A 124,608-nucleotide genomic window follows, 5' to 3' on the forward strand; every position below is an offset into this window, starting at 1 on the left:
TGCTCACAGTGCCAAAACCACTGGTAAATGGTTTACTGACCATGGTATTACTGTGCTCAATTGGCCTGCCAACTCTCCTGACCTGAACCCCATAGAGAATCTGTGGGATATTGTGAAGAGAAAGTTGAGAGACACAAGACCCAACACTCTGGGTGAGCTTAAGGCTGCTATCGAAGCATCCTGGGCCTCCATAACACCTCAGCAGTGCCACAGGCTGATTGCCTCCATGCCACGCCGCATTGAAGCAATCATTTCTGCAAAAGGATTCCCGACCAAGTATTGAGTGCATAACTGAACATAATTATTTGAAGGTTGACTTTTTTTGTATTAAAAACACTTTTATTGGTCGGATGAAATATGCTAATTTTTTGAGATAGGAATTTTGGGTTTTCATGAGCTGTATGCCAAAATCATCAATATTAAAACAATAAAAGGCTTGAACTACTTCAGTTGTGTGTAATGAATCTAAAATATATGAAAGTCTAATGTTTATCAGTACATTACAGAAAATAATGAACTTTATCACAATATGCTAATTTTTTGAGAAGGACCTGTATATATAGAGAGAGAGAGAGAGCGAGAGAGAGAGAGAGAGAGAGAGAGAGAGAGAGAGAGAGAGAGAGAGAGAGAGAGAGAGAGAGAGAGAGAGACAGATAGATAAAAGCTCCTGCATTTATGTATAAAGAAAATGGGTTTATGATAACACACAGTAAAAGTTAGTGTCAGCTTTTCATTGTTTACACATGTTCAGAAAGGACATAGAAGGCACTAATGCCTGCTTTGCCCACCCTCAGCTCACTATCAAATACAGTAATGCAGTGGCCCCTATGGGTTAGCTTCTGCACAACAATTTTGCATATTTCTCTGGTCTCAATTTATAATTTCCATTTAAGTGTTGCTAAGATCAGCTGTTAGTAACTGGTCTCGATTCAATGACTTCTTTCTATGTACGAACGAAAACGCTGAGAAGAGTAACAAAGATTTTCTAAGGTCCAGAGGGACTGTCCTGTTGCACGTTTCATAAAATCGTTCATGATTAGAGAAGCAACGAGACGACTTGAGCTCGATTCAGTGCAGAATCAAGCGCTGTCCGTGGTGCTGAACTCACTGTGGCGACCTATTGAAGATGAAACGCTCTTCTGTTCTCATTCCTCTCCGCACTCAACTTAGTAGCGCTGTCTCAGACGATGCTTTTCTGTCTGCTCTGGCGGAGCATCTCCAATGTAGATAAACTTACTTTCGCACTGGGGAAACGTAATGATATCGAATCTATTCTCGTTTATTAACTTGACATCAAATTGTTTTCTCGGCGGAGGTGCCGAAGACCAAATGGCGTTATATTTTTCCACCTGCAGTATTTGGGAGTTGATTTAAATGCCGCGGATGACTAGATGATCACGAGAAGGAAGTGCATTTTGTACAGATGTTTTGGATCTTTTTTCCTTCCTTTTTCGTTTTCTGTGAGGTCACTTAATGATCGGGGAAGAATAATTGCATTTCTGGATATGTTATTTCTGAAGTGGGCATGATCAGCTTTCATTTGTAAATATTATAGACATTCGGATTATCTGTTCTGTTGGAGTAAGCAATTTTTGCATCAACTCGAATTGGAATGATTTTTGTGGTCTTATCATCACGAAGGTGCACTTGCTCGCTTGATTAAGATTCCAACAAAGTGGAACCAGACATTTCAACGCGGTAAGTCGAGTCCAGCCACTTGGTTAAAATGTATTCGTGCTCATTGCAATACTTCAATGCAATAACAATTATGTTTATGATAATATTAATTACTAAAATGCATTTCTCTCTACATTCAAGGCAGGCAATCTCTGCACAAATGCATTCAGCATGCCAGAGGCAGTCATTTTATTAGACTACGCATTGTCAATACTAGACTATCGTTCGGTGTAAAACAGAAACTCTTTCTTTGAAGTGCTTTCCTCTGGCAGCTCCTCTGCTTTTCAAAGTGTAGAATCTCACACTACCGTGCCGTTTTATGGTTAATTTATCGTGCTTTCACGAGTGAAGAGGCATTTGGACCGAAGCCCATTACGCACTCGTTAATGACACAGAAACCGTGTCGTTTCTTCAGGGCTCTTGGAGTAGATGAAATTCAGAGCGTAGAAATGTACGGACATGGTCAATGCACACCTATCTGCAGTGCTATGAGGGATTAGAAGCTGGGGAGCTACCTGTTGTCCCTGGGAAATAGATATCCTGGCTAACTTTGTTGAGCACTGTCTATGATGCCTGTGATTATCTGGGTTTTTGTTTGTGTTGATTTACTTACTTTGTTCTTCAGGGATTGTTTTCTCGTACACACGCTTTTCTTTTGAAGTAATATCTTCACCCCCTCCTGATCCAGAGCTTACTAATACCAAAGCTAACACATACTGTAGGAGGAAACACACCTCGTTTATATGAGCTGACTCTTCATCAATCTATGGGTATCTTCGGTGCATTCTGTGTGGGAACAAATGGCAGATCTTTACCAGAGATTAACCAGTATGGGAGACTGGGGAGTGCTGTAACGCTGGGTGAGTTGTAACACCATCAGTTTAACCAAATAGAAATGAGCTACAAGAATGAAATCACTAACATGCATGATCACCATCCTCACGAACAAAAATGTAAGAAAGCAAAATGTCAGGTTTACAAATTGATTTGCAAATTGGGGCAACCTTGAACCATCTCACAGATTCTTTGATACAACATGTCTATTTTGCTATGTACATGTTTATATCGCAACTAACCAGATGGGGAGGGATGGGAGAAGGATATAGCGAACTTCAAGAAATGTTAGTATTTAATTAAAAAAGAATTCCCATGTTTAACATTTGCAATAAAAATTGAATTATTGAAATAAATTAAATTTGACTACCACAACATATTCATACACAACATCTATAACTCACACAAGTACAAAGGTAGCTAATGGCACTCTATGTACTTGACACTTATTTACACGGTTTACTGTAGGTTTGTCATATATTTCTAAACTGCTCTACTTTGTAGCAAACAAATAAAGAAGAAAAAAAACATTGTTACAACACTCCCCATTCATCCCTATACATGGTCACGTTTTTCAGCAAACTGTACTTTGATCATTAACTTACAATGTTACGATCTTTTTAGCGGTTAACAACGAACATGCATGTCCAGTTATCAAGCTACGGGTTGTTTACATTTCTTTCAGTGTCATATTTGCAGCATGGAGACTTACAACTTAGAGGACCCAAGACACTCTCCTTGAATGCGTCAGACTGCCGCGGCGAAGGATGGGCCCTTTTCTCTCGGCGATTTGCGTCGTGCTGCTCGCCCTGAACGCCGCTGTCTCGCCGGCCTCTGTCGGCCCTGAGGACTATCCCGCCGCGGATGGGGCCGAGAGAACTGCCAACAATGACATCATTTTCGATGACTACCGAGGGAAAGGCTGCGTGGATGACAGTGGTTTCGTGTACAAGCTCGGGGAACGCTTCTTCCCGGGCCACTCGAACTGCCCGTGCGTGTGCACGGAGGACGGACCTGTCTGTGACCAACCCGAGTGCCCTAAAATACACCCCAAGTGCACCAAGGTGGAACACAATGGCTGTTGCCCTGAATGCAAGGAGGTCAAAAACTTCTGTGAATACAGAGGGAAGACTTATAAAATCCTGGAGGAGTTCAAGGTAGGATCACGCTGCCTCCCAATTACCAGAATAATTATTCTATGCAAGAATATAGGGCTATTTTACGGATTTAGTATTGCATTGTGTATCCCGCACACCTGTGGTTAATTATTAGGTGTGTCTTGCCTCAACCATGTAGGCTACAGTGGAGAATCACACAAATATACAATGTCTAAAGAGAGTAAGCCTTCCATTATCCCAAATTGTGGGTGGATTGTACTTTACACTGTTTGAATTTAATAATCAAGCCTACAAGTTTCACAAATCTGCCTCAAGATAGCATGCATGAAAATCTACTTGAAATTCTGGCATCATATGACAAAATTAAGTGAGACAGACTTTCAAGAACACATATCACTATTGCACCACTATGTCCTTAAATATATGCGATATATATATATATATGGGATATTGTGGGATAGTTTTATGCTTGTTTTACTCATAGAAGCTCATCATGATAAGCCCTATCCATCACTATCAACTGTAATTTGATTAGAGCTGTGCCACAGAAACAATCCACTTGACAAAGCAATCCATTTAAAACTAGTGTGCATTTTCTCTTGATTTTAAATTCAAGTTATTTATATTGATCGGAAGAAGAAAGCAAACCCATCAATCATACAACAAAGCACTGAAGCATTCTTAAAAGACCCATCAGCCATAGATAGATACATTAATGTTGAACTACATGATGAACCATTCAGCCAGCTTGTGATTCATAAGACGTAGAACTGACAAATTTGCATTTGGTATTTCATGACAGCTTTATCAGGCCTAACATGTTGTAAGCTCTTTGGTGTTGCCTCATATCAGCAGGGCACTTTTTTAAAAGAAGTAGTCTATTAAGCAGTTGCAAGTACTAGATATTTGTCTAATAATATGTAGTGTATATAAAACATAACTAACATCAGCAGGACCCTTGCTTACTTTGGTCCATTTCCACTGGCAGGGTTGTAAATAGCAGGTCATACATATTTAATTCTCACAAAACAGAAAGACTCTCAGAAGTATTCATGTCAGATAATTGAAACCTGCAACATTAGGAAAAATAATACAGTTTAAAAAATATATATTTTCACCCACAAAGCTCATTTCCAGGGTTAATGTGGGCTGTTTCAGCAAGTGCAAACTCTAATATAAGTTTTAGGTATCAACAAAGGCCAAAGCAATAAATCATAACACACAAAATTAGTCTTTGAACTCCACCTCCCAAGTCCACCTTTTAGATTGTTTCCTGCACTTGTTAGCACCATTTATGGATTTCATCTCTCTTAAGAACTCGAATTGTGTACCCTTCAGCATTTTCTGATTTTGTCTTTAATTTGATTATTAATATAAATATTAATGTTTAAAATAATATTAATACATTGTGAAATTAATGTGTATTTATGAATTTATTAATTAAATAAAATTTATTAAAAAAGCAATATTTAGTTTTAAAGATTGATGACACTGGGCAAAATAATTATGTATTTAATCTTAGCAGTGATGCTTTGGATCATTTTCATGGCTTTGCAGTGCATGTATCTTGAATCTTCTTTCTCTAGAGAACAAGATATTGTTGGCATTCATCTCATGCTTACATCTGATTCATTGAGTGTAATCTTGAGATAATGTAAATTCAGGCCTTTTTAGGCAACTTGTCTCCTGACATTAAATGTATTGCAAAGATTATTATCTTAGACTATATTAGCAGTAGATCAAAACCCGAACAATGTTTAATATCAGGATTACAGTGGGGTGGAAGGTCTATGTAATTCAGTCTCACCCTGGGTGATGAATTTCCCATCTGGCACCATCTGATATATTATCACTCACCAGTTCTGTTGTATCAACATGGGGCTGGCCAGCTTCAGAGCTGCTTTTTGACAAAATCAGCATTTTATTGCAATACACAGTGTATTATTTGAGGTGTCAATCTGTATTCAGTTTCACATACGTTGGCCACATCTCTACATAAACAAAGACTGAGTATTTAATTTGTTAGAAGTCCAACTAGTGCCAATCGAATTAGAATCTACAAAAGCTGGCAAGGTTAGAGCACTTCATTTAGGCACCAACATCTAGGAAACTTTTTGTGGCTAGCAAGAAGGTTAAATTACATAATTGGCATGGGGAAAGAGTGCCAAAGTCAAGCAGTTTCTTTTTAATTAGGGTCTCATAGACTTTTAAATCGGATCCATCTTTGTTAGGTGCCCGATTAACCCTGTTTTGATGCAAGTTCATGTTTCAGCTAGACATATTTGCCCATGTAAGTCTGTTTATAAAAAGATCAGGTCCATCAATACCACATGTTGTTGTTGTGACGTATGTTCTCTCCAACCTTGAGTGGAAGGACAACTTGCGATCTTTTATTACCTCTAAAACGGTTTATCTGGCTCTATTGATTACGTCCCGTCAAAAGAGACCCTGATTGAAAACCCATAAACAAAGTCAAGCAATTCATAACTAGCAGAAATCCCTTTTTGATCAGTTTTCCGTTCTGAATTTGACGTTCGCATTAAGCAAACAAGGCATCATCGCTCAATAGTGTCCAGTGAGATCTCTTTGAATTAAAAAGCAACTACTGAGGTCCAGCTGCGAATGGGAATCAAAGGGCATCACAGCGCTTGATAGCTGATCCAATTAAGAGAAGCCGACAGGGTAACCTTTGGTGTGGGCTACATTGGCATTTCCTCAGCCATTCTTTGGTGAGAACTGTATTTACTTGGCTCGGCAGGAGTGGGAGGAGCCCCATTGAGATATGAATCTTACACACGGAGAAGGCTTTTCACAGTAGAATGAGGCAGACCAATCAGTCAGTGGAGCTTTTTGTTGTTACTAATCACTGCAAATGACAGCTGAGGGATGGATTTCCAAGTGAAAGACTTAAAGTGCATTATCAAAGCGATGTACGCTGACCCGTGTGTAACCCAGCTTGACCCAGACAGTTATGTGGCTTTTTAAATGTCCTGATTTACAGGCTGAGGGCGATTGAAAGAGCTATAGGATTTATACCAACACAACAGAGTTAATCGCATCACTTCTAAAGCATGGCAATAGCTCTTCCAATACTTGTCTTGATTTTTACAATGTTCCAGTGAAAGTTCAGGAAGACCATGTTCTTATAATCCTGTCAATCGAAACCTTGAGAGAATAAACCATAACGGCCAATTACTTCACTGCTCTGGACCTGCACCTTTTCTCTCTGTATTAGGATGCCAAACCAGCTCTTTTAGATCATAATAAAAGGAATTTATGAAATATTTTAATCATTTAAAAAATGTAATATTTTATATAATATAAAACTATAAGCACAGTGGTTACAAAAAGTATTTGGACATTTGTGCATCACTTAAATGTGTATGTCACTGGATTAGATCATTAAAAAAAATGCAAGCACACTTAAGCAAGCACAAGTGTTTACATACACTACGGTTCAAAAATGTGGGGTCAGTAGATATCGGGAAGAAATTAACACTTTTCTTGAGCAAGGATGCATTATATTAATCAAAAGTGACAGTAAAGACATTTCAAATAAATGCATGTTTTTTTAGAACTTTCTATTCATCAAAGAATCCTGAAAATCACGGTTTACACAAACATATTAAGCAGTTTTCAACTGTTTTCAACATTGATGATAATAATAAATGTTTCTTCAGCACCAAATTAGAAAGATTACTGAAGGATCATTAAGAATGGAGTAATTGCTGTTGAACATTCAGATTTTCAATCACAGGAATAAATGACCATTTAAAATATATTAAAATAAAACTGTTACTTTAAATTGTAATAATATTTCACAATATTTCTGTTTTTACTGTATTTTTGATCAAATGAATGCTGTCTTGTGAACATAAGAGAATCTTATGACAAGGATCTTAACAACAACAACAAAATCTTACTGACCCCAAGGAGAACTGGGACCATTTTATTAGTTAAAAAATAATCACTATACACACACACACACACACACATATATATATATATATATATATATATATATATATATATATATATATATGCCCCCTTCCTGATTTTTTTATTTTTTTGCATGTTTGTCACACTTTAATGTTTCAGATCATCAAACAAATTTAAATATTAATCAAAGATAACACAAGTAAACACAACATGCAGTTTTTAAATGAAGGGTTTTTTTTATGAAGGGAAAACAAAATCCAAACCCACATTACCCCCCCATAAAACATAACTGTGGTTTATCACACCTGAGTTCAGTTTCTCTAGCCACACCCAGGCCTGATTACTGCCACACCTGTTCGCAATCAAGAAATCACTTAAATAGGACCTGCCTGACAAAGTGAAGTAGACCAAAAGATCCTCAAAAGCTACACATCATGTTGAGATCCAAAGAAATTCAGGAACAAATGAGAAAGAAAGCAATTGAGATCTATCAGTCTGGAAAAGCGTATAAAGCCATTTCTGCAGCTTTGGGACTCCAGCGAACCACAGTGAGAGCCATTATCCACAAATGGCGAAAACATGGAACAGTGGTGAACCTTCCCAGGAGTGGCCGGCCGACCAAAATTACCCCAAGAGCGCAGCGACGACTCATCCAAGAGGTCACAAAAGACCCCACAACAACATCTAAACTTGTTGCCTCAGTTAAGGTCAGTGTTCATGACTCCACCATAAGAAAGAGACTGGGCAAAAATGGCCTGCATGGCAGAGTTCCAAGACGAAAACCGCTGCTGAGCAAGAAGAACATAAAGGCTCGTCTCAGTTTTGCCAGAAAACATCTTGATGATCCCCAAGACTTTTGGGAAAATACTCTGTGGACTGACGAGACAAAAGTTGAACTTTTTGGAAGGTGTGTGTCCCATTACATCTGGCGTAAAAGTATGACAGCATTTCAGAAAAAGAACATCATACCAACAGTAAAATATGGTGGTGGTAGTGTGATGGTCTGGGGCTGTTTTGCTGCTTCAGGACCTGGAAGACTTGCTGTGATAAATGGAACCATGAATTCAGCTGTCTACCAAAAAATCCTGAAGGACAATGTCCAGCCATCTGTCCGTGACCTCAAGCTGAAGTGAACTTGGGTTCTGCAGCAGGACAATGATCCAAAACACACCAGCAAATCCACCTCTGAATGGCTGAAGAAAAACAAAATGAAGACTTTACAGTGGCCTAGTCAAAGTCCTGACCTGAATCCTATTGAGATGCTGTGGCATGACCTTAAAAAGGCGGTTCATGCTCGAAAACCCTCCAACGGGGCTGAATTACAACAATTCTGCCAAGATGAGTGGGCCAAAATTTCTCCACAGCGCTGTAACAGACTCATTGCAAGTTATCACAAACGCTTGATTGCAGTTGTTGCTGCTAAGGGTGGCCCAACCAGTTATTAGGTTTAGGGGGCAAGCATTTTTTCACACAGGGCCATGTGGGTTTGGATTTTGTTTTCCCTTCATAATAAAAAACTTCACTCAAAATCTGCATGTTGTGTTATCTTTGATTAATATTTAAATTTGTTTGATGATCTGAAACATTAAAATGTGACAAACATGCAAAAAAAATAAAAATCAGGAAGGGGGCCAACACTTTTTTCACACCACTGTGTATATATATATATATATATATACACACACTTTTTTATTTTTTTTACAGATACTACTTGGTTTGATAGTTTGTTACTAATGTAAAGAAATTGCAAGTGTCCAAATACATTTTGGTGCCAAGATCAACATATATGACATTAGAAGTGTAACAACATATGAAATGCATGATTAAATGGTAAATTTTGGTGATTTTAGGGGGCAGTGGGATAGGGGTTCTGGGGGGTAGTGGTTCCTTTTCTGCTGTTGTGTTATATTTCCTAAGAGCTCTGAAACTTACCCTCAGTAGGTGTTTCACCTACAGGGTTCCCCAGCAGCCGTGGAAGGGAGCCACTCCACCGCCACTCCCCCAGCCACTGCTCAGCTGCAAGCAAGAGGCCGGAGCTATAGGGTGAGTTCAGATCCCAGGCAGAAAGACTAGGGCCAGGATGTGAGCTTTGAACAATCCCGTCTGTGCACCTGGGATCACCAGAGAGGGGAATACCTGTGAGAGAGGGTGAGAAAATGAAGATTAGAGGGAATGGCTTATAGATAATAAAATACGCTAAAGAAAATTAGACATATCATTTCATAAGGTCTCATATCTGGGCAACTTCATTGGATTTTTCTTGCTGAATTCCGAAAAAACATTGTTTTGTAAATGAATCAGATAACACTCTCGGTTCCTCAAGGTTTTGAATTGTCTTGTCACAAATATCGCTCAGTGAACAGTCCGCTGGCATCTCATAACAGGCGGCGGTGCATTTTTCATGCTAAATATTAAAAGAGGAAATGTCAATTTAAATTCCATCAAAAACAATGCAGTGTCTATCACTGTCTAGAGACTGCAACTTTATTAAAACAGATATGTAGAGTAATCGGTATAGTATGAATGCTTGTTTTCACCAAAGGACAGCAAAATTAAAAAGGTAATTGCAACTTTCATCTCACAATTTAGACTTTTTTTCGCAATTCTGAGAAGAAAAGTCTGAATGGTGAGATATAAACACACAAAAGGGAGAAAAGGTCAGAATTTTTTTTTATTCTGTAGTAAAAAAAAGAAAAAAAAAGAAATCAGTGTAAAAAAAGGTCTGAATTGCAAAAATACACTCAGAATTTTGAGATGTAAACCTGAAATTGCAAGACAAAGTAAGAATTCTGAGTTTATATCTCACAATTCTGACTTTTTTTCTCAGAATTCTGAGTTTACATTGCAGTTCAGTGTTGTCTCACATAGTCACATTTTGTTATCAGAATTGCAAGAAACAAGGTATGAATTGTGAGATATGAATTCAGATTCTCAAGAAAAAGTCAGAATTGTGAGAAAGTCGTAAGTACCCTTTTTATTTATTTATTCTGTGGCTTCAATAGTGTATGCTTAGAAATGGTTCAACTATAACGTATGTCTTTTTCTCTCCCACATGCACATACACACAAAAGAAGTTGCCCTCTCATCTGCATATGCTACAGTGAGCAGTAATTAGTGACTGTACTCGCAAACTCTGACACCTGTGAGAGGAAATAGCTATAAAAAGCACCTGAGATAAATTGCTTAAATTGATTTTCCGATCCAACTGCCTGAGGAAAAGCATGGTTTTAATTTAAAAATACTGATTAAAAGCTAACAAGTAGGCCGGCAGAAACTGGAACTATGAAATGGTTTCACCAAGTTTAATCTCATATTCCAATTGCTTCAAGCTGAAATCAGTGGTCACTTCGGTATCTTCATTTTCCCATCATCCTCTCTGTCTTGTATTCCCCGATCCTGGTGTTGTTTTAACATAGTCACAAAGGAATGCAACCTTTACAACCCACCGTGATCTTTAACATTTTCTGAGGGCATTTCGCATGAGCCTTTTAGTCACCCCCATGTCTGGAACTACATTTCCCAGAATGCTGTCAGAACGATGCAGCTCAGCATCTGTGCTTAAACCCATGAGGATCTGATGACTCAAGATCAGTGCATATGAGCCATCAGTTGCACCATTAGTGAATATAACTGGTTTAACATCTTTTTACCACTTTAGAGCCATCATGCCCACACAATTCTGCAGCGAGGCCCCACGGAGGAAATTCTGCCATTATTTACTCACCCTCATGGCGTTCCAAACCCATAGCTTGGAATGTTTCCCAGGTGTTATTTTGTCTGTGGGAATTTCTGTTGAACAAAATAGAAGTGACCATGTCTGTCAAAGTCCAATAAGGACCCAAAACACCATAACAGAATGATTAAAGTGACTTGTTCTTATAATTTATGAGCCATGTGATAGATTACTGTGATTTGTGTTATCAATTAATAACTATTAGCCACTGGGCATGAGTCATATGGTGCCTTTATCAATAATTTTTTGTCCAGTCTTAAACTTGACTTTCATGGTCACTGTAAATGTCTTGTTACATGGAAATACACTGCATAAACCACTATTAAAATTTCTCATATTTTGTTCGATGAAATATATATGAGCATAAGTATAGGAAAAAACAAAGGTGAGGAAATAATGTCAGAAAAATTAAATGATTTTTCAATTTAGGGTGAACTATTCTTTTCATTTCTACAGATTATATTTCACAGACTAATCTAACAAACAAACAATGGATGTCTGCAGGAACATTTAGACATTTAACCATCATGCTTCTCACACTTTGCAACAATTAATGTAAAAGTCGCATACACTATCATTCAAAAGTTTGGGAATTACAGGGATGCAATAAACTGATCACATCTAAAAAGAGTAAAACATTTGTAATGATACAAAATATTCCTATTTCAAATAAACACTGTTCTTTTGATCTTTCTATTCATCAAAGAATCTTGTAAAATTGCATCACGGTCTCCACAAAAATACTAAGCAGCATGATGTTTTCAACTGTTTCTGGAAGACCAAATCAGAATTTTACAATGATTTCTGAAGGATCATGTGACGCTGAAGACTGGAGTAATAGCTGCTGAAAAGCTCTTGAATCTTGGTTCATTTTGAAACAATGCAGGCTGAAGAAGTCATTGTCCACTGGAGTAGAAAAGAGTATGCTTCCTCATTCTGTGCAGCGTGACGAGATTAAACCATCAGTGTTAAACTGACTCATACAGCGTAGACGAATCTAAATGTAACTGGTCAGGTGTAAAATTAGCTAACTCGTCCTAATACTAGAGGCGTTTCCTCAGAAATGAAATCTTTTTAATCACATGAGCCATGAAGTAATCAATGTAATCGGACAACAGACCGAGAATGTCACAAAAGTCCTTTTACACGTGTAACCCTGTGCAGTTACAGAATAGTGTGCTCATACAGTCATCTGCCTTTCAATAAATGTTCAGACTGAGATCACTACCTGCAGAATGCCAAATAAATTATTCAACTTTCTCTCTACACCAGTAGCGACTGCTTTAAGATTAAATGGGAAGTACGCCTTCTCGTATATCTTTTTCCTATAAGTTAACTTTCTCCTACTTCTTATACTGCCTCTAGAAGATTAATATATTTATACACACACAAACACAAACAGAGAGAGAGAGAGTATATACAGTATTAGATATATGCATGTAGTACTGTTATCATTGTTATCACCATGTGCAGGATATGCTTGCTTTGGTTTGCATGTTAATAAGAGACAAGAGACAAAGTAAATGAAACCACTATTGGTCACACATCAAAACCAATCGCCAGTTGCCTTGGAAGCAGTACAAGCATGCTTTTTGAAGTGAAGTGAACTGAAACATTTTGAATAATTAGTGCTAAGAACTATGAGTCAGTAATCTATTTTAGAATAAATGTAGCCATTCTGTGAACGGAAAAAAACAATAGTATACACACACTTTAAAATCTTAATGAGGCCTAACATCAATCAGTTCCAAATATAAATACAAAACTTGTGAAAAAAACTAACTGAAAAAAAAAAGTTGATCAAAAGATAGAATCCAATATTTTGCAATAATATAGCATAACAAAAAATTCATAAGCTATTTTTTTCGAAGAATACTGGGAATTAACCACAAGTGTTAGCAAGGTATGAAAAAAGTAAAAAAAAACTCTTGGGAAGTAGTTATACCCTGTGTTAGACAAATCAGTCAATTTTAGTTCAATGAGATTATATGTATTATATACAATAGCTACTGTGTCATGCAAAAAATGCATATACATAAATGTTATTAAATGTGTGTATATATATATATATATATATATATATATATATATATATATATATATAATAATAATTAATTTAGCTTGACATTTTTAGTGCATTTAAAAAAAAACATCTTAAGCCAGTCTGATCCTGGTCTGGTTTGCTGGTTTTTGAGAGATTTTAGGCATGTCAGTTTATAAGTTTAAGAAACCAATCCCCCGGTTTCACAGACAAGGCTTAAGCCTAGTCCTAGACTAAAGTGTAAGTCTGAGCTGTTTGAACTGAAATAAACTTGCACTGACTGGTCTTAAAATATATCGATGCCTTTGTTTTGTCTCAAGATGCACACCAGTAATGTTTTTTTCTATGCATGTTTATAAAAATTACTTAAATGTCCTAATTGAACAATGATCTAATCCTGGTTTAGTCTAAGCCCTGTCTGTGAAACCAGGCAAATGTCTAGCAGGTAAACCAGCTGAAGACCAGCAATCATCCTTATTCTGGTTAAGCTGTATTTTTCGGCAGGGAAATGGTACTCCTTTCATGAAATGACTCTGGCTTTTCCTTTCAATTGGTTTGCTTACATTTTGTTTGAGCCATGTTGCTGAATAATACATAATACTGTAAGCAGATAATTCTGGGAAGAGTAAAGCCTCTACAATAAGAGTGATCCAGGCCTAGCTACACAAAGAGTCTTTTCAGCAGAACATTTTATGACCCTCTTGTCCTGTACTGAATGAATGTAATGAATACTTTGTAAGGATGGTTTTTCAGAAGTACTGCATGTACACTTTGAATCATAATACCCATTTAAGACATTACTCAAGTGCCCTTATCAAAGTAAAAGTTCAAGTTCATAGTTCGTTTTTTAGAGAGAATGTTAATCTTAGCATTCTCTACAGTATACGCTATGAAAACCAGACACTTGTACCCACTGCCCATTGTATCCTTTTTTTTTTTTTTTTGCCTCGTGTTGGCTCTACGAAGAATCTGGCACAATTACAAATGATTTGTATGGGCAAGTTCACAAGCTCCTGTCCCACTGGACTGGATGCTGTTATCAATGGAGAACAGAGGATTGTTAGTGTCCGTGCCACTTACACAGTGTGCAGAGACTAAAGGGCATGACCGCTGCCAGGACAGGGGTCCCGATCTCTGTCTGTCCCCGAGACCTTCACCTGTGATCCGTGCTGGCATAGACATGAGTCAGTGTCACCTCTATGAATACATGAAATTCATAAATGAAACATTAGAGTGCTACAATAATACATCACACTTTATTCAAATACAAGGTTGAAGATTATAATATATTATTAAATAAGTAATTATATTATAATTAGTAACATGTTCTTGAAAGAAGTCTCTTATGCCCATAAATGCTGAATTGATTCAATCAAAAATACACTAAAACAGTGATATTGTGAATTATTAAAGGGGTCATATGACGTTGTTAAAAAGAACATTATTTTGTGTATTTAGTGTAATGCAATGTGTTTATGTGGTTTAAGGTTAAAAAACACATTATTTTCCACATACTGTAAATTATTGTTGTTCCTCTATGCCCCGCCTTTCTGAAACGCGTCGATTTTTTACAAAGCTCATCGTTCTGAGAAGCGAGGTGTGTTCTGATTGGCCAACTATCCAGTGCGTTGGCCAAATACCTCAAGCGTGAGATGGAAATGTTACTCCCCTTACCGTGTTGTAATGACGTGTCCCGGCGCGACGACACTAAATCAATAAAAACCCATTATAAACGAGGCATTTGTTGCATCCAGTGGGGACATAATTACTGATTATAATGACTTATACTGTCTTTTTATGCGTCACATTGCATCGCGTCGCTAAAACATTACCATGTCAGCATTTGTGATCGGAGAAACGACAAACAACAAGCATTATGCTCAGGGTCGCTGCTGGCCAAATGGGTGCCCAAAGCAGGATTGTATTGTTGTGCCCCCTCTCTCAAATATTATGGAAGTTAAACAAACAAAAAACAACACCTACTATAGGGGTCAAAATAGAACTTTAATAAAAATATAAAAGTAAACAAATAAATTGTAATTAAATTGTGTTATTTACAAATTACAATTGTAGCTCTAGACAGTAACCTATGACTATGATTTTATTAATGCATTTGTCTGATTGATTTTATAGTCTCAAGCATTCAGAAATCACGCAAAAGAAAATTAAGCAGTTTTACTACGATAAAACCATGGTTAATTTTTTTAAGGGTTGTGATATCCACATATTTTTTTGTTGAAGAAATTATAGAGGCTGTGTCATCTATACCAAAAGGTGGCCAAAAATTAAAGATTAAGTGGATATTTGAATTAAATATTTGGTCAATAGCCTATTAAACAAGGACTTGTAGCAATAACCAGGCCTTTGGCTCCCTTTGCAGGCATTTGTAATAACATGTAATGTACATACATTTATTTTGCATTACATTATGTATTTTAACAGTGTTATTCAATGAAAACATAATTATTAATTAACCAATCATTATTGTCTCATTGTATTATATAATGCCTTTTAAGTCATTTTAAAGGCTGTTGTTGGCTTAGTTCTGTTTATATAACCACAAAAATATTATCTTAATCCTTCTTTGTAAATTATTATTTGAAGTAACAAAACCATGGTTAATTTGCGGTTACCATGGCTACAAGAACCATGATTTTTGGTTTTATTCGTGTTAAAACCATGGCTAATTTTCGTAAGGGAACATGGAAACTCAGAGAGAATAGTAGATGCATTGGTGGTCAATAGCCAAAACAGTTTTACAGGCTTACAATTGTAGCCTACCTGAAAGTGATGCACGGGCTTAATTTTCATCTTTTTTTTTTTCTTATCTAGGCGCCAGATTGCTGTTGTCTTTACACGGGCATAGACAAGTTGTCCATCAATTCTGATCATTTGCATTCAGCCGCAAACATAAGGTGCGAGCGGTCGCGAATGTGGGAATGGCGCATTACTTTTATTTTATTTTATTTATTTATTTATTTTTTGAGCAACTGGGATGGTGTCCTTTTATTTTATTCCTTGATGAATAAAAGTGTTAATTTCTAAATAAATCTCACTGACCCCAAACTTTTGAATGGTAGTCTTTGTTTAGTTCATTCTGGGATATACTGGAAAAGCAACCGACCAGTTTAGTTTGTTTTATGTGTCATTTAGAGGAAGTATTATATGAAAAAATTCAACATTAATGAAAAAAATCATATAGTGGTGCAGCAGTCTCAGTGAACAGCTGCATCAAAAAAAAAAAAAACTTAAAAAGCAGAATATGTGTAAAATATTTGTGATCAGAATTTACCATTCCGAAATAAATAAATGTTAATGATTGATTAGTTCAGTGATTAGTTCCTGCTCACAAGTGCTTGCTGAATCATCCCGGTACTTTGTAAACACAACTTGGTGTCCAGGCAGACTGATGAAAAATCCTGTTCCTCCCAACTCCCAGAGGTTGTATAAAGTCAGCCAATCATATAAGAGCTTAAAGTCAGATCGAAAAAGTGCTTTTCAGTTCTGTGTGCAATATGTATCAGATAATCGGACTGTGGCCTAGGCATAGAGTCCTATATATCATTAATGTTTATTTTTAACTACAGAATTTTCAAATTCGTTATTGTGTTTTAAGTTATGCAAAAACATATATATGCTGTTTGCATAAATTTTCAATCCCCATGCTGCATAATTTCTAAATTTACATACTGTAGATAGGAAACAATTGCCATAATGATGACAAAGTTGCCTCACAATTGGCCTCTACCTGTGAATCATTAAAATAACTTCCACACTCTCTGGAGAGGAACCCCGCAGTTAAGGAACCATTATTCTAAAGGACTGCTGTGAAAATAAAGACTAGAGAATATTTCAAAAATACTACTGTGGAAGTTAAAATAAGTGCATAAATTAGAATAAACGTGTGCAGAGTTTGAATGTCCCAGTGGGCATAGCTGGTTCAATTATCAGGATTTGGAAGATACTTCAAATCACCCAGACACTTCCTTGAAAAGGTCGTACCTCAAAACTCTCCGTGCAAACATAAAGGAGACCTGTGAGAGAAGCAAGAGAGAGCATATTGATCACTTTGAAGAGGCTGCAGAGTTCAGGAGCTGAGGACAGAGTGAAGGTGCATTAGTCAACCAAATCTGCACAACACTGGTGTACATTGTGGCACAAATAGGGAACAAATACCCATTAAGCACAAAAAAATGTCTTGCTCACCAATGGATCCTCTACAGTGAATGGGTGCCATCAGAATGAAAGTGCTAACAGCTGATAAAAAACACAATAATCAACAAGTAATTCACACGACTCCAGTCCATCAATTAATGTCTTATGAAGAACTGCATATTTGTAAAAAACAAATCCATTACCTATTCCTTTAACTAATATTAATGCTAGCACACGTGATTTTGTAGTAAGACTTCAGCCAAAATTCAATACTATTTGGGAAATGCAAATTTAACACTGCCCACCATCAAACATTATCATATCAACTGTGAAGTAGCATTGTTTGACTTTCAACCTCAACAGCCAAAAAGAATAGAAATATTATTTCTAATAAGAAAGAAGGGGCCATTTAAGTCAATATGAAATGTTTTGCAACCATTTTAAAATCTGGATGAATGATTGAATTTAGAATAATAGAAAAATGGGGAAGGACTTTTTTTAAAGAAATTAATACTTTTATTCAGCAAGCATGCATTAAATTCATCAAGAGTGACAATAAAGAAATACAAACTAATGTTTTCAACACTGAGAGATCTCTTGAGGGCTGAATCTGGAGTAATGGCTGCTGAAAGTTCAGCCTTGTAGCACTAAATAATATTTAAGAAATTTAAATTGCAATAATATTTCACATTAATTTTGATCAAACAAATAAACATAAGAGGGTTATTGAGGTGTCTTTGCACAGCCAAGTTAAGTCTACCCTGTGCCTACTCAAAATTCTGTGTAAAGACGTAATGCTGCATAAAAGCCAGACTAAATTATGCCTGCTCTGACCCACCTCAGTCCCTAATATCAACATACTTTGCAAAGGTGCAATTGTTGTGTAAATTAATTCATGCCACCTCTGAGCAGCATTAAATAGTCTTTGAAAAGCACATAATGCCACTTCAGAAGCACTTCTGTGCCACCTTTGCAGTGTAAATTTGGCATTAGAGACTTCTTTCAGTAGCCAGCAGGTTGGAGGGGTGGATTAAAAAGGGAGAATGATTTGTGACACAGAACAAGCACTTGCATATACTGTTTTAATTTGTAATAGAATGCATTTAAAAATATATAAAAATAGAGTCAGTTTGATTTCATGTTGACTTTAACTGTGATGTCTTACCTGTAACAGTCTCTCACCACATCATATTTCTCTGTCTCCCCAGCCTTCGCCCTGTGAATGGTGTCGCTGCGAGCCAAATAACGAGGTGCATTGTGTGGTCGCAGACTGTGCAGTACCAGAGTGCGTCAACCCAGTGTACGAGCCAGAGCAGTGCTGCCCCATCTGTAAAAACGGTAAGAATGGCCTATTTCCTATTATAGGTTTATGGAGAAGATGAAAATACCTGCAAGGTGTACTTTAGAGAATTCCTTAGAGGTCTCTTCTCCACAATCCCAAAGGAAAGCGTATTGTTCGGCTGACTGGCATGTATCAGTGTTCAAGAAATAGCAGTGAGGTGGATGTGATAGTGTGGTATAAACAGACAGCTCTGTGCACAGGTTGTGTAAAACCCACTCAAACTTTCTATTAGATTTCAGTATCACCAGCTAGCAAGCTCTGATTACCAATCCTCTGCTCAATTACAGGGGAAATTTGTTTCAGATAAACAGTGTCCCATTGATTAAGACCATGCTAAGAAAGATTAATTGGCCAATGGGGACTCCTCTATCTCCTGTGTCTTGATGCACTAGTCAGCAAGGCCCGATTCCAAAATTACAATTATTGGATTCCAATGGCTAACTGGATGGCCAAGGGCAAGAGATATCCCTGAGTCAGTCCGATACAGAGGCACAAACACAAAGTGTAAACTCAGTAAATCAGTGGGATAAATAAAATGTTGATCGGCACGATGCTTATAGGCCAAGCTGCCTGCAGAGGACATAGATTTAACCCTTGTGTTGTGCTGAAAACCCTGTACTTGATTTGGTGTACCCAGTCAAAAATGACCCTCATTATGATCACCAAATGTTGGATTCAATTTTTTTTTCAATTAGAACAGGTTTTGTATTACTTTTTGGAACTGATTGGCCTCATTGATCTGAGCTTATGCATCTCAGCTTTCAAGTGAAATTTGTGGATAATTTTGGCAGTATTCACTCAATATCTGAGCATTGTAGGCTGTGGCAATGCTACAAATGTAATAGAGTGCAGAATACCACACAAAAAAAGAAAGAAAGTTCAATGCAATAATATTAACCAGCAATTTTTGGAAAAGACAAATCCATTACATGACGGCTAAATCAACAAACTATAAGAATAATAATACCTGGAAGCACCAAAATACCAAACTTGTGAACATGAAAATGTTAACATTATTTTTTATTCATTATTAAAAGAAAATATTAGATTTAATTAAGTGTTGGTTTCGAAAGAACAGACGCTTTTACATAAGAAAGCTTTAAAAGGTAGAAAAATATATGAGAGTATCAGACAGCTAACCTTTTTTTTGACATAATAGATTTTAACAAGATAAAACTGAATCAAGTTCGCAAATTGCAGCCGAGTTTCTGTCTTCAGTTTTAAAGAAATCATGTCGCTCTTTGGAGCGCCTCAGGAGATATGTTTGAAAATAGATTTGTAAAGAAAAATCATATCTAATCTTCTAAGTGCAACTTTAAAATCTATGAAATTCCCTCCTTTTTCCCTTCTGGCACACATTGACCTACATTCTCCAGGATCCACATTACAATCAGAAGTGTGGTGTAAGGTATAGTTGCTAAATAGAGACCGGCTGTGACTTTCTGCTTTACTAGCGCAGAAAGACAGCCAGAGATACGCACACACGGATACACAAGCCTCGCCTACAGCCTGGAAGAGAACTAATCCAGGCAGACAGGGCACGGTGACGAGCTTGTGGTGCTGGCATTTTAGGGAGGTTGTGGTGGAGCCCGTCCCCTGGAGGAAAAAAAATCAAGGCTGCTTCCAAGATCTTTAAAGGGGTCATTTCGGGAAGAATCACATTTTACTTGATACTTTTAGATAAAAGTGTATGTTTTACATATATAATAAAATATTTTTTCAGACCTCAAACCTTCTCCTCCAGTACTGCATTTATGTAATGTGTTTCTCATGCAAAGATGGTGTTTACATCAGGGTCAGGCAAGATTCAGAAATGAAGATTTGGCTCTTTTTTCAACTCATGAGCTGGAATTAAAACTTAATTGTCCACATCCAACAGATAGTTGACATGGAATCACAGGAAAAGGAATTTAGTGAATTGTAAATCAAAGAAATATAAAAGTAATGCATTCTGGAAAAGAAGCATTTTTTTGCACTATGGTCCAGTAAATTAATTAAAAGTTAAAAAAAAGAAAAAGAAATTGATACTATTACTCAGCAGCGACGCATAAAATTGGCCAAAAATAAGCACCAAATCAGCATATTGCAATTATTTCTGAAGGATCATGTGACACTTGAGACTGAAATAATGGCTGTTGAAAACTCAGCTCATCACATGGAAAAATTACTTTTTTTTTTATTATAAACAAGGAAAAGGTTTATTAAATTGTAAAAATATTTCATAATATTGCTATTTTTCTTGATCAAATGAATGCAAGCTAAGCATAAGAGACTTCTTTCTCTTTAAATTTACCTGTTTGCTATCTCAATATAATACAATAAAAAAAAATTAAAAGCATTTCCAATTCAATTTTGGATGACATAACAGCCTGTTTAATTTTAAGGGTCACAAAAAATATATTCAGACTGTTTTTGATACTTTACTAATTGTTATAAGTGGGCCTTAGGGAGAAAAAATTAATAATAATAGCAATAACAAAACTGATTCAAATACTGAGTATTTGCACCATAATGTTAACAACTATCCTTAAAATTAATGAGAGAATTTTCTATTCCTGTTCATTTTAATCAAGCTTTGGTTTGAAATGACATCATAAACAGAATATATTATCTATGAACTTGCTTGGCTCTATTCAGTTGCAACTGTAGGAGGAAGAAAGTAAAAATAATTAGTTTGAGAGACTTTATCTCAGTTCAATCAATTCTAATAGCGTTGGTCAAGAGCTGTTCTAAACAGTCTGCCATGTAATCTCTCTCAGATTGTTCCACATGGACTAACTGAGACGGTAAATGTCAAGAGACACTTATCCCAGCATTGACAGAGCTGGCAGAGGATCAACAATGACACTGGGAATGCCAAGTCTCAGTCAATCATAAGTCAGACGAGACTGCATCATTTTTTTATAGCACAATTCTTGACTTCCATAAACATATAGCTCACATCTCACTCTCGCATGTCACGTCAAAACGAAAGAAGCCTGGGTAGTATCACTTTATTTTGAAGCCTCTCTTAATGAACCTCGCTGGAATGCAGTACTTTTTTGCTGAAGTGAATTTGAACCTCAAAAACTCAAAAATAGCCTCAAGAAAAAAGTGATGTGCTGGCTTCCTACTGATGCTAATTACCAAATTATGCCTCTAAACATTGCTACATGATGCAGCCTTTTAAAAACCCATGTTAACAAGACCTTTGACCAGCAGTACTAAGCTCAGTTTGTGCACTGCTGAAAAGACAACTGGCCTTGTTTCTATGTGGGTGAGCCAATCGTGGGCAACCATCTCTCAGTAGCTTCAGTGGTTACCATAGTAATTGCTTGCTTGTAGGTTGCAGGCTAATCTGAGGGCAATAACGTGGGCCTCCACAGCAACAGAGTAACTTAACCAATGATGATGACTATAATCTGAAACATGCTGTAAATATATAGTTTGTATGCACTGTTTTATACTTTCTGTTAGCCTTGATATCTAAGATTGAAGAAACACAATATTTCAAATGTTTATCATATTATTCAAATCTCAATCACAATGTGTCAAAATAATACAATATGATTTTTTTATTTATTTACTAAATCTAAAACTGATATAAAAATAAAGATAAATAAAAAAATATATAATAATTACAAAAGCACATAGCATAATTACCCAAACGTTTAAATAAAGGTCAAATGAAAACTGAAAATTAAAAACATGAATGGTATATATTAATAATATAGCATAATAGTATTTTTATAATAATAGTACTTATGTAATATGTAACACTGTAAAGTAACAATAAAGTAACACTGTGTGGGACATAAGTTGTTTAAAGGAATGGTTCACCCAAAAACTAAACTTGTAATCACCCTCAGGCCATACAAGATGTAGAAGAGTTTAATTCTTCTTCAAAAAAGATTTGGAGAAATGTAGCATTACATCGCTTGCTCAACAATGGGCCCTCTGCAGTGAATGGGTGCCGTCAGAATGAGAGTCCAAAAAAGATGTATAACGAATAGTTCACCCACAAATCAAAATGTGCTTAAGATTTACCTGCAGGCCATCCAAGATGTAGATGAGTTTGTTTCTTCATGAGAACAGAAATTTTGCATTACATCACTTTCTCACCAGTGGCTCCTCTACAGTGAATGGGTGCCATCAGAATGAAAGTCCAAACATCTGATAAAAACATCACATAATCCAGAAGTAATCCACACAACTCCTGTCCATCAATTAAACCGTTGTGAAGAGAAAATATGCATGTTCTAACTAAGCAAATGCATGAATGCATGTTAAACTTCAAAGCGTTGCTTCTGGCTAAAAAACTAGTCCTCTTTCCATAATATTGCTTTCTCATTCTAATCCTTTAACTGGCAATCATGAACTAATAAAAAACACATCTTAAAACCTTATCACTTACAATGTGCAATGTTGTTGTAATCAATGATCTTCTTAATAAACCAGTAGTAGTCTTAAAACAGATGTCTGGGTCATTAAGGAATGGCATCGAGCATGATCTTATCTGTTTGGTACCTGTCCACCTGTCCAACGTGTCCTTGCACTAGTGATGCTCTTTTCTTGGCTAGGCGAGTAGTCACACATCTCTGTTTTGCCCTTCTTGAAACGGTTGCTTTTGCACTTTTGCCAACAGCTCATAATTTTTACTGATGGAAATCGAATATTTGAGTGCTTGTAGGACTCCTTCAGGTCTCTTCGGAGCATGCAGAATATTGTAGGCAGTAAAGCAATTTGTGCACCGCTAACCCTGCCGCCCTATTGCAAGTCTATTAACATGTCTGTGATGTGGTTAAAAGACAATCTAGTTGTTTTCACCCACAGTAAAAGGGAGGTCATGAAGCTTGAACTCTTTTTGAAATGTGCGGCACCACTGACTTTTACTGACATAGAGTGAGGACTTTATTTCAGGAACTACTGCCACATCAAACCAGAAGTACTTTGCAAGGACTGCTTGTCATCAAGAATGGCCTTACACATGCTGAAATGTTACTTCTGTAAATGCTGATTTTTAATGGGCCAGGTATGGTGAATACACTTCTTCAGAGCTGATGGTTAACTTATTCAGATCTCATCATCAAATAATCATAGTGCTACATTTTCAAAAAAGAAAAAAAATTAATAAACTATTTCTGGCGCATATATGTAGGCACATATGTATATGTATTGCTGTTACACTGTAAAAAAAAGAAAAAGAAAGAAGTTGAGCCAATTTTTTGCAGATTTTTGAGTTCTCTCAACTTATTTTTGTAGGAGATTCTCAACTTTTTGTTGTATAAACTTAAAACAACAAGTTGAGAAAACTCATAAATCTGTTGAAGCTGGTTGCCTTAAAATTTTAAGCTGGCTCAACTTTCTTTTTTTTTTTTTTTACAGTGTACAAAGAAATGCTTAACAGTGGCACTTTAAGTTCCTCCAAGCTCCACAGAAAAGATGTTTTGGAGTAGTGCTTCATTCAAATTGAGCTTAAAATGTCTATACAGTATGAGGGGCTTAAACAACAATTTTCCAAAAGATTCAATATGAAATGTGGGCTCTTGCAGATTATTATTGATGACCAAGATCCCAGTCATTATAGTAATATTTTCTAATAAGACCTGATTGATCAGTGGCTGGTGCCCATATTTTATGAAGCCATCACACAAGCTATAATAGCAAATGTGTAGCTAAACATAATATAATGAAGATCTTATATGAATAAGGTCACTATAGAAGATCTATTATGACAAATAGGACCTTGCCTTACCACAACCGTTTTGCTAATGTTCCCAAAGTTATGAAAACATTATTTCTTAATGTTCTTTGAATTGTCAAAACATCCAGTTTTTTAAATGTTTAAAAATGTGAATTTTTATTGATTTATTTTCTGGTTATGTGAACAAGCAGGGAACATCTAATTATATCAAGTTCTCTGAACGTTCTGAAACAAAAACAAAATGTTTTTTTTGGGGGGGGGATCACTCCATGAGGACATTTTGAGGATATTATTATTCAAATAACTATAAACAAAGGTTCTATGAACATTACTGGAAGAACATTTGTTCATAACTTTGGAAAACCTTGCTAGAGCATTCCGAGAATGTTCCCTGTTAGTCAGGTTACTAGCGTTCTGCAAAGCACTGCATATGTGAATAAAAAGCTTACAATGCTACTGAAATATGTGATCTTGTACAATCTGAATCAGCTCTTATTAAGTTTGATAAAAGTCAAATAAGATTACTGATGTGGGCAATTAAAAACATTATATAATACTTAACAGATCATCAGAACCACAACACTGCTCAGAGTCAACCCTTAAGACACTGTTAATAATTCATGATAATTTGCGACTGGGAGATCAGCGAAGCAAGTGGATAAATACTGAGTATCTTGAGTCTTGCTAAACACACTCCTAGCCTGAAACTCCAATCTGATCCCACCTACAAAAAGTCTTGTACTGTGATAATCATACGCCTATGTTTTACACTGCAGATATTCTGTTAAACCCCTTTTAATAGAGTAAATCCACCATAATCTTATTTATCACACTAGTACAATTATCTCTAAAGAATTCTGTATGCCCATAAGGTTCTGGGTTAAAGATTTATGCTGATATCTAATTTGTTCATAAGATATGTATCTATGAAAACATCTTATCACTAAAATGAGACTAAGTACAACTGTTGTAGCTTGAACGTACAGTCACAAGTTAATAATAATATCTAATGGAACTTAAACTGGACTATCCTAGACTAAACTACATTGATGATTGATGATGCTCTACACCAGGGGTAGGCAGCGTCAGTCCTGGAGTGCCGATGTCCTGCAGAGTTTAGCTCCAACCCTAAAAAAAAAACTCACCTGCCTGTAGCCCTAGTAATTCTGAAGACCTTGATTAGCTTGTTCAGGAGTGTTTGATTAGGGCTGGAGCTAAACTCTACAGGACAGCGGCACTCCAGGACCGACGTTGCCTACCCATGCTCTACACATACCTTGACTCTTGTTATAGATTTTGTTTTATAGTAACCACTGATTGCAGCTTCAGTCCCCCTTGAGGTCACCAGAGGTCAAGTGCTGTAACACAGACTGTAGTCTATTAAGACAAAGAAATGCACCACTCACAGATAAATAAATATTAGAAATTGCATTGTGCTATTTAGTAGAAACAGAAGTCCAGCCTTTAAGAACTGCAAGGATGTATAATATAATATTATTAACATAATATGACTCAGTTATTAAATGTATAGGCCTATTTATACTGTAACAAGGACATGTAACCTTGCTCTTTTATAAATATATAATTCTAATCTGTAAAATAAATAAATAAAAAATGATGCCTTCACGACAATTCCTTGCAAGGCAGAAATAAAATAATCTTCAGAAACATTCAGACAATGGTGGCTGTGCTCAGCTTTTAATTTTATGGTTTATGAAAGGCATTACTGTGTAAACTCATCACAGGAATTAATTCTACACATAGAGTCAGCCTATTTCACTTTGATTTGCTATCATTTAGAAATGATCATTGCTAATTTACATGGGTAAATATGGACATAAACACAGATATTTGCTAAGCAATTATACCAACCGCTTCGGGTTTAATCCACAGCAGGCCACTAATATCTGCTCATTGGGGGAAGGAAGTGAGGAATTGCATAAAAATTAAAGTGTTCTTGTAAATGATGATCATAGTAGACCCTTGGAATTGAACAACACTGTGTTTAGTCACATTGACTTTTTTTAACAGTGCTGTTGACTGAATGAAAATCTACATGTTTATATAAAATCTCATTACACAGTTACTTGGAATACTCGATTCAGCATTATGTGACTGAATATTGTTTAATGACTGCTAAACTGTATATTTGACCATCTCACCAAACCAGACTAAATCAGCAAAAGGTGCAGTTTTAGCTTGATAGATCACAAGTCCATTGAACAGAAACCATGATTGATAAAGATGCATATTTTAAAAATTGAATTGCATTTACATGATGTCATTCATGACTTGAGAGACAAAAGAAACCATAAGATGCAACAGCCAAGCCGATTAGTACACATTAGTACATTGTAATAATTATGCCAATTTAAAAGCTTTCATTTATTTTTGTGGGCTTTTCTCAGTGAAGAGTAAGTGTTTACATGCAAAATAAAGTTAGATTTTTGTTGGACTAAACTAAAGCAATCATTTCTGCTTTTAACATCGTACAATACAGTCGGGTTTCTGCAAATTCAGACTAACAGAAGTTTGGGGTCTATAGGAGTTTAAAAAAAAAAAATTCCCCAAGTCTCTAATGCTTACAGAGGCTGCAAACAATAATTTTGTGAAATATTACCAAAATAAAAAAAATTATACTTTAATGTTATGTATTCCTGTGATGGCAAAGCTAAAATTTTAACAGCCATTATAGCAGAAATGTGACCCTCAACCACAAAACCAGTCTTAAATCACAAGGGTATATACAGTATGTAGCAACAGCCAACAATACATTGTATGGGTCAAAATTATCGATTTTTCTTTAAGTAAATTAAGTATATTAAATAAAGATCATGTTCTTTGATGATATTTTGTAAATTTCCTACCGTAATTATATCAAAAAAAATTTTATTAGTAATATGTATTGCTAAGAACTTCATTTGGACTGTAAAGGTGATTTTCTCAATATTTCGATTTTTTTGCTTCAATACAATAGCTTTCAGATGATGTATAAATCTTCATTTAAAAAAATTGACCCTCATGACTGGTTTTGTGGTCCAGGGTCACAAATCATTCTAATGCCCTGATTTGGTGCATAAGAAACATGAATTATCAGTGTTGAAAACTGTTGTTCTGCTTAATATTTTTTTTTTGTGGAATACATTTCTTTCTGGATTCTTTGATGAATGAAAAGTTCAAAGGAACAGCAATTATTAGAAATTGGAAGTCTTTACTGTCACTTTTGATCAACAATGCATTTTTGCTGAATATATGTATCTATTTCTTAAAAAAAGGGAAAAAAATAAATAAATACTAGACCCCACATTTTTTTATGGTTTCTGACTACAACTGGGTCTTAACGTGCTTTGAATGAAAGAGAGGACCTTAATTAGAACCACACATATGAGTGATTGATAGAAGTGATTAATTGGTTGATTAATCAGTGTACCATGTAATAACTTCAATGTATTTTTTTAAACATCTATTTTTATGCATAGCTCATGGTCTACAATGCATGAAGGCCACAATAGAAGAGAATGAGTGGAGCGTGCTCCGATCACGCATAGTGCCAGCATGACTGTTCAGCAGCCCCTGCAGCCTGTGGCGCATTAGAATACAAAGCATCCCAGTGAGAGGATGGGTGTGTGAGAGGGAGAATTAGAGAGAAAGAAAAAGAGAGGAGCAAAAGAGCTTTAGTGTTACAAAAACAAGCCCATCGGTGCATGGCCGTGAAAAACATCCACACGTCTGTTCCGCCTTCAGAACTCCCGTGAGTCACTCCAGCATTCCCCCCAAAAAATGGCTCCTGCGAGCTCTCGCTCATTCCTGCTTCTTTAAAATCTCCTCCTTTTTCCCATGTGACAGGTCCAAATTGCTTCGCTGGAACGACGATCATCCCAGCTGGCATTGAAGTGAAGGTGGACGACTGCACCATCTGTCGGTGCCACAGCGGGGATTGGTGGAAGCCTGCGCAGTGCTTGCGCCGGGAGTGTCTCAACGGCCAGGCGTCATCATAGAACCCCTCTGGAGCTGAAGGGAGGGACACGGTGCGATGTGCGGCACAGCTGTCGGAGGAGGGGACGGCCCACCTTATGACAGCGAGGGACTGATTGGCAGGAGCACAATTCCTCTGGCAAACTAAGATGGCTGGACATGCTGAGATACATGGGACATACTCTACACTAAGACACACACACACACACACACACACACATAAAAGTCCTTGGCAGAATCATAACAAGTGTCTTTCACTGAGGACACATTTTTCTCCTGTGATGAGTTCATACTAGGGTGAACCTCATGAAAACATTACACTCCAAAATCGAGAATAAAATTAGAAATTATACTTTGCATAAATTCATTATCATTTTTGCACTTTGGCCTTTTTTCCATAAAAATGAATCCAAATTTGCATTTTAAATTCGCCTCAAAATAGTTCTATTTGAATTTTTTTTTTTTTTTGTAACTCCATATTATTCACAGGGTATCTTATTAGATTCTCACTAATGAAATGCAATATTTTTACAGTATTAAATTAATATAGGAATATTAAATTATCAAATTATTAAAATATCAAAATAATATAAATCATTAATTTTTTTTTTTTAAATCATCATAAAAAAGTACAACAAATACAACCATAATAAATATTTTACAACACAAATATTTTACAAAAATGTTTATTACTGCAAACTAAAGACAGTAAATTTAGAAATGATATTTTGCATAAAATAACGTCTGTTTTCAGAATCATTATATTTTTTGCATTTTGACTTTTTTTTTTATGAAAGTTAACCCAAATTCAAATCCAAATGTAATATTTCCGTCAAAAAAAAACAATTTTCCCCCACAGGGATTGTCATTATATTCTTACTAATGAAATACTATATTTTTACTGTAGTAAATTAAAATAAGAATATTAAATACCAAAATAATATATTCAATTATTAAAATAAACTAATTACATATTTGTAAAAAATAATTTTAAAAGATTTAAATAACGTACAACATATACTATGAGAATAGACAAATACGTTTTGTAACTTTACATTAATGAGAGTAACATTAATTATACATTAATGATAATGAAGTATTTTGCATTTTTGTAATGATAATTTAAGAGTGAAAATGCTTACGTGTCAAAATATCGTCAGTTTCATTGGGCAAAATACAATTTCTTATTTTTCCTTTAATTTTGACATCAGGACATGTTCTTGACAGGTTTCATGAGATTCACCACTAGTTTTATTAGTTGCTTATGCTGCTTAAACAGTGTTTGTATATTTCACATGATCATGAGTGCTCAATGAGAAAATTTCACCTCAATCCTCTGAAGATAAAATGGATCATTTTAGTCTGCGCTTACAGTGAGATATCTTACCATAGCACACATTAAAACATTACATAAACAAAACCACACCTCCGCTGGTCCTGTACAAGCCCCTGTGTTCCCACATTTGTTGAGTATGAGTTATATTTCGTGGTAGCATTACTAGGGGGTATGAACTTGTTCATTAAGAAACGTGATTAATGACAAGTTCGAATTTAATTGTTTAATTAGTGGAACAAGTGGGAATAAGGTAGATCTACACCACATAATTGGAAAATGGCCCAAGAGAAACACAGCTGGGAAATGAAGATTATTCAGTGATTGTTCTGGGAAATGATTTTATTGCATCACTCATATGAAAACTCGTATAAGGATGGATCCAGTATTACAGGTGGCAAACACTTTCCATGAATAGGCTACACTACAACAACTTATGTGTACGTGTGTGTGTGTGTGTGTATATATATATATATATATATAAAGATTTCTGAAAGACGTGACACTGAAGACTGGTTGCTGAAAATTCAGCTTTGCCATCACAAGAATAAATTTAATTTTAAAATGTAAAAAAAATAAAATAATATTTGGTCAAAAACTATATTGCAGCTGTTGATCAATTAAATGCAGCCTTGTTCAGCATGAGATATTTATTTCAAAAACAAACTATAAAAATACAAGTCAGCTTTTACTACATTTGCTTTGTAATTATTTTTGAAATTTACTAGTAATTTGAGTGAAAATTGTCTCAATGTCAAGGAACACATTAAATTAAACATGACATTTATAAGTTGAAAGACTGAAACTATTTTTTTGTACAATATACTTCAATAATTGTTGCTATATTTACAACTTCAAAAAATATTTTTTAGAATGTATTTAGGCCAATACTAAATGGCAAAAATGCTCAATTTCATTAAAAATAAATAAACAAACAAACCATCGATCAATATTTAATTTGACCTCCTTTTATAGTATTGTTCAATAGGCTATATACTGTACCCTATTCGTGGAAAGTGTCACCAAATATCAGTCCAGTGCATCCTATAAATCACTACCGTACTGCAGAGTTTTCTATTTGTATTACCCTTATTTTTCTCTCCCAAGCCCAAACAAACACGCTTTCCTAAAGTCTAGCAGCTTGAACTTGTTATCTAAGCAATTAGCTAGCCCGCAGCAGCCTACTTTAATTTTCCTTAATCAGGCAATATGCAGTGATAAATTATCCGCCTCTGCCCTCTGTGGTACTGCCCGGCAGACACGCAGCCCAGCATGCAGAGGGCTAAAACAAAGGGAGGAATCTGCATACAGTCTGGCGCTTCAAAGCAACGTTTAAAACCACTTCTTTTGATCTTCAGCGCATCCGTAACCTCGGCTCACGGCAATTTCGCTCGCAGCTTAGAAGGAAGATGTTGATCAACTGCACTTTGAGAAGCACTTAAACCAATAAGAACCTCTAAACAGACTCTGAGCCGCTTTTAGCCCACATTTGCTGAAGACTTTCGCATCTGTGCAGAGACCTATTACAGCACAACGTTAGCAATGACCATCGTTCAGGTTGAACAAATTCAGAGCTTATAGATCCTCTTTAAAACAGGCACCCAACTTGCCTGATTTCCTCCTCCTTTTTTTTTCTCAATGATGAATACCAGTCATTAATTCAATGGGAAATTCACCAAGCCCCTGCGATTTATCATAGGTATTTTTTCCCATCCAACAGCATTCATTCCCTTTAACCTTTTGGACTCGGTTTCTAAGCACTGATGGATGAGCTACTTAATAACAGATCTGCAGATTTGGTAATGAGATGACAATGAATGCAACAGCATGACCCGCAAAGAAGGTGCTAGAATATATCTATATATACGCATTCGCTCACTGCCTTTACTTCATCTTCAGGGTCTCTCTATAGCTCAATGTAGAAGCTAAGGCTTTGTCCAAAAAGTCAACAAATCATTAGGTCTCAATTGAAATAATGAACTGTAAGTCCATAAATGACATATAGCTGAAGACAGATGATTATTAAATTCTCCATAGAGTCTTATTCACACTGGTCATTTATTACAGCTCTGATCATATAAAAAACAGATGTTGTGTAGCATCGTCTAACACAGAGACAGGGCGATACTTAAGGAAGAGAGCGTGCAGATGAGTACACAAGCTGTCACGAGCGAGACTGTGAAGCACTAAGAAGCAAACATGACCCACAGCTACAAGCAAAGCTCAGGCTTATGTGAGCGGGCGATCTTTTTGTTTCCATGGCTTCTGTTTCTCTTTTTGTCCTAAGCCTGCCCATCCCAATGCGTGTGGGGCGCTTGGCTTTCTAAAAATCACAGGCTAGAGGAGGATTTCTGAGCCAATCTGTCCTTTGCTATAGTTCTAGACTTATACATCTACTGCAGCACCAGAACATGAGCTTCAAAGCCCTGCGAGAAACTCATTCATTTAATTACTATACAATCTCAGTTTAATGATGTATGGCTGTACTAAACAAAACAACAACAAAATCACATTAGTGGGAAAATCTCACAAAAAATGTCCAATCACATTTCAACCTAAAAAGTGCACAATGGAAATTATGCCAATTTTGAGATCAGTTAGTTGTTATTTTTTCTTTTTCTTTGCATTGTGGCAGTTTTTACATTGTGAATTGTGGCAATTCTCCATAACCCATTGGAACTTTATTTTTTTTGGGCGTGTGCAATATATTTTTCAGAAAATAAGTCACATTTTATCACTACATTCAGAAATAATGTAAAAATTCTCAATGTTGAATTATTCTCAATGTTCATATATATATATGAATGTAATTTAATTCATGTATGACACACAGTAAATATACTTTATATACATAATCATTATGAATAAATACTTCAAATATTTCCTTTTTACATTTTGGAAAGAAATTTGCTTAATTGACAAAAAGTTGTTTAAAATGCCAAAATTGCCATGAAATGACACAATATCTAAAATCTAAATGGTGCTAAAAATAGGTTTAAATGTTCTTTATGCAAAATCTCTCTCTTGATTTTGGGGTAAATATGTCCTGGACATGCTCTTTTCACAATTTTTTGTGAGATTCGCCCCAAAAGTAATCAAAGTCTCAGACTGTATTGAAACAAAATGTGTCCTGGAATTGTTGTATGGGGCAAAACCGTGTTTGTTTGTTTTTAATATATTAACCCTAAATGTTCATTAAACTGGACAGCTGTTTATTGTTTTGGCAGCATATCGCACATCATTGGACGTCATGAGAGATATTAGTGAAACTGTCATTTATTGATTATTTATTGACTGAAAGTCAGCTGTGGCACTTAAAACTGCCATCTGCCCTCATGTATGATTTTTTTCCCAACACTGTTCTCTTTTGACAATCACATGGAATTCACAATGGCCAGGCCTGATGACGTGGAATACATCTCAATTGAACTTTTTCACAGCATCCTGATTCATAACAAGCTACAGTACGTCCACTGAAGGGAGGACCGGCTTCGTCCGTGAAGAACTTGTGTTTTGCATCATGCTTCTAAAAAGACCTGATTCTTTGTGCACATGGCCTTCAATGCCTGTCAATGTCTCCGCCATTCACTGTCAGTTTTGTAAAAGTGAACCATTACTCTTTTTTTGAGACACTGTCCAACTGTAGCTGGAAGCTGTGAAGATTGTTCTTTTTCTAAACAAAACTGTTATATGAACTTGTGCCTGAAAAGAAACAAACTGCATCTATAATGGAAGATGAAAAAAAATACTGTTAAACAATCAGCTTTTCTTACTGATGGGCACTGAGGGTCCTCACACTTAAAGAGACGGTTCACCCCCAAAAAAAGACAATTCTGGCATCATTTACTCAGCCTCATGTTGTCGCAAAGCCAAATGACTTGTTTCTATAGAACATAAACGGAGAAATGTTGAAGAATTGTTCTCATTCTCAAATCGTGTATTTCCATGCAATTACAATGAATGAGGAACTGGAGCTGTCAAGCTTCAAAAGGAACCCAAAATACGATAAAACTAAACCATGATTCATGCGCTACATTCCAAGTCTTTAGAAGCCATAAAATAACTAGTGAGAAACAGAACAAAATATATACAAGAGGTTTTATGAGAGAAGTAGATGTCCAATTAATGAACAAATTATGATTTTTTAACAGATTTTTAATTAGTTGGTCACATTAACAAAATCTTTCTGAATGATTCATTCAAAAATCTGACGGATATTTAGTTCAACTCACCGTCTCGATTCAGTTGCAGCAGGACATCTCACTGGAAGAAAAGATCATAAGTGAATAAAAACAGTCGTACAGGTTTGAAACAAGTAAATGATGACAGAATTTCCATTTTTCTGTGAACTATTCATTTAAAACCAATTTTACTCACTGATATGTATCATTTAACAGTGCTATTATTTAAAATGAGAATTATTATTATCATTATAATACATGTTTCATTTTTATGGGACAAGACCAAGCCCAGGTGCCCTTCCTAATGTATAAACATGTAATTATCTCAAAGCGTTTAATGTGTATTCTGAATTCAGAGTTAGAAAGAGGATTAAAAATGTGCATTATTTATGAAGACAAAACTATTTTGTTAAATAGACTGAAAAAAAGTGTTATTCAGTAAAAAAAGAAAGCCGGTGTGTGTATTATTTTTATTTATTTTTTTAAACATCTTTTGTAAGCAAATCCAACCAGCTCATCTCCAGCCAGATGCACAGGGCATCTGATACTGCAGACATGAGCAGTTCCTACATGCTGACAGAGCGGTATTTTATAACTAGCCATTCATTTACAGTGTGGAAACATCACATTCCCTCTGTCACATGGAGAGCTGGGCACATGTTCACTTTATTCTGCGACTTCTAAGAAAACAGTCACCACACTGAGGTCAGAGAGCAGGAAAGAGAAGAACTCAGACCATTACTGTAACTCCAGCACAGGTTTACTCATCCATCATTGTCTAGGAGAGCATTAAAGTGCTGATACAACAGGAGGAAGTGGCACAAAGAAATTCTAAAGCTCCCTAAAAGCGATTGAAGAAGTGTGACTTTCATCATAAGTAGCAGAAACAGTAGCCTTGCTTCCAGTCCTACAGACCGACATACTCCAACGTCCAAGAAAAGCACTTTTCAGATGTTTTAAGTTACAATTATTAACACCAGACGTCTGTAATTGCTTAAAAAAACTCATGTGCCCACAAGATCACATAATTAAGGGAAGAAATTAATTAAGGTGAGGATCGTCCCGGATGCTACTATACAGAGGATGGGGCTCTCTTTATTGATTTCATTTTCTTTTTACATCAGATAGGATATCAGCAGGAAGCATTTGAACTGCCAGCTGGCAAGAAGCCCAAATAATGTAAAAGGGGGAAAACAGATGAAGTGCACTAGGTAGCAAATAAGAAACAAACTTCAACCCAAAAAAAAAACTGTCATGGTAATACTCTTAAATGCTAACACACCTACTATTAAAATTTCACAATACTACTTTCGTTTAAATAAATTAAAACATAAAACACTAAAACTAACTGTTTAAATGCGACAAGAAAAATTTAGAAAACATTATTTGTTTTACTGGGCATTCTTTTTAGACTTGAGACGAAAGATTAACAGTTAAATTAGTGTTTTTTTAAATATTAAATTTAAGGTAGGGTGAGGGCAGAGGTAATCTAATCTAAAAAGCTAAAATGTAAATTTATATATATATATATATATATATATATATATATATATATATATATATATATATATATAAAAAAATAAATGGAATAAAAAATTGGCTATGTTATATGGTGTTTATATATCCCTAGCATCATTTGTCAGAGGATTTCTACGCTGGTAAACAGTTGCAAGATATGCAAGATAAACAGGCAAGTCTGAGTCTTCCTTAGGGAAAACTAGTCTTGTCCGAATAAGGCTTGTGACATTGAATTTTTAAACTGGAATCCAGTTTAGAATCATTCAGTTCACGTAGTGAAGAAAGTTTGTTTTGCAGCAGAACTTTCCAAACATAAAAAGATGATAATTTTTCAGTACTTCTGAGATTTCCAGTGCCTTTTTTCATCAGCCTCTCTCGAGTAGTGGGTAGATTCTAGGTAATAATTAGAAATATATATCTCCAGCCTTTTCCTTTAAAATAAACTCTGGCTAAAAGATTATCTTGGATGAATAATAAAGCCAGGCTTTATATTAAGGACATCTTCAGATATACTGTTAACCAAAAGCATCATAAGAACTGCAAAAAACAATACATAATGCGAGTCATTTCCCTTAGGATTGTATCTGTCTGCACACATTGTTCTGTAAAAGTGCATTTGAAAGCTCTTAACTCTTAGTAGAGAGATGATAAAGTTTGCAAAGTCAGGTGTTAAGAGTTGGGTGCATGTTTCCCTCTACCCACAGGACTCTCGATACCCTCCAATTAATCACCCCACCAAACCCTGTCCACACCACTAATTGCCTCCCTCTACGTCCCTGCAGGACGAGGGCGAAGCAATTTAATGCAGCTCACAGCAATCAATAGCAATTAGGAGCATCCCTGACTAATCCCATTGAAAGCCGTGTCTTGGGAGATGGCCAAAGACGACCAGAAATCTTTCAATTTTTTAACCCTTGCAGAAACAACGAGCAAAGAAAACAAAAAAAACTGCTTGTTTGAAAGGGCCACCGTTTGAGAATTAATTGCTCTTATTTTCTTCATTCATCTCTTTGTTTTTTTCCATCTAATCTAAACGCCACCTCATCATCTGTAGCCAGAATCCCATTATCCTGTCATGGACTTTATGAATACCATTTGGTTTTTTAAAACAAAAGCGGTCTAAGCAATTAGCATTGCATTTAAAAGTCTGATGAAGATGTAAGTTTTGTCTCGGGGAATATAAAACAAATTTCCACAAGATCTCTGAATGGTTTGCACACAAACAGCGAGGCTGCTCAAAATAGGTCATGTATCCTAACAATGGGAAATGTTTTCATAATTTTCTAGCTTTCAGATGGCATAATTTGGCCCGGATAGAAAGAACAAGCACAATAGACTCTAAAAAGCGTGCAAATACTTTCTCCTGAGACTTGCCACATGACTTGAATCTTCAGGGGACAGTCAGACCCTTTATTTTGCCTCACATAAAGCTGGATGAAAACAGCAATTATGATGTCTCTATCTTCTGATAAGGTTAAAAAATAATTTCTCATATGCAGAAAAAAAAAAAGGTTTTATTTGATGTTATGAAGGTGAAACATATAATACACCAAGTATATGGCCTAGTGCTCCGGCACTGGAAGGAGTTGAAAGGCAGCTATGCAGTCCAGAAACCACGTGGTTGGAGCCGACCAGACTTTACCTACCCGGACCTTCTGAGGTTTGTAGGAGCTCTGAGGATCATATAAGATATACTGGGTACAGAGAACCTGGTCTGAACCAGGCTGGGAATGGTAGGCCGCTGCGTTCAGTGTTTGCGTGACGTCACTGTCGGGTTTGGGCTGGCGATTCAGAAGCTGTCCACCTCCTTCTTTTACTAACTGAATGAGCTCGTGTTTTGGTGGCTTGCAGAAGGAGCCCAGCATGTAGAAGAAGCAGCCATCAAAGAGGGGAGGGAGCTAAAGATGTATGAGAAAACGAGAGCGATTTAGTACACAAAGCATCAAAGTACCTGAATGTATCAGTCATGGCATCCTATAATGGCTTGCTTTGTGATTATTGCCATTTTGGTGAGTCTCCCTGCAAAGCATGAGTCGTACACCGTGGCCTAAGGAGATCACCAGTGCCCTATATTGTCTTACAATGCACAGTCATCTCGAAGTCACAAGTGTGTTCCCTCTCTTTGAATTCTCTGTCCAAAACAAGCCACAAACCATAGCACAATCAGTAATAAAAGCCAAGCCAGCCTGAGGAGAGCAGATCAACATGGCAGATTGACAATGAGAGACCATTAAAGAGCAGGATCAGGAGAGGGTTTCACTCAGCCATTATTCCTCCTCTCCGGAGAAGAAAATGTGTCGATAACTGTTAGACACTCCACATGTTGGCCTGTCACTCACCAGGCTGCCTCTGTTCACACGGGCACGCAGGGGGCCGTCACCTGCCTCGTACTCGCTCTCCCCAACCCAACTGCCTGCCTGAAGGCTACAACTCACCCCTGGAAGAAAGACAGAGTAAGAGAACTAGGCATAGCAGAGTAGCTATACATCAGCATTTTAGACTTGTAAAGCCTGACATATGAAAAACAATTACGTGTTTTGTTTTTTTTTATACATCAGTCTTTTATGGTCCATATAGTTTGACATAGAGCTCACATTTAAAGATGGAAAAAGAAAACACCTCATTTTATTTAGAGGCTCAAACTGATCAAAAATATGCAATTTGGTCCAGTTGTTGTTACTTATGTCAATATAAAATAAGTTATCACTCTATATTCCCCGATAATATGTCTTAGTAAGATGATATTTAAATGCTTTTTAAGACATAAGAACCACGATCTGAAGGTGGGCATGTTAATAATTATATTAAAGACCTTTTGCTCATTAAAACCATGAACTATATGATCAATAAGATCTATAACAACAGGTTTTCAGCACTGTTTTGATCATGTTGACAATTTAGAGGTCTTAGAAATTCATGCATCAAATGTAAAATGGGCTTTACAGGGATAAAGAGCAAAAATTAACATTCTGCCATTATTTACTCAACCTCATTCATGTGGAATATAAAAGGAAATAATTTGAAGAATATTTCCACTCAGAGATATTGTATGGCAAGGTAAGACACAAAATAAAGAGGCTAATATATTTTTAGTATTATACAGTAGTATTACCAAGTAGAGCTGCTACTTTTTGTGCAAAAAATAAATAAAAAGCATACACTGTAAAAACTGAGAAAACTCAAAAATCTGCTGAAGCTGGATTCCTTAAAATTTAAAGTTGGCTCAACTTTTTTTTTTTTTAAGTGTACAGGTTTGGCATGAAAATGACAATTTTAATTTTTCGGGTGAGCTATTGTTTTAAGTGTAAAATAAATCTGCAGTTTCAAGACAAATCAGTACAACATCAGTGATGCAACACTTAAATTCTGCAAGTCTTATATGCTGTATTTTATAACTTTCACAAGGGAAAAGTAAGAGCAGGACAAGATTTTAAGGGCACGGAGATGCACTAGAGCTGGAGGGAATCGTGAATTTCTCTCAACAAGGGTGAAAACAATCTTTTTGTTCATTTCTGTCAGGTAAAATTCTTCACAAAAGGTCTTCAGCGAAATATACTACAAGTGATCTCAAAGCTGTCTAAAAAACAGCTGCTGCTTCACACACATAAAAAAAAACAAATCCTCCATCACAAACCTTTTTCGCCTGCTCAACTTGTTTACAACTATTTGATAGCGTTCTGCTCGGTTTGCCCTAGTTGTACGTCTGGCTGAAATGGCCCTTTCTTGACTGAAGAGCTCTGGAAGAGCAGGCAGCTATTGTCTGTTGTTCCAATGAAAATGATGACAGAAAAAGGACAAGGGGAATAAATGGGCACCTTGTAGAGTGCCTAAAAATACATATGAAACAGTTTAAGAGGAGAGTAAAGACGCTAGCTCGATCTCTCATTGCTTCTTCTCCAACTGACAGGCTGTCTTACGTGCCTTTATACTGAGCAGTTTGACATTTGCTTTTATTTTAATACTATTTCCAAAAGAAAGATAAACTGTATTTTATATGTAATATATATTACAAACAGTATATATATTATAAACTGTATATATAAATGACAATATAAACTATTTTCATATAAATCTGGAACTGATGAAAAAATTTATTAAAAGTGACAGTAAAAGGCTTTTATAATGCTACAAAAGATTTCATTTTCTAACAAATACTGTTCTAACTTTCTGTTCACAAAAGAAACTTATTTTTTTACAGTTTTTTTTTTTTTGGATCAAATAAAATGCAGCCTTGGTGAATATAAGGTTTTGAGACCCAAACCTTTAAAACACATACATATAACATTAAAAGATATAAATATAAAGAAATTAATTAAATATGTATGTATGTATGTATGTATGTATGTATGTATGTATGTATGTATGTATGTATGTATGTATATATATATATATATATATATATATATATATATACACACATACACACACACACACATATACAGGTTCTTTTAAAAAAATTAGCATATTGTGATAAAGTTCATTATTTTCTGTAATGTACTGATAAACATTAGACTTTCGTATATTTTAGATTCATTACAACACAACTCAAGTAGTTCAAGCCTTTTATTATTTTAATATTGATGATTTTGGCATACAGCTCATGAAAACCCAAAATTCCTATCTCAAAAAATTAGCATATCATGAAAAGGTTCTCTAAACGAGCTATTAACCTAATCATCTGAATCAACTAATTAACTCTAAACACCTGCAAAAGATTCCTGAGGCTTTTAAAAACTCCCAGCCTGGTTCATTACTCAAAACCGGAATCATGGGTAAGACTGCCGACCTGACTGCTGTCCAGAAGGCCATCATTGACACCCTCAAGCAAGAGGGTAAGACACAGAAAGAAATTTCTGAACGAATAGGCTGTTCCCAGAGTGCTGTATCAAGGCACCTCAGTGGGAAGTCTGTGGGAAGGAAAAAGTGTGGCAGAAAACGCAGCACAACGAGAAGAGGTGACCGGACCCTGAGGAAGATTGTGGAGAAGGACCGATTCCAGACCTTGGGGGACCTGCGGAAGCAGTGGACTGAGTCTGGAGTAGAAACATCCAGAGCCACCGTGTACAGGCGTGTGCAGGAAATGGGCTACAGGTGCCGAATTCCCCAGGTCAAGCCACTTTTGAACAGAGAAGCAGCACTGGACTGTTGCTCAGTGGTCCAAAGTACTTTTTTCGGATGAAAGCAAATTTTGCATGTCATTCGGAAATCAAGGTGCCAGAGTCTGGAGGAAGACTGGGGAGAGGGAAATGCCAAAATGCCTGAAGTCCAGTGTCAAGTACCCACAGTCAGTGATGCTGGTGTTGGTCCACTGTGTTTTATCAAGGGCAGGGTCAATGCAGCTAGCTATCAGGAGATTTTGGAGCACTTCATGCTTCCATCTGCTGAAAAGCTTTATGGAGATGAAGATTTCATTTTTCAGCACGACCTGGCACCTGCTCACAGTGCCAAAACCACTGGTAAATGGTTTACTGACCATGGTATTACTGTGCTCAATTGGCCTGCCAACTCTCCTGACCTGAACCCCATAGAGAATCTGTGGGATATTGTGAAGAGAAAGTTGAGAGACGCAAGACCCAACACTCTGGATGAGCTTAAGGCCGCTATCGAAGCATCCTGGGCCTCCATAACACCTCAGCAGTGCCACAGGCTGATTGCCTCCATGCCACGCCGCATTGAAGCAGTCATTTCTGCAAAAGGATTCCCGACCAAGTATTGAGTGCATAACTGAACATAATTATTTGAAGGTTGACTTTTTTTGTATTAAAAACACTTTTCTTTTATTGGTCGGATGAAATATGCTAATTTTTTGAGATAGGAATTTTGGGTTTTCATGAGCTGTATGCCAAAATCATCAATATTAAAACAATAAAAGGCTTGAACTACTTCAGTTGTGTTGTAATGAATCTAAAATATATGAAAGTCTTATGTTTATCAGTACATTACAGAAAATAATGAACTTTATCACAATATGCAAGTTTTTTGAGAAGGACCTGTATATATACATACATATATATATACACACACACACACACACACATACACACAATATTTTATTATTACACAATAATTAGTTTAAGATAAAACTATAATTAATTATTTTTTTGGCAAAAAACAAAATCTAAAAATTGCTACCAGAGTTTGTAACAATTACATAAAATAAGCATGAGCTTTACTTTGCTTTTCAACCATTATCTTGACATTTTACTTCAGACTACGCAAATATTGTTAATTAAATATTTTTCATAATAGTTTTATTATACAATAATACTAATAGTAAAAAATAATTATAATACCAAGTGCAAAATCATTTGTAGGAGTAACCAAACATTTCTGTCCACCTCCCTCATCATAATGGAAAAACCCACTTTAGATTTAACAAAAAAAAAAAAGCATTCTGTTGCAGCAGTGTGATGCTGAGCCATTAGCAGCATTAGTGTTCCTGCATTCAGAGTGTCACCGTGTAGCACTATCTTTATATCCACCCCAGCCCATGGTACCCACCTATAGGAGCGCATTCAGACACACTCACAATCCTCCACAGTAATCATGAGCTGTAATTGCACTTCCTCTGCCCCTTTAATTACAGTGTTCATTTCCCGGGACCCCGTGAGGGCCGTGACGGTGAGGATGTTACATTCCGGGGTTAATCCGACTCTCTCTCTGGACGATAGGGCCAGGTTGTTAGCTGAGCAGCAAAGATCCATTAGCATATTAGCTAATTAGATTCACGATGATGGGAGAGGACAACGAAGCACCGCGTGAGTGTGAGAGCGGTGGGTAGCTGTGGATCGGTTGCGCTGGCAGCTCACACACTCATTGGCACTGAACCGTGATACAATGAGCCATGGAGACCCATACAGAAGAACAGAAAGCTGAGGCGCAGCATCAACGGCTCAAAGTGTGGCACAGACAGAGTGCTAAACTGAACCATGTATACTCACTCACTCATCCATTTGAGACATTTGATTCCTGCACAATTTGGTCCAAAAGTTACATTACGATTAATCTGAAATAACACAAATGCGATTTGAACAGCAATATGCATAGTTATAAACATAGTTATACAATATATCACTGCTGCTAAAGCTAAAAGAACGAAAGGCGTGCTATAATAATTTAAGGCATATTTAAAGTGTTTTTTGTGAATGAGGTCATTTTGTGTTATACTAATTGTGATATACAGTCAAGTTAAAGAATATGTAATATTATTATTATTATTATTATTATTATTATTATAAGTATTTATTAAATAAATACTGTACTAACAGAACAAATAAGCTTATTTCTGAAATGTACTACAATATTTGTATTATTATTGTTATTGTAAATCTTATTCTTATCACTATTACAATAAATAATAGCAATTAATATTTATAATTATTATACTAATAAACATAATAACACTAGTTTAATTTTACATTATACAATAAATCTAAATAAAACATTAAAATACTCAAATTATTATTATTATTATTAACAAATAAAAACACTGGATATTCAATAATAATAATAATAATAATAAAAATACTGAATATGCAATAATAATAATAATAAATACTACCACTAATAATAATAATAATATTAGTTTTATAAGATGTGCACAATAACTACAGGCGGGTAAAAATACTTAGAATTATGCAAATGTGACAATGTAGTGAATCTGAACACCTGAAACACACTATTGATTTAAACCAAGATGCATCCAACATCTTATGTTACATGCAATTTAACATTAGCAAATGTTACATGAGATATCCAGCATGTAACATTTCTACTGCAAGACTTTTTCAATACCTTTTTTTTGAGAACTGATAAATGATGCAGTAAAACCGCCCTCAAAATGTGTTGTCTGCTGTGGGCTGGATATTAAAGATGGATAACATATGTTAACAATAACCAATATCAAAATAGCTATTAATAATAATAATAATAGATAGCTTGGAGAACAAACACCAGAACAGCAATGATTCCTTCAGGCTGCATTTGTGCACTTTGATGTTGCTCCTGCACTGACAGAAATGAGCTCGGCACAGAAGGCAAACTCAAAAGTGCTAGCAATTTCTTGAATTGGAGCTAAATGAATGGGCAGCACAGTCGGAGCCTACTGATTTTCACTATGGAACTGAAGCTGTGAAAAATCGTATATATGGAAATACGCAGCACTAAATAACCCACAGAACAAGGACCACATGCCAATTTCATATCTGCATCAAATGGAAGAGAAAAAATACTTAGATTTCAAATATATGAAAACCCACAGAGTCAAATAATATTATTAATAGGTTTACAGTTTGCTCAACAGAAATAGCTATTGTTCAAGAACAACGCAGAGTAAATATTGCTCACCTATACACATGTCTGCAAAACCTGGATGCAACTAACTGTTTCTTTGTGGACTATATTTCTATCATCTAGAAACCTCAGTATTCAAAAACAGACATTCATGTAAACTTATCTAAGCATAAACGCATGCAACAATTAAATTAAATTAAAAGCTTTGACTCATTGCTTACAGCTGAAAGTGAGGATCCAGCAGCCGTTGAGGACGCCCTGCAGTGTGGTCAGGGAAGAGGGCATGATGGGAACATCTGGTACAACCACATGGGTGACTGGACAGACATTTAATCAAAGAGGGAAGCAGTTAATTACAATAAATAAACAAATGACTAGTCATATAGTAATGGATTAATTTCTATTGAGAAATTGTAATATTTTCAGTTTAGTAATTTATGTGCTTTTATCATGTTTTTTTATATTTTATATTATGCTGATATTTTATTTCCACTTTATTTCATTTACAGACAACACATTTTATTAGTTATGGTTAACTATAACAACACTGCTAACAATGAATGTCAGAAAAACAAAGCAGCAATATATAGAGGCTCCTAATACAGAAGTAGTATGTCACACTTCACCAATACCTTGAGATTATTTTAAATCTAGACAACGAAAAAATCCAAAAGCTCTTCACTTTGTTGTGACAAACACAGCCAACATTCTTCGAGAAAATTGTATTTTACCCTTGTTCAGCTATGTGCAACGTATGAGAAACTGCTTCAATTACTTTAATTCTACTCTGTTTCAACTTTGATTGCTTAGAAGATGAGACACTGCTCATTGTTTGTCTGTTGGTGTGATTTCTGGAGGAGTCGAAAGACTGTGAGAGCTACATTTGTCACTGAAAGTGCTGGTTTCATAATGTATGATTTCATAATATCCCTCTTATGCTTCAACTGGATGCCTTGTAATGCTCTTCTATGTGATTGAAGAAAGGCAAAGAAAGAAGAGGCACTTCATTTCACTGCTCTGAAAATGTCGCATTGTTTTCTTGAGCTGTTTTGAGCCATCCACGTGGTGTTGAAATAATCTTATCCTCAGCAGACTCAAAAAATAAAAAACCTTTTAGATCTGATGTGCATTTGACAATTTATAGTCATCATATGCCACATATTTCATAATAATATGAGTATGTGTATGAAAATTGGCAAGTCAAAAAAATCTGAAAAAAAAGATCACATCAACTTTCCTATACCTTTGCTAATATAAATACTAATATGCTCACATAAATAAGCTTATCCTGCCACCAGATTAATTTGATTGGTCCATGGTTTTAAAACCAATATTAGACTGTGCACCGTATGTCAAAAGTTAGAACAATATTCTGTATTTCCGAAATATCACATCGTATTAAAAGCATGGCACATTGGCCATTTTACAACTCCTTTGAATGTGGTTCTTCCAAACAGAGTCAAAACTATCCGTTTTATAATATTATTTTTTACTGTTTTAAGTATTTTGTTTGCAACTTTTGTAGGAAAATTATATGAAGCTGTTTTTGTACTGACTTAATAATAATACCTTTTGATTTGCTTCCAAGTCAAGTTTGGGGTCAGTAAGATTTTTTCAAAAGAAATTCATACTCTTATTCAGTAAGGATGCATGATGAATTCAGCCATGAATTCATCAAAAGTGACAGTAAAGACAAAATATTTATATTTTAAATAAATTGTGTTCTTTAAAAAGAACTGGAAAAAAACATTGACAAAAAGAAATATTTCTTGAGCAGTAAATCACGTTATTAGAATGATTTCTGAAGGATCATGTGACACTAAAGACTGAAGTAATTCTGAAAATTCAGCTTTACCATCACAGTATTAAATGAAATCTTAAAATAAATTTAAAAAGGGAAAAATGTATTTAAATTAGAGATGCACTAATTGACCGGCCAGTGATCGGAATCGGACGATTTTTCGTATGACCGGCCCGGATCGGTGACCGGCCGGTCAGTCTCCGATTCCGAGCCAATCCTTGACGTCACAGCCTTGTCGTCTCGCGTGAGAATGATTCTAATTTTAATTGAATTCAGTGTAAACTAATAATGTATTTATGTTGTGCCAGATGAGGCTTGCACAGCCTGAGTGAGCGTGTGAGAGAGACAGCACACACAAAATAACTCACAGAAATTTATAGATGCATACTGTGCTAGAAGAAAAATTATATTTTCAATATATGATAGATAAGCAACATTATACGGCCCTGATGTTTCCCCGAATATCAATATCAACACGATTGCAACGTGACACTGATTTTATACAATAGTATTTAAATAAACAAGAAGTTAAAATTAAGGTGACTTATATAATAATATTGACTGTTTTTGCTCAATTTCGCGGACGAAAATTGTTCCGATCAAAGCCACAGCAGAACTGTGTGTCTCCGAGCAACACAGTGGTGTTTTGTTACTGAATGAATCCACGTTTTTGAACGAATCGAGTGAGTCAATGAATCAGTGGCCCATTCATAAGGACAGTCACATGCCTCGTTTCTGAATGAATCAGCTGTTTGAATGAATCAGTTGAATGAATGAATAAATGACTCACATTAAAACGAACACTTGCCGCCACCTACTGGTAGTTTAGTCATATTTAATTGCATTTATGGCACCTCAGCTTCACCAAACTATGTAAATGCATCTAATGCCACTTCAGATGCAGCTTCTGTTTCCTCAGCAGTGGAAAGATAAAGTTTGTTAATACTAATTTCATTTGAATAGTAACAACTCTACAGTTTCTTATTATGCTAACTGAATTACTTGAAACAAAGTAAGAATGTGAAGTGAAAGATGACATTTAATAAGGTTAGGGGGGGAAAAAATTACAATTTATAAACAGTGGGAAATGACATCTGTTTTGTTACATACAGAAACTCATTTTATGTTAGCCAATTCTTCCTCTTTCCAGTCACAGAGCACTTTATTTTGAGAGTTGCTTAAGTGAGAGAAAATCTGTAACTTAGTCCAGATTGGGGGAATTGTAATGTTTAATAATTTATTTTATGTTAATTGAAATTTGCATAGATTTTTGTTTGTATATGCTGTCAATTATAGTTCTTAGAAATCGTATCGGCAGGTCACACGTCCAAACAAAATCTGAATCGGCCAAGAAAATTGCAATCAGTGCATCTCTAATTTAAATTGTAATAATATTTCACAATAACTGCAGCCATTACGAAAATAAAAATCTTTAAGAATTAAAAAAAAAAAAAATCTTACTGACCCCAAAGTTTTGAACATTAGTTTATACCTCATGCTATGATACACCGCCCACTCCTTTACACAAGAACTCAAAGGAGATGTACCTGCTCTAGAAAAGGACTGCACTTGTTTCCCTCCAAGGAGCTGAGCTGCTTTGGTGAGCTGCTTCTGCTGAGTCTGCGTCAGCTGACTGTCAATCACAACCCCTGGACCCGTCTCTCGCACACAGCCTGCCGCCTGCAAGAATACACATAAACTGTACCGCACACTTCATTTGCATATATGTTCTTGACAGATGATGTCTCAAAGCGACTTACAAGATGATGTATAAAATACCAGCAATTTGTATCTGTTTATTTTGAGTGTGTTTGTTTGTCTATGAGGCAGGTTTGGGTCGTGTACCTTACTGAGGCTGGCGGGGGGGCTTGTGGTGGCTGTTACAAGATGAGGTGCCTCTGGGGCCATTCTTAGGACCTCCTGCATTTCTGGAGTCAGTGCATAATCTACCGGCTGCAGGCCAAACATATTCCTGAAAACACACAGTTATATATATATATAGTTTATGCAAAGTGCTCTTTATTGAAAACAAAAACATTTTCAAGGACATATATAGCAAACTGTGTATCCTCTAGATGGGTTCTGTTAAGCCTGCTAATGCCTCACTCAAATAAAAGTTCTAACCAACTGGGAATAAATAAACCTCAAAGAACCGGGCACTTTGTGGATTTATCTTATGGCCTTTTTTTTTTTTTTTTGCATGGCTATGAAGTTTAAAAGAATGAAAGATGTCCCTTTTTTATTTTATGGTTCAAATGGATGCTCACAAATCTAGTCTCAAACAATCATAGAGGATGGGAGTTTTGTGGCAGAGGGAAACAAAAGATATAAATCTGAATGTAACTGTGTAATTGGTTAAAAAAGCCAGAGATATTACGGTTTCTTTTGATGAAATGTTCTTCTCAGGGAACTTTATATTATTTATTGTATTGTTTATATATGTTTATAATAGCAAACGTTTATTATTTATTGAGCAAACAAAATCTTTATTTTTGCCTTAATGAGTATTTTGGTATGCATCTCCTAAGTATTTAATATGAGAATATTTCCCTGCACACTGCTGTAGCTGACAAAATTCCTTATATTTGTTTAATATAATGCATTCATATTTCTGTGGAAATCAATAAGATTTTGCAAGCTTCTGTAGTAGCACAGGATTTTTCTCCTCCTTTCTGTATAGTATAGCATATCTGTGCCCTACGTTTTGCAACCATAAAGGTATCTCAGTATTTAAAAAAAAAAAAAAGCAAATGCTAAATTAATGTTCTATTCATACAAGAATCCTGAAAAAAATATCAGTTTCCACAAAAATTAAGCAGCACAACTGTTTTCAACATTAGTAATAATAATAATAAAAGTTACTTGAGTGCCAAATCAGCATATTAGAATGATTTCTGAAGGCAAAGTAAGGTAAGGCTATAACACATTTCATGCAAAAAGGTAATTCAAAGTGTTTAACATAAAACAGAATTAAAATAATCCTAAAATAATCACAACAGATGCATTAGAAATAAAAATGATAATTATATAAAAATACAAACCATTTTTCAAGTTTATGTCCACCAAAGTAAATCTACTCTCCTGTCTGGTTTGTTTGTCGAACACAATGGCAGATTTAGCGTTATGACTGGTCAGATCGCCTGTCAGTCAAACTCCTGGCTAAGGGTCAATTGCAAGTCCAAATTGGGTGATATAAACTTGCAATCTGAAATAGTCAGATTTGAAAGACATGAACTTGCAATTCTGGCAATTGCAAGTTTACAGTATATCCCGCAATTCTGACTCCTTTTTTCAAAACTGATATAATACATCAGTTAATCTCACACAACTCTGACTTTATAACTCACGATAGCATTTTATAAAGTTAAAACTGAATTGTGAGTTTACGGCTTAATTCTGACTTGCAATTGCGAGTTTATTTAGCGCAGTTCTGACTTTTTATCTCAGAATTGTGTTCACATTAAACAATTTGAAGAAAAAAAGTCAGAATTGGAAGATGTAAACTTAAAAAAAAGTCAGAAATGTGAGAAGTCGGAATTACCTTTTATTATTATTTTTATTCAGTGGCAGAAACAAGCTTCCATACATTTGGGAAAAAGGACCTAATAATATTCAAGCATTTGTGGATTATGACCTCGTTTACACAGTGTAACTCACTTAGTATGCAAAACTATCAGATAAGCGAGAGGTTAAGGCCTAGGACAAATCCGAAGAGGATCTGTTTGGCAAGCAGTATGTGACGGCCCCTCGTCGGATCATTTGTCCCTAAAGGCTGGTAGGGAGAAGAGAGGTGGAAATGAAATAGTGGAGAAAAAGTGGAGAGGGATGTATGTTGAGATTAAGCTTCAGCACAGATAACACCTGGGGGGCAATTAAGAGGTCCACTGGTCCATAAAATTTCATTTGGATTCATGAGCCACCCTACACCCCCAAACAAGCCCACGGTCTCTTCACACTCCCATAGGATGTAAATTATTTTGTTTTGGTGCGGCGCACAGCTTCTAATCTCAAAAAGTGAAAATTCAATAATGCCAAAGTGTCTCATACACAGACACCACATACATGCGCGTGTGTTCCCCCATACTGATAAAGGGGAGGTGTGCATTCATCACCTCCAGCAAAATAAGACACTCCATGCAGTTAAAGAGCGATATTAGTAAGCTAAAACCTCTCAACAACTGCATCCATCTCGCAGTTGACAAATCAGACACAGATGCCAGCGGTAAAAGGGACCAATGAATCACAGATCGATGGAGATGTGAAAATTAGTCCTTGGAGGTGCTCCAGCTGTTTCTGTCCACATAACCGAAGCAATCAAGAATGGTGTCGCTAAGCACTAGAGCTAACCAGATCTCATCGATTGAAAGAAAGCAGTGCACTCCTTTGCTCGGCTAACATCAACAAAACAAATCGAGCTTATGCAGGTCGAATCCATCTAAATTTGCCTACTAGTACAGCTGTTCTGTTCCAAAGCCTAGAGAGCTGCCTTACTAGGTGTCATTGCATCTTAATTATGCTGCCTCCTAGGACACTTTCGTCAGAGAGAAGGCAATGTCAGAATGGAAAGCAACAAGCTGAAAAAACGCAAGATTAGTGGTTGCCAATATGGGTTTTTCAATGGCTGTTGCAGATACTGACAATCAGCCAAATACTGGTCTTGTCGATATAAAAGGCAACTACCAAAATGGGATGAAATGAAAACAGTTTTTTATTATTATTGTATAATATTATTATTGTAGCATATGAGACTTACCAAAAAAAAAAAAAAACATATTGCCGACTTTTGAATGCAAGTAAATAAACATTTAATTGAAGTGCATAAGATACTTTTTTTTTTAAACAGCAAAAAATAACTATTTATTAAACTTTAGAACCATTTAATAGAATGGAATATATTAAATTTTAATATTTTTTTTACTATTTTTTTATCAAATAAATGTAACCGTGGTAAGCATAAGCCATGTCTTTCAAAAAATATTAAGCATATTTATTTTTTACATTTGGAACAATTTAGTATCAAAAAAGGAATAAATTATATTAACCTGTAATAATATTTCACAATATTACTGCTTTTTACTGTATTTTTGGTAAGCATAAGAGTCTGAAAAAACATTCATTATCTAACCAACCCCAAACTTTTCCACGCTAGTGAATAAACTTTAAAAAAAAATTATTAAAACATTATATTTTGTGTTTTCTAGTTTACCTACTATTTGATTGCCATGTACTTTTAAGCTTATCAACATGCTACATACCATCAAACTCTACTGAAATCAACGAGTCGAGTCACGTTTTGTGTGAAGTGCTGTTTATGTGATGTGCAGCGATTATCTGTCCATACAGAGCTTTCCAAATCAGTCACTTATGAGGTTCTGGGACAGTTAGGAGGATGCTGCTTATGTAGCTCAATAGAGCTACCGGCCCGCTTGTAGTTGCTACCCTCACGGTCCCTCAAGAAGCAGCTTTTCAGATCTGAAAAGCATTAAAGATTACTGCTGGTACAGCAGGGATGTGCCAATCAATTCATACAACACATTACAGCGAAGGCTCTGCCCACAGCAGTTCCCCCTGTAGCCCCACTGCTCCATTTCCAGACCACAAGGAGTGAAAGTGATTGATTATGTCTGACAGGAGTGGATTGCTTCTGTGCAGTGCTTCTATGACAGAGCTGATGCTTCCCTTCACCATTGACTAACGAAGCATATATCTGCTGATGCTTTATGCGCTCCCAATGTACAGCACAGCACTAGTCAATGTACAAAGGGCAGACAGAAAAAAAGAGACGTAGAGACGCATGCAGAGAACTCTCGGGATGAGCATTCATGCATCTGGGTTCACTGCCAATCTTGGGGAAATAGAGTTCATTAAAATAAAGGGCACGTGGGTGGAAGCGAAGCAGAAGTTCCCGAACATCTCGACACGAGGTACACACCATGGCACAGTCACAGGTTACAAAATATGCACATTTAAAATGAATGAATAAAACACTATCACATAACCGGGCTGAGAAGTATATATGTAGTATACCATTCAACAGTAGAAATGTGTCAACCTGTAGAGATTTTGCAACATCTTTTCTTTTGTAGCAATGAGGTACAGTCACAAGCAGATATATTGACTTTGTTTTATTGTTAGATGCTAGATGAATTCATTCATGATAAATCCTATTTTTTTGTTTGTGTACATAATTTAATTTAAAATTAACAATTAAAAAATATCAAATGAAATTAAGAACATTTAATTTGTAAAGTTATTTAGCTGGAAATAAAAACTTCCTATATATAGATTCTTATATTTTATATTATCTATAAAAATATTAAATATACAAACATTTTTCTTAAATATATACATGCATGTGTTTGTATTTATATACACATAATAAATAAACAGAATACACACATTATGTAAAACTTATTTTGGATGGGATTAATTGTTTGACATCACATATATATATATATATTAGGGCTGTCAACATTAACGCATGCGATTAATTCCGATTAATTCCCTTAACACGTTCAAATAATTTAACGCAATTAACGCAAAATTACTGAAACACAATTTCTATTCTAAACCTTTTTCCCGATTTCGCTTCTCTGTTTGTAATCAGATCATTTTAAGCCGCTAAACTCCGGGAAAGTTTTCAGTCCAGTGATCTAGCAAGCGAATCCATTCAAGCAATTAGTCCAAAACAGGGCTAATGTAACCAGGCTGATTACATAAGAGATGGTGGAGAGAATAGATACTCGCGTTGCGTTTTCAGTGAATTATTAATTCCAGTGTGTTTCGCTCAAGCTCTGTAATTGTTTCTGGAGAGCGCGAGATCTCATTTGCGCGTCGCGCAGTGTGAAATACAAACTGAACGTAACGTCAAACCTCCCACCACTGTATGATATGCAAACTACATTTTCTCGGCTGGATAAAGCAAACCAGCTTCTTTTTATGTTTGAGTTTTGATGGTTGAGAATTGCAATCAAGGTAAAGACGACTGCGGTGACTTATAGGAGTCGTGAGCATGCGTGAGTCTGAAAATGCACCGCGTTTGAGCGCTCTCGAAGCACAGATCATATGTTGTATTCATGCACAGACATATTTCAGTGCATTCACATTGTTTCCACACACATTCAGGATAATGTTGCTGTGTTTAGTCAGTGTGCACAAATGTATCAATTATATGAACTTCTTATATCATTTGGTTCTTTGGTGTCCTTTTGGAGTCTCCCAAGTGAAAAGATATCTAAATTTATCTTGAAATAAGCTTTGCAGAAAATACAGTTTTGTGAGAATCACCCTTCAATGTTTTGGTTTACTTTGCTGGACAGTAAATAATGACAAAATTAACGTATTAAGCAAGATAAATGCTATATGCTTAATTTCATGATAAGTGTGCGATTAATCACACACAAAGGGTGCAAAAAGATCCTATATTTTATATCTATATATATGACCTTTTTATTTCTAGCAAAATAACTTTACAAATTAAAAAATATATAGAAAATAAATTAATACTTGTATTCAGCAAGGATGGATTAAATTGATGAAAAGTACATAAAGTGATAATTTTATACATCCTGAAAAATGTTTTGCACAGTTTCACAAAAACATTAAGCAGCAATAACTTGTTTGAATATTGATGATAATAATAATAATAAACGGATAAAGGCATAAGTGATTTTATTAAAAAATATTAAGAACAGTCTTTATAAAATTGTTAAAAAAAACATTATAATAAAAATACAAACATAAAAATTATGAAACTATATATATCTATCTTTACATACTGCGTTTGTGTGTGTATATGTATGTGTGTGCGTGTATATATATATATATATAACAAAACTTTTGACTGAATTTTACAAAAGATTTTCATTTAAAAAATATCCAGTTTCCACAAAAATGCTAAGCAGCAAAAAGTGATGATAATAATAATAATAATAATAATAATAATAATAGTAATAATGAAAGTTTATAATAAGAAACGGATAAAAAAAAATATTAAATTGCAATAATGTTTCTCAGCTTTACTGTTTTTACTGAATTTTTGATCAAATTAATGCAGCCTTCGTGAGCATAATAGACTTTTTTCAAAAACATTAAAAAAAAAATCTAAACCTAAAATTTCTGACAGGTAGTGTTGCAGTTACACTGTACCATTCGGCCTGATTGGATTTATTTTAACACCGTGTCGTTTAAAGAAATATCAATCTGATCCCCACCCAAACCTTCAGGTGATTGGTGAGAGAATGTAAGGTCAAGTACTCACAGGACACTTTGGGACGCGCCTCGTTCAACCAAAAGCTTGACCACCGCTATTTGACCGTTCCTCACAGCGTCGTGCAGTGGAGAGTCGTTCTGATAGCCTGGAGTGTTCAACAGCGCCCCCTGCTTTAGCAGTTCCTCCACCACTCCCAGGTGACCCAGATTACAAGCCTCATGCTGCAAAAACAAAAACACAAATACAATACATAATTGCCTTAGTAGCAGATATAACAATGTTCTGTCATATCATGAAGTATTACAAGAGCAATAGCATTATTATAATAGTTTGGACCTAATAATTCCCCAGCATCAACAGCTCGACAAAGGCCTTTAAGCTAGACCTGTGGAATTTATGACTGAGGGGAAATATAGTTATATATTCACAGAGATTTTTCTTTAAGAAACTTAAACTTAAACTTGAGGTTCATTATTATTCAGTTGTGAAAGGTTTTTCATAGAAGATTTATGAATCCCCATTCCTAATTCTCAATAGCCTACTGTAATGTAAAAGAAATAATGATACATTATTTAAACTGCAAAGTACATTTATAACATACAATTTCAAGCGTAAGGAACCTGATCTAGGGTCACACTTGTAGGGGTCAGTGAATATTTCTCAGTGGAAGTTTTCTTATTAAAGTACATTTTTGTAGAGGCACAAACCACAGAGGCTTGGCTAAAAAATAAAAAATAAATACAGAACTGGTACTGTTCAGGAAGGAAAGACACAGTTCACTGCAAACACACTGACCTTTTGTCTATATGGGCTAAGTATTACCTATAAGTTAACATTATACGGGGGAAGTTGTCAGTGAAACCTGCTTTACTTTGAAGCAAAATTTAAACCGCAAAATGATTTGGAAAAAAATAAATTAAAAATGCTACATAAAAAAAATTTCATTTTAATTGTGATGATAGTTTAGAGGACAGAATTGCAAAAAATATACTTAATGTAATAAAATAAAATTATAAATTAAAATTAAGCAAACAAAATAAAATAAACTTGGAATAGAAATTTTGACTCAAAACCTTATAGTATGTGACAACTTGTGCTCCGGTAGTGCTTCTTGCACTGAATTTATTTTATGCTGATTATTTTATACCTTTCTTTGGAATTTTGTCACTTATAAAATACTGCACTGACAGTAAATGTAAAAGCTTATTCATGTGGCAAAAGATGCAAAAGTTGCACTACTAGTGTTCATATTTCATTTTACCATTTCCGAGTGCAAAAAGCTACATTGATCTTACACTTCATCAGCTAAATGGAACACAAGACAGGATTTCAACAACAACAAAAAAATATACAGGCTAAACCATCTGAAAAACAAACACAGAAGGGTAATGGTAAAATCTATAATAACCATTGGGGCAGTTGAGTATTCAGTGAACATACATTTGCTAGAATAACATACATTACTGTACATACAAGGAAAAGCTTTCCAACCACTTTCAGCCCAGACAACCTCGAACAAGAGACAAGGCTGTTATGTGTAAAAGATTTATGTTGGATTGTGTGTAGATTCTCTTCTCTCACCAGTGGTGTCCAGCCTGCATTGTCCTTCAGGTTGGGGTCGGCTCCCTGAGCAAGGAGCTTACGGACCCCCTCCACATCACCCTGTACAGAAGCCCAGAGTCAAAAGGTCTGTGGTAGCAGATATTGATCAACCAGACTCAAACACTGACCTAGCATCAATCATTAAGTGCTCAAAGTGATTCGCTGCTGGAATACTAACGAAAAACAGCCTCAGATACAAGCAAACCAGTACAGTAGTAAAAACAAATTGATTTAAAATGCTGGTTACTGACAATCAATTTCATCACATGGACAGGAGGGGGAAATAATATAAGGCAGCTATATAATGTGTATAGTTATAATAGCAATATAAAGGCTTACAGATTTTCCAGAATATAAGTCACTTTTTTTTTTTTTGGACTTGTTTTACATTTTGGGTTTCAGTTTTGATATCTCCGCCCATTCAACTTTTACACAGCTTGTGCTTGTTAAGCATGCCAAGTTTATTAATTTAGCGCATTTCCCACACTCCATTAATTCAGTTTTGCTTTTTTTTTTTTTCTTTACCAGTATTTTACATTATTCCTTAATGTAATAATAAATTAATTACACTGATGTGACTTGTCTTTTTTTCTCTCAACAATGCAGTTTTGACCCAGGTCAATTTATATGCAGGTGAAACTTTTTTCTAGAAAATAAGGTAAAAAAATATAGATCCCCCGATATTTAAACGTCATCAAGTCATGGCCAAAAAGTGATAAATAGCAGATATTAACAATTATTGTATTTATACTTTTTTGTAAAAAAAAAAAAAACGTTTAGTTAAAAAAAAAAAAAAAATTAGTTAATTTAGGCATCACATTATTACAATTTTCAGTATGAAAAATTTATATTCGTTTTGAAATTTGCAAATATTATATTTACAAAATTTTAATTTTGTGACAAATTTGTGACAAATACATCTTCACGTTCCCATCATTGTACTTTGTACAAAATGGTTGGTTGGTCCTCCTTGTACTAAAGAAGAAAAATGCACATGCTACTATTTACTGCCAAGGCATTACTAGGTAAACTGCCAACTTCTATTTGTAATCTTTTATCATATTATACTTGTAATTATAGCACTAGAAATTCTTATAAATTACATTTGACTGTTCCTAGAGTATGTTCGGAGTTTGGCTAAAATGCCTTTTCCTCCTATGGTCCTATAGGCTATGGAATGAAATGCAGAGTGTTATGATGTTGAAACAATTCCATCTTTAAATATTTTTAGAAACCTTTTGGAGCTCTATTTGGAAGAAATGTGAATGTTTTATGTAATTTTTTTTATTTCTTATGGATGATATTTTTTATTCTTTACTATTTTTCTTGTTCTATGTGTGTCTAATCTGTATGTGAAACTCTCTGTGCTGCCATTTTGGCCAGGACTCCCTGGTAGAAGAGATCTATATCTCAATGGGACAATTACTGGTAAAATACAAATTTTAAGTGAGCATTAGATGGCAGAAAAAACACAAATCTAAAATGTAAAAACATGGAAAACAGCATAAAGCATGCACATAATATGCAATTATCAAATATCAGTCAATTTCAGACTAAAAGGGAGATCAAAACATTTTCCATGTCTTGACATTAAAGTCTGTCTTGAAACTCCATTTTAGCACAAATTTATGTTATGTTGCCAACATGCAGGTAACACAAACCTTTATGGCAGCTAAATGCAGTGGTGTTTCTCCGTTGTGGTTCCTCTTCATGCAAGCAGGATTTGTCTGTTTGTGTCTCCCACTTGAAGACTTCCTCCCAAGGTTAGAGGTAGCTGGTGTGATTGGGATCACATTCTGCTTCTCTTTGGACTGTCTGGATGTTCTCAGACTCCGAGAGCGGTCTTCAGTTGAAGCAGCTCCTTCTCTAGATGATCTCTTGTTCCATCTTGAAGTTGTTCTGAGATGTTTTGGCATTCTCTGTGGATCATCACTGTCCTGATCCTCTCTGGTTCTCTTACGCACTCTGGCAAGGGAAGGCTGAGGAGGCCCTGGAGTGTTTTCATTGGATTCCTGTGGGATATCAGTGACCGGCTCAAACTGTTGATTGTAATATGGTGAACTCAAAGCTGCAGAGCTTTGCTTCTCAGTGCCTTCAAATTCCAAATTGCTTGGGATGCTTTTTTGGGGACCGGGAATTTGATTTTGTTCTTGATGGGCAGCCTTTTGAGTTTCCTCTGGCTGGCTGCGAGGGAAATGGAAAGTAACTCTCTTACTGGACCTCCTGTTGTCATCTCCAGAGCTCACTTTCTCATCCTCTTTCTCATTCTTGTCTATAGCACCTTCTTTTCCAAAGGCCCACTGCTGATTGATAGCCTCCAGCTTCACCCTTTTACATTCTTGCATAGTCTGAGTCCATGTTTTGGGCCTTTGAGCACCACCAGTTTGTTTGCAGGTCTGGCGGATCCTTTTTTTCTTTATTTTCTTATTTGCCTTCCCCCGTGGAGGGGAGGATGACCCAGACTCCTGGGAGGAAGAGGTGAAGTTGAAGACGGACAGGTCCTTGGAAGAAGGTGACGTATTGGCTTTCTTTCCCTGGACTTCATTTGATTTGTTTGAGCCAACAGGTTTCTCAATGCAACAACGTACTTTACGACTCTTTGGGCTAAACCATATTTTGATGTTCTTCTTATTCTTAGGGATAAAGCTCTCATCTGACTTTGTGGTATCGGTGACCATGGCTAAACAAAGAGAACCACATTTGACCATCAAATAAAAAGAAGTCATCTCAGAAAGCAAGACATAAAAGTTGCACACATTCAAGTATTAAATAAAGGACACAATAACTTAAAACACCTCTTCAAAAATAAACTAAAAAAGAAAAAGAGTATGCATAAAAAATGAAATGAATTTTGTCAAACTTTTAGGTGGTGTTACAGTACTCAAATATTATATATATTTCAGTTTAACACGTTAAAATTACTTAACGTCGTTAACGCAGGGGCGGAGCCTAGGGTTGGCCACCCCACTCATAACTGCTGTTTCTGTCTTTTTTCTTGATAAAGAAGTGCATTTATTCAGTCACACAACGTCTTTACGATCACATAAATCTGAAGACGTTTCAGACGCGCTCAAACAAGCGTGGAAACCGGTACACGCTATAGCCAGTATCAATTCATATCAAAGAGCGAAATAGACTACGTGCATGCAATGTCGTGGTCAATTAAGGCATGAAGTTACCAAAAAGGCGATTAAAACTGCCATAAAACTGTGCATGCATGTAATACGAGTTACATTAAGAACATGTCTCTGAAATGGTTTTCAAAACTGTCCTGGAGCAGCCCAGCACTGTCTCCCTCATTTAACACACTCGATTCAACTCGTCAGCACATTAGTAGAGACTGAAATGGGTCCGACCTGAAATGGGTCAGAAAAGATAAATAGAATTGAGAGAAAATATGATGCGTGTCAGATCCACGTCACGTTCAGCAGTGAAATCTCTTAAATAGAAGCCAAAACAACCTAATAACCAGCTGCTGAGATGTCTGTTCATCAAGAATAAAAGAAAAAAGGAGGAAATCTATAACTTTTATAGCTGTGAGTATTTATCTTTATTTAGTTTAGAATTTAGTGTTTGATAACTTTATTCAATTTCTGTATATTTCTGCTGAGGGGCACAGGTAGCCTAGCTAAATATAACATTTATTATAATGGGTTTATGTGAAGATTGTTTTAAGTTCACTTAAATTAGAAGTTATTTTTAAAGTCTAATAAATGTTAAAATTGATAGCTCTTAATTAAAATGTAATGTTTAATGGCTATGGTTAAATATCAATCAAATATCAATCGCAATATAAATGTATTTAAAAACTTTAATGTTAATCAATTAATCGCGATAAATTTCAGAAAAAAATGCTTTTTTTATCGACTGACAGCATTTATATATATATATATATATATATATATATATATTATATATATATATATATATAGTTTTATGTACACTACGAGTTCAACAAAGATAACATTTGATGTATTTTCTGAAATTTCTGATAAATTATAAATGTTTTTCAAAATGTATGGAACCACTAAGAAGCCAATTTTGATGTTTCATTTTGAGTTTTTTTTTTTTTTTTAAGATTTCTCCCTTGTATCTTCTCAGACAAGATTTCTCCTTACTTGTCATTACTTTAAAAAAAAAAATCATACCTTTAAAGAACAGTGAGCTTTGACATCATTTTAAGTAGTGGCTAAATGTCCCCTGCTGACATTAACCTTGTAATGATGACAGAGCTAAAGCAGAGTCTGGTGTGCAAAGGTGTAATGAGCACATTTATTCGTGGTTTTATCCGCTTCTCCTGCCTAGCTGTTGTCTTTGATGCTACAGCAGCACCAGCATGAGTGAACCAGCATGACCTCTCCACCAACTCAATCTCCTGTGCAGCGTTAAACGCCCTGACCCCTGGGGCACAGACCTGTCTGTCAGACAGCACATCTCTCTGCCATCAGCAACAGCACCTCGAGCTCGGAGAAAACTGTTAAAGCTACTATGGAAAATTACATTGCATAATTATAGTCATTATCAGTCTCAAAGTTCAGTTGAGGATTTGTGTTGAAAAAAAGAAAAGAAAAGAGAACATCAATTGAAGAAGTCCATAGCGTATAGTACATTACATTAAGGGACGGAATAATATACATGTATTAAAGTTATAATATATGCCCCCCCCAAATGAGTTACTGTGCCCCCCCCCCCCCCCCGAACATGAGTGAAATTCAAAAGTGAAAACCGACCGCCATCGAAAGCAATTGCACATGCTTCAGCATGATTTCGGCAGCTGCAGCCCCGCCCCAGAAATATAGACGGGTCAAATTTATGTGCTGTAGCGCCAGCTCTGGTTATAATTGGTATTTGATGTCATGATGCAAAAGACTTGTCTTACTTGAGGACTCTGAGGGGTTCAAGCGGGACTCCAGTTTACACCAGCATGCAGTCCTGAACAAGACAGACCACATACATACTTAATTATACACATGTTAGGGCTAGGTGACATAGTGAGGAAGAAAAACAATGCCAAAATGTCATATTTATAGAAATGTATACATAAAATACACAAGAATATGTATTTGTTTGCTTATTTTAATATATTAAAATAAACAAATATAATTGCGCATATATATATATATATATATACACACACACATACACACACATACATATATACACACAGTTTAAATAAATTATATTTTTAATATAAATGTTTATTCTCGTTTACAGATGCATTAGAAATAAATCATAATAAATAAATAATAATATATGATGTCATTAAGAAACTATATGGTTGAAAGAAAGTGAAAGATTAAATTTAAAATATAGTTTATTTTAATACATACAAAATAAATAATATATAATATAAATTAAAAATAATTAATATATAAATAATAATACAAATTACAGTGGTGGCCAAAATTGTTAGAAAAGCTGACAGATCTGAAAATATATAAAACTTTTTTTGCCTCCAAAACATAGTTTAATTTCATAATGTTTATGAAACATGCAGATGGTTGCTCTGAGCACAACAAGTAACAGATGTAGTGAGTCGTACTGTTTTTATCTACTTTTAACTTTATTATTTGGTATGTCCACCTTTTGCAGCAATTACAACAGCACATCTCTCTGGTATAGTGTCAATATATTTCTTGAGAACTTCAACACTAATGTTATCTCATGCCTTCTGTAACTTAAGCAAAGCCTTTCCTTTGAATGTACAATAGATCTGTTTAGTTTATTTTCCAACTAGCCCCAAATATATATATATTTGGGGCACCAATTGTGCCGATATTTTTGGCCATGACTAATATTAATATTAATATTAATATATATATATATATATATATATATATATATATAGTCATGGCCAAAAATATCGGCACACTTGGTAAATATGATGTGAAAATTAATCTGCATTGTTAATCCTTTTGATGTAATATTTAAAAAAATTCACAAAAATCTAACCTTTCATTGGATAATAAGAATTTTAAATGGGGGGGAAATATCATTATGAAATAAATGTTTTTCCTCAAACACACGTTGAACAATTATTGGCACCCCTAGATATTCTTATGAGTAAAATATCTCTGAAGTATATTCCCATTCATATTCACAATTTTGAGCACTCCAGGGTGATTATGAACATGAAAGTATCCAGCCATGGCTTCCTGTTTCACAGAAATATAAATAGGAGGGAAAACAAAGCCTAAATTCCCTTAATCATCCATCACAATGAGAAAAACCAAATAATATATTTCTGATGTGCAGCAAAAGATAATTGAGCTTCACAAATTAGTGAAATGGCTTTAAGAAAAGAGCTAGAGCAGTGAAAATTCCCATTTCCACCATCAGGGCAATAATGAAGAATTTCCAATCAACAGAAAATGTTACGAAACTGCCTGGAAGAGGACGTGTGTCTATATCATCCTAATGCACGGTGAGGAGGAGAGTTTGAGTGGCTAAAGACTCTCCAAGGGCCACAGCTGGGTTGAGTCTTGGGGTCAGAATACCTTTAAAAGAAAAATTGTCTAACAGCACCTACATCACCACATGTTGTTCAGGAGGGGTTCAAGAAAAATTCTCCTAACTCATCCAAAATCAAACTCCAGCATATTCAGTTATCAGACACGACTGGAACTTCAAATGGGACTGGCTTCTATACTCAGATGAAACTAAAAAATTAGCTTTTTAGCAGCAAACACTCAAGATGGGTTTGGTGAACACAGGGATAAAAAGTACCCCTTGTGTACAATGACATATACTGCTGTATTTTTGATGTTGTGGGCCTATATTTCTGCTGGAGGTCCTGGACATCTTGTTTAGACACATGGCATCACTGATTCTATCAAATACCAACAGATAAAAAATCAATAAGTGACTGACTCTGTTAGAAATCTTATAACGGGCCATGTTTGGATCTTCCAACCATACGATAATCCAAACACAAACCTCAAAAACAACACAAAAATGGGTCACTGAGCACAAATCCAAGCTTCTGCTGGCCATTCCAGTCCCCTGACCTGAACCCTGTAGAAAATGAGTGAGGTGAACTGAAGAGAAGATGCACCAACATGGAGCTGGGAATCTGAAGGGTCTGGAGTGATTCTGGATGAAGGAATGGTCTCTGATCTCTTGTCAGGTGTTCTCTAACCTCATCAGGCATTATAGGAGAAAATTTAGAGCTGTTAAACTGGCAAATGGAGGTTTCAAAAAGTATTGAATAAAAGGGTGTCGTTAATTGTGGCCAATGTGTATTAGAGAAAAGCATTTATTTCATAATGATAGTTCCCCACATTTTAAATTCTTATTATCCAATGAAAGGTTAATTTTTGTGATTTTTTCAAATAAAAGATCAAAAGTTTTAATGCAGATTAATTTTTACAGCCTTCTTTGATCATATTTAACAAGGGTGCCGATATTTTTGGCCATACATACATACATACATACATATACACACACATATAGACACTATATGGTCTTTGAAAGTGATTACTGTTAACCAAGGTACCTTTTAAATGATCCAAATTAAAGTGAAATCATAATAATTGTTCAAAATATAACCATTTGAAATAATGGCTTTGTAATTCAATCTGTATTTGTGAAGAAAAGCCCCATTTTGAGCAGCCAATAGTGCAACACTGCATGAGCATTCTTTTTAAAAAAGTACTGTAACGTGCTAATTTATTACTAAATTATCCTTTCTTATTATCTCAGTGCAGTTAAAAAGGTTGTACTACTTAATGAAGTGTCAAAACTGCAAGACAAAATCTTTGTTTTGAGTACTGAGCGCGCACACATTTGTGAAGTCGAATTTTGGCTTCAAAAGGGCTGTGAAGAAACAGCTTTCCCTAGAAGCTCATCAGTCTATTGTTCATTTGAGAGATAAAGGCTATTGCATGTACCACCGCCTTGAAAGAAGAAAGCAAACTGTATTTAACCAGAACAGAGTGAAGTGGACAGCCCAGATGCACAGCACTACAGAAGGCAAGAACTTCAGAGTCTCAAGCTTGAGAAACAGACTCCTCACTGATGCTCAGATGGCAGCTTCAATGAACAGCACACACCAAACACCAGTTTCATCTGCAACACTGAAGAGAAGACTCTGAGACGCTGGCCTTTTAAGAAGAGTTTCACAGATAAAACCACATCTGAAGCTAACAAATGTGAAGAAAAGGGTAGAATGGGGAAAATAACTTAAAAACTGGATGGTAAATGATTAGAAAAGAGTATTATGGGAAGGTGAATGCAAGTTTGAGATGCTGAAAGTCAATGAAAAGGGCCCTAACAAGCCAAAAACACCTGAATAGGAAGTGCTGCAGAAAGACTGACTGACTGCTGGGATGGGCCTGTTTACAGGGTTGCCAGGTTTACAAAACAAAACCCGCCCAATTACTTCTCAAAACTTTCATTTTTTTTAGCATTTAACACTTTTTTTTGGCGAGGCTCCCCTGGTAAAATATGGCATAAATATTTTGCTAAATATCACGTTATTGGTGTACTTGCTTCAACCCGCGGACATGAAAAACAACTGGGGCAACAATGTTACAGTAGCCCGCGGGAAAAACTGCACACTTGGCAACACTGTCTGATATGCTGTCACTGTTGCACACTGAGGATACTTGATGAAAAGTAACTAAAATAAAGCAATATATACAATATACAGAGGTTACTCGCATTAATTTCACTGCGATTGCATTGTTTACTAAATACAGTTCATTTGACATATTCTATGTCACAGACCAGAAAATGCTGCAATTTAAGCATTATAGTAATCAATAAAATCAATGGCAGCGACAAACACTTCTAGTTTGCTTTACCTGCAAAGTATATGTTCAAGGCACACCGGCTCTCTCGCAAGGGATGAGCTGCAAAATTAAATCAAAATGACTTGGACTGGGCAGTTTTCGGCGTGTTCAGACTCCAGAACCAGGATGTCTGAACTGCTTTCTTTATGAAACTAAAACATAGCTGCCATTAAACACAGCAAAAAAGCGCCTCTCTACTCCTGGTTCATGTCACAGGGTTTGACCGTATGACAGAATTATATTTTTTGATCTATAATAACAAAGCAAGAGAGCGATCACAATGTGACTTATTTTGAACATACAGACCTGTTTTGATGTTCACGGCACGCCAAGAACGCGGGAAGCAAAGGGGAGGAGCTTAGCGAACTTTCACTCTGATTGGTCAACTGGGACTTTTGAAGTGCAGTGCTTTACTTTTATTTACACAAACATAAAAATTCAATATAAAGCATCCAAAACGTTTTAAACTTTTATGTATAATATATTTTATCCTATATGTGCTGTAAGTCATGCATGAATAAATAGATCAAATATTATTTTATCCAATAACTTTTAAATGGAAATCTTATTAGTTTGTTTCTTTTATCACAATATTGCAATTGAGTGAATATATGGGTTAATACATAATTGCATAATTTATTATTTAAGTGATTTTAAAATAAATGGGAAATTTGTTAACAAATAAAATAATATTTTATAAAAGCATGATCATTTTCAATTATCAGAGTTAACTACCATGGGTGTGATTGATTTATGTTGCAATACTACAATAGTGATTTTTATGATTTCCATTGTAATTTACTTACTGTAGGCTATAATTCAAGTACAGTTTCTAACCCTATACCTATTTCACTCCGGAAGATATTTTATGTAAATTTACTTTTAAAATTTGTCTGTAAAATGTAATGGAGATATTTAGCTTTTTAAATGCTATTGTGTGAGGGGGTTCTATATATATATATATATATATATATATATATATATATAAATATAAAGGAACACAGGTAAAGTATATCTATATAAAGGGAAAAAACAGAACATGCCTGAAATATGCCTGGATAGTTCATCATTTCCACAGCGCTACATCTTCTATGCAAAGCAATTGCATACCTCAACTCATGACATAAAGAACCAGTTGCACTACATTCAATAAGACAAATGCTCAACAACTGCATGTGAAAAATAGCTTTAATGTAAAATTAAAAGAGGAACTGTGCCTTGAAGCAGACAAAGGAAAGGGCCGATGAAATATTTAGTACATTCTTGCACAAGAGATGTGCCTTCAGAGAAAATATTAATGAGAGTGAAGATGTGCAGACATTGAAGAATCATTTATATCTTGGAGCCAAAAAGGTCTTTGTGATTTATATCAACCCTAGACAAGAGCTGCAATGATGCAGCTAGCAGTTTAAGAGGATGGACTCTTCACTCTGCATACATATTTAACTCTGTATTGAGTACCACATTGATGGCTGTTCGTGTAAATTATTTATGTTTTGATTAATATATATATACACATATATATATCCGGTAGAGCTAATAAAATTTCAAACAATTTAGTAAATAAATAACTTAATTTTCTTTGATAAGCAGCAGAGTTGTTTGATGACAAATGAAAGACTAATGGATTGCATCAAACTATGTAAACTTTCTGCATATTAACCCTTTTAAGGTGATACAAATAGCAACAAACTTCCATAAGAAGTGCCTTTAATGTTGAGCAATATTTGAACCCAAGTTTGGAAGAGCAGAAAGAGTTAATTAACACATAATTATTCATATAAATCCTCAATAATTATCCATAAGGTATTTGGCGACTTCATTATTCAATACAAAATAGATTTGTTTTGTCTTCCATAAAAATCACAACACCTAAGTAAGATATAGCCTGTAAAAGATTTCCTGTGTATTAAATTAATATCTTATTGAGGTTAATTAAATCCCATAATGTGCAAGTGTTTCATCAGTCCAAAGCATTGTACGAGTCTAGACTGTCAATGTCCGTTCCTTCAGTGACTTCCTGTTCGTCTGTGTCCGTCTTCCCCATGGCAAAGTTAATGAAAACCTAAGGAGACAAGTCAAGACAATCGTTTAGTCACTACATCACCACCTGTGTCTCTTTTCATTTCTTTCCACTTCCACCTTTGCTTCCTGGCCACTAAACATACAAGAACTACTCACTTGTTTACTCTTTAATTTGTATTTCGGTCTGTTCCCCGCACATTGACTTCAATACTGGTATACAATATAGTGTAAGGACTACTTTTATGTGTCTGTTAAAGCTTGATAAATCACTCTGAACTGTAGTTGTATGGAAAAGAGCTGTGTGAAAATTCTTCAAACAAATAGATCTCCCTTTGTGTTCCACAGAACAACAGCATGAGGGTAAATAAATAAAGACCAAAAACATCTTATGTATCTTACCTCATCCAAAGTGGTCTGGCTGACTGAGAAGTGTTTGATTTGCAGTACTGCCTTGTTGGACTCCAACAGACCAAAGATTGAAGCCACACCACCGGGAGCAACAGGCACGTGGTACTCCACCATATTTGAGTGATGATCCTTTATGAACAGAACATGGACAATGTTAACTTTTAAAATCCACTTTAAGTGCTCACATCATAAATTTGTAAGATTTTCTTATTAGATTTACTACTAATAATGTAAGTATCCCAAAAAAACAGGCATAATCAAATTTTTATGACCATTTCCACACTCTGACCCGTGCACCTGCTGTTTTAATTTTGCTGCTGCGCCTTCAAGACTTCTAAGTAAACATCTTATTTCTATTTGAAATGAGATACGGCATATTGCCGTCAAGTCAATATACCGTACTTTTCAATAACTTGAACTTCCATTATGAAGTGCTCGGTTTCTCACCTTAAGGCACGTGCTGGGGAAATTCTGCTGCATGAAGTTACTGATCATATCTACATCGTAGGAGGCTCCAGCTAAGTACATCCTCACCGTGAATCCTTTACCAAACCTGTCAGATGAACAGAGATTATTTTATCACCAGGGACAAAATTATGAAGTGTCTGCAGGAGACATCAGGCTCTAGAGCAACAATAAGCGTGGAAAACAAAAGGAGACGTGAGAGAACCATGGAAAATAATTGGTAGGAGGAAACACAGGATACAGAAAGATAAACCACTGACCTGTTTTTGATGTGCTGTAGAGATCCGAGACATCTGAACTGTCCTTTTACCATTATAGCCAGACGGGTGCAAAGAGCCTCACACTCCTCCATGCTGTAGGACACAAATACATATTGCTGAAACTCTCCGTTCATCTTTCTAAAAACCCATAAAAACTGACAAAAACTTTCTGTAGAAACACACCATACATACATATTACAAAAATAATAAGATATACATAGTGTCTTAGTATATAATATAATCACTGTCTTCAAACTTCAAATCTTTTTCAAATCTATTTACAGTTTCAGGCAATGCTTAGTAAAGCCAGTAAATAAAGTTTGTCTTAAACTTTCATTGTATCTAGTTCCTACAGATAAATTAATACAGAAGCCCACTATAAAGAAAAAAAAAAAGTACTAAAAATTCTAGGGCTGTTAAATACATAAAAATACATACATGCATTTATATGTGTGTGTGTGTGTATACAGTGTATGTATATATATATATATATATATACACTGTATACACACATAACATTTACATTTACTAAATTTTGTTTGTTAATGTTAAAACAATGGTTAAAGATAATCTGTTTATATATACTACTATTTACTATTATATAATACATACATATACTGTATATACTTAAAGATATTTAATTCAATAAGATAAAATACAAATTCTGCATTTGTTATAATATGTAATGTTTAATCTTCATACAGTTTTGTGAAATACAAATGCATTTGAATAGAATTTGAAAGATATTTTTTCAATGCATATATCTAACATCTAAAAGACTGTTCCTTAGTACAGTGACAATATAAAGACCAGTTACTGTCTAAATAAAATTATGCTTAATATTTTTCTCAGTGCAAATAGGTCTGTATACAGTACATTAAAATATTTAGCTGCCTAATAATTATTAATTTAATTTACAAAATTATTAACAATTCACAAAAAATGTCCCTCTGGTTTTCAAGACTAAATTTTGCCTTAATGCATCATTGCTACCACCTATTTTTTTGGAGGAGCCGATGCAGCGTGAGTCAGGAACGATCATTACCTGTGTGATGTCAGGACCACAGCACATTTGCCCATCACTTGCTCAGAGATGATCTTCCAAAGGTGGCGTTTGGAACGTGGGTCCATTCCAGAGCTGGGTTCATCCTGAGAGGTTAGAGGAGACATGTACAGTAAGAAACATGTGGGATGTTTCTCTGTGCTAACAGAACTAAAGAAAAACCTAATGCAAAACCCACACACTCTCCAGGTTAATGCAATCGTGCAATGCACCGAGCCAAAATTTTAAGTCAGAATAACTCATATGCTGAGACTTTGGCCAAACAGCACACCAACGCATTTCAGAGGTGTTTGTAACAAGTGTGCAACATTTTACCCATTCAACCCCCTCAGAGCAAGCTCAGGATAACATGCAATACAGTGATTTATAGTGTAGCTGTATAATTTACTAAACATTAACTAGTCTCAGCCTGGCAGGATAATGTGAATTTTTTGCTCACCAGGAGAAGGATCTGAGGGTTTCCGATCAGGGCCAAGGCTGTCGACAGCTTCCGGCGAGTTCCGCAACTGTAGCTCTCACTTGTGTTGTGTCTATGGTAATTCAGCTCCAACTTTTTCAACAGATAGTTCACAACCTGGAGAGAGAAGACTGCATGTTAATAAGAAAGCAGATCTTTACATTTTCTAATGTGAAATATTATATTTTTTACAGCGATTTTTTTGCTAATATCTTCTTTTGCTAATAATAATAATAATTATTATTATTATTATAAACAAGCGCAGCAAACCAAGCCATTGTAAATTACAATTTTTAATCTGAAAAATCACAATTATATTCAACCCCCAAATCAAGCCTTATTTTAAAGCAGGTTCCACACTTATAATTCCGTCATAATTTCCCTGCAATTTATTTGATTAACAAAGCAATAATTGTCCCCAAAAAGGCTTAACAAGTTGTTCTAACACATGAACTGTGTGGTCTTGACATCATAATGAGTCACTTTGAATAATGTTTTGATTAAATGCCTGTTGACATTTGACCCCACACAGAGCATGTCATGGTTTCTGCATTCATTTAACTAATTGGATTCATACATCAAAGGATCCAAGTAGGCATTCTATGAATTTAAATAGCTTCTCATAAACCTGCAAGAAACCATAAAGAACTCTCTGTGTAATAGGGGTTATATGCACCTACAGATCATCTTTTTGGGTCAGCACTGTACTGCACGCTTCCCTCAGGACATCAAAATTTACCAGCCGTTTCCTCTAAATCCTCTAATCCAAGTTAATGGGCCAAACCGCAAAAGCCATTTCAGAGTTTCAGCAGCTTTAACGCAAAGCCTTGGTAGCCAAAAGATGACTGATGGTATTCATAGATTGTTAAGTCAATTCCTTTCCTGCCCTTTTTATACAAGGGTAACATCATCATTACAGGGTGCCGGTTTTACTTCATATATGACAAAGTTTCACTTTATATTAACCTTTCTGAAAGATTTAACAGGTTAGTTCAGCAAAACATGGATATTCTGCTATAGTTTACTCATCGTTATGTAATTTCAAACCTGTATGACTTTCTTTCTATTAACATAATGCAAAAGGACAAATTTTGTAGTATGTTCAAGCAGCTCTCTTTCTTACAATGAAAGTGGATGGTAACCAGAGACTGTCAAGCTCCAGAAGGGAAAACAGCAGCACAAAAGTAGCCAAATATGACTTAAATATTACTATTAATGTTCTTAAAGTCTTCTGAAGCTAATCGTAATAGCTATATGTGAGAAACAGAACAAATTATTTCCTGAAAATCTTGCCCTTGGTCACCATCCACTTTCACTCTATAAACAAAAGCAGCATGAACATTCTTCAAAGCATTTCCTTGGCAGAATGAAAGTCATATGCTGTAGGTTTAAAACAACATGAGGTTGAGTAAACAATGAATTCATAAAAATGTAAAAACTGTAATCAAATACTGTAGGTGGCAATCTTCATTAAGCATCTTTTTTTTCTTTTTTTTTTTTGTTAACAACTGTTTATTGAGTTTTCTTCTGGGAACAGTAGAATAAAATAAAAGCAGCTGTACAAATTTAGAACCCACCCCCTGGTAGACTTAACAAAAATAATAATAATAATTAACAAATTAATAATAAAAATAAAAAAAATAATTAATTAATATTAATAAATAAATAAATAACAATAAAATAATTTTTACAAAGATTTTAGAAAAGATGACAACATTAAAATCTGAATGCCAAGAATTTACAGTTTTCACATTAGATGAAACCATGTACTTCATAAAGCATATTAATTTTGATCTACAAAGGGACTTCTGGGATTTCTGTGGATGACTCACCTTTGAGAAGGTTCTAAGACTGTAAAAGTTTATATGCAATATTTGAGATTCTTTTTCTGCAGGTTAACCAAGTATCAGCAGAGACAAACCTGAATTAAGTTAGAGCTTGACAGAGAGGTATGTGCGTGTTTGAGCCATGTGTTCATAACGTCATAAATGTGTGTCACAGTCTCTGATCATAATGGAGTTGATATATTCGGTTCAAACATAAGGCTTCTTGATCAGACTATTGTGTGGATGCAATACAGAGAAAATAGACCTAAACCAATGTGATTTATCTTCTCAACAGTTCCCCTATATATCTTCAGTGATTTAGCTGTTGAGTACAGCACAGCCGGTTCTGCATTACAAAAATGGATGTCTTTGACTCTAAAATTTGATTTAGAAGCTCATTTATTCCACACATTTACCTATTTATTGAACCTTGGTGTCTTTTCTCATATTGACATTGCTGCTGCTTTATAAAAGCAATCAAGCTATGATTCACTGTTACACACCGTGAATGTTTTGTTTCATAAAAACACAATTTCAACTTGAAATCAATATTCATAATAAGTTGCTAATATGACATAGCAACTCTTTATGCAAGCTATATTCCCTCAGACCAGTGTTTTAATCTTTAGGAAAACTGATAAAGAGTTCAAATCTGCAGCCAAAGGCAAGTTTTGCAGAAGTGCTTTTTACCAATAATCCTGAGAGAATGCAAGATTAATTAGCTTCTTCATTAATCAATGTGGAGGAGAGTATAACTATATAGTAAACTAAGATCTATTCGTATCTTACGGAGAAGTCCAGCAGGGATTTCCAGGATGGTCAATAAAAAAACGGTGAAGTTAGTTAAGAGTAAAAAAGCCTGGTTGTAACAGCAGCATCTCAATCAAAATATATGCTGGTCCTTTCAAAATGACTGTTAAACCTCCATTTCCTGACATTTTTACATGTGTGGAAAGACGTTATCAGGTTAGAGTACCATTTGACGAAAAACAGATGCAAAATGGGTTCTGACATGATTTAACAGATAGCTGTCTGTTTCATCTCTTGCCTCTCATTTCAAATCATCAAACTCTATTAGCAGCATACATTTAATGTAGTTGCACATAATAAGGGATGTCAAAAGTACCAAAATTTCCAAATCAATCAAGTTGATGTCAAAATGTAATGATGTCAGTCTCTCTATAATATTGGCAAAGTACTCACTCAGTAAGTTCTTAGCAAGTGCTTACTAACTGACCGTTGACTGCCTTTAAACTTGTGCATGCATGACTTTTACTTTCAATTTAATTTGCTTATATACAGTTGAAGTCAAAACTTTACATACACCTTTCAGAATCTGCAAAATGTTAATTATTTTACCAAAATAAGAGGGATCATACAAAATGCATGTTATTGTGTATTTAGTACTGACCTGAATAAGATAGTTCACATAAAAGATGTTTACATATATTCTACAAGAGAAAATAAGTTGAATTTATAAAAATGACCCCGTTCAAATTGATTCTTAATACTGTGTTGTTACCTGAACGATCCAAAGCTGTGTTTTTTTAGTTGTTCATGAGTCCCTTGTTTGTCCTAAACAATTAAACTGTGTCTCATGCTAACCATGGCTGCATTTATTTGATCAAAAATACACTTTTGTAGGTCACTTTGATAAGAAACTGGCCTTGGCCAGAACGAAACAGACATTGATATAGCTGTGACCTTACCCGGTCAGTCTCCCTCTTGGAGATGCCCCTGATGCGGGCGTAAAAATAGAGATGTTCTTCTCCAGTCAGGAGGTCATCCAGTGCGTCCACCTGGGGGCAGTAACCAATGTTTATGCCCTCTCTCCTGCAGTCTATGATGTCAACCATTCTCCTGAGGACACAGGCCAGGGAGATTTATGAGCATGCAATGAACAATCACAAATGTCTAGTAAAAGAGTCTGAGTGCATTAGAAAAAGATGGTGAGCAACAGTTAAAGTAACCGATCAAGTTTTTAGAGGGGAAAACAAAAGGTACCCGTCAATGTCACGGATCTTGGCAGAGCCATCAGTAGGGCTAATGTCTCCCGTCAGCATCTTGAAGGTAGTGGTCTTTCCTGCACCATTGACTCCCAGCAATCCAAAGCACTAAGGAAGATATTGACCTCCCATTCATTTACATTGAATGTTTTGCTGTCATTGATTATTCTTAAGAGCTCAATAAATCGTGTATGAAAAACCATTCAGAACTGAAATATAATGAAGCACAGCATATGCCAAGTGCCTTGAACAAGACTTTCTGGGAATATAGCTGCATTTCCCCTCGGTGACCACATCTACATGCACATTTTCAGATAAATAACACATTGTGGTTAAATTATTATTGATTTGGCCATTTCCTTTACTGTTTGAATTTACCGAAAGTACTTTCTTGATACACATTTTTTAAGTATTATAAATCCTAATATTAATATGGAACACCAACTTTTCACAATCCAATCAATCCTCAATGCACACAATTATCAGTTTATGTTGATAATTGGAAACACACTACTGAGAAAAAGTTTTTTTTTTTCAAAGTCTCTTATGCTCACCAAGGTTGCATTTATTTGATAAAAAATTGTCAAAACTACAGTAAAAAATACTATTACAAAGTTAAAGTCTAAATGTTTAATATTTTGATATATTTTAAAATATAATTTATTCCTGTGATGGCAATGCAATTGTCAACAGCCATAACTCCAGTCTTCAGTGTCACATGATCAATTGGTGCCCAGTTATTATCCATTATACTTGGTGCTCTACTATTAATAATGATACTTATAAAAACAGTTTTTGCTGCTTTTTATTTTTGTGGAAACCATGGTATATTTTTTTCAGGATTTGTTGATTTTGAAAAGTTTAAAAGAACAGCATTTATTTTAAATAGAAATCTTTTATAACATTACAAATGCCCTTACTGTCACTTTTAAACAATTTAATGCATCCCTGCTGAATAAAAGTATTAATTTATTTTCTTGCTTATCCCAAACTTTTGAAAGGTAATATATCACGATTTCCTCAAAAATATTAAGCAGACTTATGAGACTTATGCTCACCAAGCATTTAAAAATTGTTACTATTCCAAACTTTTGATTGGTAGTGTGTACTTCATATTAAGGAAGTAAAATGGGTTGCGAATGGCAATTTATGTTTAATTTAATACTGTAATTTTCTTGTGCATGTAAACGCTCTCATAATAAATATTACTATGAAAATAGCACAGACCTGGCCAGCTGGGATGCCCACAGACAGCCTCTTCACCGCCTGTACCCTCTTGTTCAGGTTTTGGTACACCTTAGTCAGATGGCTGACCTGCAGAATATCGGCATTCGCATCGCCACGGTCCACACGCAGACGTTCAGCCACCACATCTTCATCTTCATTGGGGCTATAGCTCTGAATAACGCTCTTCTTCCAGCAGACTAACCATCTATGAAGAAATACACAAATGCATAACAAATGTAAAAATTGTACACTGCACTACAAAGTAAAAGTTTAAAAAGTAGCTCTGTGCCAGCCAGTTTGAATCCATAGTGCCAGAGCCTCAGGTATACCTGACTTTGCGAAGGAGCGTCTTGTTAAGTAGCAGACGAAGCATGAAGCAGATGAAACCCTGCAGGAACATGGAGATGTACATCCAGCCCAGAACATCCATGCTGAAGGGGTTCTTGTAGGCGTCCACTCCGAAAGCGCTCAAGATCTGCACCTGCATGTCAACCCGTGTCAACTCCATCAACCCATTACCAAAGCTGAACTGAGGGAAGACTAGGAATATGTTGCTCATGGTACGGTACACATTCTGGATGCTCTGAAATGGACAGTGAAAGCAAGTTAGAGAAGGAAGAATGATGTGCAAAGCTGCTCAGGTCTACTAAAATGTATATTATATTATATATTACATTATACAAAAGTTTGGGGTCAGTAAGTTTTTTTTATTAAATTTTAAGTTTTATTCAATAAGGATGCATTAAGTTGATCAAGTGACAGTCAAAACAGTAGCTAAATATTTCTATTTAAAAATAAATGTTCTTTTGAACTTAATATTCATCAAAGAATGATGAAAAAAATGTATCATGCTTTCTACAAAAATACTGAGCAGCACAACAGTTTTCAACATAGATAATAAGAAAAGTTTCTTCTTGTGCAAATCAGCATGATTTCTGAAGGAACGTGTGACACTTTGTAAAAAAAAATTTAAAATCTTAGAAACTGGTTTGTTTCTTTTGCAAAAAAAAAAAAAAAAAAAAATTATATATATATATATATATATATATAAAATTTTATTTTTTTTCTCCAAAAGAAACTGAAACCAGTTTATAAGATTTTTTTTCTTTTTGCTAATTTACTAATTGCTTTTTAATTTGGGGCAAAATGTGGCATGGTTATGTTAAAGTCCCTCTGACTCTTCTCTCACCTGGTCATTCTGGTTGAGCTGACCAAGGAAGTAAATAATGGATGTGGAGATGATGGTGTTGACACTGATGAAGAGATTGATGCAAACATAACCGATAAAGGCCATCTCTGTATCCTTGAATAACGCAGACAGAAGATACATCCAAGGGAAGGTGGAGAATCTGAAAAGAAACCATGTGGTAAGTGGCAAGCTTCAAAGACACATCTAAAGAGCAGAATTACAACATAGAGGAAGACAAAAGAGCCACAGTAAGACTTCTGCTTTGAGTTTAGCAAAGATAGAGAGAATATAAATGAGTTCATCTATTTTCTCTTCGTGAAGCATTCTCTCTCCTCTTCAGTTGCCCAGAATGATCTGCTTTTTTATTCATTACTCTTGGTGATTGGGGTGGCAGGGTCAAGGAAGAGGATGTGTTTAAACCGAGGAGGTACCGTGTGTGTGTGTATATGTGCACATTCCCTGGCCTGTGTGCGTGTATTGTTAGTGCTGGAAAGTCCACACCGCTCAGCTAAACAAAAGCAATTAAGCATGTTGAAGGGAAAGTGGTCGGATCGCTGTGATGTGTGGTTATTTATGGGCCAAGAACCGGTGAGCTCACAGGCAGATGAATGCGGGCCAGATTGCTGACTTCACACAATGAAGGGCCTCCCAAGCAGCCTGGAGCTCTGAAGCCTAAAGACTGACTGTGAGTGGCCTCACTGCTCTCCACAATGCAATTAACTGAGTAACGGAGTGTGTGAAATCGCTTCTTCAGAGCCCAGGCCTTGCAGGAAAGCTTCGAGCAGCTCTTCTCTTTCTAGCAGAGAGCCCAGTGTTTACCTGAAAGACGACGCATTAACTAAAACTTCCCCTTTTGCCAATGCTGCGACGTGTAGCATTTGCTGAATAATACATTCATGAAGCTCTAGTGCCTTGAGGACCTGTCAGCTCTGAGACGTTCTAATGAGACTTGTCTTGTGACAGGAAAATCTCTGGTGGTAAAGACACTCTAATGTATGCTGACCCAAATAGCACCAGCAGAAGTGTGACCGCGCCGAGGTTCTGCCTTTCTGTGAATGCTGGGAGCTGGAACGCTGCTATCATCGCCACTGAGAGGACCACGGGAACCATGTAAAGAGCCTGAAATGACATAGAAAAGACCTCATAAATACAAACAGTTTTATGTAATATGTATGGTAAACACTTTCATTAATTTACATTTATGCACTTGGCAAATGCTTTTATCCAATGCAACATACATTGCATTCAAGGAATTAGTTCTTGCCTTCCCTGGTAATCAAAACCTTGGCGTTGATAGCGCCATGCAATACTCTTTTGGATATTATTAATATTAAATATATTATATAATTGAATTTGCATTAATCTTAGAACTCAAAAAGGGTATTTCATGTTCTGGGTTGTAATTACTTGTTCATGGTTTTTGGATTTTTTTTCAAAACAATACAATAGATCCCAAAGGTTGAAATGTATCAACTAATACTGAAGTACCATATCAAAGAAAAAGTTGATGGTCCAGTAGAAAGGTTCGCTGATGCCAGAGATCTGCTGGAGCCTCTTGGAGCCAGTGTGATGTTCCTGAACCTCATAGATGACAAAGCTTGCAGTCATGATGGAGTAGCCAGTGAGGACACAGAGAGCAACCAGGATGCTGACCAAACCGCCCACCCTTGTGGAGAAGAAAAGAAAGTAAAGGGTCAGTAATATTATTTTTTAATTTTGTTAAATTAAGTATTTTATGCTCATCAAGGTTGCATTTATTTGATGTGTGTGTGTGTGTGTGTGTTTTCATGCCATTGATGAATACAAAGCTCAAAAGAACATAATTTATTTAAATAAAACATATTTTCTGTTACTTTTTATTAATTGCCTATGCTGAATAAAAGTATTAATTAATTTTTTTTAAAAGAACAAATCTTACTGACGTTAAACTTTTGAACGGTAGTGTATTTATTACATGCACCAATAAATTGTTCACATTAAGACCTGAAGTGTGTAATAATAAAGTAAACTGGTACATATCTGTACACTTAATGCACACACCAGCAGAGCATGATATATTCTGCGGCAGCGGTCAAGTGCAGTGAGAGACATTTTAAATGCATGTCATGCTGTCTTACCCTTACAATACAAACTGCACTCAAAGTCTCTCACATGAGTTTAACACTGTTCTTCAGTCAAGCTCAATGCACTTACAGCGGCACCAGACACAGTGAGGAGAAAAGATGAAAGCCGTAAGAGTTAAGATCTCTCTATCTGTGAGAATTGTGTAAGACAGAGTCAGAGACGATCAAGAGTTCAGTCTCAGCAGGACACTTCTCCTTCTACCAGACACCAGCCGAGCTTTTGTCTTTAATGCTGCCCCTCTGCATCCCATCTCTGCTCTCAATAACTGTGCCTCCAAAAAAAATACTGAGAATGGAGGACAAATAAGAACGAACTGATCTCAGGGAAAGACAGAAGACCCATACCACAGAGTGTTGAGCCTGAACAAAAAAGCAAAGATCACTTTATATATTCAGATAAGTAGGTCTCAGTTGATTGATCAGTGACGTCAAAGCATAAGCTAACTATATAGTACTGGTTCTCTACAGCTTCAGACTTTTCTAGACAATTTTGGAACTTTGTTTTGCAGCCTTGTTAGATTGACTTGCACATATTGTAGCACTCATCATTACTTTGAATCCAACGCGACCATCTGATGCCAATAAAGACTGTTGGACTTGACCTATTTTAGCTATAATTCCTGAAAACAATAGGTTATTTTATTACATAAAACTATTCCAGGCAGTTGCTGGTGCTATAAAAATGACAAACCTCATGATAAAATGGCGCTAAACTACAGTTAAATCACTTGAGATCGTTTTGGTCCTAACTAAGATAACAACAAATGTATAATTCAAACATATGGCTACCATCAAACAATCAGATTTCATCAGCTATGAGACAAGGTTAGAAATCACTCATTATGTTACTGAAACATAATCTTTTAAGATTTTGAAGTAGATTCAATAGAGTGCTGCAGGGATGACGTAGTTTTGTAGAAAGGTTCCCTTGAAAAAAAAAATGCCAATTAGCTTCCAAAGGCTTTTGGATTAGTGCAGAAAATAAGCTCTGTAACCAATAAAAGTTTATGATTCTTACATGTTTGGTTCATTAGTATCATCTTCACAATGAACACAACTTCTATACATTTTGAAGCCTAAAACAACTGGTAGAAGTAAACGGTTAAATGTCTTCAATGTCACCAACACTAAGTTTCTAACAAATTTTTATTCAAAATCTACAAGCTGGGAGAAGGTTTGAGAGTTTGCAGTAAAAATAGAACAAGCCAGTAAAAGTGGATGAGTTTTTCTGTTCTGCATAAGGGCGATTAATTTCTCCAACGATCTCTGTAGTCTCATTCAGCCAATTGTTAGCAACCGCCTTTTTCAAGACACGTATAAGCTTAAAAAAATCATGAGGGGGGTTTTACTGATGTATACATGTTGTAGAATAAAACGTGAAAATATTTTGAGCTTGGGTTAACCTCAGACCTTATTTCAGCCATTTAACCCTGAAAGTTTCAAAATTCCAACTCGATTCTGGGTTTCAGGACTCATTCCTGCTGCAGTACTTGAAACAGTTGCCTGAGGCTGTTACCAATATGGCCACCAAGTGCTCGACTTGCCTTAAAGGGACTTTGATATAGGTGTCTGGTATACGAATGCATTACTTTCTGCTCTTTTCAGCTACTCTCAGGGGCTTTCTTGAGTAGCCAACCAATTCTTCTTCCTTTTCCTGCCTTCTCTACATGTTGTTTCCCTTCTCAAGAAATCCCTTTCTCAGGCCTAAGTAGCAGGCGTCAAGCCAGACTCATCCCAGCTGCGAGAATGAAACAATTGCGCTCATTTTACAGAGCATGTCTTTCAAATTTAGGCACGGTTGAAATTGCCCACAGTGTTCAAAATACAGGCATGTTTGGGTGGCGACGTTGAATCAATTAACCTCCGAACCACCTTCAGAGTAAACACACATTATATTGGGTTAGTAATCAATAAGCCAAGCTCAGGAAAAAAATCAAAGAGGAGTAAATACAGGAGTCAAATTACATTAGTTCAAGTGCTCCACTAGAATGAAAATGTCACAGCAATGTTTGCATATCTTATCTAAAGCCCATCATTTGGCTGATTGCTTTCTTTTCCCCACCACTGGGTCTGTGATTTTGTACCGGCCGTACTAATATGCTCAGTCTGTATTTGGTCCCACAGAGTACTTTATCTGCTTTAGCTGCCAGACAGAAGGACGTGCGAGCATGCATGGATATGTGTGTGTGTGTGTGTGTGTGTGTGTGCTCTTACATGACATCCTCGTCTTGCACTTGTCCAGGGTAAGGGTGGCTGGATATGGAGATGGCTATAAAGAGAGATTTTAGCACATGAGAAAATATACACTTGCCCAGCAAACACGTGACTGGCAATCTGCTCCTCCCATGAACCTTTTCTGAATTTATGCTCTGTTTTGCCCTGAATGACTTCACCGGCTACATTTGAATGAATGCATCCCCCCCTTTCCATTATTGACTGGTGGGATTGCATTAATCTTGCCTGGAGGCGGACAGTGAATCTCAGCCACTGGGCCAGTCTGGCAGTGTTGAAATAAGACCAGCTCTATTCCTTCATTTCAGTTCTCAGCACCTCTAATTAGCATTCAGAGCGCTCTGCCTCATGGTGGGAGACAGAAAAGACGCACTGCCCTCTGTCTAAGGGTAGTGGTATTACATTATTTTCAGTCTCAGAGGGCAAGAATTATATTTCAGACTATTGCAAAAAACATATTTTTATATAAACAGTAATTATTGATACATGAAGACAAGAAGAACCTAGCTGTGTTCTTTGTAGTCAGTTAGAAGGTCTCCTCCTGCCTAAGTGGGCGGCTCTTACTCAGAATAAGCTGCTAAGTGGATTAGACCTTACACAGCAAGTCAAAACTTTAGATATGCAAGTCTAAGTGCACATTAACTCAAGCTAACCTAACACATTTCATCTGTTATACAATGTGAAAAGTATTAGATATACCCTACTATTTCAATGTTTGGGGTAGGTAAGATTTTTTAAATGTTTTTAAAAGAAGTCCTTTATGCTCACCTAGGCTGCATTTATTTGATTAACAATAAAGTAAAAACAGTAATATTGATAAATATTATTACAAATTAAAATAATTATATTTTATTTAAATTATTTTAAAATGTAATTTATTCCTGTAATGGGAAAGCTGAATTTTTAGAAGCCATTACACCAGTCTTCAGTCCTACTAAGATGCTGATTTGGCGCTCAAAAACACTTGTCCTTACTATCAGTGTTGAAAACAGTTGTGCTGCACAATATTTTGTGGAAACCGCAATACATTTTGTCATATTTTTATTTCGAGGATTCTTTGATGACTAGAAAGTTCAAAAGAACAACATTTATTTGAAATAGAAATCATTTTAAACATAAATACTTTATCAATTTAATGAATCTTTCTTGAATGTATTATTTCTTTAAAAAATTACATTACTGCCTCCAAAATTTTGAATAGCAGTGTTTTAGCCTAGATTTAGATTCTAGAATCTACTAAATCTAGATTTAAAGAATCTACAAAACTATACAGTATTGGAGAGAGAGATTTAACGAACCATATTGTTGTCGTTTCTCTGGTGGCAGATTGGATCTCAGGATAAAGTTGTTAAGGCTGTTGAGGTAAGCAGGCATGGTGTGGTGACCTTCTGGATTATACCAAACCTGTGTGAACACAAATATTACTACAATGCACAACAATTCCTTTATAATCACTTTCTAAAGGCTCTGTTCTAAAATGTACCAAGCTGCATGAAAACTAACAACTCAGTATTTCAACAGGCATAATAATATACAGCTGGGAAATAATATAGGGTAAAATAATGCATTTGTTCTGTACTTAGACTCATCGATTGTTTTGGTACTGAATCAACTCTTTCTCCTGCTTCATTTGCCATCTTTAAAAGTTTTTATTTTTTTTCCACATTGCATTCTTCATAAAGAATGCATGCAATATTGCCTTAAAAGTTTGCCCAAAAAAAAAGTATCTTGGAGAGCAACATAATTATACTGCCTACCTTTTGGAACAGCTTTCACATCAGGAGGGTGATTATGATGCATTAAAATGCTGCCTACGTGGCAGCTTACTTGGTTTTGGAACATAGCCTGTTAGTGTCTACACAAACTGCTACGTTGGGACAATGAGCCACTTTGCCATTGGGGCAATGTAATATCACTCATCCAAATTACCTTGCTAAGGGTTCTGTTTGCTGGCACATCTAACATGTCCATCTTAAGATCAATGGGAAGAGGCTTTCCAAAGTCCCAGCCTCCATATCTGAAACAAAGCACAAAACAACTTACGTTAGGGCTCATAACTCCTGGCTGGTGTAACATTTTTTTTTTTCACTTGTTTACACATTTACTGGAACCTTTTTTTTTTTTTGATGCCATTTATACATTTGTTTAGGTTTTATACTTCATGGTTTATAGGATTTTTAAAAAAAATAGCATTTTAGAATAATTGGACTGCACATGCAAATTTATGTTATTTCCTACATTCTTTACATATTAAATCTCAATTTATTTAACAATAAATTTAGTGTTTTCAGACACTAAAGACATTTTCCTTGATATACTGTTAATTAATAGTTTTATTAATAGTAATATGCTTTATTGAATTTCCACTCAATTTATTACAAGAGCTGTGATTTGCCTTTTTTATTACTATTTTCACCACCACACCGAGGCAGGGCTGTGTATTATATTACAATTTTTTGGAAGAGCAATGTATGAATAATAAATGCTAGCCTTACTATTTTAGGTGTAAAAAAGTATTTTCATGCCAGCAGCACGTCCCAATGCTGTGTGCTATTTGACTAGGATGGAAAATGTCAGCTGGTCGGAAATGCCATGATAAAGACAGGATAAAGTGCTTCCTCTTTAATTATTAATAAGCCTACAAGCGGTTCATAAACTCCTTAATATTCCACCTCACCATATTTTGAACTAGTGACATAAAGGAAATATCTTATGAAATAAGTTTAATGCTGTGAAATGCTATGTGTGATAAAATTCACCTGTTTCTGATGAAGTCATTGGCAGTGGCCAGCAGGTAGTCCTCTATGTTGATGCCTGTCAGGTTGTAGACAATCTGGGATGATGGATTTCTTTTGTGAGGTGGTTCGAAATTGATTGCAGGACATGACTGAAAGGGAGAGAAAAGAGAGTGATTTAACTATTTGATCCCTGTCAATTCAAGAGTAGAATTGGCCACGCCCCACAGGAAGCTGAATTTAAAGGGGACCTGCTGTGCAAAAATCACTTTTATAAGGTGTTTGAACACATTTGTGTGGCTGCAGTGTGTGAAAACAACCAGCCTATAATGTTAAAAAACCACCAACTAATTGTTTTATAAAACCAATAAATCATAAGCAGTCTCTCCAGCAGTCTCCCACCCATTTGTGACGCTCTCTGCCCTATCAGCATAAACACAGTGAGAAGCTGCGGTCCGCCTAAATGTTTAGGAATCAATACCAACGTTTCGTGCGTGAACGTCAGTTCCAGAAAAAGTAAGTATCATGTGTTTGTTTTCCAAATTGCCTTTCTGAAAGTGCTTCTTGGCTAATTGCTAAAGCTATTGTCTCTGCCTGTTTTCACTGATGCTGCCTTCACGTGCTGCCAGAATGATCGTGAATAGGAATGTGCAGTGTTGGTCATCTTACTTTAAAAAAGTAATTAGTTACAGTTACAAATTACTTCTCCCAAAAAGTAATTGAGTTAGTAACTCAGTTGCCACACTGTAAAAGTAATTAGTTACTCAGCAAAGTAACTGTGGCGTTATTTTTTATGTTCTATAACGCTGTTACGTTCTATAACATCTTTAACGTTTATATTAACTGATTGAAGAATAAAAACACTATATACAGTATTTTAGAGCATTTGGTATTTATTTTAACTCAACAGATTGCAGCCTGTCATATGATGCATAGAAATAAAACCATATAGAAAATAAATATTGAAAATAAAATTCAAGTGCAAAATTAAGACACACAAATGTAAACAACAGAACACTATCCTACTCTTAAATATTCCGTAAAGTAACAAAATTAAATATTGAAAATAAAATATTCACACATTCTACATTTAATAATAATAATATTCTACATTTGGACTTGGGTTAGCAGCTGCAGCAGCAACAAGTGTCATATTCGCATGGGTTGATGTAAGGTGCTTCATTAGATTTGAGTTACTTGATGCAGACGTGGATAACGTTTTTTTTCCCCTGGGCATAGCGTGCATGTTACATACACATTCTTGCCTTTAATTTCCATGAGTGAGAAGTAGTGCCGGTACTTACAGTTAGAAAACGCTACCTTTGAATTTCCCTGGCTCGTCGCCATTGTCGCGGTCTTGTGTGTTTAGTGGTAGTAAGAGCTTGCAATGAGAGAGCGTGAGCAGGGCATCCGCCCACCCAGCCAATCATCATCGCATTTGCAACGGTGTCATCATCCCCACCACTGCTCTCTCCAGGCAGCTGATGTGTAGCCAAAGCCTGACACCTCCTCGCGCTTTATTCAACCAAATTGTAGTAACGCGCCACTTTACATTCTCAGTAACGATAACGGCGTTGCAACGATGGGAAAAGTAATTAATTAGATTACTCCGTTAATGAAAAAATAACGCCGTTAGTAACGCCGTTATACTTAAACGCCGTTACTCCCAACACTGGGAATGTGGTAGTTAAAAGCTGCATATGAAAGCAATGTGAGTTGATCGCTTGAAGTTGTTGAGCTCATAATCAGAAGTGGGGCTTATAAAGTTTGTGATAGCATGAGACCAGCTATGTTGTTATTTTTATCCCGCCGTGCTCCCTGTCTGTGTAATTCATAAACGCAAATTTATAATGCACAGTATAATCAGATGACAGACTTTGAAACAGAGTATGTTTTCTGTAAAGATAACAGGCTTGTATTAATAGTGTAATGTTTATTTGCAAAGGCTAGCACTGCTAATGCCGGAGCTTGAGCTCTTGAAGCTCCACCCTCTTCTCCGGGAGCAACAGCTCATTTGCATTTAAAGCAACATACTCAAAATCAGCGCATTTTGGCTCATACTCTAAAAGTGGCCATTTTAACAAGCTATAAACATTTATCTGTGGAGTATTCTGAGCTAAAACTTCACATAAACGCTCTGGGGACATCAGAGACTTATTTTACATCTTGTAAAAAGGGGCATAATAGGTCCCCTTTAAATGACAAGTAGTACAGACACAAGATTAACACAAATTTGGTGACAAAACATTATATATTACATCCTTAACTTGACTAATAAGGCCTATTTACTCCATAATACGTAATTATTTTTCCTCAGTTGACATATTTCCCTAAATTAAGTTAAACTAAACTGAAAACCTTGAAAAAACAACCATGGAGAACCACAACATGTGCACCAAAGCTTTTTTTTATGATTAACTCAAATTAAATACAAGGTGGCATTTCGAACATGAATTATTAATAAAAATATATTATGTAAATAACATATGTTTTGCTAATGATAATGTTTATGTGTAAATTAAACAGAAAAATCATTATTTTTACATAACATTATTCATTATATCATATGATTTATAATTATTAAACATTTCATGTTTCTACTTGCTTAAATTACAATTTTCATTCTACATTGTGTTTGTTGCCTCGTTGTTGCCTCAAAGTCAGGAATTGAATTTAAAATGCATTCTGAAATCAATTCTGAAGGGTGCGCAACCCTGCTGTGATCAACAATCTCCTTCACGCTATCGAAACACTAATGATCTTTATCAATATTTAAACGCTGAGAGATGCACATCATTGAGGATATGTGATCATGTTGTTTGTGTTATGATGGTTATGCTCTGTTTGACCCACCTGCACTTGGTCGCTACACTTGCAGGTGGTAAATGTAGCAGAGCTGTTGCCTCTGGAGATCCAGGTCCCGCTTGCTGCAGTATGTCTCTCTTTGCAAACCCTGTAAAAAAAAATGTTTTCTTGTAGCAAAAAGAAGAAGAATACAATATTCTACGTGCAGGAACAGTGTGATGATTATTTGGAAGGTATCAGTGAAAAAATCGGTCCTATAAACACGAAATGCATGAGAAATGCAAATTATCCCTGGGTGAATTTCACAAAAATATGTGCAGAGAGGTTCTTCTGTGAGATTTACACCCATATACAGGAGCATTATTATAAGCTCTTACAATGGAATTACAAAAGGCAGAGCTTTCAGATGTGTGGGTAAAAGAGAGAAATAGAAAAACAGTGAACACGAAAGCAAGAGAGTGTTTGTGATTGAGTTACAGAGTGAGGAAAAAGAGTAAGATGAGCCAAGATGGGAAAATAGCGTGATAAAAAACAGTGATAGAAAACTAAAAGTGGCACATTAGTGTGATGAAATTGACCAGGAACACGAGAAGACCTACTGATACAAGCAGACAGAGTATCAGAGTCCCAGGGCTTAGCAAAAGAGATGGCGACCAGAGCTTAGGAACAGACCTGCGAAGATCAGAAGGGCTGAAATCATAGCCGGCAAAAATGAAAGCCATTTGCAGTGCCTAGGTGAGCTGATGCTGTGATATGTAATCACTCATGGCTTAGAGCGGCCTGCAGTCTGATTACTGAGCTCAGAGTGCTGGGTCACTAAGACATATGGATGATTACTTACGAATCTGTGGGGTCTCTCGTGCAGACGTGGTCAATTCCTGGATGCGACATCATGGAATCTACAAGACTGTTGGCGGCGGGATTCTGATTGCTGAGGAGAGAACATGCAATGGCAATGTTTAAGACTGGGTGAAATTACACTATATTTCTTATTACTTTGATGGTGACAAAAAATAAACAACATTAGAAATATTGGTTCTATGTGCTTTTTTTGGCCATTAGTTCATCAGCAAAATGTGGCAATTAGCTAGTTTTGTGCAAGTGACCCGTAATAATGAGAGGTATTTTAAAAGCATCTCTGTCATAAACCTCATTAGCAGTAAGGAATTCAAAATATTGCAGATAATCAGTTATTTAGAATCTGTTTTTTGTATCATTCAATGAACAATTAGTTAGCATCATCACTCAAAAATGTTCACACAAGACTTGGTGAGGCATTTTATATGCTTTGAAAAGTTGTAGTAAAATATCAAGTATATGGAGGTATATACTGCAGTTTATTGTGTATTTTGCATAAATAAAAATGATTACATGTAATTATTTCCTTGTGTTCATTTAGTAATAAAAAACTCTAAAGACAAATTGCCTGATAATCTGCCGGATGCTACATTTTACTGTGTTTTACTTCTTGCACTTATATTTTCAATAATGACCAGATGACAATACATTAAGTGTAACAATATTATCAACCTTCTTTTAAGTAGATCATCAAAATATGAAACAAACAAGGTCATAGGTTTGATTTCCAGAGAATGCATGGACTGATTAAATGTATACCATGAATGCAATGCGTGCAATGTAAGTCACTTTGGATAAAAGTGTCTGCAAAATGCAAAGATGTAAATGAATAGATTATTAAAACAAATTAAAATGTCTGTATTTCGGCAGTACCCATATTTCCAAAATTTTGACTGTTTTGAAAAAGTGAGTCTAACCTGAAGAAGCTATACTGTTCATCAACGTGGTACAGAGCAGGAGAGAGCACAATCTTAGGAAAGTGCTGAAGATCACTCTTGATGGAGCCCAGGCCCATGGCAGCAATTACAAAGAGTACAGGCAACAACACCTGGGAGAAGAGCCCCTTCCAGTCCCTCCTGGAGTGATGCACGCGTTTCAGCAACATGGCCATCACCCGCTGCACGGTCAAAGCGAACCCACGCACGGCCGAGGTCCCAGTGAGGCCTAGAAGAGAGAAGAAGAGAGTGTGCCACATGAGACAGATGCAATCATCTCATCTCTTCAATCCAGGCAAAGTCTAAAGATGAGCTTTTTCAAAGCTTTCAAGGGGTAATTGGGAAAGTACAGGTCATGGAACTAATATTCCACAAACTGCTGCAAAACTAGTCCTAAGAGCCTACTTACTGGCTTTCTCTCCAAGGTACGTGCTGTTGAGATCGTCAGGAATGCTGTCTCTTGAGTCAAAAATGTCATTTGCTATCACAGACTCTGACACAGACCAGGTTTCACTTTCTTTAGGCTCTAAGTCGTCTCGAGTCAACTGCAGGAACACCTGAGAAAGCACAGTGTCTTTATGAGTGCACTTGGACAGGGTTGTATCATGTTTTCCTATGGTTTTGTTAGGATAACATTATTGGGGTGGTTACTAACACACCCCCCCCCCTTTTTTTTTTACATAATATGTTAACCATATTTTACTTGACATGTTCTACAATCCCCAATCCTTCATAAATAATATGCACTTTGATTGAAATGTAAGTATTAGATTGCTCAAAAATATATTTTTGTGTAAATAAAATGATTATCTGGGTACAATTGTGGTAGAATTTTCAGCTTTCAAATTCAAAATCTCATGTTAAATTCAATGTGTTACTTGCTAGTTACTGGTAATTATTTGTCAAATTTCCAAATGATGTGTAAACCCTACAGCGTTTATTTCCCAGTGTGAATGTGTAGAAAATGATGGCAATTTGTGATTTGGGAATATTGAAAAGCATGAAAATTCATCTTTAAATGCAAAGTTCAAACAAATATAAACATTTTGTCATAATTTAAAGCCTTTTTACACCAAGGACGTTAACTAGAGCAATAGCGTCTTTATAATCTTTATAGTTATCGTTCTTGGTGTGAACAGGCAGACACACAAGTTGGACAAAAATTCTGAGGGAATATAAAAAAAAAAAAAATCTCCATTTCGAAGATAAACGAAAGTGAACTAAAAGCCTCTGCAACCCCAGCTGGTAGCCATGACTGTCAGGTTGGGAAACCCTGCATTAGATGACTAAAATAAGTAGCCTACACAAATAGCATTTCAATAATTAAATATCTCCCAGCCCTACTTAGAATCTGATTTTGGATTATATGATATAATGATTCCTGCATTATATGAGCCAAGAATCCCAGGGAACCTAGTATGGAACCAGCTTCCTTTGGCAGTCTTGGGCTGCACTGCCTGAGGCTTTAAAGGTCACTGAGCAGGCAGTCTGAAGCCCAGTGGAACTGGCCGAGTCCATAATCCAGTCCTGCATCTGGGTCTTCTTCTGATAATTACCTCTTCCAGGGTGGTGTCGGAAATGCCATAGCAGCCCAGCTGAAGCTTGTCCAGATTCTGATCCAGACCGGTGAGCAGAGAGTGGTACGCAGCTGCATTCTGGGGGGTGTACGGTGGGAGGGCATAGACCAAATCGCCCACCTCTCCCTCCTTCTGCTGAGCGTCAGGCAGGTAGGATTGAATGAATGCCCTGACTTCTTCAATGTTAAACTTATCGTTTGAATCAGGAGTCTGAACCTGAACCAAAAACATAGAAATGCATGTTGATATTATGACAAATTATAAAATAAAAATTCTGGAACACCACAATGACACATATTACCACAGTAATATCATAGTATATGAATATAATATTCATTATATTCCATTGAATATATACAATAATGATCAAAAGTTTAGGGTCAGAAAGTTTTTTTTTTTTTTTTTAAGAAATTAATACTTAATACTGTTAATCAGCAAAAGATTGTTTACATTTTTTTACAATTTTCAAAAGTGGCAGTCAAGACATTTTTAATGATATGAAAGATTTCTATTTCAAACAAATGCTGTTCTTTTGAAAGTTACATTCATCAAGGAATACTGAAAAAAGTGGATAAAAAATTCGCCATTGAAAATTATAGATAAAATATAGCTAATAAAAACTTTTCCTACATTGATAATAATAATAAATGTTTCTTGATCAGCAAATCAGCTTTAGAATGATTTCTGAAGGATCATGTGACACTGGAGACTGGAGTAATGACGCTGAAAATTCAGCTTTGCCATCACAGGAATAAATTACATTTGAAAATGTCTTTAAATGGAAAAAAGTATTTGAATGGAAAAAAAATATTACATAGTATTACATTTTACTCTATTTTTCATCAAATAAATGCTGCCTTGATGAGCAATAAGATACTTCTTTGAAAAACATTGAAAAACTCTTACCACCCGAACGTTGAATGCTTGTTTATATCAATGTATCTTGGTATAAATATTATACCATTGTATTGTACTCCAGTACTACCTTGGTACTTTTTATGAGAGTTGAACTCAAGTAAGAACTTAGTTGGAGTAACTGACACACTAACACACATGTACCTTCTTTGTGAGGGTGAGGTTGTAGCCCTTAGCCAGCTTGTCTTTGAGGTAGAAGGGCGAACCACAGCATTTGAGGCCTCCGCGCTCCAGGAAGGCGATGCGGTCACTGAGAACTTCAGCCTCATCCAGGTGATGGGTGGAAAGAATGATGGTACGCTCTGGACAGTTAAACAAAACCAACAGAGAGGCATGTCAAATCAAAGATTCACTGATACAGGCAGACAGAGAGAGAAAGACTCTGAACAAAAAGCTGATGTACAACGATAACACAGGAGAATCTGACACGACCCTCTTTTACGGTCTTAAATCCTTGCTCAAGATAAATTCGCTAACTGTCTCCACGGAAGATAATTAAACATCAGAGGGAGCATGACGGATAACAATCAGTCATTACTACATCTGCGTCTGGATTTTTCCTTGTCTGGATCTGACTGCACGCACCTTGAGAAAATCCATTCAAGCCTAATTCAATTCTATACCAAGTGTCAGATACCCGATAAGAACAAAGTCCTTTGGGGAGTTTGCTACAGGTACAAGCCAGGAGATTATTTTCACCCTGGTCTGAATTGCAAGGGGATTTCACCTTGCTTGTGCTGAAGGACAATGTCCCAGATGCTGCGTCGGGAACAGGGATCCACCCCAGTGGTCGGCTCATCTAGCACCACCAGCCGTGAGCCTCCAATGAAGGCAATGGAGATGGATAGCTTCCTTTTCATACCTCCTGACAGGGTGCCGACACGCTTGTGGCGGTGGGCGTGCATGTCTGTTTCCATTAGGATTCTAAGACAGGAAAAAGAGGGACCATGTTAATGCAAATTTCTCATTTAGCTGATGATAACCTCTAAGCCAGATCATTACCATCATGTCATTCCAAACCTGTATAAGTTTCTTTCTTATGTTGAACACAAAAGAAGATATTTTGAAGAGCCAAACAGTTGTTAGTCACCATTTACTTACACAGAAGGAAAATAAATACTATGGAAGTCAATGGGGACCATCAACTGTTTGGTTACCAGCATTCTTCAAAATATCTTCTTTTATGTTCAACATAAGAAAGAAACTCATACAGGTTTGAATCGACATGAGGGTAAGTAAATGATGACAAAACTTTCATTTTTGGGTGAACTATTCCTTTAAAGAGCATAAAGTAGTTTAACTTGGCAGCTGAACTTCTTTAAATTAAGAGTAGGTTGTAGTGTGGGAAGCTTCAGTTTTAAAGTAAAGTAGTTCTAAGTAGGTTAAAGTAGCTTCCCCAACACCATTAAGGGCACATTGGAAACCTACATGTAATATAAATTAAGATAACATATAGCTTCTGTAAAAAGTTATTTTCTTTAAGGGACAGAACAACATAATAACATACTGTAAGACGAGTACTGAAACTTACCTTCGCACTTGTTCGTTCACTTCCTGTTTGGTCCAGTGGGGAGCTTTAATCTGAGCATATAGCAGCAGGTGTTCCTTTGTGGTAAGGTGGTCAAACAGGACATCATACTGCATGCACACGCCCATCTCCTTACGCACATCATCTATAGACGTCTGCATATCCATACTATACACCTCAATGGTGCCGCTGGTGGGTGCAAACAACCCTGTCAGAAGTGACCTGAAACAAGAAAACACATTTTTTCAAAATGAAAAATATTTTTTATGCTTATTAAAACCAATAGCTAGTTAATAGTTTTTTTTTTTTGAAGATGCAATATGCTGTTATGCTCTTACATAGTGGTGGTTTTTCCAGCTCCATTGTGACCCAGCAGAGAGGTGACATGTCCCTCATAGAAGGAAAGGTTCAGATTGTCTACAGCATGCCGGTTGCCATAGGTCTTTGTCAGGCCATACAGAGAGACTCCAACAGGCAGTCCTGAGAAGTCTTCTTCTCCATTAACCGCCATGCTACTTTTACCTACAGGGACATAGATTAAGAGAAGCAAAGATGCTAAAATATCACAGAAATTGAAAGGATTAAAATTTATCCTACAATTACAATCTGTGTCACCTTCAAAGAAGGTAGAGTGTGCAAGTATATTTGAGCAAATAGATCTGAAGCAAATCTCTCAGATGCTCAAAAGTTTGATCAGTAATATTCTTATCTTAATATCAGTAATATATTCTTTGAAAGAAAATAATACTTTTATTTATAAAGTGACATTACATTGATCAAAAGTGACATTTAAAAATCAAATAAATCCTGTTCTTGTGAACTTTCTATTGAAAGAGATTCCTAAAATTAAAAGGTATTATATTATAAACTAGTTTGATATTGATAGTAAGAAGAGATGTTTCTTTATCACTTGAAAATTACAAATTTGAATAATTCAGCTCTCATGAATAATTACATTTTAAAAACTATAAAAATAAAAAAACTTATTTTTAATGTTTCTGTAACGGTCAGTGGTTGTGGATGAATAAGGCGCACGACGAAGGAATAAACAAAAGAGGAATCTTTAATCAAATAGCTTCAACGCACTTCAACACTTTGTTAACTCAAGATCAGACAAACACAAAGGCAGAACTGAGGACTTATAAGGGAGAGGAACAAACGAGGAAACAAGGTAATTAATAGAACACAGGTGATGACGATAACTGATTAACAAAACTAGGACACTAACTAAAACAGGAAGAACCAAATATGGGCAAAAAGGAAACTAAACAGAAACAGATACGTTACAGTTTCACAATATTACTGCTTTTACTGTTTATAATCAAATAAATGCAGCCTTTGTGAGCCTAAGAGGCTTCTTTTAAAAACCTTCAAAAATCTTACCAACCTCTGAATGGCAGTGCAGGTAATCTACTGTAATGGAATATTTAGCTCCAATATAACATGTCTTCCTCTGTTTCTACTTCAGTCTATAATCATTGCACCACTTAACTAATCTAACTTGCATTGGTTTAAAAAAAAAAAAGTAAAACGAGAAACATGACGATAGCACCAATACTATATGTTGCCACAGACAATTATCAAATATACAGATATGCACTCATACAAAAGTACTTTACCTCTCAATGCTGCTACAGAACAATCAGAATCAAGTATTCCAAAGCACTGTGTAATAATGTACCTTTGCTCTTATCAGTGTTGTTTTGTTCGTGCATCATGTTAGTAAAGAGCAGCCCTCTGCCTATTTTCTTTGGTGTTCTGCTACAGCAGCTGAACATATCTGTCCAGAAGGACCGAGTCACTGGGAAGTACCACGGAACACCAATGCCATACTTTCCTGATTAAGAGAAAAATAGATTAAACAATAATATTATACCTCCACTTCTAAAATTTAATATTGTTTCTTTTTACTTGACCCCACAAACAAAATCTGATGAGTTTCTCAACTGAGCAACTCACACCTACCTGGGAAGACCATGCGGATGTAAATCCCAATGATAAAATATATTACTGAGTCGATGAGGAGCAGCCAGCAGAGCCAACCGAAGGAGGAAGTGTCACCAGCCAGAGAAGAGATATACATGTTGCTCCACTGGATGCCTGAGGTGTAAGTACACAATGCATTCAGTCAATGTAATTATCTCAAACAAACACTAATTATAGGCGGTCTGAGGGGTTTGTGTCGGCATACCTTCTTCCTGTTTTTCATAGCGGGAAATATACTGGCTGGCGTAACTGAAGCATGTCGGAGAAAAGAGACTCTGTGGACCAAAAACAAACACTGTGAGATTTATACTACAGCTGACAATCGATTAAAACATTTAAAAGACTAGCTCACCCAAAATCGAATTCTGTCATCATTTACTCACCATCATGTCACTTATATTACTTTCTTACAAAAGGTGAATTGTTTCAAGTCCAACTGGTTTGGAATGACATGGTGAATAAATAATTTGTATATTTGGGGTGAACTCTTCCTTTAGTGGTGAATAAACTGTAGTTAAAACAATAATGCATTTAAGAATTAATTTTTAACAAAATAATGTGTAATTAATGGGTTCTCTTTCATAGGTTCACTCAACGCTGCGTAAGCTAAGACGCTTTGGGAATGTCCCTGGGCGTGCTGATTGTCTGAAGCCTTTATAGAATCATGCCAATTCATTGGCTGATGGCGCAGATGCCGTCTTCGACGTTCTTACGTCACCTCCTTATACTGGCAAACGCACCATCTGCTCCTCAGATTTCTCTGCCTTCACAAAACAGCCATATTAGCCCTTCTGTTGAGATTTTTCTGGCCCGATTTCGATCATTTTCTCTTGGGATTTCTTTGTTAGCACTTAGGCGACTGCAGTAATGGAACTCTGTTCTCCTTGCGGTGAAGTGCCATGGAGTATCGTCGCTGTCAGCTGCCGTGTTCTCGCTTCATCGCGAGTGACGACCCGCACAGTAAGTGTGTTAAATGTATGGGTTTCTCGCATGCGCGAGGCGGTTTACGGTATCTCGAAATGCAAATTCTGCAAAACTTCCGTCTCAAAACCCTCCGCACTAGATTTCACCGGTTGAATTCGCACATGAGTATTTATGTCCTAGCCCGGAGGCACACAGCGCCGTTTCCTTCGGGCTAGATGATGTGTTATTCACAGCAGCATCCGACTTTGAGGATTTCGGGCCTGCTTTAGCCGATGCTTTCCCGCCTAGCGGCCAGGAAGCATGGCCTTCTGCGGCCTACTCAGAGCTTGTGGACATGCTTTCGCACGCCACTGAAAAGCTCTCTATTGATTGGCCCGACGAGCCCCGCGAATCTCAGTCGTCTAAACAGGACGAGCGATTCCTTAGCGGCCCAAATTCAAGGCCTAAATGGAGGAAGCTACCATTATTTAGCGATCTGCATCACGAGGTCTCCAGATCCTGGAAACAGCTTTCTCCTCCCGCCTTTCTCCTTCACCAAGGCTCAGTAGCTGCAGAGTGCCACCTATGGCTTAATCTCACAGAGATTCGTGAGAAAGATAATTTTTTTCTCCTTGACGCTTCCATTTCCCAAACTGGACTATTTGGGGAGGCAGTCAGCTCTGTAGTGGAGAAGTTTCGGTCCACCAAGTCTCAGTCAGCTGCCCTCAGGCAGTTTATGCCCAGGAGGACGAGGGTCCGCTCTAACACCCTCTCCTCTTCCTTGTCTAGAAAGCGCTCCTTGCCCAGGACAGAGACCGCCAGTAGGAGCAGCGCCCCGGCTCATCCCCCTCCGACCACGGTCTGGGGAGCCCGCGGCCAACCATTGCCCCACTGGCGACCTCGCAGGCGGATTGATCTGAAACGGCCCGACAAAAAAGGCCTGCCGCTTCAGCTCCATCGAGTCGCTCCTGACTCTCGAGTAAGGTTGAGGAGAGCTTTTTCCAGAAACCTCACGAGGCAGGGCCAGACCGTTCAAACGTTTCTGCCCGCCTCTAACACACTCTCCTCATTCAAATCTCTGTGATGCAGCAAACGGCCATCTTCTATCTCTTCCAGTGTGGCAGTCGGGAGACGCGTTAGGCTTTTTCCCCGTACTACCTGTTCCTTCATCACCCGTGGCTCGTGTGATAAGAGACACGTTCGGTTCTCTCCCACAGCCTACAGGCCCCGTACCGGCCGCTTTTCAGTCCAGTACATCAGTCCCCGTGGACTCCCTCATCCTGAACGAGGACGCCATAGGCTTTCCTTCTTGGTGGACAACTACTCCCCCTCCAGACCTTCTCGACACCCTAACACAGGTATGTCTTCAAGGCTACAAAACTCTGCTTCCTCTATCGCATTTCTTTCACGAATGGGAGCATCTACCAGGGGTGTCACCTTGGGTTCTCCGCACAGTTTTGTTCGGCTACACACCGCTTCGACGGGGTTCACCTGACCGTAGTAAGCAGCGCCTCAAGGGCTTCTGTGCTACAGCAGGAACTGTCTTCCCTCCTCCTCAAGAGGGCAATAGAGGAAGTCCCTCAATCGGACCTGGAACGAGGCTTTTTCAGTCGCTATTTTCTTGTGCCAAAGAGGGACGGCGGTCTACGACCTATTCTAGACCTGCGTCGTCTGAACCTCTCCCTTTAAAAAAAAGAAATTAAAGATGCTGACATTGAAGACTATTATGTCTCACATTCGAGAGGGAGACTGGTTTGTCACTGTCGACCTGAAAGATGCCTATTTTCATATTCAGGTCGTTTGGCGGCACAGGAAGTTCCTTCGGTTCGCTTTTGGAGGGAAGGCTTACCAATACAAGGTTCTTCCCTTTGGCCTGGCTTTGGCACCGAGGATGTTCACAAAGTGCATGGATGCTGCTCTGGCCCCTTTGAGGCTCCAGGGCATTCGTGTACTCAACTACCTGGACGATTGGCTAATTCTGGCCCACTCCATTCGTGCCCTTGGCCTCAGAATGAACACCAAGAAGAGTGTTCTTTCCCCTTCTCAACAAACTGTGTTTTTGGGAGTTCACTTGGAATCCGTTCAAATGCAGGCCCATCTGGCTCCTGCCCGGATTTCCAGCCTCAATACATGTTTGGCCCGCTTCAAGCTAGATCATCATGTCTCCGTGAGCACTTGTTGCAGGCTCTTAGGCCTCATGGCCGCAGCCTCCCCTGTGCTGCCCCTGGGTTTGCTCCACATGAGGCCGTTCCTTTGGTGGATGAAACTTTTAGGGGTCTGCTCCACAGGACCAGCCACTCACCTAGTAAGGGTGTCGCGCAGTTGCTTTCGCACCCTTTTAATATGGCAGGACCCCCTTTTTCTCCAGAGTGGAGTCAGAATGGGGGCGATTCACCGTCGGCAAAAAAAAAAAAAAAAAAAAAAAAAAAAAAAAATAGAAAGCACTTATTTTAAATAGTAAAAATATTTCATAATCTTACTTATTTTTGCTGTACTTTGGATCAAATAAATGCAGGCTTTTCAGCAGAAGAGACAACTTAAAAAATAAATAAATAAATAAATAAAATTAAATTCCTGTGCAGTAAAAAAAAAAAAAAAAAAAAAAAAATGGTCACTACGGACGCATCCCTGACAGGCTGGGGGCAGGCCGAGGGCAGGCCGGAGTGCAGGGTTTGGAGCTGAGAGCCATCTTCCTGGCACTGATTCACTTTCTCCCCTCTCTCAGGGGGTGTCATGTGATTGTCAGGATGGACAACATGGTGGTAGTATCCCATATAAATCGCCAAGGGGGTTAACGGTCGCGCACCCTAAACAGGCATGCACACCATCTCCTCCTTTGGGTTCTGGACAACCTTCCCACCTGCGCTGGCTTGTCAACATCTGCATGCCATAAGGTCGTGACGGGGTTCAGGTTGTGGCGCTTTCCATAGACCCCTAATGTCGTCACGACACAACTCGTAGTGACCGACAGATAGGGAACGTCTCGGTTACGTACGTAACCCTCGTTCCCTGATGGAGGTAACGGAGACGCTATGTCCCCATGCCACAATCTTGAACCATCGCTGGTTGCCAGGGACACGTTCTCGGCTCCTCAGCGGAAAACCTGACGAGTGGATGCACCTGTCGCCCTTTTATACCCGTATGCACGGGGAGTGGCTCAGGTATGCAAATTCCACTAGCCAATATTCATTGGCGTTTTCTCTTAAGTCAGAGATGATTGGGGCTTCCAAGTAAATCCCCTAATGTCGTCACGACATAACGTCTCCGTTCCCTCCATCAGGGAACGAGGGTTACGTACGTAACCGAGACGTTACTCGAGTAACCTGAGACGTTTCGTGGATAAAACTACAGTAAAATATATGTCCATATGGATATAACAATATTGACTTGAGGTAAATTCCTGCAACAGCACTTTTAACTCGCCTCATTTGCACAAAACCAGATCAAAACAAAGAAAATGGCAGCATGGATATGCAATTCTGCAATAATTCAACAAAACAACTTTTTAACCCCCGCTCTTCGTGGACATATTACATATAAAGATGTTTTTGCCGCTGCCACGGCCTGCGCATTAGTCCTCTGCTGGTGTTCGCATTAACATTTCTACGACTGATGCGGTTTCACATTTGTGGGTGATATTTCACTTGTGGAGCTGCTATGATAATTACATTTCACCATTCAACGAATGCAAATGACTTTTGTTAAATGTCCCGCCTGGCTTTGATTTATAAATAAATTATCTGTAAAGAATTTCTTCCTGCATTTCTGAGAAAACATGCTGTTCTTGGAACTTTTGTGCGTGTGTGAGAATATTTGGTTCCTGCAGTAATAGTAAAACCTGAACCCTATATTGAGAGAAATGACCTAATAAACATACTAAATAATGTCTAAATAAAAAATATAAGATGCAAAAAGATCCCCACCATGACAGAACAGTGTTTTACAAATCACAAAGAAAAGAATAAAAGTTATAACTTCAAACTGAATGTCATTTTTTGGCAATCATGTTAAATTGCAAACTGATTTAAATGCAGTACAGACCAGAGCGCTCTTCACACTGAAGGATAGATTGTCCTCCAAGTGGATCAGCACGATGAAGGGGAAGAAACAGATGACATAGATAAGGCTGCCGCTCAGCCCGGCGATGTTGGTCTTATCGAAGAAGGAGCTGACCAGGAAGCTGATTGCAAGGATGCTGAAGCCATAGTCACAAAGGTAGAGGAAGAGCACGAAGCCATTGCTGTGAGGAAGGATGCCGCCAGCTTTCAAAATGATAGTGAGGATGATCACGGTCGCCAGCAGGAACACAGCACTTTCAATTAACCAGGCAAAGAAGTGGCTGATGGGATTGACCCCCATCATTTTCATGTACTGTGGGAAGAGTGAAAAGACTTTAGAAAGCTAATTAAAGATTGTGGGAAAAGACTAAAGAAAAATTATGCTTTGGTTCCATACCTCATGAAGTCGCAGTTCTCTCTCATGGACGAGTTTTTTCACAAAGTGGGCAACAAACAGCACCCAGGAAATCATGAGAGCCATTGGGAAGGCAAAAGCAATGCTGTTGAGATAGCTGGGAGTAGAAAGATTTGAGATTAGCAGGTGAAGGGCACATTTGTTATGCATATCACTCTATATAACTTCAAATGTTGATGAAGAACCGATGAATTGACTAACTTAAGTCAAGTACCTCTTTGATTAACGATGTAATTAAAAGTCTAAATTGATGACCCACAGTATTGAACTTCTGCAACTATTGTAATACAGACGTTAATTTTGTTAGCAATCCATTTTCTTTGGAAAAAGCTTGTCATTATATTGCATCCATCTTCTCATTCTAGCATCTGTTAGTGTTATTTTAGTATTATGAATATACTGTTATAGGATTTATTATTTAGATTTTTTATATATATTTTATCTTTTCATTTTAATTGTTAATTTATTTTTATTTGATTTAGCCATTTTCATTTTTGTGTTTGTGTTAATTGTGTTATTTATTATTTCTATGTAGCTTTAATTTATATTTATTAAAGTTTTAGTATTAATAATTTTAATACTTTAACTTGCACAGGCAAGATTTCTCATTTTTAGATATTATTTATTTTAACTCGAGTTTTTTTTTTCTTTCTTTCTTTTTAAATAACAACACTGGCTTCTGTCTAAAATCCACAATCTAAAACATCTAAAGCCACCTTTACATAGCAAAAAAAAAAGTAATTATGATGTTATTTATGTTGATTCTCATACACAGCCAAAGGAAAATTCAGTGCCATGACAACAGCTCTGATCCAGCACTTCATCTAAACGGAACCAAAGCCAAACCTAAGCTTACAAAATTGTTTAGCTGCCTAGCAAGCAATGCTGTTTTATTAAACAAATGCAAATCTAGTATTTTTATGAAATACTAGACATTCATCCTACTAGAGTTATTTCTAATGAACAAAACGGAGCAGATGATCAGTGTTGGTGTAAACTGTTGATTATTTGATACCACCTCTTGCGTGACCATACAATACAATACAATTTTATTTATATAGCACAGTTTAAAAACAACCGGAGATAACCAAAGTTCTTTACAACACTACACAAACAATAGGCATATTAAAACACAGCAACAGAGAGAGAGGAAGAGAGAAAGAAATAAAAGAAAATACACCTTTTTAAAACAATATAATAGCTATAAAAATGTGTGGCGTTCCAAAAGCAAGGGCAGAGACAATTTGTCATGGAATATCAAACGCCAACGAGAAAAATAGGTCTTTAGAGTGGATTTAAAAGAGACAAGGCTGGACCAGTTCTGATGCAAGAGGGGAGACTATTCCAAAGTTTTGGGCCAACAACAGAAAAGGCACGGTCACCTCTTGTTTTTAGCCTTGTCCTAGGAACATGCAGCAGGTCAGAATTAGTAGATCTGAGCGATCTCGACAAAGTATGAGAACAACTCGGTTAAGCACAGTGGCACCAGATTGTGAAGAGATTTAAAAACAAACAGTAGAATTTTTAAATAAATTCTGTACTTTACTGGAAGCCAATGAAGTGAGATTAAAACCGGTGTAATACTCTCGTATTTGCGCTTTCCAGTAAGAAGCTGAGCTGCTGCGTTCTGGACTAACTGCAGACGAGAGACACAGGACTAAGGAACACCAATGTACAGAGAATTACAGTAGTCAAGCCTAGATGTAACAAATGCATGTATTGCGATTTCAAGCTTCTTTAATGATAGAAATGATTTCACTTCACAGAGAAGCCGGATATAATAAAAACAGCACTTAACAACGAAACTTATCTGCTTATCAAATTTGAGGTTATTGTCGAACCAAACACCTAAGTTTCTGACACAAGTGGTACTGTATGGTGTACCATCTCAGTCTTCATATGAGACGCTCAGTGCGCATGTAGGGTTTGTGCTTATGAGACACTCACTCATCCTTGTAGTAGCAGGGATAAGGGAATGCCTGCATCTGGACCGCAAGCCCATCTGTGGCTTTACCCGTCTGCATTTCAATGATGGCTCTCTCAATGCTCTCCTGCAGGTACACGAAGCCTCGGTTGTACCGCTGGGTCTTCATAGCTGACATGAAGGCAGCTTTCACCCAGAAGGGATTCCGTGCGCGGTCGGTGCGCATGACATTCTCGATGTTCATTCGGATGGTGTAGTCGATGTTCGGGGGCAGGCTGCTGGAGGTCTCCTCAGGAAGTTTGAAAATAATGCCTGTGAAGATGAGCAAAGCTCATGTGTATAAAAGGGAAGTGATCTGTTGTCATAGTAACCTCAAAGGCCTGCTGCTCCTCGATAACAGTGGAAATCTATATCTCAATGGAATTGAATCGAATTGCATTGAATTACAGACTTTACAGCCAGAGTGCCTGTGCTGTCCTCAACTGAGAGTATCACCAAACCCATGAGTGGAGTAGTCAGTTGAAGAGGTATCTCCTGATGAGAGTGTGTGTGTGTGTGTGTGTGTGTGTGTGAACTCACTGGCGTAGAGCTCACGGTTTTGAGCCAGTCTCTCCGCCTGCTCGTCGAGTTCATCAGTGGAGTTGAAGGCTCGGTAGCGGTCGAAGTTGACACAGGAGGAAAGGTTCATCATCAGCATGGAGAGGGTGGTGATCTGCTCCATGATAAACTTGTTTTTCTCTAAAAGGACTGTCATGTTTGCTGCAGAGAGAGTTAGAAAAACTGTTCAAGCCACTGCAGATTTAGGATAAGACTCTTGTGTATAGGAGCAATGCATCTCTGCCTCTTGTCATGAGTTGTCAAATGCTTGGCTGTAAAACTCCATTCGGACAGAGATAGTTTTCCCAGAGGAGGTTAGGTAAATGTGTGTCTCACAGACATAAGCCCTATTCTGAGAGTAATTATTTCTCAGGGAGACATGATTTCAGTATTTACAGAAGGTAGTCTGTGATTTATTTGCCATGTGAACCGTTAATGTCTGTTTTTTCTTCCCATTGCTAACAGTTAATAGACAAACTCCAGGGTCCTGTGGTTTTTTTAATTAGTAAATTTGAATTTACAAGAAAGAATTGATAGTAAAAACTATTTTGGTAACACTTTACTTAAAGCCTTTATGTATTATGCATTATAAAGGGTTATTAACGTGTGCAATGCTTTATAATTGTTCATAATGTGCATTTTAATACATCGTATCTTGTCTTAAATAATTATAAACTGAATTTAAAATGCATAGTGTAACAATGAATTGACAAGTCTTAACTGAATGTATTAATTGTGGTTGTACAATCCATTATAAGTTGCATTACAAGGCATAATTAATGCATTAAAACTACTTTTATGATGTATTATACATACAGACTTTAAGTAAAGTGTTACCACAATTTTTTTATATAAAACTACTTAATAAATATTGATTTATTTATTAATACATTCACTTTATTAATATATTTATCAATTATTTTAATAATCAGTATTATGGAAGCCACAGTTGTATTATGATTCCTGCCACAATTGAGTAAAATTATGATTCTTTAAGTTATAAAAATAATGAGAAACTTTATCATAATTATGGGTTAACATGTTATTTAGGGAAAAAACACCAAATTTTTATGACTTAACATTTCATTATAATGTAAAAGTTTCTCATGATAATGACTTAGCAACTCGTAATAATGAGAATTTTCTCATAAAAATGACTTGTAATCATAAATATTAGAAATGTTCTCGTTATAATAACATCTCATAATAATGAGTAACTTTCTTGTAATAATAATGTTGCATCACCATGATGCAAGCATTGCATGTACTGTTGAGAACTTACAGAATTGGTTGAGAGTGGCACTCATTTGTGCAACATCAATGCCGGTCTGAGTCTGAATGAAGTTTTGGACGAAAGGATTGCGCAGAGAATTCTGTGAAGAGTAGTTTGATAAGAGAGCAGTTAATGCAGTAAAGGGGGAAAAATAAATAAATCAAATAAAAAATGTTTATTTGATTTTCTCTTGACTGAATACCTGAAGTATTGGCAAGGTTTGTGTCAGGATGTTTGCAGACTGCATCACATATGATGATGACTCTATCCATTCAGACGCATAAAGCTTTAAATCACCAAACTGGTGCAGTGTGGAATTTGACTGCAAGAAAAAAAGGACATGTTTTGTTACAAAAAAAAAACAAGAAAACACAATATCTTGCTTCGCGACCAGGCTACCCGTCTATATCTTAAAAGGAGAATAGATATGAATGTACAGATGCGAGTCAGAAGTCCAGATTTATGCTGTAGTCCATCCCAAGTCGGAAGCGGGCTATTCCTATATACTTTATCTTTGCAGGTATCTGATTCTCTGCAAATATGTCTCCTAGCAACTGTGGAGAATAAATGACGTTGTACAATGCTAACCGTACAATTCCCAACAGAGACGGTCATTTACCAAGTTTTACACACCTGCCTCTGCAAACATGGTTAAATAGGTTTCATCATCATGTACTGTAGGAACTTGTTTGATTTAAGTAAACTATATTTTTTTTCTTTGGTGCTGCCATGTTTGATCATACGTTCATCAGTTTTTTCAAGGCAGAAAACTGGAAATTCAAACTTTTGAAAAAAGTAACATTTAAAATCACACATTTTTGCTTTGTATATGCATACAAAAAACTCATATAAAATCAGTGAAAGAGTTAATGCAGCCTTGATGCCAAATATTTATTTGTAAGATGCTTTAAACCAGCACCTTTCTCATGATCTCTCTCGTCACTGGTGTGTCTGGTGAGTACAGGATCTGTCCTAACAGCATGGGTTTGAGGAAGGCCCAGGCCACCGCGCCGCCTGTAGTGTTCACCATATCCAAGTAGAGGTTCATACAGAAGGGACCTGGACATTAGCAGTATATTAATTAAGCCTGACCACAGCACTTCGTCAAACTGAACTCAATATGCTGTAAGCAGATTCCTGACAGGTCATTATCATAATGCTTTATTGCACATTTAGCTGTGCGCTGAGAATATATGTTCATACTAGCATCGGGTGGGATTTTGAACTTCTTAATCAGCTCTTCTCTTTCGTGGTCCGTCTGGACAGAAGGATCAGTCTCGGTTACGATAGGAACTTTTGCGATGGCGAACAGTGTCAGGATGCCGTTTTTGCATAAGGCACGAGCAATGGTACTAAAGGTGGCCCTGCTAGACATTGTGGACCGCTTTCCCCTCACCAGCTGTGGGAAAGAGAAAACAAAGACACGTTTTATTTAAAAAATGAAATTAAATTCAATTAAATTAAATGAAATTAAAACTTACACTGTGGAACTCTTGGTTGGCCACCAGGTTTAGTTCTCCAATGTTGGTCAGGTATTCCTGCAGTTTGTTAAGGGCAGGTACCAGTTTGTGCATCATGTCTGTCAAAAACTTGACCATCTCTAGCATGATTGCCACCAAATCCTGAATTTCTTTGGACAACAGCAGCTGCAACAAAATGTTCCAAGGTTATGACAGACAGCACCAATGTAATGTATATTGCATAATATAGTTATTTGTTCAGGAAATTTAACAGAAAATGGTTTATATACATTAAAAATATAAAAATAAGTGGCTATGTCTATGGCTCGATAATCCAGTCAATTACACACTTAATTGTTTGAATTAAATAATTTAAAAAATATATTATTTTCTCTTTTTACTTTAAACTTAATGGAAGCAAACCAAAGATTATAATAAATGGCTCTTCATTACAAACGAACAGTACAGCAAAATCTTGAACGGCTAACAGTGAGCTCAGGCTGTCACAGCCCCAATCTAACCGTAAATGAGAAAAATCCATAATAATAAATGCATAAAAAGCAAGCAATATTATTTAGTTTCATTATAACTCTATGCAAAATATTTCTTGTATTTTATTAACTATAACAGAGAGATGCAGCATTTCTGTTTCATTGGATGTACAATAAATTCTGTGCCCAGCTCTTTACCCTGAATAAAGCCGCCTTCGTGTCCACATGGCGAAGAAAGAGAATTGTGATGCTGTACCATTCATGTGACAGTTCACAGAAGGTGCTGAAGATCTCCTGCCCTGCAGGGTCCAGTTGCAAAGATGAGGGGTCTGAGCACTGGTGCAGGTTTGCCAACCATGCCAAGATCTGTGAAGAGGAGAGAGATGACAAACAGAACACATTACAATAAATTTGCACTCTACAAGACTTCACACTGGCGAGAGAAAGAGATACATGCTATAGAAGCGTATTGCGCTTGGGACCTACAACCCTCTGTGAGCAAGCAAAAGACAACAATGGCAATGAAAATGATCAAATTTGTTGAGGAAGGATGGGGGAAAAAATCCTTGGGAGGAACCAAGACTCAGAAAGGAGAGCCCATCTTCCTCAGAATAAAGTGTGATTCAATTTATTTTTGTTTCTGTCTCACACTGTGTGAAGCAGTGATTTTTGGACACATCCTTTGAGCCCCCTCTGATGTATGCATGAGTTGTGGTGTACCTGCGTGTTGCTGCTGGGTAGAGGGTAATCTAATAGAGCCTGAAGAATGTGAGGGGGAAAGCTGGTATACCGCTCGACATCCTGAACAAACAGAGTGGTGTTTTTCAGCAGCGCTGAAACTTTCACTTCAGCTGTCAAAACGCAAGACAAAAGACAAGTGAGAGAGCAGACATGCACGTATGACAAGGTTGAAAAAGACTGATTGGACCACCATTTGATAGCTAAGGAACACTTGTGTTTCCACAGTACTTTTGATAGAAGCGACAGTGGTACGTACCTGGAGATGAAATATTGATATTAAGATTTTTCAGAGTTGAGACGTTGAAGCCCACAATTTGAGAGAGAGTTGAGGTCCTTTATAAGAAAGAAAGAGAGAGAGAGAAGAGACAGAGAGTAAAACCATGAGTAGCATTCCTTCTAGTTTCTTTTTTTATATTATCATTTGGGGTCTGAACTAATTCACAAGAATGAATCAGGTTTTCCAATGCTTGAAGATGAAGAAGTGAACAAAAAATGAATTGAATAGATTGCACCATTGTTTTTTAGCTACATTTTTTTAGTATTTATCTACTTTCACCCAACTAACAATGTAAGTAGTACAGCCACTTTTAGTAAATTGCTCCCCAACACTACTGAACATACATAGTACATAGCTACAACAACAAGGTTAAAGGTCATTATATAAAGCAGTACCAGTCCACTTCTGTGTTGTAAGTGTTAGGGTCTCCAATGAAAGTCTGGAAAATCAGATCATAGATGTCGTTGCTTTGGATCACCAGGTTGGTTGTGAGCACATGAAAGGCCTGAACTGCAGGAACAACAGTGTCACACAGCAATCTGGGGCCCAGAGGCAGAGCCTGGGTGATTAGCTGCACAGAAGCCATGTTTTCCAGAGCACACACCTACGTTATCATGAAAGAAATTGGCTTCAGAATACTTGAAATATAGGATATGAGTCATATGGCCTAATCATTTGTCATTTTGTATTCTCTTTACAACTTGGTCTGGAATAAGCATAGCAATAATAACAAGATGGTACTTTTTGCTGGCATATGCTTTTAAAAAAGTCACTTTTTTGTATTTAAACCATCAAAAATCTCACCTTAGTTAACAGGTGGTCCAGTATCATGCCCGAACTCTCATTTGCCCAGTTGGCTGAGCCTAATTCAAAGGCGGTGTTTATCACGTGCAGTAGAAGATGCAGATTTTCTGCAGAGAGGCGAGAGAAATGGAAGAGGGAAAACAAAGATCAAGCTTGTGCAGAGCTAAAGTAACTTAAATTCCCTACAGGCATCATTACTTGCACCTAACTCCACTTTCAGGCCAACCTCACAGTGCAGCAAGCAGCAAATGATCTAGCAAAGAATCACTCCTTAGAAAAGAGACATTGAAAGCTTTATGGTGCCGTGTGCTGATTTAGATCTGACAGCTCTTATGTGTGCAACACCTTAAGCGATATAAAAGATCAGACAGTTATGAGGGAAATTAAATGCTCAACAAGACATCAACTTTATTAAAGAAAATATAAAGCAAACTGAGAGGCTTGTAAAACAGCTTATCAATTTAAATGAGGGAGTGCTGCAGACAAAGAAACTGGGGAATAAAAACTGCAGATCTCCAGAGGGAATAAATGGTGCACTCTGAAGCACAGCATGATGATATGTTTTAAAATTAACTCTTGAAAAGTATAGTTAATCTAGAAATGAAAATTAATCTAGAAATTCACTCAAACTTAATCAGTACTTTTGTCTTATCTTGTTTCAGAAGAGAAAGTAATATTTGACACTTGTTTTCAGACCATACGGTATCTTTTAATTAGGTTTATTATTTTATCCCAATGTTAAATTATTTTCTTGCTTAAAGCACAAACATCACTAAATTTAGTTAAATCTATGCCTAAAACAAAAATAATTTGAATAACTTTAAGGTTTTATTGTAAAATAATACTTGTATACAGGTTTGGAGGGACACAAGAAAGAGTAAATAATGACCTTTACATTTTTGGGGTGAGCTTCTCATTATAATGATAATATAAAAGAGAGTAGTGGGGTAGGAGAAAGAAACATTTGCTATTTTAAAGAGCACAGGCACTTTAAAAGGCTTTCTCATACTCAGTCTGGCCACATGCCTCCTGGCTGAATATTTCAGAAAGCAGACTTCAAACCTGCCATTTACTGCACTGCTATGAAAAGCACCAAATCTTTGCAATGTCACAAACATAAAGCAACATACTTTGTTTAATGTCTGTGGGGATTACTAAGAGTAATTTATTCAGAGGGAGAACCAGGAGTCTGCAACATTTACTGTGCACATGCATCTTGTTCTTGAGCTAAATAAATGCAAATTATGCAAAGAAATAATTATGTATTCACACGGCTGAATGCAAAATGCGTATACGTGCTATATGCAACTGTGGAAACATAAGATTGTGGAAATAAAACCCCTGAATGAACAGTGTTATAGGTCAGTAGATCTTGCAAGATGATTTATGTACCTTGGGTTTCGTTGGCCAGACTTTTCATGATGGACTTAATAAGAGAAGAATATGGCAGGTCTTCTGGAAGGCTATTAGCAAGGTTTGTCAACAGCACAGGCAGCCTATGTAAACAGAGAATAGTTTAATTAACAAAAAGTTTCTCAACTTAATCAAAATATACTACTATGGATTATGATCATTTATTTTCATGACCCCAAGAACGTGTTCTTTTCAGAGTCATAAACTATGTTTCTCTGAAGAATTAAGCAATTATGCAGGGTAAATGCCATGGTGGATGAAATTATGAGAGCAAAGTAATAACCATGCACTGAACAAGAAAAATAAATGAAAAACTGGGCCTAGTTATGAGCTTATAACCAGGAACCAGCCTTGGGAGCACAACCTCAAAGAAACTCACTTGTCAGTCCAGTTAGTGTCATTCATCCCCAGCAGATGGCCAATATTCATGCTAGAAGCCCCCAGCACTATTTTGGCGACTTCAGACTCCACGTTGCTGCTATTGCCCAGCGAGATGAGATTTTGGATGGTGTACAGCAGCTGCTGGGTAATATCAGCAGTGTCAGTGCCATTTCCACCCTTTGACACCAAAGCTTGAAGTTGTTGGGCCATGTGCTCGATTCTTTGAGCAATGTTCAGAGGTGGCTGGTCGGATAGCACCATGGCCACGTCAATTGTTCTTCCTAGGCTCTCTGCAAATTTCTCTACTTTATCAAGGTCCTGCAAACTCCACCCTTCACTACCAATGTCCATGAACATGTCTAAGAACTGCTGTCCATTGCTAGGGAGTGTCAAGTAGGACAGCACGTTCAGAGCTGTGTCAATGGTTTCCTCCTGACTTGTGTTTCCTGTCATTTCACTCAAATAACCCTTCAGGATGACACCCAAGTCTGGATTTGCAAAGAAAGCATGAATAGTCTCCAGAATTTCAGTCGAGGTGGGTGGAATGGATAGAACTTCAAGCAAGGCTTGATAGTCGATGTCAAGTAGGTCAAGGAAGTCATCCACTGGCTCTCTCTGTACTTCGCTAGCAATTCTTCTGGCATTTCTTGTGTGGGACACAAGACCTTGTAGGTTCTGTCCCTGAGCAATTTGCATTTTAAGTGGGCTTAGATATTGCTCCACAGGGTCGAAGAGGTCACTGGTTAGTTTGATCTGTTTCAGCATGTACAAAACATTCCCCGAAAGGTCAATAAAGGTTTTTGAGAGGCACGGCAGTGGCATCTTGGTTAGGGCATCTCTTACTATCTCGTATAGCTTGCGGAGGATCTCCAAGACAAAATTTAGTCCGGTATCTTGAGTAGTGTACAGCCAGTTGAAAAAATCAACAGTTTTCCATAGGGTGCCACTTGTATCTTCCAAATACAGAACTTGCTGCATTACTCCATAAAGGGTAGGCCAGTCGCCCAGCAATCCCATACCAATGATTTGCTGGATAACCTCTTTTATTAAACTGTCAACTGTACTTCCATTGGGGTTCATAAATATGTCTCCACTCAGGATGTAATTAATGGTTTCCTTTGTAAAATTCATTCCGGTGAGCGTGATCTCCAGAGCCTGCATGATGATCTGAGGGCTTACAGTTGAATTCTGGAGGAGATTGCCATTCTGTAGGATGACCTCTATAGTTTTTCCAATTGCCTCGATGTATGGCGTCATCCAGGGAGCTTCTGTCTTAATTTGCTCCAGAGCCATTTGTACTGAGGAGAGGCTGAAGAATGAGAGAGAAATTAGTATTGCATGTTCACAAAAAAAGTTAAAAAATAAAAATCCTCTTTAAAGATCCATTAAATAGCTGGATTAAATAATGTACTGTTATGGATATATGTGATAGATTATAAAACCATTACAGTCCAAGATACTTAAATGTAGAGTTGATGGGACCATTTATGAATCGGCCATATGAACATAAAACATCTACAATTTTTTAACTGGATTACTTATATTTAAAAGCTGCAAAACATTAGTCCATATTTCATCTTGATTTTGCTCTCCATTTCAGTGGACACTCACATTATATTAATAGAACTGTATAGTTATAATAGACTTTGAGACAATTTCCATCATGTTCAATGATCTACAGCGGGTGCATAAATGTTCCTGCAGTCTTACGTGATTGATTCGCCTAGATATGCGCAAATGCATAATTTGATTCCTATCAGTAGTCAGTTCATTATAGGGATGAGCACGTAAAGCAGAATCAATTTAAGAGCAGGGAGATAGAGATAACAGAATAATAGAAACTACTTTATCTGCACATACCTGTTTGGCAGCAAAGGAGTCAAACTGAATATATCAACCTTAATGCAAATTTAATTACTCTTACTTAGTTTGTTTGCATGATTCCAACCCCTGGTCCTTATGGGTAATAACTGCAAATCTCTTAGCAAATTTGAGAAGGCATTTCGGTAATATAATCAGGCTCGTTATAATGTCGAGGTATAATGGGCATATGAGTGCGGGCAAAATTGCTGCACGCTTTTGTTGTCGGCAGTTTAGTCAAGCTATACAGTTTGAAAAAAAAATGGTGAAAAGCTCAATAGCGTTTATTTTTATAAAAGATATTTCACTGTTATAAGACTGCCATTTGTTTGCTGTCATGTAATATGACATGGGTCATGTACATTTACATTTATTCATTTAGCTGACGCTTTTATCCAAAGCGACTTACAACTGCTATATATGTCAGAGGTCGCACGCCTCTGGAGCAACTAGTGGTTAAGTGTCTTGCTCAGGGACAGATTGGTGTCTCACAGTGGATTCGAACCCGGGTCTCTCACACCAAAGGCATGTGTCATATCCACTGCGCCATCACCACCCATGTATCACGGTAAGAATATATGCTAGTGTAAAAACGACTCCAGCGCATTAGTACCTTTGGTACAGCTGCATCTGGAGGAGCTGGACATTCCAGTCAGCCTGGTTTGTTATTTCTAGCACTGAGAGGTTGGATAGCATTGAAGTGTAATGCAACAGGACTTCTGTAAGGTGATTGCTAGCAAAGGTACTGTTCAGGATCGCCCCATAGAAAGTCTCCAGTGACTCGGCCATCATTCCTGCAGTGGCGTTTATCCATAGAGGGTTCATCGCCATTCCCTGTTTAGAAACACAGAGGGACAAAGTCTAAATCAGTCTTTAGTGCACACTACCATCTTGTGGTGACACATGACAGTTGCATTTGAGAGCCATAAAAAATGATATCATTGTAAACTTAAACTTATTTTCTCACCGTCATATTAAAGGCTGGAACTGGTTTATTGTAGGCTGCTATGACTGGCAATAGGATGATGTTACACCACGAAGCAACAGTGTCTTCACTTATTCCAGCACCAGCTCTGACATCCTGCCATATTTGCTGCATGTAGCTGCAGTTCAGGCTCTGACCCTCCAAACCAGCCTGAGGGGTGAGGATATAAAATAAAATAATTATCACAAAAGCCTGACACACATGGAGAGATTAGAGAGGATTGCACTGAATTGTTTTTTTGTTTGTTTTTTTTACAATTCACAATTTAATTCTGGAGTCAAAAAGTCATTACATTTACAGAGACAGCTTGTAAATGCAAAAAAAAAAAAAATGAAACACAGATATTCTCGGTTTGTCAGGGTGGCAAAATGTTTGGGACATAGTTCATATGTTGGGCCTCGGGGAAGGGGAGGGGAACCCATCCATAATCTCAGTTTATGCCTTGTGAATTCAAGTGATGTGATCATTGATACTATCATAGACAAAGCAATCCCTGAACATGTAGCAGGGATGTAGGGATATATGACTCCTGCCAGGATTTGAGCATCTGTTGTGCAAGGAAACCAAATTCTCTCTAGGGATGAAAAGCAGCACCTAATGCATGCAAGCTAATGTAGACTAGCTGTTTATCTGTGATTAATACAGTTCTTGGCACACTAAGAGGCCTTTTGGGCCAAGGTTGTTGAATTCATTTCAGAAAAAAAAAAAAAAACATTTCCCAAATACATTTACTTAATGATGCCTGTGGCTGTTTGGAAACACATAAAAAGCTAATTAACAACTAACACCAGGTTATGCAAGATCCAGTCTCCTCAATGCCTGATCAAAAACATAGTACGTTACTAGGATATCTTGTCCTTACTAATAAAAATAGATTATCTTAAGTTAGTGCTGGAGCAACCTTTGAAATTCACATTTTTTGTGGTTTCAGTTATTCTTCGGTTAGCATCATAGGTAGCAATCAGAGTACTCAGAAAAAGTTTTCTCAGCAAATAAAATTTTGGATTCAAGATCAAAATCGGGTCATATGAAGTGGCTAGTGAGATGCCATCTTAAAGGGAACCACTGTAAAACAACTGATCATACATACAACTTTCCATTTCGATTTTACACTGGCATACAGAACTAGCACAGGCTCAGCACCCTCCTACTTCCACTCACTATTAAGAACCTACATCCCCTCCAGAAGTCTGAGATCTGCTAGTGAGCGATGCCTTGTGGTACCATCACAGAGAGGCTCAAAATCACTCTCCAGAACATTCTCGTTCACCATTCCTGGCTGGTGGAATAATCTTCCCACCCCTATCTGGAATACTGGATCCCTGTCAATCTTCAAGCAACAACTGAAAACTCATCTCTTTTGGCAGTACTTGACTTCATCCTAAACTAAAAAAAAAAAAAAAAAAAACTCACTCTTTCCCTCTATCTTTCCCCCCCTCTTACTAGCTTGTACTTATTTGAACAATGACTGAGACTTGGTGTTATGAGCACTTCCTCTGTCTGATTGCCTCTTCAAGATGAATCGCTTTTTGTATTCCCCAATTGTAAGTCGCTTTGGATAAAAGCGTCTGCCAAATGACTAAATGTAAATGTCATGCTTACATAATGTCACTCTTTCTTGTGCTGTCACTAAGGACTTCAGATATTTTAAGCTGAAACTACAACAAACACATTGTAGGTGTCTGAGAACATAGTATCATGCACATGTCTTTGCTATTGATTGGTAGGTGTCATAAATGAGAAGGTCAATCATTGCTCAAGCTTCTGTGGGATTACATAGAAATTCCAGCTCACCAACCCTCTATTATATGCCAAAAACTGCATTCTTTACATTGTTTCAGAAAGTTCTGTATAAGCATCTTAACAATCAACCACATCAGTAGATTGGAATGTAGTTCTAACCTGCAGAGCAGCTTCTACAGTTGACACCAGGGCCTGTGGCAATCCACCAACAAAGGACTGAGTAGTGAAACTACTTGTGTTCATAACATGAAAAATGCCTGACAAAAGGCTGGACATTGGCTGCTGGAGGCCATGGAGGAGCTCTGATGAGAAGAAAGCACTTGCATTAGACACATGCAGTTCAGATCTGAAAGACTGTACGTAAATATGAACACCTACTCTGCAATTCTTTTGCAACTGTTTTCAACCGTAAGACTTTGCTTTTCTCACCTGTTTGTGCCTGCATGTTGTGAGCATTGTTGACAATGGCTTGTTGAATTGTGGACACAACAGATGGCAACGAATCCCACATAGGAGTACCTTCGAAGGTTGAAAACAGAGCAGCCAGCATCTTCTCCAACCTGTTGTTCAGCAAACAGTCAGATTAACATTCAAAACTGAGAGACAATAAGAAATAAATCTATTTTTAATATGTATGCTCACTGGTTTGATTCCCAGGGAATGCATGCATTAAAAATGTATATATAGCTTAAACACAATGTAAGTCGCTTTGGAAAAAGGCATTCTGCCAAATGCATAAATGCAAATATATGTGTGCTTTTTAATATATTAATGCTCTGGGATTCTGAAGAACCTTCTCCATCCCAACCAATGTAGCAGAATTTAGTTTAGTTTCAGCAGATTTAATTGGCATCCCATTTATAGACTAAACAACTAAATTTTGGCAAGGAGTATCACACCTACTGATCGTTTGTGCTGAAATTGTGAGGTGACAGACTAATCGACTGCCTTTAACATATCTGCCTCCACTTTTTTTATTTAAAAGTCATTTAAGTGTAGAAACCCCCCCCCCAAGTCTGGCCCAACAACTACTGTTATAGTGTTTATTTTAAAGTTGTCAAAGTTGTCAGAGAGTCTGAGTATTATAGCCACATGGACTTTCTATGATTCTCTTGACTATATAAATGAATAAACTTACTTGTCGAAGGTCAGCTGGTCAGCACTCCCAGAAAGGATCTGGACCAAAACACCTACAGATTCTGCGACAGTCTGGGTGGACTCATTCATGAATGGTGACATAGAGCCCAGAAAGACTGCGAGCTGTGGCATCACAAAAAATATTACACATTTATTTATTTGTGTGTGTGTGTGTGTGTTAGTGTGTGTGTGTGTGTGTGTGTGTGTGTGTGTGTGTGTGTGTGTGTGTGTGTGTGTGTGAGAATTGTATTTATTTGCGCAAAATAAATCAACACATATAATAATATGGTGACATTTTCCTGTTGGGAAATGGGAGATTTGTTGGTTGTGAAGGAGTTGTCAATAACAGGCCTTTGAGAAATAAAAGCAATTTACCTGTTCTGTTATTTCATTTAGGCTGGCAAAACTGAAGTTGCCTAGGTTGTGCCACATGTTTGTATATCCTGAGAAAAATATATAGTACATATATCTATGACATCTTGATTGAATAAAAAAGAAATAAGGGTTGGCCACACTAACAAACTGTTTTTACAATGAATCCCGATTCCAAACAAACACTGTACAGTAAACTTGCCTTCATTTGAGTTTAGAATATACTCTGTGACCTTGAGAATCACAGATATGATGGGCTGAGCTGTGTTGTTTGATGGCAGTGAATTCTGAAGCTCTCTCATCACATTCACAATACTGAAAATGAAAAAGAAACACCAGCTGTCATTACCTATACATACACACATATATTTACTGCATATCTAAAATTAAAAAGATTGGGGTCAGTTTTTGAAAGTCTAAGCAAGGCTGCATTTATTTAATCTAAAAGGGTAAAACAGTAATACTGTGAAATTGTATTAAAATTATTAAAATTTAAATTTAAAATTGTATTAAAATTTAAAATAGCTGGTCTTTTTTAATATATTTTGTATATTTGTAATTGTGAAATATATTTCTGTCATGGCACAGCTGAATACAGCAGCTGTTGTTCCTCTTCAGTGTCACATGATCTTTCAGAAATCATATGTAGTTTTTCACTATCTATTGTATATTTGTAGATCTCCTTGTGTATATATATTCAATTGCTTGGTAACACAAATTGCTAATCAGCCAATCACATGGCAGCAACTTAATGCATTTAGGCATCTAGATGTGGTGAAGAAGACTTGCTGAAGTTCAAACCGAGCATCAGAATGGGGAAGAAAGGGGATTTAAGTGACTTTGAACGTGGAATGGTTGTTGGTGCCAGACGGACTGGTCTGAGTAGATCAGCAAAAACTGCTGATCTACTGGGATTTTCATGCACAACCATCTCTAGGGTTTACAGAGAATGGTCCAAAAAAGAGAAAATATCCAGTGAGCGGCAGTTGTGTGGACGAAAATGCCTTGTTGATGTCAGAGGTCAGAGGAGAATGGGCAGACTGGTTAGAGATGATAGAAAGGCAACAGTAACTCAAATAACCACTCGTTACAATCAAGGTATGCAGAATACCATCTCTGAACGCACAACACGTCGAACCCTGAAGCAGATGGGCTACAGCAGCAGAAGACCACACCGGGTGCCGCTCCTGTCAGCTAAGAACAGGAAAAGGAGGCTACAATTCGCATGTTACGGGATCTTGTGGTTGTAGAGAACATAAAATAAACGACCAGGAGAACAATGTAGCATCAACACACTATATCCATTTATGTCTCATACCTGGCGGAGGTGTGAAAAATTCTGTTTCCTTAAACTAGTTTGTCATGCATTTCTTTATTTCAACACATATACAGGAAAATCCTAGTATTTTAAAGTTGCGATTAATCGTGATTAATCACAGACGTGATAAAAAATTGGGCAGATTGACAGTACTAATCTATATGTATCAATTTGGTTTTAGGACAACTTTGATGAATCTATCTCTCTATATATACTGTATATATATGATTGGTGTCTGTGTGTAAACAAAAATATAGTCTATACTTACACTTCATTCCATTTGTCTGGTCCAGCAGATTGGGAGATGGTCTGCAAATATGTTAAAATGCTGTTTTTCATGGGAACCAACACCTCAGCCACCTCTGCTGGCAAAAGGCCTTGAATAGCTCCCCCTAGCATCTGGATAGTCTCCTGTGTGAGGTGGTTAGCTTGCATGTAGTATATATTGGGGTTCAGGATCAGCTGAAGTGAACCATTAAAGGCACCAAAAATATTGTTAACCACATCCTGAGGTAGAGCTCCAGTTTCATTTGAAATACTCTCCAGAACTACTCTGACAGTGCTAATGACCGCTTCTGTGAAGTTTTCACTTTGAAGACCACCTTCATTGCTAGCCACCTGTAGAGCGTAGGTTAGTCTCTGAGACACCTGTTCAGCAACAGCAATGAATGCTCTGTCCTCAGGGGAGAGTAGGGGGGCCATGGCTTGCAAAAGTTGGTCAAGACTCACCCCAGCTGCTGCAAGATCTACAGAGCTAACACTCCCCTGGAAGATTGCAGCAAGCGCCATTGTCAGTTGTTGGTTAATGATCCAGTCCTTTGTCAAGTTGCCTTCATTTGAGCTCAGAATGTTTTCTGTGAGCTTGATTATCATTGATATGATGGGCTGAGCTGTGTTGTTTGATGGTAGAGAATTCTGAAGCTCTTTCATCACATTCATAATGCTAAAAATGGAAAATAGCATCAGTGCAACTGTCATCTCTCTTCCAAATATACATACAATACATATATTAAAATGTAATTAGAAAGCAAGAGTGAAACAGAGAGAAAGAACAATATGCAACAAATATACAGTCTCTACACTCACAGTCCATTCCAAAGATCAAATCCAGCAGGCTGGGAGGTGTTATTCAGATAGGATAAAATGCTGTTTTTAATGGGAACCAACACCTCAGCTGCCTCTGCTGGTAAAAGGGTATTAATCGCTCCCTCTACCATCTGGATAGTCTCCTGTGTTAGGGTAATAGCTTGTGCATAGCGCATATTGGGGTTCAGGATCAGCTGAAGGAAACCATTGATAGCTCCGAGAATATTGTTAGGCACATCCTGAGGTAGCGCTCCAGTTTCATTTGAAATACTCTTCAGAATCACTCTCACAGCACTGATAATGGCTTCTGTGAAGTTTTCACTTTGGACACCACCATCAATGCTAGCCACTTGTAGAGCGTAATTTACTGCCTGAGAGAACTGGTCAACCACAGCAAGAGACTCTCGATCTTCAGTACGGAGTAGGGGAGTCAAGACTTGGAGGAGCTGTTCAAGATCCTTCCCAGGTGTTGTGATATCTACAGAGCTAATTTCCCACTCGAAAATTCCAGCAAGTGCCGTCATCAATTGTGGGTTAGTGATCCACTCCCTTGTTAAGCTGAGGTAGGTCATGATCTGAGCTTCAATTTCAGCAGGGATACTGATGTTCATTGGGGAGCCTAGAGAATCGTAGAACGCCTGCTGGATCTCAAGAGTTCCTTTAATCAATGCCAGCTCACCCTGCAGCATGGTCATGATTGTATTGGCAACTTGTACAAGATCCTCACCTTCCAGAGGAAACCTCACATGAGTCAAGTTCTGGATCTGATTCATTGCTAGCGTCACCATATCTGCTTCTGCATTGATGAGTGCCACCTGCATTTTAGTCATGCGTTCCAGTTGATGGAGAATCTCTGCAAACATACTGCCACTGGTGGCATTTCCAAGCTTGTTTAAATACCACAGTGTGATTTCTCCATACACCTTGTGTGCACACTGCCCCTGTACCATCAATGTTGAATTAATGGTGTGGTAAGGGTATGGTTCTCTGAATACCTTTTTCAAGAGGTCTTCCAGAATGTTGAGCTCATTTGTAATATCAGTGATGTTCTCCACATCAAGACCCTGAAGGTTTTGTCTAATGACTGACAGTGTTGTTATCAGCACCTCTTCTGTCAGTGCGAGTGGGTCAGATCCAGAAATGGACATGTTATTTAGTTTCTGATACTCTACTGAAATGATGTTAAGCCCGTTATTAAGAGTCATTTGAGCATTCTCTGTCACAGGTATTACTCCAAGTAAAGCAGAAGCAGTCTGGATGAGCTGAAGGACACATTCGGCCTGTCCATTAGCAGGAGGCTTTTGGGGAGACTGTGTGGTTTGCGTGTTCATGCATTGTGGGATTTGAATGGCCATATTTAGAGTCTGCAGTACGGATGCTGACCAATTAGAATGAATTACTGAATTGACTTGCTCTGATTCAAAAATGGTGAGATTGGAGGCTTGTAAAACTTGACTGATGTTGAAAACGGGAGATGCATAAGCCTGCTCAAGAAGATACTGAATCTTCCTGAAAATTTCCATAGAGGCTTCTGCTGGCCGGTACATGTTCCATGGCAGGAGCAGAGCGAGAACATCAAGCACAACAGGGAGAGTCATGTTACACTGAAGAGGTGTAATTGGGATGGTCATATTTCCAAATGCAAGGATTGCTCCAAGATTATCAAAGACATTCTGGACATCAGTAACACAGTCCTGGCCAAGAGCTGAACAGATCCCTAGATCTCGAATGAGGGTATGAGTCTTATTTAGCACTGCTTCTAATTGATACTGCTGCTCTGGAGGCAAGATGGCTCCAAGTTGGCTCAAAATTGCTTGAAGAACTGCAAAATTATCCTCTACATTTAGCATCTGGATGGACCCATTGTTCAAGACCTGAAGGATGCCCATGATGACTGGGTACATGCTGGTTGTTTGGGAACCTCCTGACAACAGGTTCTCTATCTGCCCCAGTCCAAGAGCTTCCATGATGTCGTTTAACAGAGTGAGCGAAAGCTGAGTGTCAAACTGTTGTGTAGACTGAATGTTGGAGAGGAGCTGAATTTCTTTATCAACTGTATTAATGAGGTTCAGCAGCAAGTCTTGTTGTGAGATGTCACTACCAAGGAGCTGACCTGGTAGGCCATTGGCAATGACTTGCTGTAAAATTGGGATGTAACTGTTTTGGAGGAGAGCCACTGTCCCCTGGAGAGGTCTAAAATCAAATGAAAAAGGGGGAATTGAAAGTCATTGTCTATAACAAAATAATCTATATTGTATCACCAATGGGACTTTTTATGTCATTTGATACATTTTGAAAATCAAGTATGCACATAGTGGTACATAAATTGAATATAAAATTACTTTGCTATCAATAAATTTTTCACAGTAAATAATCACTACCTTAACAGGCTGTCAGGTTCTCTTGACACTTCAGAAATCAAAGAATGAATCAGTGGAACAGCTGTTTCCCAGGTAAAGCCAGTCTGACAAGTGAAGGCAGACGGAAGAAGTGTGCCTGCAAAAAAAGTGTGCACAATTCACTGCATATTATTTTTAATATGGCTGAAATAAATAAAATACTGATCATGCAATATCTTCAGTGATTCTACTATGAACTGATAGATTGATTGGAAATGATAACACTTTGCCATTCATTGTCAAAATTATATTTCATATCAATAAATTGTCATTACTTTACAAGGTTGAATTTTGTTCAAATTTGTTAATGCATTAGGTATCATCAGGGGCGTCATGCACTCAAACACACTTTTTGAGGAGGCACGAGTGGGGGGGGTGTCGTCCTGTGACACACAGCAGCCACAATAGCACTTATGTTCTTATGTTTTATTTAATTTTTTTCCTTTTTATTCGAAACATTCCCAAATGCATTAACTACATCATGAAATATCTCGATTCTCACCTTTATATGTTAGTTGATCTATAGTGGACGATGGTTAAAGTAGCCTAATAATGTATTCTATTAACTATGTATAAAAACCTGTCTGTTTACTTAAGTAACACATATGGGCGTCATGCCATAACATAGTTTTAATACGACTGACTTTATATTTAATGTGAATTAACATTGAAAGTTAATATGAATAAAAAATATTGTAAGCTAGGCTACTTATCATAACACTTTAATTGTACACAAAGAGAGCAAAGAACATTTACATTATCAAAGAACATTTTCACTGACAGTCTATAGTTCAAGCACTCTCAAAAACTCCCATTAAAATCACTGAAGCTGTTTACACTGTGAAATTAATATCTTACAGATTCATACACACATCTGCACTTTATTTTTTCTAACAAGAGAATTCGCCAGAAAAAGGTATTCAGTCAGCGAGCGAGTGACGAAAACACCGGCATTTATTAAATATAGAAAATATGAATCTGCTATTTTTTTGTCTTTTGGAAGCTGCATTCAAAATCCACTTGGCTCAAAAATCTGAGGGGGCACGTGCCCGCGGGCCTGTTTTAGGCTTCTCCTTATCTGTATATTTTAGACATCCATCAATTATTGATGAAAAAAATTGCCGTGCTGGTGGAAACAACATGAGTCCGTACTCCCGCGACTGTCAAGAGCGACTCGACGGTGTTTAGCGTCCCGCAGCAGCAGTGAGCCGTCAGCACAGCTGAAGAGTTCTGCATTCAAATACACGCAATAAAGCAAAAGCCCCAGCAAAAGTAATTACCATGAATGTGTCCGGGGGGAAATAGGATTCCCCATCTCCTCGTTAGACGCGCCTTTAGAGAGAAGTGAATCTTCACGGATAACGATTGTATTAAATAGTTTTTGTTTTTGTTTTTATTTATTTCGTTAAGTAGAAATTTAAAGCTTTCTTTAGATATATTTATCATGTCTTTGAGGCATGTATTTCAGTTCATTTTTGTGAACGAACGACAGTCGCGCATCACAGATCAGATTTCATTTATCACCTGAGGAGTGTGAGTCGAGCTGACTGACAAGAGTGAGGTGAAAAAGACAAGACGATGGCAAAAGAGTTTCAAAATTAAATGTAAAAGCGCCTGTTTTAAAAAATATTTTTGGATTTTGAAAAGCCTGTTGACCTGCCATTTATCTAAGGTGATATTGGAAGGTCTATTTATTTATTTATTTTTTAAACATTCATTTTTCATTTAGCCTATTTGGTTCCACAGTATTTGCTGATTTTATTTAAACTGTGATATTTTTCCCATTATTTTACATAAAGGTGTATGCAGTCCGTGCCTCAAAACTTTCCATCTCACTAATAAATGTTCTACGTTTTATAATTATTTGTTCCTCAGTCTTTACTGATTTTCAGTTTTGTATAGGCCTACCATGCATATTTAAAATTTGTAAGTTATCTGTTATTTTATATTAGGCATATAGCATGGTGTATTTTTATTCGTTTTGATAATAAAAGTTAGCTATATGTTCTGTTGTATTTTGTTGTATTTCGTTGCTGAATTGCCACTAATTTAAAAGTGAAAATAAAACGCGCACAGAGCTTACAAGCTATTTAATACCGAAGGAAAGCGAGGAAAAGAGAGAAGACTCAAACGACGTCCACCCCCCATCCACCGTGGTGATACCGGTAAGGTGTTGACACACGTCGATTAACTAGTGGGAAAATTTCCTCACTGTTACAACCCTACTTGATGCCTTTTTTCCTCCTTTCGGAATCCTTGCTGAACACACGTTGGAAATAGCAATGGCATTGTCCTCCTCTGCCACCAAGAAAAACTTCCAGACCGGCGAAGACATGTTCGCAAATGATGACGTAATGAGCACAACACACGCTGAGAGTCACTGCAGTTTAAAGCTGCAACCACTTGCACTCGGAAAGAAGATGAATCTCAGATAAATCAGACTGATTGACTTACCAGCAAGCATACTTTATCGGATCTAGTTATCGGATTTAATTTATTTATCGGAGCAATAAAAATGACGTAATTTTCTCTCATATCGGTCGATAATTTATCGGTCCGATAAATATCGTGCATCCCTAGTTTTAAGTTCACTATTAAAATATAATTAAATAAATATAAATAAATCAAATAAATGTATTTATAAAAATTGATCTTATAAAAATCTTGATTTTACAATATTATAAAAATCTAATTTATATAAAATTAGTAACATATTAATAAAATAAAATCGTACAACTGCACAACATAATCTTATATTAAGAAACAAAGTGAACCAATTTATCCAATATTCATCATTTTTTTACACTCACAGTTTGGTGATGCAGTGGCATTAGGTTGGTAGGTCAAAATCCAATAAGCCACATGGAAATATGGTTCCATGGAGGGCCACAGATAGCTGTTCTCTAGCAGAGAACCCATTTTCTCAAATGTGCCAGTAGCCCTGTTTCACAAAAAAAAATTAATGCAAACATAAACATATAAAATGCATTTAATAAGTGATAAAGGTGCTTAGCTAGACAGAGCTCTATGGGACTGTTTTAGTTTGATTCAACATTTGATACAATTATAAACAAGCAACATCATAGTTAGTAGTTATTGACAATTACTAGGTTTCTGACCTGGTCAACAGAATCTGGGACAATCCAACTGAAATTTTCCCTGGGATCCAAGCTGCAAAATAGTTCTCATTAAGCACAGTTTGCAAGTTCTGGAGGGCAGTGACATACTGCAGGGTAGTTGTGTACAGGCTGTGCCACTCTGCCATAAGTATTGAGGGTGTGACATTGTACATTACAGTTCCATTCACAGCACCAACCAACTGCTGGACCTGTGAAAACACATTTAGTTTAGGCAGTAATATAATGGTTAAGTCCATTTTTTGTCAAAAGATAAAGTTAGAAATGTTCTGGCCATCACTTCTAAATACACCCCCTTACCTTCTCAGTTACTGGCAAAATTGATGTTAACAGCATTTCCTCAAGACGTTTGTCATTCCCAGCGCAAACTAGAGTGCCCCACAACTGAAGGTCTATAGAGCTATATGTTGACATCCAAGCCCAGGGAGCAGAAAGGTCTTTGCAGCTAGTGTGACCCTCTAGAACCTGCATGAAAATATTAGAGGACACCCAATATGACAAATGAAACCTTTAATGAAAACTACAGAAACACGCTCTTTTTTTTTTACCCACTTTGGCCACGGTTTGCACAATAGAGTCCATGGCATGATCAGCCCAGGCCTTAGCAAAGGTCTCATTCTGCATTAGAGAAAGGAAGGCCTCCTGGACATACTTGGTATCTCTCAGGACCACATCAATGAATGCTGTGAAAGAGATAATGATTCAGGATTCTGGAAATTCAGTTAATCGGTGTGTCAAGCATTGGAAGTTGTTTGCATTGCATAACTCTCTGCGCATACTGATACATACGTAGCTGTACTTCCATTGCAACTCTCGCCACCTGCATAGATGAATGACCAGCCATCATGAAAGTCTGAATGTATTCCCAGCCAGGCATGCCTTGTAGAAAATCAAATGCTTTACTGCTTAATCCGAAGACTCTGTCGGGGAAAATGGTGAATAGGTTGGACTTTAGGTTCAAGAACTTTAAAAACAGATTTATTTTCCTCATTCAGATGTCAGCTGAACGAGCAGGAAATGGCAGTGAGAATCAAATAAAAAAAGAATTGTACAAGAACCTGGTTTTGTTTTTTATATAAAATCCATATTCATATAAAAAGAAGTGGACTAATATTTAAACACTCTTTTTAAACCAGCAGTTACAAGCCATTGCACAGTGTAGGTGAAAACATAGTGCATCTGTATAGTTTGACTGATTTAAAAATCTCCCTACCAAAGTTTTTTTTTCAACTACATCTGTCGCGGTGCACACAACATCCTGGAATCAAACGCTATGGTATTCAAGCACAAATTCATCTGTCACATGGCATAACCAAACCAGATTTGGCAAATGCAACCACAGACAAATTGCTTGACATGCTCTCATTCTCAAGAGGTAAGAAAAAATATAACCCATACAATACAATAAATATGGGTTCAATACTGTGTTGGGTAATCACTTGATGTGAAATACAGATCCAAAAGGAAAACTGTATTTGTTACAGTAAAACAGATCAGTCTCATATTTAATTACTGCATCTAATTCCATCTAAACACATGCAAAGTAGTTTGGGTTGACATACAATTGTTCACCCAGGCTCTGTGGCTGAGCATCACTGCTGCGCTGGGACCTGCTGTGTTTGAAAACAGCATCCAGGCTGTATGGAGAGACTAGGCCCAGCAAGCTGCTGAAAACCTCCTTAGTGAAGGCCAAGTCTGCAGAGGCAGAGGTCTGACTCCAGGTCAACAGCACCTGTAGGAATGAGACATGAAGATGTTACTGGTACACATGTATTTAGTAACAGCATGCATAAATGAAATGTAATACAGAGTTAAAGGCCTATACAAGTGGGTTTGTTCCAAATATAGTATGTAATATTGACAGTCCTACTAATTACTCTGCATGGTATTTGTCATGTGCTCCATGACATTTGAATTTAAAATCATGGTGATTGGATATTGTTGTGGAGTTCCCTCTGTGTTGAGGGGAATATCTAATTGGTGTTCCCTGAGGACTGATGCATATACATGCTTTTTATGCAATCAGTCTCGGGGCTGCTAGCATGTTGTTTTGTATTTAGACTGAGTTGGTTTCCTGGGTAACACGAGCAGCTGATGTTTGTGTGCTTTCTCACAAGATAGCAGGTAAGGAACTGCAAATGAGAGTTTATGACCCTATCAACTACAAAACATGTTAGTAAAGTCCAAGGAGGAAGTGTAATTTAATATGGATTATTTCTAAAATTAGAAAAGCAGTATTAGTAGATACCTATATATAAGAAATGTACCTGTTCAACAACTTTCCATGTATTTATCCCTTCAAATATCTGGCCCGCTTCCCAACTCCAACAATAAGAGGCGATGATGTTTTGGTCACACAAAAAGGTACGAAAGTCTGCCTCGTTGAACAGCACTAGAATCTGAGAAGATCAAAATAGGTGTGAATGATTGTGTAGTTATTTGTGTTTGTTTATACAGTATAAACTGCTAATCTTCAAACAATATAAAACAGTTGGGTTGGTTCTCCCAAAACCTAGCCTACGTAAGCAACATCAGGGCATCATGTCAATACCCATGTGGAAAAATGTTGCAATACATCTTTTGTGAACAGTATTTTTATTCTGCGTCATTGCTAATCAAGCTGTCATTTTGTCAATTTATGCAATTTCTCCATATTGAAAGCTTAAGAATAAATACTAAAGTCATACTATAACTAATGTATCAATCAAGAGTTTAATGTTAGAGTATCATGTTGTAGTTAACTTAGTAACACACTAACACCGAACTCTAGTGAAATCAACTGTAATACGAAATGAAAGAAGAATCACTAAATACAACTTGCGAACAGAATATTCGTATTGTGCATCATTTCTAAATTTATGCAAAAATTGTGAAAATGTGTGTATATTTAATGCTAGCTAAGAAATCAGCCTTAGCAAGTCAAAAAAATAATTTTTAGTATAAAATGTTACTTCAATCGCTGCCATTTCCACCATAGAATAATATT

At 36.8% G+C, this 124,608-nt stretch overlaps 3 protein-coding genes across 6 annotated transcripts; 1 reads left to right on the forward strand and 2 right to left on the reverse strand.

Moving 5' to 3' along the window:
* Nucleotides 1–1,670: 1,670 nt before the first annotated feature.
* Nucleotides 1,671–28,520, forward strand: LOC306876851 (von Willebrand factor C domain-containing protein 2-like; the record flags this gene model as incomplete). Its single annotated transcript, XM_079428281.1, has 4 exons — nucleotides 1,671–1,702; nucleotides 3,263–3,668; nucleotides 18,706–18,835; nucleotides 28,369–28,520. The coding sequence occupies exons 2-4, from the start codon at nucleotides 3,279–3,281 to the stop codon at nucleotides 28,518–28,520; spliced, it is 672 nt and encodes a 223-aa protein (XP_079284407.1). The 5' UTR covers nucleotides 1,671–1,702; nucleotides 3,263–3,278.
* An 8,392-nt stretch (nucleotides 28,521–36,912) lies between these two features.
* LOC306876839 (BRCA1-associated RING domain protein 1-like) lies at nucleotides 36,913–64,590 on the reverse strand. 4 transcript variants are annotated; one of them, XM_079428264.1, is made up of 11 exons: nucleotides 64,535–64,552; nucleotides 64,241–64,288; nucleotides 60,316–60,368; nucleotides 57,098–58,116; nucleotides 55,416–55,496; nucleotides 53,883–54,055; nucleotides 47,468–47,594; nucleotides 47,170–47,302; nucleotides 44,043–44,138; nucleotides 37,869–37,966; nucleotides 36,913–37,427 (listed from the first exon to the last, which is right to left on the reverse strand). In XM_079428264.1, the coding sequence occupies exons 4-11, from the start codon at nucleotides 58,112–58,114 to the stop codon at nucleotides 37,092–37,094; spliced, it is 2,061 nt and encodes a 686-aa protein (XP_079284390.1). In that variant the 5' UTR covers nucleotides 58,115–58,116; nucleotides 60,316–60,368; nucleotides 64,241–64,288; nucleotides 64,535–64,552; the 3' UTR covers nucleotides 36,913–37,091. The 4 variants fall into 4 exon arrangements, with proteins under 4 accessions (XP_079284390.1, XP_079284389.1, XP_079284392.1 ...); XM_079428263.1 differs by lacking the exon at nucleotides 64,241–64,288 and having other exon boundaries at nucleotides 37,025–37,427; nucleotides 64,535–64,590; XM_079428266.1 differs by lacking the exon at nucleotides 44,043–44,138 and having other exon boundaries at nucleotides 37,025–37,427; nucleotides 64,535–64,555.
* An 807-nt stretch (nucleotides 64,591–65,397) lies between these two features.
* On the reverse strand, nucleotides 65,398–108,888 carry LOC306877311 (glucosylceramide transporter ABCA12-like). The gene is made up of 45 exons (XM_079429012.1): nucleotides 107,584–108,888; nucleotides 107,184–107,287; nucleotides 105,792–105,898; nucleotides 105,383–105,591; nucleotides 104,967–105,043; nucleotides 104,690–104,820; nucleotides 104,168–104,335; nucleotides 103,500–103,664; nucleotides 103,222–103,417; nucleotides 102,938–103,077; nucleotides 102,221–102,340; nucleotides 102,028–102,118; nucleotides 100,728–100,907; nucleotides 100,172–100,460; nucleotides 98,207–98,321; nucleotides 97,793–98,122; nucleotides 93,054–93,123; nucleotides 92,828–92,962; nucleotides 92,544–92,699; nucleotides 91,201–91,384; nucleotides 90,866–91,084; nucleotides 90,062–90,258; nucleotides 89,479–89,636; nucleotides 88,399–88,635; nucleotides 87,252–87,399; nucleotides 86,825–87,071; nucleotides 85,891–85,980; nucleotides 85,098–85,197; nucleotides 82,269–82,396; nucleotides 81,439–81,526; nucleotides 80,808–80,913; nucleotides 79,492–79,546; nucleotides 76,643–76,820; nucleotides 76,158–76,273; nucleotides 75,155–75,314; nucleotides 74,295–74,548; nucleotides 73,966–74,170; nucleotides 72,737–72,846; nucleotides 72,442–72,592; nucleotides 68,889–69,023; nucleotides 68,432–68,535; nucleotides 67,387–67,479; nucleotides 67,109–67,214; nucleotides 66,653–66,790; nucleotides 65,398–66,293 (listed from the first exon to the last, which is right to left on the reverse strand). Exons 1-45 carry the CDS (start codon nucleotides 108,876–108,878, stop codon nucleotides 66,192–66,194), a joined length of 7,887 nt encoding a protein of 2,628 aa, XP_079285138.1. The 5' UTR covers nucleotides 108,879–108,888; the 3' UTR covers nucleotides 65,398–66,191.
* Between the last annotated feature and the right edge of the window lie 15,720 nt (nucleotides 108,889–124,608).

Source organism: Barbus barbus, assembly GCF_936440315.1.
Source record: "Barbus barbus genome assembly, chromosome: 11".
Taxonomy (NCBI): domain Eukaryota; kingdom Metazoa; phylum Chordata; class Actinopteri; order Cypriniformes; family Cyprinidae; genus Barbus; species Barbus barbus.

What these genes read in the sequence shown, in the direction of transcription:
- LOC306876839 (XM_079428264.1), bottom strand. Translation starts at nt 58,114, where the DNA reads ATGGTCACCGATACCACAAAGTCAGATGAGAGCTTTATCCCTAAGAAT. An exon ending in CCCCCGCCAGCCTCAGTAAG is followed by an intron (nt 47,303 to 47,467) that starts GTACACGACCCA and finishes GTATTCTTGCAG; the next exon opens with GCGGCAGGCTGTGTGCGAGA. An exon ending in CTGGATCCTCACTTTCAGCT is followed by an intron (nt 37,967 to 44,042) that starts GTAAGCAATGAG and finishes TCTTTCTTCCAG; the next exon opens with GGGTGAGTTGTAGCCTTCAG.
- LOC306877311 (XM_079429012.1), bottom strand. Translation starts at nt 108,878, where the DNA reads ATGGCTCTGGAGCAAATTAAGACAGAAGCTCCCTGGATGACGCCATAC. An exon ending in TATCAATATTTCATCTCCAG is followed by an intron (nt 104,821 to 104,966) that starts GTACGTACCACT and finishes GCGTTTTGACAG; the next exon opens with CTGAAGTGAAAGTTTCAGCG. An exon ending in ACCTCACCCTCACAAAGAAG is followed by an intron (nt 88,636 to 89,478) that starts GTACATGTGTGT and finishes TTTTTGGTTCAG; the next exon opens with GTTCAGACTCCTGATTCAAA.